Genomic DNA, 124,286 nt, shown 5'->3' with positions numbered 1-124,286 from the left:
ATGGTTAGAGTGCTAATCTAGGCCTTGGGAGCCCTGGTTTCAATTCCTTGCTCCACAACAGACTTTCTGTGTGACCTTGGATGCATCATGTAGTCTTTTTATACCTCAATTCCTTACCTGTAAAATGGAGATAATCTTACTTCCCTACCTCACAAGGGTGTTGTAAGGATAAATACATTAAAGATTGTCAGGTGCTCAGCTACTATCGTAATAGAGCCCATATAAGCACCTTGAGTAGAGAGAGAGAAGCCGTTTAATATTTCTGATTTTTTCAGACCAGAAACACTCCAAGGATTTCACACCCTTCAGTGGAACTGACTTGTCCATGCAGACAGTATCTGCTGGAACTTCCTATGGCCCAAGAGGCAGCTTTTACAATCCTCACCCAACTGCCAGTGTCTCCAAGAAGGATGTCAGTGCAAGACAACTTTACGTGGATAACAACAGTTTCTCCATGCAAGAGGCAATATCCATGTTTCCCTCCTTGCAAAAGCTATCGGTAACAGGAGAGAAGTTCTCTTTTTCTAAACTTCATCTGCATGAAACAGCCTCTGGATCCCCAGCATTTGAAAGAAGGCTGAAGGGCATGCTTGAAAGAGCTTGGGAAGAGGAAAAATTCAAACAAACAGTGACTCTGCCACAGATCAGACCTGAAGAATTTTTGAGCTGCAGGTTAGAAAATGTTTTGTGAAAATAGCAAAGAGAACTCCCCCATAGTTTACAGATAAATGAAAATAGGTATAATGGGTATCATTAAGTCATCACTCTCTCCCAACAACAGCTAGCATATAGTGCTGCACAAAATATTTATTTTCTGGAGCTTGCATAGGAAATAACTGCATGTAGCATTTTGTGCTAGCTTTTGGCAAATGACCTTTTAATGGTGACTAGTAATGTGGGTTGGTTCAAAATGATGATGAATGATAATGAGAAATGCTTACTTCTTTTTAGAACCATTTGAAATATCAAATATCCTTACTGCTAGAGAGTGCAATCCAGGGAAAGCTTTAAAACAGAGGCAAAAAATACCTTGTAGACATACAGAGTAACCATCTTAACCCTGAAAATCTGCAGTTTGCAAATTATTTCATTTGACTCTAGGTATATAAAAATAAAAATACAGCTCAATGTTTTGAAACACAAATACCTAAAATCAGAAACTTAATAGAGGACCTGATTTCCAAAGGTGCTGAGCACCCATAAGCTCCCATTCTTGACTTCAAACCATTTTTACCTAGTTTTCAAAAGTTAGATTTATGTGCCTATTGCTATACACCACATATGGAAATTCTGACCAAAGTTTTTGAGATACTTGCAAGATACTTTTGCTCTCTCTTTTTTCTTTTATCCAGATACCTACGTTTGTCACAGAGCAATATTAACACCTTGCTACAGTTGTGTAAGGAATCAGGAGTTCACATAGACATTCATCCCCATATGAAGGAATCTGAAATCGACATCAATACTGTTCTCTCTTCAAACCTCAGTAGGATAGTGTAGAGCTTAAATTCCCTACCCTAAATTTTACTGTCATTAGATCAGTTTGTAATTTTCCGAAGTTCTGACAACAGCACATTAAATTAATTCCCATCTGTTGCTATCCTTTAAAGCTTTTCATGTTTTGATTTTTTTTTAAAAAAAAAAAAAAAGAGAAATCAACTTACACAGTTTTTCAAAATGTTATGGTTAGTAAAAAAAAGGCTAATTGGATTCAAAAGATGTTATTTGAATAACCAAAATTAGATCCACTTATTAGAATATTGTATTTCACTTACTCCCACTGGCTCAGACTGGATTCCAATTGGTTGTCGTTAGATCTAACCCCCTTTTACTACAATCGAATCTCTGATCAACACATTAATAACAAACAAAACCGTATTAGCAACACCAAGCCGTAAGAGGGAACCCTAAAGATAACTGTACCAACCCAGCCATCGGAGTTACACTACATCACACATTCACGGTGGCAGAACAACATGCCCGTGGCCTGATCAGAAGCAGCTGAATAGCTTCAGCTCCCCTTTCTTGAACCCTCCGGATTTGGCCCTAATTATACAAAGAAACTAGTTTTTTTACAAAATGGTTTTGTTTTTTTTAATTTTAACTTCCCTCTTCCTCATAAATGTGAGTTATAGTTCCTGTTATACAATATGTTCAGTTTGCTGCGTGCACACACACAAACCACCAAAGAGTTTAAATTGTTGTATGTGAAATGTTTGTTAACATGGTAGGAAAAAAGGAAATAAAATCACCTTCAACAAACCACACTGCGTGTGCCATAAGGACCATATTCTGGAAGGCCCCATCCTGGAATGTGTCAACCTCCCGCTCTGTTTCCTACAGACTTTAACAGGAATCATGGGTGTTCTGCATCTCCCAGGAGTAGGCCCCAATAGTCATGTCAACCAATCACATATCAGTGTTCCTAAATCCTAGTAACCGGTTTCCTGGTTTTGCCAGAGTGGTTGTTCTGCCCCTTTGGGTTCAGATAAAAACCCAACACTACAGCAGCAGAACCTCTCCTGAACCTCTCCAGAACCTTTCCTGCCCTGCCTCTTCCCCCCAAAGCCCCGCCTCTTCCCCTGAGGCCCCATTCCATCTACTCCTCGTCCCCCCCATCCTGTCGCTCACTGCTGTTCCCCTCCCACCTCCCCACCCAGGTCATGAGGGACTCACCTGTGGAGCCGGGGCTGGGAGCGGCCCTGGCTGAGTAGGTGCTGGCACAGGTGATGACCCGGCACATCGCCCCCCGCAGTAACCAGACTTTGAGTGTCCAATCAGTAGATCTGACCAGACACTGTCAGGTCCCCTGTTCGACCAGATTTTCCAGTAAAAAACCGAGCACCTGGCCACCCTACTTTCTATATGGGATTGTTAGTCAATTAACATTTTAACTGCATGTACTTAGACTGAGCCTGTCAATTTGTTTATAGTGGGTAAAATTTTCCAAGGTGCCAAAGTGACGTAAGTGCCTAAGTCTCACTGATTATAAATGGGACCTTAATTGCTTTTGACAATTGTAGCAAGTATTCAGAACAAGTTCACAATTTATATGGGATCATTTTACTGGGAAAAAAATCTTGCAGGACAACAGGAATAAGCAACAGACATTTTTGTTTCGTCTGAGACGTGGCTGCGGTCATGATCATGGATGGCTGGTGCCTAAAGCGAACAGCTGAATTATTACCACAAACCTGTATTGCTGAGGATTAGCCTTTAAGGAGAGGCAAAGTTCTTCACTGTTCAGCACTGTTAACCTAGCACCATACCATTTTGCAGATGAACACTATTCAGGGCTCTGCACATGAAAAAATCCCCTACTCTCTCCTCCTAATGATTTAACACATGCAAGAGTGCCCCTTTCCAATCAGTAGACCTCTGAAAATCTGCGGATAGCCGCTTTATATCGGTAGTATCTGCAGACAATAGTTGTGGATCGGACATCAGATGCAAAGGGGCCCAACAATCAGCTTAGCTAGATTGACACACTAACATTTTGGCTTTTTCTGAATATAAATTCTGCCCCATTCCCAAGATATTTTTAAAAAAAAACATTTTGGGGGGGTTGGGACAGCAGGTGAAAGATAGATTCCAAGTTTAAGAACCAGAGACTGATTTTTATCTCATTTATCTCATCAGGGTTCAGTCAGATACAATTCCATAGAAATCAATGGCATTACACCGACATATAAAAGTGTGAAACTAGAATCAGGTCAAAGACTCATAGTAAATCTGCTTCCTAGCATTAAAAAAACATCAACCCTACAATATGCTCCACTCGAGCAATTTGGTAAGGGGGGTTTCATTTGATAAGTATATTACAGATGGCTCTAAGATGCACGTATTTCTCTCATTGAAATATGCCTTTCAAAAATCAAGACATTAATTTTAGTTAAATTAAGATTTCATTCATTCTAAAGAATTTAAAATCACAGTTACGGACCCCATTATTTGTATGTTGTTTGTCTACTCAAATCATAAGATCATTGAGGTAGGCACTATGTCCTTGTGCTGAGCCTACAAAATGGAAACCACTAATTTGGAGTGGAGCCTCTGAAATATAAACATTTAACAACAACAAACAACAGTGGTTAAGACTTCCTAGTATTAAACAGTGTAAAAGGCATAATTTTCAAACCTGAGCTTCATTTCTTTTGGTGCAATTTTGTACCTACAGTAGATTGCCTCCACATTTTATACCTGCAGGAAAATAAATGAATGAACGGATTAAAGGGAAAAATTGAGTGAACAAATCATTGTGGGTTGCAAAACTGTGGCAAATGGAATCTCAGTTTAAAAATCATGACCAAAACACAGAAGTTTAAAATTTGGCTGTTTAAAAATAAAGATCTAGTCAAATTACTTTTTAGCCCTATACTGAAGCATTGCATCATGCAAATTAAACAATACAAACTCTTCAGCATAAAATGGCACAAAGCCAATTTATGTATCTTACTTGCACTGAAGCCAAAAGGTACTTCATGTTAATTAACATATCTTTTTTTTCTGGGTGCATTTATGAAGTCAGATGCATTGTGAGTATCCACCCAAGTACAGTAATAGGATACAGAAGTCCTAATAAATACAACATCAGGCATAATAGTCTCTTAAAACCAATCAAGATTAGCAATTACATTCAATTATTGTATGTTCCAAATACCATTGTATTTCAACTCCTTAGGATATCCAAGCTGGCAAATCATCAAATTTTTCTGTGACATTGCAAGCAATGCTCTGCAGAGTTTCAAAGTTTTCATAAACTCATTGTGCCAGAGGTTAAAATCCATGGTGCTAAAGAGATGCTTGTTTTCTGTAGATGACATAGTAGTTCTTTTTTTTTTTTCCTTTAAGAGTGCTTTATTGCATGTAAATCATCAGTTTGAGGTTTCTGACCTGTTAATGCTTCTATGATATTTTTCATTTTCCTCCAAAATCCTATTCTGTCCAATGGGTAATTTAGCCAGCCTGGAAAGGAAAAAGTGTTGGGAGTTAAAAATATTTTTTCAATCATGTCTCTTTTTTGTCTTTCCCCTTGCTAAAATATTATAACTTGCTAGTTACTGCTCTTCTTAAGCATAACCTAAGGCCATTGCCAACCCATACATTAATGATAATGTTTAAAGTACATGTCAAAGGACTGTTGCAAAGTACCGTTAACGCCCTCTGCCCCCATTCTCTTTCTTCCGCCGCTGCCATGCATTCTTACATTTCTAGAGTATCACATCCTTGAGAAGACAAGCTGTTACTAGCCTGGGAATCGTTCTCTTGAGCTTCATTCACTATCTTTTATGCACCACTAGATCACTGTACTTTCAGATCCGTGCATTCTGTTCAGTGCCCCAATCTCAATACTCCTTCTGTGGGCATTATAAACGCTTTCCACTTAAATTACCCTATGAGCTGTAGCTCACGAAAGCTTATGCTCAAATAAATTGGTTGGTCTCTAAGGTGCCACAAGTACTCCTTTTCTTTTTGCGAATACAGACTAACATGGCTGTTACTCTGAAACCTATTTGAGATCTATTTTTAAAGCATGGACGATCAAAACAAATTTTTAAAGGCATCCTCAATAATGGAGTAAATAAAAAAAAACAACTTAGTAGATGATTATGGATTCATTTGAAACAGTACCAAAGAATCATCAACACAGAGTTGGTACAAACTAGCTTCACTAAATCATAAGTAGCTTCTATCCTTGAAGCCATGAGCAATCTAAAAACATATTTCCTTTTATAGAATTTCTAGTCAATTTAAAATTACAGCTAACAATTTACAGAGAAGGAGTTTTAATATAAGCACAGGTATGTTAAATAAAAAATTTTTGACGTTACTGCAATATTTGTTTGCCAATTATGTGTGTTACATTCAGTTATACAAATATGTTACTATCTGTGATACACACATCATACAATATATGAAGGGTTGAATGCTACTACATAAAACTGTTCCTGTAATACGACAGTACTGTATAACATTGAAAAATCTCTCTCCTCTATGAGTAGAGTTTCTAACAGTCTAACTTAGCATGAAAGATAAAGAATTCTCAGCATTGCACTCTAGAAAGCACCAGATTTATGTATTTAAAACTCCAGTTTTAAAGTGAACACATCTTATTAGGAAGCAGCACCAAATGAAAAATATCCAGTGTGCAATAATCCATTCCGATAGCAATACATTTTTTCGACTTTCTAAATTCTTCCTCCCTCCCCCCATGTCACAACATGAGACATGTCATGGTTCTCAGAGTTTTTATTTTACCTGCAGTGATGCAAAAATAGGTTTCGTGGGGTGCTACGTGATGGATTCTGTGGTGGTTCCTCGGTAAAATGATGTGCAGATCTTGCAAAACTGTGACCCATAGAGGCAGCCCAAAGTAGGAATGGGACCACTTATGAATCTGATTAGTCACTGTGACAAAAATAGCTAGTGCAAACATAAAGCACTCCCAAGCATATGTCTCATGTATATATTCTGTACAGGGAAACAACCATTTGATTAGTAAGCAGTTTGTAAGACTTTATGCAAACACATTCAATTTTAAAAGCAAATTGTGCAAGAGAAAGCTAAGATTATGTCATTCAGTAATACAGAGATATAGTTATAGGCAAGAGAACAGTTCAGACTTTAATAGCTACCCTTATACAATAGCGTCAATGACTAAACAATGCTTATGACATAAACCATGAGCTGCTTTTTCCTGAATAGGTCTAAGCCAGAGTTGGAGAACTCTTACAGAGACAGCCAACCTATGCTATTTTCATTTTGGGGGTCCTAAGACATTAATGAAAAGCAGACATAACCCACAGACATAATAGCAGCCACAGCAACTACAGATGAGTCCATGCTAAACACCGCGTATTAACTTACACTCCGCAAAGTAAAAAGTGCGTTTTTGGGGTTTTTTTAGAAAAAAAAGCTCAACAGTCAAAACAGCTGGGAGTAAAAAAAGTTGAACTCTGGCATGGAAATAGGTCTCACTGAGAAGTGCCGAGTGCTGCAGTGGAAAACTATTTCAATCTGATTTACTTACAATTCACCAAAACTCTCACTGCACATGTAGTCGATTTTACATGGAGTTTGTGCTAAGCTCCTAAAAATCCAGCAGCTAGTGCTGCATTAGGTCCCACTGCACTGAAACCAGTGCACCTCCCCCCCTCCCTTTTTGGCAAAGTGATGGGGGTGCTAAGCATGTAAGAACTGTGCATTGCAGGACTATGCTGCTGTGTGGATCCTCCTTTTCCTACCACTTCCACAGGGGATGGCATAAGTTCCCCTATAAACGACTTCAGCCATTCCTCTTCATAAAGCAGCCTCTGTGAAATGGCTCAGCAGCTGCTGAATAGCAAATGCGTATTTTGCCTCCCTTATGCACTGGATAATAAGGTGATACCACCTAGCTCTTATCTAATACTTCGGGCTGGATATTAGCCAAAGTGCACAGGTAAGGAAAATGTACTGTGTGTGTATAGCAAATTTAGTCAGATACTCAATTTCTTAGTCCCTTGAACTAACAGGAGCCATTTCCCAATGATTTCGGTAAAAGGAATCCACATCCTGCCCCATCCCCCCCTCCAAAGCCTACTTCATCAAAGGGAACATGCACAAGGGCAGGAGATAGGAAAGCCGAACTTCCGTTCCCACGTCTGCCATTCTTTGCCCTTCACAAACTTTATTCATTCATTTGCTACCCTTTTATTATGCCTATTTCATATGGCACAGCTCAGCACAACAAGGCAACATTTACCATTCTGTGATACCCTACCCGTAACAATTTTTCTGTATATTTAGGACAGAAAGGAACTGTGGAATCCCTGACCCCACTGTGGAAACTGTTGACTCTAATCGGTGACTACTGGATGTGTGCCCGCAAATAGATAATGTGCGTGCATGCACATGCCCATACACCCACAGCGCTCTGGCCATGTTGTGTAACAATAACTGAAGCACTGTTGCACCCGGAGGTCTTTAATAGAGGACTGCTACCTGCTATCTTCTAGCAGCCAACTCGGGAGACCGTGAGATCCCCATTCTTTCTTTGTGTGTTTGTTTTTGGACACTGATGGGGGGAAAAGTCCCATGAAAGTGAAAGATTAGCAAGGAGCAAAAAGTGGGATAGCCAAGCTTTGTCAATTATATTAATGAGTCCACACAAATAATTTAATCTGTTTTCTGGAATATGTAACAACTTGTCGAGCATTTTTTTTGGATCAGAGAGAGCGAAAAGGCTTCCTAGTCAGTGCAGCACAGGCAAGCAATGCTCCAGATGACACTTAAATCTGTATTTCTCACCAAAGCGATCGCATTCACAAACCCTCAAGACACACACACACACACACAATTATAAAGACAATTATTTTAAGATATGACTATCAGAAAGGAATATTATGATTAAAAGTGATACTATTTCATTAGCCTCACATTTATTAGTTAAGACTTAAGTCTTTTGAAAAAAGGTTTGAACTCTTGTGTGAACAATCTCTCTCTGCCATTGCAATAATTTATCCGTTGTTCCCTCATACCACCACCAGATGGGGCTCAATTATAGCTGAATTAGTTTATCATTCTATAATTTTATATTCTATACTCACACAATTTATATTAGACACATTATTACTTTTAAAATACATTATAGTTGCATACTCTCTCCTCTAACAAAAATACATATTTTAATTTCCAACATAACCAGTATTATACCCACAGGACTTTCAAAACTATTTGCGACATTGCATGCCCTGTTTAGATTAAGTTTGCGTAAATAAGAAGAGCAAGTGTGTTCAAGAATTACAGTGCTAGTTTTGTAGCAGGCTTCTGCCTTACTGGGATCTATAACATATGGAGTGTCTCACTGCCTGTTGTGAAATCACTACAAGTACTTTAAAGCTTGCTCTCAAGCCAGTGCCTTGTCTAGTTCCGGGTTAAACGGTAGCAGCAGGATGAGATGCAATTTTATTAATTGTAGGTAGAAATCAATTACAATCAATCCAGAATTGTTTTTGCTTTATAAAAAGTAATTTTTACCTTAAAAAAAAAAAGAAAAAGAAAAAACCTCGTCATACAGCTTCAAAATTCAGTAATGGAAATGTCCTATTTTTATCACCTACTCTCTGGCTTTCTGGAGGCTTTCCTTATAATGTGGTGGGTTTTTTTAAACTTTCTCCTTCGCAGTTGACACAAGCAATAATTCCCATAGAAAATAACTGAGCTTCCATTTTAGATACTCAAATGTTTCAGGGCTGACTTGGAGAAGGAGAGAGCAAGAGCGAGGGCATTCGCCCACTTTCTCAGCCTAGGCAAGCCATGCTGGGCACTCTGGTCCACGTCAATCAGCAGCACTCTGTGCGTAGGATCAGCAGCAGCAGGGACCTCAAATGTCTGTTTGATTAAGAGGTGGCACCATGGCAGCCAAAAACAGGTGATAAAAATCACAAAATGGTAGAAAACACTGTAAGTTCTACAGATGCTTTGCTAGAGTGGTGGGAGGGACACGTTAAACATTAAGATGCACGCCCGTCAATCCATTCCCTTATTAATAGTTTAGAGCCATATTCAATATTTTAAAAGTGAATTTCTATGACTTCAGCTTTGCAGACTCCAGGGGGCTTATCAGGCCTAGCTCCTGCAGAGGCTAATCGTGATTCAGCAGCAAAGAGCAACACACCTCCCCTCATAGAGCCCCTCTGACTCAGGGGTTTGGCAGCACCCACTTGATTCACATGGGGCTTTCCACATCAGTATTTCCCGACAGATGTGGTCACAAGGGCATTTTCTCAAAAAAGGATTGACCTAGCAATTGATCAGCCCTCAAGATACGCTCGCTTTTAAATAAAATCTGAACACAGAAAGAGGTCTCTCTTTATATAACAATAGCAACACATCATGGTGTGAGTCAGCCAAACACTGATAATGTGTATTTTATGCCAAGATTTTTATCAAAAAGGGGAGGGAGGGTGCCTAAAGATGGGCTTCTAAATCCTTCTTTACCGCTGTAAACAAAACAGCCTGAACTTTTGTGAGCCCAGGTCATTTATGTAGGAGCCTAACCTTAGCCACCCATTTTTGAAAATCTTTGTCTGCATCTTCAAAACTTCCAAGTAGGGAATATAGGACTGTTTCCATGGCATTTTGATCATGGTGTCATTCCAACGTATTAGTATAAAAAAAGAACCTAAGCACCCTGCAACCACAAAGTTAAAATGAGACAGTCTCTTGGAGACCCTGAGCTTTCAGGGCCCTTTTCTGACTGTGTGTCCTGATTTCTGTCTTTTGCCTAGCATTGCTACAGCTCTTTGGTATTTTAGATCTTCACTTCCACTCTGTGCTGTGGGTGCTTTTCTGGGCCAGAAAGGAGGTCAGCTACCTTCTCTAGCCAGCTCCTTGTACACATGCTGCCTCCATCCTTGTTCGGCATACTTGACTGCAGGGTCTCAGCAGGGAGAAACATGGGCAGCGAGAGCAGAGTGGCCAGAGGCCACCAGGGAGAGGAGTCAGACAGTGAAGCCAGATATCTAGTGGGATTAGTACCATCAGTTCCCACCCGTTCTTAAGGCACATGATGTCTTTGGGTGATGGTCAGGAAAGGAACAGAAAGGCTAGCAGATGTGAAGGGAAAACAAGGAAAAGAGGTAGAGAGGATGGAAGTCACGATTTCGGACAGAAAGGTGGTAGGGGAGGGAGACAGAAAAGAAGATATCTCCTGCTGTCTGACTCCAAACATATTCCCAAGTAGCCAACCTGGCTACTAGTTCCACACAAGGGGAGAACAAAGGACAGAGAGGCCCATTCCAGGACTGTGAGAGTAAGTAGTGCGTCACCACAGGACACGGGGTAGGTTTGTCATAGGTTCAAAACACTTGGGTGAGCTTGGTGTAAAAGCTTTAAGAGCGTATCCTACCAAGCCCAGTCTCCAAACCTGTTGAGCTTCTCAGCTTTTTCAATAAATCATTTTGCAAATTCTTGTGTGTGTTTTTGTCAAATTGAGCAGCTCATGTTTTTATTTCTCCTGCTAGTCCTAGAAGCAGGCCAAGAACTATTTTAAAAGGGAAAATTGGAGGGTTTTGGTTATTTGTTTTTAAACTAAACCACAGCAATACTAGTTTTAACTGTAGAATTGAAGAATGCTGTATAAATTCCTACCCAGGCCAATCCATCTAGGGCATTTCAGTTTCTCACTGTCAGTGGAAATGAGCAGACAATACTTACAATGACCTTCCTCACTAATGTTTTACTACTTTATGTATTGGTATCACAATGGAATTTGGAGGGAGTAGGACAGGTTACCCTGTGGTAAGCACAGTAGCTTGGCAATGGCAGAACAATAGCAATACAATAGTACATTTAGAAGTTTGTATGTGGGCATGTCCTAAAACAAACCAATGGAAATACTAGGTGTTTATGGTTTAGAAACAAAGCAATTTTTGAAATTGTATAAATTCACCCTGTTGGCCAGTTGCAGTTCATGCCCTGATTAATGTAGCTCTGACTTCAAATCACTCTATACAGCTGTGAAAATACATTTTATACCAGAAGGAAAATACGTATTTAACTCAATTTAAGTTTCCTTTTCCTTTCTTTCTATGTCCCAGACCCACATTATACCTACAGGAAAATAACACCTCTGCAGCATGCCTAAATTTATTCTGGATTACTCAGACTATGCCTAATTTGAGACCAGATCCAGTTTCCCCAGGTCCCTACTCCAAAAAATGTGAGCTCAACGTGCTCCTGGCTCTCCCAGCTGACAACGTTACCTCCCCCACACAAGGTGAATCCCAACACTCCCTCTACATGGATCCTAGGAGCCAAATGTTGTGGCTCCACAAGTCCCCCTCATCCCAGATCCACGGACACTATCTTAATCTATTCTTGCATGGATTAAGCGTGGAAGCCAGATCCAGGACTTTCTGTATGCTCTGAAGGCACAAAGGGACTTGAGTTCTGGTGGATCTGGCCAGCTACGCATTTCTAGTTCCCAGCCTGCTGTATGGGGGTCATGGCTAGGGAGAAGAGGAGTAGCTGAAGTACCTCTACATGCCAGTTATTCCATGAGGCTGGAATGCGGCTGTGCACAGCTAGGCACAAGTTAAACCAGTCACGTGGCAGTTTTAATTACCTCCTAAATCCAGGGAGTTCGAAAAGTGGCATAAAGACACCTTTGCATCTATATCCTGCCTCCCCTGGGTTCTGTGCAGAGTAGAGTTTGGTCACAAAGAGTGAGAGAACATTTTGAGCCCATCAGACTCCCTTTACTAGACTGACCCTGGGTGTTCCCCTGTACTTACAGTGCCCAAAAACCTGCCAGATGCTGTACAGAAATGTATTAAAACACCTGTTCCCTGCCCCAAAGAGCTAACATGTTAAATACTGACAAGACAGGGACGGACAACAAGGGGGGGGGGAGGAGGAGAGAAGGGGAGGGTTCAGGTGGAAGAGAAGAGGCAGGGAAGAATCATAGTTATAGGATCACAAGGCAACTTCATTCTGGCACATGCACATCTTGTCATATTCCGTGCGATATGTTTGGTTTTTTTTTTTAATTACCACACCTATGGGTGATAAGGCAGAAGTGAGTTCACGTAAATGGGGGCAGGGGAAATTAAATGGTGGATTCAGAAAGCATGTTTCATGCATAGGAAAGAGGTGCAGCTGGGAGAAGGAAACAGAAGAGGCAGGGGGCAAGAAAATGCGATGGGTCAGGGAGGCAGGGCAGAGTGGCGGACAACTTTGGAAAAGTGAGAGCGAACAACAGAGTAACTTCGGAAAAAGGGGATAAAAAGGTAAATTTAGGAAGTCACAATAAATAAGGTATTTAAGAGCCAAGTACTGAAATATGACATTTGTGCTGAACCCAAACGTCATAAAAATTTAACATTTTAGTTTGAACAGATGCTTAATTGTAGGCACTTAATGAACCACCATAAACCAAAAAAGATTCCTGATATGGTTGTAAGCCAGGTACTATACTGCATAATGGCAGGGATAAATCAAGGAATCTCAGCCTGATGGTTTGGTAGTCACAATGAACAGTGTGTAGCAGATATAAAAACAATGTGCTAAATTCCAAACCAATTAACTCTAAGTGCTTGATTTAAAAAAAATAGATTCTATTTAAAAATTAAATAGACAAAAATTATCCCTGTAAATGATGGGTAAGGACAAAAAGTTGAGTAGCCTTCATTGAGGATCATGGAGTTAAAAACTGGGCTTCATGTTAAGCCCTACAGAATTCAATGATAATACTGAAGTAACACAGAGGGTCATAAAACCATAGATCCTTAGTGGGGATTTTTAATATTCTAATGGTGAGGAAGTTCTAGTCTCATCTACTTCCTCAATCACAAGGCAAAACATAAAAAGGAGGTAAGATCTGGGGTTGTTAAAGGTCCAGTAGGCTCAGCATCCATAACATACTGCACACACGGCTCTTTTCATTTGCACTAAAAACGGAAAGGAGAGTGATTTATTTTGGTTACCAAAAAATGCCCCAAAACTTGACAGGTTCTTCCCAAAGTTTCTACGGCTTTTCTAACATTTCCTTAAGCTAAAGAGCTGAGCCTGAACTGCCAAGTTTTGATCTAGAGCTGCACTTCCCCAGAGTTTGAGGGGATTTGGATCTGATGTTTTAGTTCAAGTTCATCTCTATTAAATATCCCTTGTGGAATGTGAGGTTAAATGTCTCTTCTTTATTTGCACTCATTTCACACTGTCCCTTTTTCAGCCTTTGGACTGGTTTATCAACAAATTAACATGAGATGTTAGGAAGATTTTTAATGACTGGTATATGTTCCTAACATTGTTGCCTGCAGCCCCATGACAGAGAAACTGCATAAATGTGAATCCAAGATTTTCAGCAGTTAACTCTTCCACTTGGAGCTGCAGCTGCTCAGATACCATCAGCTAGCTAAAACATAGCAAAAGACGGACATTGTCAAAAATCTTCTGAAGTGGCCAACAAGAATACCCATGACTGCTATGTACCGGACACTTGGGGAGAAAATGAAGATTGCATGCTATGACCAGATTCTCTTATTAAGGCCAGGGTTAGTTACGGGTACTCCGCACCTTGCAAGAGTGCTCAACACTTTGCAGGAGCAAGCCATAGACCAAATTACCTACATCTGGTTTGCATATGTACATTCTAAAATACAGTGCTGATGAACAGAGAGGTGAATTGATTATTCAGTTAGTGTCTGTCTCCCTGACCGCAGATTACGGAAGTTAATGTTGCTGTGGCAGGAATATAAGCACACTATGGAGAGCTCTGCAAATTATTTGAAGGAAAATTAATAGGAAATCTACACACTACGTTTATTATTTGTTAAATGCAATATGCTTGGCGTTGTACTAGATAGACAAAATCCAGAAAGCCCCTGCCACAAAAAGCTTTGAATTTAAGCATTATATAGGACATAATTCTCAAGGTACTATCATTTCTCTCACTTGAAAAGTTATCCACCTGTGTATTTTATGAAATCTTTTATTCCATTTTTTTTAAAGGATTCAGCTACGGCACCACATTTTGTCAAAGTGCTCTTGATCTGCATGTTTCTTCCCCCTCTTAAATGAGTTGTTAGTGGGAACTGAAGGGTCTGTTAAACCTAGAATACATTAACAAAATATATATAAAGCTAACTTGTGATATGCACTTTAAGAAACGGTTACACTGCATGTTTCCCAGCTTCTAGCTTCTTGATGCTCTCTGCCATGCTGTAGGTGGCATCCAATCAGAGAGACCGCCACTGAGGGCCAGGGAGAAGGGCTGCAGTTTTTTAATTTTATATTCCAGCTAAGTACAGGGAATATAAGACAGTAAGGTGTGTATAGCACGAATAATGAGTTGTGCTAATTCACAGAAATTCATTTTTTGCCATCACACACTGCTCCTTTTTCTATAGACCAACACTTTGAAAGTTCATTTTTATATGTCATTTACTTCCCTAGGGTGTAATGCTTCCTAAAAATACGGCCATTTCTTAGGCTTTGATAGAAAATTATTTATGTTAAAGTGGATTCATTATTCTGGACACACTGGAAGTGGAAGGTTTTATTTTATTTTTTAAATTAAGGTGATTTCAAAGAGACACATACAGCAAAGACCAATATTGTCAGCAGAGCCTGAACCTTACACATGGGTCTTCTAAGCACAGAAGGGATATCAGGAGGTTTATTAAATGAGGGAATGCTAGTCGCAGTTGGACAGGTCACTTGATTAAAAAGCACAAAGGAAAAACTGATTAAGACAACGAGGTTGCTGTAAGCAGTTACCCCACTGAACCCCAAAGAAAACAAAAACAGATCTTTGTGGTGTAAAAAAAGAATAGCAATTAAAGCTGCATAGAAAATATGAATGTGGGGGGAAGCCTGACAACTGGCATCAAGAGGTTAATTCTTCCATTCTTTTTAATCAGTAACTAGTTCTGTCATCTTTTGGTTCAGTGCAAAACCTCCCCAGAGAAGCACCTCCATTCTTTGAATGTCCATAAGGCAATTAGGTTTTACATTTTAAAACTGAAGGGTTTTACAGGATGAGCCAATTTATATGTTTCCATAATAAGAAAAGACTCAGGGCTACTGAAGGATCTATTACAAAATGGCTTAGGTAGTGCATTATTGAATCATACAAAGCCAAGAAGCTTCCAGGTCCCAAAGTCTTTAACAATCATTTTGTGGGAACCACTTGGGCAGAATACAGAACAGCTTCATTTTTGGAAACCTATAAAGAAGCCATTTGCTATTTGGAGTTCCTTCAACATGTGCAGTACAAAGCACTATAAACCTGAGGGTCAGGCTTGAACCCAGGCAGCGTTTGGTAGAAGGGTGCTGCAATAGCAGTGGGTGGTTAGGTTTCTTAGTTCCTGAGCCTTTTTATTGTCTTAATAATGCCAGTCAAGTCCCAATAATAAAAACAGTTGGGTGAATATAGCTGTGAGCAAAAATGGGTGATAGCTTTCAAACTGGAAAATTGTAACAGCTGTATCTACCAATTAAAGCTGTTCCATGAACAAATCTGATGATTAACTGGATATGTAATTAAGCCTTTATTATTAGTCTAATTGGATGGTTAGGGGAATTATTAAGGCTGTTAAGATTCTGTGCAGCAAGCTGGCTGTGCAGTACAGGCAATATGAAATTCAGCTCATTATTAGCAGGGCCAGGTGAACATGTGAGTGGAAATTCAGGCTAGCCACACCCCAGCCTTTCAGACCTAAACCAAATAACCCTGAACACAGAGTTCAGTTCAGCAGAGAATGCTGTGATATTCCACTGCAACTTGCATCAACTGGCCAAGCAAAGACTCACCACCGGGTTGCAGACTAAAGGGAGTTGATTCTCAGACACTGGCCCAGGACAGCCACAGTCTTGGACACCAGGTCCTTGAAGCCTAGGTGGTAAGGAGCTCTTGCGACATAGAGATGTGGTTAGTTAAGAAGCAGTCTGCACTGCTGTAGTCCTTCTCCCTGAAGTGTGGAGAGGAGGAGAGAGCAGACTGATTCCCAGAAGAGTCTGGCACTCCAAGACTCAGTCCCTGGAGCACAAAGCAAAGGAATAAGATTGGTTTCAGATTCTTCAAATTTACCAATCTGTGTGGCTGCCTGCAAAACCTGAACTTTCCCAGGCTCACTTAGCTCATGACCCTTTTTGGATCAAGATTCTCCTTGCTCCATGCCTATACCTGCGACAGCAGTCAGTACACTTCAGCACAGACTCTGTGGAAAAGGAACAGCAAGAGACAAGCTGAGCATTAACGACAAAACGTACCTCCAGCCCACACTTTCAGCTGCCGCAGCTTGTGACCAAGGGACTGCACTTTGGAAAAAGACAATCCTCACCTTTAGACTCTCTCAGTGGTAAAAACCACAGGCCTGATTTCCCATTGCCCCATACCTTTTTTCATCATTTACACCTGTGCAGAGTGAGTGGAGAATTCCAACCTGCAAACATTAAAACTTTGCAGTGGCATCAATGACAATACAACTTGCAAGGCAGTAGAGAACCAGACCTCAGAAGTCCCTTGACAATGACCAGAGGTGCTCACCCCCTTTGTCCACCAAGAAAAAAACAAAACAAAACACAAGCTTACCTGGTGTTTGAGAAAGGAATTTATAGAACATGAAGGCCAGTGGAATTATGCTTATCAAACAGTTATCTCCATTGGTCTCAATGAAGTCATGTCTGGTTATTGCTGTTGGATCAATATGATGCTCTCTAAATGGCCTGATAAATGCCTGTTGGTAGAAAAAACAAGATTTATTTTAATTATTTTTGCAGAGGTCCTACAGACTTTCTCCCAAGTTTGTGTGTTCAGTGTGAACATACAATCCATTTTCCTACCAATATGAAAAATCTTGAATTTAACAAAGGTTACTAAAAGTATGATTTTATCAATTAAACGTAACTTGAGAGCATTAAAAAAAAAGTATAATTTATCACCAGAACGCAAAGTGTTCACACTGAAGAGGCTTGATGGAGCCCAAGAACTGTGGTTGGCTGATCGTGCAGGAATGCGGACATTTTCCTAGTTTGCATACCCATCCAGAACCAGCCACAACCTACCCAATACAGCAAAGGAACCTTCAGTGTTACCGCCAACACAGATATGTGACACAGATGCCATGCCAAACACAGCAAATAGCTTTATGTACTAATAGGCCGGGGTATAACAAATCTAGAGGACAAAATGGGCCACATTTTAAAAGACCAGTTCTAATTTTTGTGTCCACAATTAATATCAGTGGAGAAAAATATTAATTACAGTTAAGTGGCTAAAAATACTGCCTAGGGATAACCAGCCACAAGTAATCAATGGTGTTACATTGGAATGGCATGTGTGTGTGGAACATGTATGAATTCCCTAAGGGGTTGATTGTGGGTCTGGTATTCTTCAGCATACATCAATATCTTGGATGACAACACAAATCAGAACACACAAATTTGCATATGACACAAAAACTACAAGTTACAGATATCACAGAAGTTTGTGTTTTTGTTTGGATGTAAGTGCTAGCATTCCTGTATGAGAGCTAGGTATTGTTGTTATTATTATTGAACATCATCATCTTGGTGAGAATCTGCTACTGGAGCAATGCCGTAACTTGTGACCATTTAACATCCCAATTTTCTGTGTGGGTATATTCTATTCAGACAAGACCCTGGCACATCAAATGCCTGTGGAATGAAAACAAATATGGGATATCATTACCTCGGGAGACTGCGAGAACTTTATCTACACTGCTACTGTTACAGGTTTCGTATGTTCCTCTCCTATAACCACAGAACTGAAGCAACATTTAGAAAAATGTTTCCTTTGACAACTAGCTTTTTACCAACTCGCATGGTTGTGGAGGTTTTGTAATTATATCAATTCACATGCTAGATTAGCTGCTAGCAGGTTCATTTGTTGTACTGCAGCAAGCTAAGAAAGTAAAATTGTGGGATTAAAGCAATCATTTAAAAAAAAACATGGTAAAAATTCTTTTGGATCCCCACTTCTATAAAGGAAATACTTACACAACAGCCTAAATGACAACAGGAATTTTACAACACAGAACAGATAGTTCCCACTAGAGAGACTTTCAAATACTTACTTTTCTGTATAAATATCATGTCACAGGATTACTACTCAAATTCTCACAATGAATGGAATAATTTACTTTAAAGAATAAGCAAACTCTAAGTAAGCCAAACTCCACAAACAAAACTAAGGTTTACTTAACACAACTGCAAAGAACCTTAGAGACATTTCAATTACAACTTCTGCATTTGAATTTCCAGACCAAATGATTTAATATCAGATTTTTACAGCTACAAGATTTTACATTCTATGGGTACATGGATATTGACTGATACTACAGAACAAGGAAGGAAGGAATTCATTAGAGAAAAGACAATATAAGAAAGAGAGAGAAGCTCTGGTACAGAAACTAGATTATTAAAAAAATAAGTTAACCAACCTATAATTCGTACAATTCAAAGTTCAAGCGAAGTATATTTCCAACAAAAAGTTGACCAGCAACTACATTACCTAGGCCTTGTCTACACTGGCAGCATTATGTAACGTACATATAGCTACACTTTATATAGGAAAGCAGGCTGTAGCCACACTGTGGTATGTAGCTACATGCAGCAGTGAAAAGCTCCAGCTGGGGAGAGGTAGCGGGAAAAAGCTCTGGCAGTTCCCCACTGCTGAAGCCTTTCTCTGGGACGGGAAAAGGCTCCAGAAGCAGGACGCTACATGCAAAATATAAGAGCGTAGACAGGAGTGGCACTGCTCGGGCATGTAAAGAGCCATATAGGGTACATACCCTAAGGTTCTGGCATGTCTTTGCTCTACTCACCTAGCAGTGTGGATGGTGAAGCACTGCTTATTTATACCCATGCTTGGGGGGGTCATGCAGAGTCTGTACTCTTCATGCCACCACAAGTGTAGGCATAGCCTCAGACAGGTATAGAACATCAAAATATCTCATTGTATTGATGTTCATAAAAAAAGCCATACTAATCTCTTCATACTAATTCTCCTTCTTGTCTATCAAGCACCTAGAACATGTTTGGGGCTGACTAGTGAACGAGTAACCACTCAGTACAAATAACCATAAAAAGAAGTCTATCCCAAGTAAGGGAGAGTTAATTTGTGCTTGAAGTATAAACATATCTTGGATCAGTAAGTTGTAAGTTTCCTCTGATTGTTGCTAAATCATTCAATTTATTTTAATTGCTATATTTTTATAAAAACAACGAGGAGTCTGGTGACACCTTAAAGGCTAACAGATTTTATTAATTTTTATAAAACTCTTACAATCTTGTACACAAAATAAGTAATAGATTTGTGAATGACAGTCACTGTCGCTAGGTTAATTATAACCGTATACTGAGTTCTCCCAAAGTAAATTGTTTCCAGTTACTAGTAGACTCTAAAAGAAAAACTGCAGGTGGGCAAATGCAATGTATTACTTTTTAAGGCCCTGATCTAGCAACTGACAGCACACATGCACAGATAGGCGCCCAGACAGAACCCCATCCGTTGCAATGGGGCTCAGAGAAACCACAGTGGTGCATCTGCATGCGGTCAATTGCAAGATCAGGGTCTTAGCTGGTAGAAAAAAATTCTGGTTGGATGAAAGATAATTTTTTACATTTTGATGACAAGTTTATTATCTCGTAGAAAAATATATTTCTTAGATCAACTTTCAAAACACAAAAGTGAATCTGAAGACTGCTATGTATCTTTACAAGTTGGCACATGACTTCAGAAAAAAGAAAATGATCCCAAGAACCTTGAAAGAAGGAAACACCCCTGGTTCGAAGATGACTTATGGAATATTTTGTAAAATTTCTCAGGAGAAAGGGAAGCAAAGCTGCTTTTTCCCCCATATGAAAAAGAATGAAAACCTGTCATTCATCAAAGTGGGCTGCTGAAAGAAACAAAGAAAGAAACCCTGCAACATTTAAAAGACTGCAAAAATTTCTGAATGTCATTAGAAACATCACCAAATTTATAGTACAGCACAAATAATACACCTATGTATGCATAATGATAGAAGCAAATGGAAGGGAATAGCACCATGTTAAGGTTCTTGCATGGAAATGGGATTACAACACATGTCCCATTCTAAGAGACAAATCCCATGCTTTCAGACCAAATGGGAGTTCTGCACATATAAGGAGCTATTTGCTTTCAGGAGGATCTAAGAGAAGAATTTTACATGGTATTTCAACCATCTGTATCCACAAGTGCTTCAAAAGGGATTCTATGAATAGTGGAACAGCACTGGAACAAACGCCATGATGAACTGAAAATACTGCCAAGCAGCAAATAGTGACTTTTTAAGTGGTACTGTAGTTGCCAGCTCATTAACAAAAAAGATAATGAATATCAATTGCACAAAAAATATATTATTTTTATATTATTTAAGAATATTATTTGAAAGTTAATGTATATAAGTCCATAACAAACATTCTGATACTAAGCACTGCTCCAGGTAAAATAAAAACCTGATATATATCTGACCCATTACCAAATTCTAATCCTAATTTTTACGTATCCAGATAATGCAAAGGGTCACTTTAGTATGGACGGTCGAGATGAACATTGGGCTGAGGCTAACAGGGTACTATGTTTGCTCAGAGACTGGTGTGTGAGCATGGGAAGGAGGAGGGGAAATCTCCTGCCCTGGGTCTGAGGTGAGGCAGAGGAAGCACTCCATCATAAAACCTCCTCATCTTACTCTCTCTTTTCTTCCTGGCCCTGCTTTTCAGGGCTAAACAGAAATTGTACTTCTGTGGAACATATGTTTCTCCTAGAGAACGAACGTACCAGGAATGCCAGTCACTGACCAGGATCACTTCCCAGCAAGTGAGACAATATCAGAACCCTGGTGATCTTGGCATATCTCCAAGCCGAGGGAGAACCTCCAAGAAAGGGGAGGGGAATAAAGACAAGGCACAATCCTCTTACAAAAACCAACAAATTCAACAATACTAAACACTAAACTAATAAAACTAACAACTAACTAAAGACTAGTTGAGGCAAGCTTGACTGACTGAAGTGGGCATGCTGGATGTGCTGTCTCAGGTCAAGGTGGTTGAGAAGGCACTGAGAGGGATTCATCCATGCAGCCCTATGTAGCCTTGTTGCATGGCATGAGGATGAGTAGGGTGCACGAGTGCACCAAACGGACATTACTACCAAAAATCTCCAATCGAAAGCACATACACGCTTGACATGGAGCATCCATAGGGACACTACTCAAAGATCTGTGTCTTTTGGAAAGAATGTCCCTTTCTTGTAACTCATGCTTTGAAAACATAAGACAGTCAAGCCTCAGACCTAGAAAGATCCTACATTACGAAGAGATTATGGCATTAAAAGATTTTGTTATCTGGTGTGTAAGAAGCAAGGAATTTCTCAAAGAACTTTAAAAAAACCCAGCATGTTTAATTGGAGAAATGTGTCAATTTATTTTCCTGGTATGGCTAATAGGGTAGTAGCACTTTTTGTTCTTGCAAATCTCTGTATTCATTATGCTAAGGAAGTACAGAAATCAATCTGAGAAAAGAGAGCTAATGGGAAGTATTCAATTAAGCACCAAACAATCACCATGAAAGAGCATATATTGAAATAATTGCTTAATACAAGAGCAATGATGCTGATGTGAAGTTCTGCAAGTTACAAGCAAGCTGATCTACTGATAGTTTCAATAGAACTTTCTCTATGAGTGGATTTCAGAGTTCTTACACTTCCAAAAGGAAGCATGAGAAAAGTGAACAATAGGAACAAGAAAGGAAACATAACAAAATAGCATTCATTTGTTTGAATAAATAATCTGAAGTAAACTGAAGACTAAACTGATTTACACCAAGTAATTATTTGGAATTCTACAATAAGAAATTTAAAATACTCATATCCTCCACAGCTCCTCCAATGGACTTATAACAATGCTATTTATGTAAAGAAGATGTATAGTAGCCACTTAGCAGAAGATTAAAATAACTGCTGCAAAAGCAAAATTATGTACTGAAGCACTATTAGAACTATACCACCTCCTCCTAAAATAACAGCATTAATGCACTGGCTCTGGAAGCATGGATGGATCTGTGGTCAACACTAACCACCGAGCTAAAAATATCTGTCACACAGCAAATGATAAAAATGACTGCTAAGACTATACTCTGAATAAATACATAAATTTGAGAATTGTAAACTTGTAATCTGAATAGCTATGCAGGAGTCAAACTTCAGAAATAAGATCACTGATAGCTATTAAGTGGGAGACATAGCTTCAATGTGGTAAAATAACTAATAAAATCTCTTGGCATTTCTTTTGGCTAAAATACATGGCATACAAAATGACAATTGTTATGAAAAGTATGATGGCACAATGCTTTCTAGCCTTTACAAAGAAGGATTTTTGCCTTTAAAATCTTTTAGAAAGGCCATTCAGAAGAAAGATTTTCAAAAGCACCTAAGAGATTTGGGAGCACAATCCTCACTAACTTTCACTAGGTCTTGTGATCTTAAATCTCTGAGGTAGCTTTGAAAATTTCCCTATTAGCTACCCTTGGGAAGTCATAGGCTAGTTTCAATTCATTTTTTTTTAAGTGAAAGAGAAACAGTAGCTTGCATTGTTGGGTCCCAAGGCCCTTTCCCCTGTTTACTAGAGTCGTGTTGGGTCCCTGTAAAATAGGATCTGGCTGGTGCCCTGAGAGGATGCAGGTGACACAGTGAACAAAAAATGACCAAGGAGCTGCAGGAGAAGTAACCACTAAGGTAAGATGTGGTAGGGGGACAATCTTGCTAGGGCAAGCAAAATATACAAGTGATATTGTGCTGGCAGGAGACTGAAATTCCTCTTGTAAGACATAGCTATGTGACAAAGAGCTGTATTTGTTAAAACACTGAGATTTCCATTCTGGAATCTGCAGGATGGGTAGTTCCAGAATGCTTCTGGCTATATTGCTAGAAAATGGGTTAGGGGTTGGACACCAAGAAACTATACTGCACCAGAGAACACTGGAGAAAGATTGTGCATCTGCACCTCTGAAAACCAGACCCCTAATTTAAAAGGACAAGTTAGAACATTTTGGTCTCCAAGTCCATCTTCGGGACCAGATTCCTTCCATAATTGCTCATCTCATTGTTGGCAACTGTGTCAGTACATAAGCCAATTAGAGGGCTAATTTCCCGTCTGCAATCTGAAATTATTGTTATTGCATGTGCACTTGTGTGTACAGAATTATGAAATTCTGGCACTAAATCATAGACCTTCACCCTGGCCTGCGTGTCCAGTATTACTTCAGACTAATTCTTTGATGCTTCAGGCAGGAGCCTGGGAAGATCTTTTGTCCCTTTGTTCAATGTGTCTTTCAGGAAAGTCGGAGACCTCTCTCTCCCTGCCTCTGTTCTATGTCAGTTTTTCAATCCTATTGCTAAATGATGCCCGCCTCTGCACAATGACTTCAATGCAAGCAGTAGAAATGGAGTACTTCTGGGAATCAGGCCCCCTTCCTTTAGGTTCCAAAACACGGATTTAGGATTTAGGCACCCAAGTCTGGAATGTTCTATAGTTATCTGCCCCTTCTTCTAGTTTAAGCCTGTTATTAGCTAGATCCTAAATATGTTGTTATGAGTGGGAAAATGGTTCAAAAATAATATCTCATCTCTTTCTGATAATATTGGTATAATACTTCCTGTAATCTGATGTGCCTCCCCAGAGATATTAGTAAAATTAATGGTTGCAATTCTGGCATTATGTAAGAGAGAAAGATCCACCCTCAGAAATGGGTAGACTGACATTTAAGCTTCATGTGTTTGTACAGTCTTAGTATTACAGTTTCACTGTAAATTTCTTTGCCATGGAGATTGTTACTAATATGCGAACAACAAGTCTGAGGGTAAGCACTCTACCTTGAAAATGAATAAAATATAAACATTACAGGAAAGAAAGACCTTGCAAGGTCAACTGTAGAGCAAGGGCAAACCCAGAAGCTACACACAGAGGCATCAAGCTGCAGTATGTGTGGTTCACCGACAGGACTCTAAGGAAACTCTGAAAACAATGGGTCAAAGGAGAAAAGGGAAGAAGTATTACAGCATCAGATAGGTCATGGTCTTAGCAGCTCAGCAGCAAAAATATGTGAGGATTGCAGCGAGTATGAGAAAAATCCAACCACTCTGCCAGCCTCTCAAATACAGTCTCAAACCGGTCACTGTCTTGTGACTGATTTTTAAAGAAGGAGGTAAAAAGTGCTTAGCAACCACAAGCTCCAAACACAGCCATGAAAGGTCAAGAAATATGATATAAAAACAATCACCTAAATGTAAAGGGAAAATTCCCACCCCTCCATCAAGAGCAGTTAAAATAAATGCACAGTTCAGTCTCAACTATCCAGCCTCGGGCTATCTGAAATTCCAGGTTAAAAACAATGGTACAGCTCTTTCATATAGTTATGCACAATGCATTTCTATCCCTTTTATACAAAAGCCTATCTTCCAAAGATTAAAGAAAATTTGGAATATAATAGGGCAGGGGGGAAAAATCAGGGCTGTACTGCAGAATTTAGGAATAACAAGTTATTTTTACATAATCTTTTCATACTTATCTCAAAGCACTTTAAAAAGAAAAGCAAATATAATCTCAATCTTACAGATATGGACGATGAGGCACAGAAAGATAAAGGGACATGCCCAAGATCACATAATAAGTCAATGGAAGAAACAGAAATAAAACCCAGTTCACCTGATTCTCAATCCAGTGCCCTGATTACACTGCCTCTCAGTTTAACAGGTATATTGTACACACACAGAAAACACTTACTTTCAAAATATAAAAAGCTTGATTTTGCAAAAAAAGTGGTAACCCAACCACTCCCCACTGATTTCAATATTCGATTTTACCCTGGCCTAACAACTTTAGGGACTTGAATTCAAGGGGAGCTGTGAATGCTCTGCACTTTTGAAAATCTTGGCCATTGTTGAAGACACACACATTGCTCCTTCAATACATACAAAATGCAGCTGTTAAAGTCATCTCCCTTGATCCAACTGATGCGCATGTCACTCCCCAGTATGAATTCCTTCCACTATTGCATCAGATACAAGTTCATCATCTATTTCAAGGCTCTGTCCATTCCTAATTATCCACCTATATCAAGTTTAGCACTACCCCCCAGACCATCCACTCCATCAATATTACTTCTCATCTCCATCTGCTTCTCACAAAGTCACCTGACCTCCATAACATCTGCCATGCAACTATCTATGCAGGTAATTTAAGCTAGTCTGCAAGGGCCCTTTCCATGTCCAGAATTAAGACCCATTTCTTCCATCCTTCCTATCTTGAATCTAGTTGACTAATATAAACATTCTTATCTCCCTCAACTTCTTGAATGTCTGGAAAATACATTAGAGAGACAAGGTGGATGTGGTAATATATATTTTATTGGACCAACATCTGCTGATAAAAAAAGAAAAGCTTTCAAACTACACTGAGCTCTTCTTCAGGTCTGGGAAAGGAACCCAGTGTCAGAGCTAAACACAAGGTGGAACAGATTGTTTAGCATAAGTAGTTAACACAAATTCTGAGGGACTTGCCTCTTCCACCAACAGAAGTTGGTCTAATAAAAGGAATTACCTCACCCACCCCCTGTCTCTCTAATATCCGGTTACCAACCTGGCTACAGCACTGCAAATGGAAAATATACTGTGAGTGCTACCAAGTAGCTAAATATAAATAAGTAAATAAATAATATGCATTTAAAAAAATTCACCAGATAATGTTAGAGAGGACTGACTTTAGATGGAGACCCATAATTAATTTAATTGTACCATTTCTGCTAAATAAAAAGGTAAAATTATTTTAATTACAAAACACTTCTAAAGTAGTTACATTATTACATATTGTTCCTGGCTGTTGCTAAATTGCAATTAATAATTTTGAGACTAGTCCTTTAAAATAATCCACTCTTTCTTAATGAAAACTATAAGCATTTATATATTGGAAATTCAGATCAGAAGTCAGAGTGGAAAAATGAAAACATAAATATGCACACAAAGCCTAATATCTCTCTCATATATATGACCAAAATTGTTGATATCTAAGAAGTGTGTGTACCTGTGTGTAACACACACACACACACACACACACATACTTGCACTTTATTTATTTGTACACACCTCAGATGTCACCATTTTAAGCCCATGCCTCATTTATGTCTATTAATAATTTGTTTTGTGAAAGGCAGGCATATATGTTATACCACATACAAAATTAAGTGAGGATAAAATGGAGCTTTTGCTATGTATATCCTACGAATGGTCTCATCAACCATATTATTTTCATATTACACAGCAGCTTCTCATATAGTATTTCAATGACCTGATTAAGTGCCAGATTTGGCAAGTGTGCACACATACACACACACAAAAATGAAGATAAAATGGATTCTTTTGTCAAAGATGTATTTGAGATTAACGGCAAGCTGGCAGATTGAATGTGTTACACTGCACTAAGGCAATTACTGTAGTAGGTAAAGGAAGTGATAAAGATTTATTTAGTACAAGGCTGATATTCATTAATCTCTTTAAACCCCATGTTAAGGTTGTTTAAAGCACTGTAGATCTTCTCTGGGAAGGTCTGTTGAATCTATGACAGAAAAGGCAGACCTGCATAAATGCAGTCCAAGTCTCCATGGACTATGACATTTCTATACCTCCACAGGGAGGCCAGTATTTTAGATTAGTTTGGTTAGCACTGCAGATGTAGCATGCTGATTTACTAAACTCTGATGCAAGTACCGAAAATAATTAGCGTATCAAAGATCACTTTCTTTCCCCTCTTTTATTAGTGTGCTAAATATGGCATTGTCACAAGGAAATAACTTATTTCACTGGTGTTCAGACTTTAACTGCAGACTTACAAAAATGTACGTTTCTTATAAGAGCTGTTTTTTTCCAGTGCTGATTTTTTAAAAATGACCATATTACACAATTGCACAGAGATCACTCAATTACACCCCTCCTTCCACATATCTCAGTATAAGGTACTAATAAGCATTTCTAAAAATTAAACAGTTACGTTGGTGCTCGGATACTGTAGTAATAGGCATAGTAGAAATACCTAGATTTAGTGCATAAGCTTTTCTGTACTGCATTTTGTGTGTCACAGATAAACTTGTTCAATGGATAACCTGAGCACTAAAATTTCACGCTTTTACAGCATTTACTTTATAAAAAAATAATTCTTATTGGGTGGATACAGTATTCCCAGTGTTTAAGTGAGATCCATTTCTCAATACATAAGAAAGAATGAACACTGTCTCAAGAGTTTTGGGCAAGGTTCCCAGATATTGCTGGTGGATGGGTGCGTAAAACCAGAAAGACACCCACAACCCTTCCTGATTTTTTATCTTCAGAAAGCATATTAAAATGATTTATTTCTAGTCTACTGCTCATACTGAATACAAGTCAACTTCTCCTTACCTCGCCAATGACAGGGATATCAACGGAACCCCAGGTATCAGCTCCCCAGTGAACCATGCCTGAGGCAAAATCAGCTGTAATAATTCCAGCAACTGGAAATAAAAAAGAATGTTAACAGTAGAAGCTAATCTACACACTGAAGTTACATCAACCACTTACCCTATGCAGCAGATAAAATTAAAAAAAAAAAGTCCTGATTTCCAATGCAAAAATACTTTTTATGAGACCACACAAAACTAGCAAAATTCAGTTTAATCAATTTCAGTTAAAAGAAAGGTAAAGTCTACATTTAAAAACATATTAAAAAGCTGCTTCTGGAATCATGCAGAATCAGAAAATCACTTTTACATATAAAAATCCAGCAAGTCAGCAGGTGCCAACTTCATTTTAATAGTAATCCATTAATCAGTTTTTAAAGGTTTCTCTGTTGTAGGTTTACTTAACCCAACCTAGCACAAAATAATGGGGCTAGCCCAGTGTTTCTCCAACATTTTTTCAACCATATTTTTCCTTATCTCTCTCTCTCTCTCCCCATTTTTCTCTATGTGGCCTATACAGTTTTGTATCTTCATTGAAATACCTTCCCGAAATGCCCTTCATTCCAGCAACATAAAATGGTTCCATTGTGCAGAGAGCCTTTTCCAAAAGAGCAAAATTCTCCAGAGACTGCAGTTTCCAGATCTGAATGCTTAATTTCATATACTAGCTCAACAAGGGCAAGGATTCAAAAATACTGGATCAGGGGTTTATTGTGATCAGACTACAAGAGCTACTTACACTGAACTATTCCCTCATTTTCAAATGCTGGTTCAATATTAACATCTAGCAAAAATGCTGAAGTTTTATATTAATATTTCATAAGCTTTATATACAGCATATCAGTAACTCAATCCACTATCCATGAAACTCTATTCTAGTTATTAAAATACAACTAAAAGGAAAGGATTTTTTAAATGGGCTAATTATCTAACTCCAAGATTCATGATTTGCCTGTCAAACTAAAGTGAAGAAGTTAATTCAAAACAATTGCCATACCAGTTACATTTCCCCCATCAATTATTAGCATTGTCCTCCTTAGCTACCATGTAAACAAACTCCCCTTCACAGTAAATAAATTCTTCATGCAAACCATCTTTGTCCTGAATTTAAAAAAAATATTTGAAGTCAGTATGACATGTTGTCACAGCAACAACTAGATTTAATAACCACCCTGAACTTCTATTCATAGATTCCAAGGCTAGAAGGGACCAGTGTGATCATCTAGTCTGACCACCCATATAACACAAGCCATTTAACTTCCCCAAAATAATTCCTAGAGCAGATCTTTTAGTAAAAATATCCAGTCTCAAGTTAAAAATTGTCAGTGTTAGAAAATCCACAAAGACTCTTGGTACATTGTTCCAACAGTTATTACTTTCATTGTTAAAAATGCATGCTTTATTTCCAATCTGGATTTGTCTAGCTTCAACTTCCAGCACTGCATCACACTATATCTTTCTCTGATAGACTGAAGAGACCATTATTAAATATTTGTTCCCCATGAAGATATTTATAGACTGTAATCAAGTCACCCCTAAACCATATCGTTGTTAAGCTAAATAAATTGAGCTTCTTGAGTCTAACACTATGAAGCATGTTAGTATTCAGACTAAAGGATTTTCCTAAAGTCAACCGCACTTATCCTAATATTTCAAATGGGCCATTAATTTCATAGTCTATTTTAACGGCCAAACCCCAAAGTCCGATGGATTTTCGTAGGAGTTTACTTGAGCATGGGCTGGCATAAAAACAGAGCGAGGACTTCAGGATTTCTAATAGTGTCATCTACGTCACAGAAAATATCTCTCCCTCCTTCTGGGGATCTTATTTGTCAAAATCCAGAAATGTAGATAATTTCAGTGGGAGCAGGATTATACCCTTAATTCAGTCTTCCTCTAACATGCAAACTGGGCATAATTCACAAAAATAGCATTATAGTAACAAATGTGACAGTTAATTATGTTTCATGGAGTGACTACCACCGGTACAGACAAATGGGTACATCCTTGTCTTCTGTCAGGTAAGCGGTGCTGCCCACATGAGGTACAGAAATTTTTATGCACAGCTCTGCCTCCTCTTCCATGCAGGCAAACTCCCCAGCTGATGACTGCAAAGTCTGTATAATATAGGTTAGTCTGCCTTGACTTCCTAATTTCAGTTATTCAGCCCAAGCTATACATCTGATTAGACAGTTTTGTGGGCATCTGTACCTCTGTGGTCATGCCCTGGAAAATGTGATGTACAGAAAATGTATTAAAATGTAAAGCTAGCATTTTAATCCTCAGGGGTTTCCTGGTCCTGCTTGCAGGCTAGGGAAGCATGAAGGCAGCAAACAAAAAGCCTAGAGTAAGGTGGGACAAGTTATGCCTCTGTTTTAGGGAGCAACCTGCTTTGTGTTTCATCATTCTGAATTCTAAGAAAAAAATAGTGTTAAAATACTCTTTATGGAAGGTTGCAGTGTATCTAACTTCTCTGTTGGTATGCTGTTACACATACCAGAAAACCATCAGGATAGTCAAAAAACTAAACTGGTTTTTGCAACACAAATTAAACATTTGAAAGTTTCCAAATATTTTTTTTCCATTTCTGTCCACTCCCATGATGTGACTGTCACTGCCTTACACAAATAGGTTTGACTAGCAATAACCTCAGCTCAAAAAATAGACCATTATTTTTCTGAGTTAGCCCATTGCAAGAATATTTGAAGGCCTCACTCCTGCTCAGGAATCTTTCATTTGACAGCGGAGATTTTGGAAGTCAGTGCCATACGAGAAACCAGATAGGCCCACTGGTCTGGCAAGACCTTCCAGGGATTTAGTGATAAAGGAATAGGGTTGGGACAGGGAGAAAGCAAATCTAGATCTGGGAATCAAAGTCTACTTCCCCTCCTTAACCAGTTTATCCCATTTAAAGAGGCAAAGGAGACAGCGAAGTGACACCCATGACAGAGAAGTCGGGGACAAGATCGGAAGCAGACAGGTGAGACAGAGAGCTGAAAATGGGCCTTCAGTTAGGAAGATTTTAGGTGAAAAAGAGAAAAGGCCACCTATGAGGGAAGCTCCATATGCCTAGCTGATACAGGTAATGGCCTCTGGAACCACATGTTTTCCAAGTGGGGGCACAGAAAGGGGTAAAAGGATACCCTTACCTTGGGCTGGACAGCCTCCTCCTTGACACTGCTTTCCTCCTCTTTCTTCTACCTCAGGGGCGGGGCAGCTAAGAGATTTGTCCAGCCCTGTGCCAAGTGTCTGAAGCGTCGTGAAAGTGCCCTTATCAGCCTTGCCTCAGGTGAACCAGTGACCATCTGCGAAGAGGACTCCGTGCCTCATGTTCATACAATGCCCACAACAAAGTGCTGGAGAGTAGAGTTGCAGTCAGTTCCTGGCCAACTTCTTTTTCTTTCCCAGCTGAAGAATGAAGCAGGTTGAAAAGGTTCAAGATGCCACCTCAGCATGAGGCACCTGCTGCTTCTTCAGCACAGGCAAGAATCAACTGGGGAGTCTGGCTGCAGGGAGGTGAGAAGCAGCTGGAGTGGACATGAAAATTTCTGTATCCTGACTGAGTACCCCCAGTCTGATGCACAGATGATAGAAACACACAGTGCCTAATTTGTAATGAAAGAGGTGCCGGGGTTCAAGCAATTTTTTTTATATTCATAAGTGATGCAGTAAGCCCAGAGGTGCCTGGCTATGGACTGCCATGCCTAGAGGTGCTGGAAACATGCCTATTTGCCTGTATCAGTGGCAGCCACACCATGGGAAACAGAGAAGGCATGATGGTGGAACATGAAGGTTGTATCAACATCAACTTGGAATGGCCACATTACTTACAAGTGGTAAAGGCACATGAAAATTATTCAAATACATTAACAGTGCTGGTACAATCTTTATACCATACAGTCACATATTCTATGCATTCCACATCCTTTACAGAAAAAACATTTTAGAAACTGTTTGAAGGAGTTTTTCAAAATTTTTATATCCCTCAACTTGTAAAGTCAGATTCTCTTTGTGCCTTAATCCAATGATACAGGCCTCAGAATGATAGAAAGATGTTCTCAAATACATTTTAGAAACCTCTAAAATGTGATTACAATAGATTGTCTATGCAGAATAATGTGATTTTTTTAAGGTTTGCTCTTAAAGGACTCAAAGCAAGTTTTAATATTTGGCATCTCAGAGCTAAAAGCCAGTGGCTTATGCACTGGAAAGCTGGCAACATCCCCATTACACTGGCTGATATAAAGTTTCATTTTCTAGTCTGATGGGTTTCAAGATAGATATCTGACTTTAAACTTGTCACTGTTCCTAAATTGTTCCTATGCTTCAGGCAAATGTAATTCTGTGGGAAATTCCACATTTATGAGACAGGAGGAAACAGGCAAGTTGTTTAAAAATAAAAATAAATGGCAGCTGTCTGGAGGGGTCTGAATGTTTGAAGTAGTCCCAGATGAGACTGATTAGTGATGGTGAGTTGGCCAAAGGTGTCTGATAACCATTATCACACAGCCTTTCCACTTACCACCACCACGTGTGTTATAGAAGGTATTATCATAATTGTTTTTGATACTGTTTAATTCTTGCACTATGCATCTATATTGTAAAACACACTATTTGGAGATTCATAAGTGACTGGAAAAATATTGGTTTTTTTAAATAAATTGTACACGTATATATTTTAGTATATTGGAAGTTTTTAAGTCCTCCATTTAAAAAAAGATAATGTTTAACAACAGTGCAAGAAACTAAAACCCCCCACAGGCTTTTGGGTTTAACTCTCAAGGTCAACTGATATCATTAGACTTACATGAACTCACTTAAAGTTACAGCAGGGAAATCATGTTAGGAAATATGGGTCAAGTCATCAAGCAGTAATAAAGCTGTTACCTCCAGACTTAGTATTTGAAACATTCTTTGAAACCTGTCATAGTTTAGTATTTCCATTATTAGAATGACATTTAACAATGAAGTATATCATTTAAATGACTTTAAAAAACCAAAGGCCACTTAAAATGAATATCAAGTCAAATGTATCAGGAAAAAAGTTACAGACCAAATAACATCACATTTTATTTAGTCGATAGCCATTTTGTCCCTATACATAAGACATGAATGAAAAAAAGTGGAGAAAACTTCTTAAGCTTCAGGGTAATGAAATAACGATGCTATTTAGAGAGCTTCAGAAAGGTTTTTGTATGGCAACTGATATGGGCCTACATTTTGTATGGCAACTCATACGCAGCATATGAGTACCAAAGAATAAATTATATGTAAATATGAATTACAGTGCCAAATCCACATCAAATGGATGAAGTGACATCATCAAGCATCATCAAGCAGATGAACTCACAAATGTAAGTCACTCAAATAGCACAATCATAAGCACGGTATAAAAATTTATGTTGTGATATCCTCAAATGTATATTCTCATTTACAGTTTAGGGAGAAAGAAAAGGAGGACTTGTGGCACCTTAGAGATGAACAAATTTATTTGAGCATAAGCTTTTGTGAGCTACAGCTCACTTCATCGGATGCATTCAGTGGAAAATACAGTGGGGAGATTTATATACATAGAGAACATGAAACAGTGGGTGTTACCATACACACTAGGGAGAGATTTTCAAAAGTGCTCAGCTTTTGACTGACTAACTTTGCTCCCGATTAAATCAACAGGAGCTTTATAACTGATTTGAAAGGGAGCTGGGTTAGACCAGTGCCAAATGCTTTTGAAAATCCCACCCTAAATTGTTTTCATGAAGAGAATTTAAGCTTGTGTGACAACTTTGGTATTCCAAGTACCTCCACGTGCTTCAAAAAAGGAAAGATTAGATACAAACTGAATACTCATTATACTTGCACAAACCCTTGGCATTAGAACCTGTTTAACTAAGCACAAGGATTGGTGCAACAGTGCTGGCCCTTATTCTTTTCAGAAGCTGCCAGTCGTCCAGATGAACTGATAAAGACAATCACCAGACACTGCCAGAAGGGATTAAAAGGCCAAAAACCCATCCCTATCAACTGCTGATTCAGTGTCTCCCCTCTGTCTATCTTCCGCTCCTGATTTCACAATCCAAACACTCCTCACAGTGCTTCTCGATGGATCATTCTTATATGGATCATTATTAAATTCTAGCAACCCTGTTACCCTCTAGCCCCTGCACAGAATTAGATGGAGCTACTACAGAGGCAGCTGCGCAGACAAGCAGGGGACAGCCAAAACAGATCTTTGGGGCTGCTAGCAGGAATAGGCACACACATGCTAGAACATCCACATTGCCTGTATGCTGTCTGGGTTACTGGGGACCCAAACAATTTTTCAGGAGTTAAAAGGAAAGTTTCTGAACACCTTCAAACACTGTTTTATTATATAATGTATATATTGTTTCAAACAATCATAAGAATCAACCGAAGTGGTGTCGCTTTTTGTACATTTGTTTTATTTCTGGATTTTTAAATTACATTGAATTCAGTAAAGGTGTTATATTTCATTTATACAGGTATTCCACACATACTAAATAAAATTTACATTTCCATAAGTTAAATTTAGGGCTAAAAAATAAATGGCTGAGTGTCCTTTTAAAGAGCTAAGTAGAATAGAGTACAGTTTAAATGAATAATGCATTTTTTTAAAAATGGAACAAAGTAATATAAGTGGGGCACATTAATTCCCAAGCACATTAAATGTATTGTCATGTAGGTGCCCACTGGGAATAATTTATGCAACTTCTATTAAGAAAATATTTTAAATTTAAATTTGCATATTTTGCTCATTGGGACTAACCTTGCCAGGATCCTTTTTGGAGGTGCCAAGCCCTCTGCTGTGGACTTTATAAAATGTCCACTTAGCAGGAAAAATAATGAAACACATACATGGGTAAAAAGAAAAGGAGTACTTGTGGCACCTTAGAGACTAACCAATTTATTTGAGCATAAGCTTTTGTGAGCTACAGCTGACTTCATCGGACACATACTGCGGAAGTGATCGGATGCATACTGCTTCACTTCCGCAGCATGCATCTGATGAAGTGAGCTGAAGAAGATTCATGTGGACACTCTGCCACGCAGGACAAAAACAGGACATGGCTAGGATTGGAGAGGTAGGGGGTTGGGGAAAAGAGAGAGACACACAGGAGAGGTATATTCCTCTCCAGAAACTACAGAAGGATATACCACTCTGTGACACTCCCACACCCCTCCAAGAGTTCACAGTGTGTTATCAACAGATGGGGTACAGTAAAAAGGGGAATTACAACCAGAATGAGCCAGAAAGGTGATATGGGGATTGTGACCCTAGATATCCATGGATCCCTAGCTTTTTCAGGCTGTGGCCTCCCTATACCCTGATGGACCCCCCCACGCTGGGTGAATGAGCTGACCCAGAAATATTGCATTAGTGAGTTCCACTTCTTGGGTTTGAGAGGAGGGCTCAAAATACTTCACAAAACAGTAAACTTGGAGGTAAGACGTACAAGAAAGCATTTATATAAGGGTTTCCCACTTATTTTAGATGGCTTTAGAAATGTAGATAGTTGGGATGAGCCTCCAAGCTATTCACCTATTAGCAATAATTACAATTGATTTAAAATATCTTAAGACATTCCCATGCTTCACCTACAACACCACTGCCTTCCTATAACTATAAATGTAGATAATTGGAAAGAGATTTAACTAAAAAAAGAAAAACAAATATGAGACCAACAGTGGTCATACTAAAAATACCTTTGGGGAAAAAAATTAAGCCATATATAAACGGGGAAGGACTAGCTGAGATAGATGTCAGGGGAAAGGAAATTCCACATCCAAAGTCTCCGCACACAGCAAAGGCCAACCCAAAAAGCAACAGAGTGGAATTCTAGAGCACAACTAATCAATAAAAAGGAAACTTCAACAAGGCTGTTTTCAATATAGCCAGGGCCTACACCATTAAGGGAATTAGAAACCCAGGGGCCAATTTAAAATTAATCCACCACTTTATAGGCAGCCAATGTAAAGAACAAAAAGATGGAGGGGCATAATATGATTGTTCAAAACAATGAGCAAGGATACTGCTTCAAGCAACAGAGGGGCAAAACTGGAAGGAGTCATGCTATTAGGGAATTAGAGACACAAGCCTCATGGGCAGGGGACTGCAAAGTATTAGAAAGCTAAGACAACCTGCACATATTATGTACAAAGGTTCCCAAATAAGCAAACTCACACACTCACTCATCCCACACATGGCTTTCCACAGTCAGATCAGTGCTTGCTTTAACAATAACTGAGATGAGTTATGTCTCTAATTGGCCTTAGTATTAACACTCCTGTATGACCACATAAAATCACTGTACAGGCAATGAAATTCCAGGCAACCTCAGAGGCTTTTGTAGTTTATATTTTTTTAAATCATGGTTATCCTTTTAAGAGCTTCCTAAAGCAAGAGGCCATATTAAACTCCTAGTAGCACTAAACCAATTGTTCTATAAAGTCAAGTAGAATTACGATGGCACATCAGTTCCACTACAGCTAAAGACTAGGTGGACTTTCCAGTACAAATCCTTTATTAGTGCTTCAATCATTTCAAAACAAGTCAGTTGTTTTACAGCTTATTTCCTAGGGAGTATTGCCAATTTCTAAGGGAAGTGGGTGGGAAGGACACTTTTAAACAACTTGGAAAAGCTGGTGATGAGCAGTATAAGTAAGGGCAGGTCTACACTACCGCTTAAGTCGATCTAACTTATGTTGCTCACGGGTATGAAAAAGCCCCTCCCTGCCTGAGAAACGCAAGTTTCACACTGTCCACACCGCTTTCCCACTGACATAGCTTCTGTTTCTCACCGAGGTGGAGTAATTATGCTAATGGCAGAGCGTTCTCCCATTGGCATAGTGCGTCTTCACCAGACATGCTACAGCAACGCAGCTGCATCGATGCAGCTGTGCCGATGTAGCGCTGTAGTGTAGACTTGCCCTCAGTGACATGTAATGCGACTCCAAATACCACTGCACTCAACTGCATTACATGAGACCGAGTGAGTAATCAGTGTCAATTACAGATTGAATAGGAAAAATTCATTTTTAATTTATATTTATACGGTTAGGCCCCCTGCACTTGAATCCATGGAGCTGGGCCCCTATGACTGCAGGGAGACCCACCAAAGTCACTGGGGCTCTGCTGCATGGATCAGATTGCAGGATCAGGGCTTTAGTCTCTGAAAGCTAACAAGTGCCTTCAGAATATTTCAGGAAATGAAAACTGGAAATAAAATCAAGAATGCCTTTATAGTTGTTTGAGAATTAGGTGAAGAGAACGCATCTGAGCTGTTAAAATATTTGTATTATGGTTGTGATAATATGTCCATAAGGTATTCATGAGAAAGTACTCTCATATCCGTACTTCTCAAGACTATGCTCTCCCGTGTATAACACTCATGGAGCGTGGCTGGAACAAACTTTTGTACAAGTTCCCCTTGTGAATTAAATTCATACTTGCAGTACAGGAGCACTACATTATCCATAAAGTGCTCCTCTCCCTGCCTCATATACCCAGCACTTGAGAGGCCTTTTGTTGGGTAGAAAGTGAATAGGGATTTCAACTGAATCTGGTCCTAAACTGTTTTTCCACAGCTCAATTGGCTGAACAACCTACCATTGCAATTGCAAAGCCAGTCGGCTTCACTAGAGAGGAATAGCTACTGCTCTAAATGGACACCTGAAATGAAATCTGTATAGCACCCTGAGAATGCCTATGTTTGTACGTCAGGTTCTCATTTACAGTTGAGGCATTAAAATAGACTTTGAGGTTGATTGGTTCTTCTAGACCAGTGGAATTAGGCACTCTAAGTACCTTAGTATTTGGAGTATGACAGTGCAGACAGTACAGATGGCAAAACAATTAATATAGATACAAATAAATTATAATAAACCAATTCTTTTTATTTTTCAGTGGAAGTTTTGAGTTTGTGTTACTACAGACAGACTTGCCATAAATTTGTTGCTACATTTATATTTAATATGTTTAAAAGAGGGATGAAATAGACTTTAGAAATGCTGGTGAAATATTTATAAAACCACAAAGAAACTATGTAACTGGAAGAGAGGAAAATAACATAGCTCACACATGTTATTAAATATACAAGTCTACCTTTTAACCTGACAGTTTCCCAATTGAGTACACTGCCAGCATGCAATTGAGTACACTGCCAGCATGTCACAGATCTGCAACACCTGAGATGGCAGGGGGGGAAAAGTGATTAAAAGAGGGTGCAATAATGTAATTCTGTCTTTAACATGTTCATCCCAAAATACTCTTGCACATCTGTTCCACACAAAGGCATCCTCTACTACACAAGTTTCTAACAAGTTTCTCCCCTTCATGAAAATATCAGCAAAACACTCTTTCAAGGATTGCACTAAAGTTCAGGATTTCTTCCCTCCTTTTCTCATTATTTCAATATATTCAAGTGCCACAGATGAAAATTTCACAAACCATATGCCACAAAGAGCAACTTAGATGTGGCATTAAAACAATGTCCAGAAAGTCTATAAGCCTGTGGTAATGTCATCTAGTGAATGCTAATTATGGTGGAAAAGACACTGTATAGACACCAATTCATCTGAATAGTAAATGTGATAATAGAATCCACTGATCCTTTCTCAGTGTTTTTATATATACACATACATAAGTTATGCACATAACTGCTTTGCTGATTGGGGCCTATAATTCTATATCCTGCTATTTCAAAAATACAAAACATAGTAGTTTATTCAAATCCTCTGGCCTAGAACAATACTGCTATATTACTGTGTATCGGGGTAGTTGCAGTACCAACCTTAGTTCTGAATTTCTCTACATTTCTGATTTTGCCATTCTTACAGTTAATTAAAAACACATTTACAACAATATCTGCCACATTGCTGCAAAATGTGAAGATTTGAACTGTGCGTATTGATAATTTTAAAATATGCTGAGGGTTAAAAACTGAAATACTTACCTATACCTGCTATTATTTTATAAAGATGATTTGCTGAAAAATGGATTAACAGGAGCAGAAAGTCAACTGTGACCAAGATGATGCAAAGGATAACAGAAATCCATTCTTGCAACCGTTTACCTAAAAAAGAGAAAAAATAAGAAAAAATAAATTTAGTGCAAACTGAATGGAGAGGAGGAAGGAGAAGAACACCGCGGAAGAAAGCGGTGGGAAAGAAGTAAAGGAGGAAAAGAAGAAAAAACTACAAGTATATTACAAACACTATTTGTCCTACTAAAAAACTATTTGTCCTACTACTGTGATTCCTTAATAAATCTTGCCCAGAACATAGATGTTAAAGGTATGCAAGTGACTGGATCAGAAGAAAAAGAAATAACCAATTGCAGTCAGCAAAGTCATCTGCTCAAGGTCTAATGTTTATAATGAGGAAAATAACGCTTGGGTATGGAACCTGACTATCCCAAGGAACTCTCCCATCTTGAAAGCAGTCAACTGCTAGTCTGCATAAAGAAAGGATTAAGCGGAGCTGAAGTTAACCTGTTATTCACTGAGGAGCAAGGTAGTGCTCAAGCAATCCGTCAGAAAACATAAAATAAGGCCTCAGTCTTGCCAAGGGATCCACTGTACTTTTTCTATCTTAGAATCATAGAATATCAGAGTTGGAAGGGACCTCTGGAGGTCATCTAGTCCAACCCCCTGCCCAGAGCAGGACCAATCCCCAACTAAATCATCCCAGCCAGGGCTTTGTCAAGCCTGACCTTAAAAACTTCTAAGGAAGGGGATTCCACCACCTCCCTAGGTAACGCATTCCAGTGTTTCACCACCCTCCTAGTGAAAAAGTTTTTCCTAATATCCAACCTAAATCTCCCCCACTGCAACTTGAGACCATTACTCCTTGTCCTATCATTTGCTATCACTGAGAATAGTCTAGATCCATCCTCTTTGGATCCACCTTTCAGGTAGTTGAAAGCAGCTATCAAATCCCCCCTCACTCTTCTCTTCTGTAGACTAAACAATCCCAGTTCCCTCAGCCTCTCCTCATAAATCATGTGTTCCAGACCCCTAATCATTTTTGTTGCCTTTCGCTGGACTCTCTCTCCAATTTTTCCACATCCTCCTTGTAGTGTGGGGCCCAAAACTGGACACAGTACTCCAGATGAGGCCTCACCAATGTCGAATAGAGGGGAACGATCACGTCCCTCAATCTGCTGGCAATGCCCGTACTTATACATCCGAAAATGCCATTGGCCTTCTTGACAACAAGGGCACACTGTTGACTCATATCCAGCTTCTCGTCCACTGTCACCCCTAGGTCCTTCTCTGCAGAACTGCTGCCTCACCATTCGGTCCCTAGTCTATAGCGGAGCATTGGATTCTTCCATCCTAAGTGCAGGACTCTGCACTTGTCCTCCTTGAACCTTATCAGAATTCTTTTGGCCCAATCCTCCAATTTGTCTAGGTCCCTCTGTATCCTATCCCTACCCTCCAGCGTATCTACCTCTCCTCCCAGTTTAGTGTCATTTGCAAACTTGCTGAGGCTGCAATCCACACCATCCTCCAGATCATTTATGAAGATATTGAACAAAACCGGCCCCAGGACCGACCCTTGGGGCACTCCGCTAGATACCGGCTGCCAACTAGACATGGAGCCATTGATCACTACCCGTTGAGCCCGACAATCTAGCCAACTTTCTACCCACCTTGTAGTGCATCCATCCAGCCCATAGTTCTTTAACTTGCTGACAAGAATACTGTGGGAGACCATGTCAAAAGCTTTGCTAAAGTCAAGGAATAACACGTCCACTGCTTTCCCTTCATCCACAGAACCAGTTATCTCATCATAGAAGGCAATTAGATTAGTCAGGCATGACTTGCCCTTGGTGAATCCATGCTGACTGTTCCTGATCACTTTCCTCTCATCTAAGTGCTTCAGAATTGATTCCTTGAGGACCTGCTCCATGATTTTTCCGGGGACTGAGGTGAGGCTGACTGGCCTGTAGTTCCCAGGATCCTCCTTCTTCCCTTTTTTAAAGATTGGCATTACATTAGCCTTTTTCCAGTCTTCCGGGATTTCCCCTGATCGCCATGAGTTTTCAAAGATAATGGCCAATGGCTCTGCAATCACATCACCAATTCCTTTAGCACTCTCGGATGCAACGCATCCAGCCCCATGGACTTGTGCACATCCAGCTTTTCTAAATAGTCCCAAACCACTTCTTTCTTCACAGAGGGCTGGCCACCTCCTCCCCATGCTGTGCTGCCCAGTGCAGTAGTCTGGGAGCTGACCTTGTTCATGAAGAGAGAGGCAAAAAAGGCATTGAGTACATTAGCTTTTTCCACATCCTCTGTCACTAGGTTGTCACCCTCATTCAGTAAGGGGCCCACACTTTCCTCGGCTTTCTTCTTATTGCTAACATACCTGAAGAAACCCTTCTTGTTACTCTTAACATCTCTCGCTAGCTGCAAATCCAGGTGTGATTTAGCCTTCCTGATTTCACTCCTACATGCCCGAGCAATATTTTTATACTCACCCCTGGTCATTTGTCCAATCTTCCACTTCTTGTAAGCCTCTTTTTTGTGTTTAAGATCAGCAAGGATTTCACTGTTAAGCCAAGCTGGTCGCCTGCCATATTTACTATTCTTTCTACACATCGGGATGGTTTGTCCCTGTAACCACAATAAGGATTCTTTAAAATACAGCCAGCTCTCCTGGACTCCTTTCTCCCTCATGTTATTCTCCCAGGGGATCCTGCCCATCAGTTCCCGGAGGGAGTCAAAGTCTGCTTTTCTGAAGTCCAGGGTCCATATTCTGCTGCTTTCCTTTCTTCCTTGTGTCAGGATCCTGAACTCGACCATCTCGTGGTCACTGCCTCCCAGGTTCCCATCCACTTTTGCTTCCCCTACTAATTCTTCCCAGTTTGTGAGCAGCAGGTCAAGAAGAGCTCCACCCCAGTTGGTTCCTCCAGCACTTGCACCAGGAAATTGTCCCCTACATTTTCCAAAAACTTCCTGGATTGTCTGTGCACCGCTGTATTGCTCTCCCAGCAGATATCAGGATGATTGAAGTCGCCCATGAGAACCAGGGCGTGCGATCTAGTAGCTTCTGCGAGTTGCCGGAAGAAAGCCTCGTCCACCTCATCCCCCTGGTCCGGTGGTCTACAGCAGACTCCCACCACGACATCACCCTTGTTGCTCACGCTTCTAAACTTAATCCAGAGACTCTCAGGTTTTTCTGCAGTTTCATACTTGAGCTCTGAGCAGTCATACTGCTCCCTTACATACAATGCAACTCCCCCACCTTTTCTGGCCTCCCTGTCCTTCCTGAACAGTTTATACCCATCCACGACAGTACTCCAGTCATGCGAGTTATCCCACCCTGTCTCTGTTATTCCAATCACATCATAATTCCTTGACTTTGCCAGGACCTCCAGTTCTCCCTGCTTGTTTCCCAGGCTTTGTGCATTTGTATATAGGCACTTGAGATAACCCGCTGATCGCCCCTCATTCTCAGTATGAGGCAGGAGCCCTCCCCTCTCACACGCTCCTGCTCGTGCTCCCTCCCGGTATCCCGCTTCCCCACCTACCTCAGGGCTTTGGTCTCCTTCCCCCGGTGAACCTAGTTTAAAGCCCTCCTCACTAGCCCTCTTCTCAATATGTGAGGTATTTTCCAAGAAGCTGAGAGAAGAGAGACATCTTGTTACTTTGGTCCATTAGACCTTAAGAACCCCTCATAAAAAAAGTGGACTAGCCTCTGCCTTCCGTTTATCATCTCTCTAAGGAGGTCATGGGAGGAAAGTGCTAGGACTTATTCATTAAAATTGTGTTTTCTAAGTTTTCTACTCCTTTTAAATAATATAAATCCTAAATAAATAAAATGTAGCATGGAAGACGGTGCATCAGGTGCAAACCTAAGTGTCAATGTCACCCACACATGGGGTCTTCTGCAGTGTCATGGTACCAAATCTTGTCCTGCCACAGTTTAGTAACGCCTCAGATTACCTACAGCAGAGGCAAGTGCCACAAGCTTCAGCTGTAAAGGCTCTAACACAGTGGTGGGCAACTTGTGGTCCATCAGGATAATCCGCTGGTGGGCCACCAAACAGTTTGTTTACGTTTGCATGGCCGCCCGTAGTGCCCAGTGGCTGCGGTTTGCCATTCCTGGCCAATGAGAGCTGTGGGAAGCAGCGGCCAGCATGTCCCTGCGACCTGCGCTGTTTCCCGCAGCTCCCATTGGCTAGGAACGGTGAAGTGCGGCCACTGGGAGCTGCGGGCAGCTGTGCAAATGTAAACAAACTGTCTGGCAGCCCACCAGTGGATTACCATGATGGGCCGCAGGCTGCCTACCACTGCTCTAGCACCCGGCTGACCCCAATATACACTCTTCCACTGCCTTCAACTCAACGTTCTGCCCTGGGCCACAGACATCCTACTTCTGAGATTCACTTCTCCCACCTGGCCTCCTAACGGCCAAAGAATCTCCTCCTGGGTTTATGGCCCATCTTCCTCCTCAGCTGGAGGTTTAGAGCAGCAGAACAACCACCATTAGCAGGCTCCCCATACTGCTGTCTGCTGACCAGACACTGCTCTTCAGCTCACCAATCCACAAGGAGCCCAACCCTAAACTTCCAAATTCCACCTCTGATACTTCTCCCAAGCCATTCAAGACGACGGAGCTAGCCATATTAAGGCCTGCAGTCAATTTACCTGATTCAAATTACTTAAAGGGGGCACAGACTTTAGAAACTATCCACAGCTGGTGTAAAATCATGTCATCTTTGAACTCAATGAAGCTATCCTGATTTACACCAGCCAACGATCTGGCCCCAGAATTAAATCATCAAAAATCTTAATTCTCAGGCAGACTCAGAGAGAGATGACAAACTGAGGGCAGACGCTAGTCTAATCCTTATAATTCAGGTTATGTAAGGACTAACTGCCTCGACTAACAAAAACATCTCTTCTTGCACCTTCTGAAAAAATCACCACACAGGCTGAGAGTACAGGAAAAGTGAAAGTATTATTAATTAATGACAGTATTGACTTTGAAGAAGCGCACAGAAATTAGTTAACTCTTTTCAGAAGATCTTGCACTGACTTGCTGGAAATGTAATTAGATGGAAATGGTCCAATTAGCCACCTCTCCTTATTACAGTGCCACCAACTGACTCTTTGTAAAACCCTAGTTACTGAATTCAGGCTATATAGTTTTGCTGAATTTAAAGAAGCCTTCATAGAAATTGAGAACTTGATTCTGCTCCCATTGACTTCACTGGTGCATGACTGAGTGTTTTAAGATTGTTCTACGCCAAGTTAAAACGTCAATGTTACAGATATCTATTAAGAAATTTAGAAGCTTTTAATTGCATAAGAACCTACAAGTATAGAAAGCTGGCACCATAAACATCATGCTAAACACAGTGTAGTAGAATCAACCTTCAAATGCATATTACACTAGTTTTTGCATTTGGAATTAAGTTCCAACATCACATATAGCATAATATTAAATCTCACACAGTGTACTATACGCAATTCTCTACTGGCCCAATCTACTAAAATGATTTATGCACAGAAAGTTTAACTGTATAATAGGGAGACTGCTGCACATTTGCTCCTTCACAAAGAACTCTTGTCATGCAAGTCACTGGTATAAATGCTGTTTGGGCAGATTTTAGACTGGTAAGAGATTTAGAATTTTAAAATAAACCCACCTTCTTTCAGTGCAAAAGGACAACAAACACACTAAATGGAATGTATACCATTTCTTGTGCACAAACAAATATATTTTATGGCAATCACATCACAAAAAAACCTCACCAGCATTAAATAAGAGACCTGCCATAACACAGCCTGTTACTCCTCAGAGTATCAGGTAATTAAAATATGATTTTGCCATACTGAAGCACTTTCACCCCCTCGCAGTCAGCAACGCCCTCCCTCCTCACTGTATTCATGGTGTTTGTTTTAACAGATTACCTGCACGCCTGTCAATACGTTGATGAACAAATATAGGAGCATTTATGATTAAGATGCCTCTATTCTTCTACATAAAAATAAATACTTACAAGGAAATGTGTTCAGGTTTGTTTTGGTTTCTGCTCTCTGTTTCGTTCGGGAAAAGCGTAAATAAAATTACTGAAAACATTTTTGTGTTTCCTACTTGCAAATATAGAAAAACTTTTGTTTGAAAGGCCTGATTCTGCAAACGGTCTGCCCTCAAAACTTCCCACTGATATCTTGATTGGATACAAGCTACTCATATGACCATTTATGGCTGTAACAGAAATTCAAGAAACATTGCTAGAATGAGCAGATACCAAAAATATGGAGTTGTTTGTTAGCAAGTAGAATTTATATCAATGAAGAAACTATCTTCCACCATTCTGTACATTTAAGTAAGCTTGAAACATTCAGTAACTATAAAATTAGAACCTGATATTTTCCATTTTATTTTGTCTAAGCACGTGTTTCTCTCTCATTTTAGAGTCTCCACCGATTTTCATAAAGTTTCCAATAAAAATGATTTTGTTGAAGCTACAATAAAACAGGGTCTCAAACCCACAATTTAAAGCACATGAAACAACAAAATTACATGGGATTCCAGTATAGCTGTGAAAAGGGGACTGCACAATTTGCTACCAAGCGCCTTTCTCTCACCCCTCCAATCCTGTACCCTTTTACCCTCAGCATCCACCCTCTCCCCTGTTGAAATCAAGAATGCAGAGTAGATATTAAAATTAACTAATACAGTAAGTGAACTGAAGAATTAGTGCCAGTCTAGCAAATTAAACAAGGGAATAACATAATTTTCCCCCCCATTTTTTCCTTTTTTATTACCAACAAATTAGAGGGCTCCAGTAGATTTTATCAAATACTGAGCTCTCCACTCTCTTTCTCAAGCTGTATAAATGCCTTGAACTCCCAAAAGAACATCGCCATTCCTTAGCCCCATGTAGTTCTCTTTCATTTACCCACTTCCACAGCACCATTTTCAAAGATTTGTTACAGCCAAAGGGAACAAAGTGGAAATCCTGAAAGGATCTCTGCAGATTTTTCCAGAATTTTTACTCTGCCCCCTCCACCAACTGTCCATAAGACCTCAACTCCCCTGCTGCCTATATCCTTTATGGATGACTCCTAAGATACTTAAAGATTAAAACAAAGGACAAGCCTCACAAGTCTTCCACAGAAATGCCAGCCATAATAGTTTAGTCACACTATCTGAACACAAAAGGGAAGCCTTACCTTACCTTTGAAGTTGCAAGCCTTAGTCAAGTCCAGAAAACAGAAGATAGGCACGACAAAAACATTATATAATTTGTTTCATTACCTACACCCATGCAGACTCATGCTATACAATCTGAGCAGACACACTAAATAAAAAAACAGGTCTCATCTATTAAGTTCAATATATTTCATTTAAAAAAAATAGTATTAAGCTATGCTAAAATAAAATTTATAAACATCTTCATGGAGCAACATTGCAAACATGTAGGAAATAAGAAAAATGTCTCTTTAATGCACAAGCCTTTCAAAACTGGGCCCCAAGTGTTGCGAGAGGCTAACTACAATAGATAGCCTGCAGGCTCCTTTAGAACTGTACAGGCACGGAACGTAAAAAAGAACTACAGTGCTTCTATAGCAGCATCAATTCCAATTGAAGCAAAATAATAGGAAAGAGCACAATATTCTACACTTGTATCACAAAAGGCTAAATTTCAAATATTTGTGTACGGTCACTCAGCCAGATGCTAAAAAAAACAGTCATATGTATTTTTTAAATATGATCACATTTTGCAAACTGCAGACTTCTAATTCACATATGTCTAATTGATGGCAATTTTTCCCCCCCGTTTAAGATACCATTTGCTTTGCTTTCAAATGAGCCACAATTTCTAACTATTTCTGTGGTGCATTTTAACCTAAATAAATCTATGCAGGTATACTTTTGTAATCACTTATTTTGCAGTTTACTAACCTCTACTATCAATTGTATATAGATATGAGATTCCTCGGTGCTCTGGCACAGGACTGCTTTCTTTGAGTAGAACTGTGCCTACAGGGCCATCTCTGTAAGGGTTCACCACTGGTAGATGCTGTGGTCATTATGGTCACACAACTACATTGACTGTGCCATACTTAAAGCTTTCTGTATGTGAACGAAGAGCAGATATGTATAGCGATCACAGACTGAGGTGCTCCTAAACAATGGGCCAGTGTCACAACTGGACTGAGATCAGAAGGTAGCATGCAAAGTCATATGGATGGAAGCCTCACTAAAATGACTGGTCAAAACCACCAAGTCCCAGTGTCCTTTATGGAGCCAAACTAAATGCTAGAGATTGCAAGAAACTTCCTAAACTATGAAAGTGCAAAAGTTGCTTAAGATCCAGTCTCCTCCTCTACTGTGTGAGGGAAGAGGGTACGAATTACTTTACAGGAGGAAGCAAAAAGATCACTGAAAGCAGACAGCCTGGGTGAAGGTCCAAGGCACCAAAGGCTGTCTCTGAACCTCAATCTACAGGACAGAGAAGCATTCTCTCTCTCTAAGGCTATGTCTACACTGCAAATTACTTCAGTATAATTTACGTTGCTAAGGGGTGTGAATAATTCACATCCAGAGTGACATAAATTATACCAACCTAAGTGTCTATGTAAACAGTGCTATATCGGCGGGACAGCTTCTTCTGCCGATATAGCTACAACCTCTCACAGAGGCAGGAGTTATTAAGCAGACAGCAGAACTCCCTCTAGTTGGCTTAAAGCATCTTCACCAGAATATCACCTAGTCTGACCTCCTGTATAACACAGGGCACAGAATTTTACTTAGCAATTCCTGCGTTGAGTTCAGCAACTTTTGGATGAACTAGGATATCTTTTAAAAAGGCATCCAGTCTTGAAGTCATGATTTAAAGTGACAAAGAATCAACCACTTCCCTAGGTAAGTTATACCAATGGTTAATTATCCTGCGTTCATGACTGTATGCAGTTCAAAACTATTCTGCTCAGGAGACATACTGAAGTTAATACAGAACAGTCTAATCTGCCAGTTCCAGCTGACTTTGAGAAATAAATTTATACTAAGGAGATAGGGCACAACATACTCCCTTGCATAAGAGCAGGAAGTGATATACTGTCTCATATTGGTGAATGTTACTACCTATTTCTCTCTCAAGATCAATGGTGGGCAACCTGAGGCACGTGGCCCATCAGGATAATCCACTGACGGGTTGCGTGACAGTGTTTACATTGACCATCTGCAGGCACAGCTGCCCGCAGCTCCCAGTGGCCGCGGTTTGCCATTCCCGGCCAATGGGAGTTGCGGGAAGCGGCATGGGCTGCAGGGATGTGCTGGCCGCCGCTTCCCACAAGTCCCATTGGCCGTGAACGGTGAACTGCAGCCACTGGGAGGTGTGGGCGGCCGTGCCTGCCGACAATCAACGTAAACACTGTCTCGCAGCCCGCCAGCGGATTACCCTGACAGGCTGCAGGTTGCCCACCGCTGCTCTAGATTCTTATATCTAACACCACAGGATAGACTTTGATTCCTTAAAATATGTGCCCATTACTGTGTCCGATAGGCATCAGCCACGTAACCCAATACAGAGTGTCAGGTTTGGAAAGAGTACCTTTTCATGTTCATGTACTGGGTGTCACAGTGAGCTGAGACACAAGTAACAAATAACACGCACACACTAACAAATGAAGACCAAGTGACATGATGTACAATACACAATCAAATTCTGTAAATTAATGATAGTGTGTCTAGAATATACTGTACTTGAAAATAAACTAAAATAGGTTTAAAAGCATGAATTTTCAGCCACGTCTTTTAAGATGCCAATTGTATGAGACTACCACTACACAAGATATAACAAATATCTAACAAACCTCTTGTTAATTGATTTACCCACCTTTAATCTTTTAAGGCTAGACAATGCAATGAATAATACATTCAAAAAATATAAACACTTTTCATCCCAAAGTACTTTAGAAACTTTGGTTGTTGTAAAACAGGGGTTCTCAAACTTCATTGCACCATGACCCTTTTGGACAATAAAAATTACTATGCAACCCGAGGAGTGGGGATTGAAGCCTGAGCCAGCCCAAGCCCCCTAGTGGGGAGGGGGCCAAAGCCGAAGCCCAAGGGCTTCATCCCCAGGCAGGGGGCTAGGGTTGCCAGGAGTCTGGTTTTCGACTGCAATGCCTGGTCAAAAAGGGACCCTGGCAGTTCCAGTCAGCACCGCCAGCCAGGCTGTTAAAAGTCCGGTCAACAGTGGAGCAGAGTCCCAGGGCTAAGGCAGGCTCTGCATTGCTCCTGGAAGCAGCCCCCAGGTCCCTGTGGCCCCCTAGGTGCTGGGGCAGCCATGGACTGGGAGGTTCCACACACTGCCCCCGTCCTGACTACCAGCTCCACAGCTCCCATTGGCCAGAAACTGCGACCAATATGCACTGTGGGGGGCGGCACCATGCAGATCCACCTGCCTGCCCATGCACCTAGAGGCTGCAGGGATCTGGTGGCCACTTCCTCAGAGCTGCAGTAAGCTCTGCTGGGACCCCACACCCGAACCCCCTGGTCCAACCCAGAGTCCCCTCCCACACCCCAAACCCTTCATCCCCAGCCCCACCCCAGAGCCTGCAGTCCCAGCCCAAAGCCCATACCCCCTCCTGCACCCGAACTCCCTTTCCCAGCTCAGTGAAAGTAAGTGAAAGTGGGGAAGAGTGAGCGACAGAGTCAAGTGAGGATAGAGTGAGCGGGGATGGGGCCTCGGAGAAAGGGTGGGGCACGGGTGTTCGGTTTTGTGTGATTAGAAAGTTGGCAACCCTACAGGGGGCCTGTAACAGGAGTCCTGATGCCCAGGGCTAAAGCCCTTGGGCTTTGGTCTCAGGCCTCAGCAATTCTAAACCAGCCCTGGCAACCACATTAGAATGGGGCCGTGACCCACTTTGGGGTCCCGACCCATAGATTGAGAACCGCTGTTGCAAAAAAATGACTGAGTAGCACGAATAATTTAACCCAACTGTGAAACGCCGTTAATTTGAGTTCAAATTCATTTGAGTTCAAACTTAGAAATACTGGACTTTTGAAACAAAACCCCCTTTTAGGAATATAGTCCTACGTTAGACATGGGTGAACTATGATTTTAAATTGAGATCAGATGTTGGCATGGATAATTGGTTCAAAACATGTGACCAAAAAAGAATGAACTCATGAGAAAGGGGATTGTTTGTGTTAAAATTGTAGAGACCCTGGGAATATCAGTGTAATCTTATTTAAGGTTTGGGTGTAGGAAATAGAAATTTAAAAAACTATGGTTAATTGGGTACCCCCAAGTGCAGTAAAAAATTGGTTTGTTTAATTAGGCAGAAATATGGCAAAGTTAGACCAGAAGAAAATCACAAAGAGAGCAGATTTCACTGTTTCATCTGGTCTTAGTTAATAACTAGCAATGATTGTACTTGTTTGTTATAATGTAAAAAAAGCAAGGTTTTGTAGGGGTTTCTTTGTCAGAGCTTTTCCTTACCCCTCCTGAATCACACCATGATGGGAAGGTATCTCCCAGACCGGATTCTGTTGCAACTATTTTGGCCAATACTAATAACAGTATTGTGGCTAGGATATAGAATAAAAGACTGTAAGTATATATTTATATTGGTATTTTGGATGTAATCAACACTTGGTTTTGGACTAATAAAGGAATACTTGTGTGGAAATTGAGTCATGGAAAATCTTAATAAAATTATTAGGAAAATTATTTCCAGCACTTAGGTCAGGTAGACTGGAAGGCACAATTGCTTATAAAAACCTAGTCACAGTAATGTTTAAGATGGACTTTCAAATGACTAATTCACCTTCTTCCCCAAAAGCAAAAGCAACCAGATTTTAAACAACATCATAATATATTTTTCTGACAAGACTCAATTGAACATCTGCATGTCAGTTAAATAAAAAGTTTAAATACATTTGAAACGATATTTGGTTAATTTATAGATAACTATACACACCCAAAATACATGTCTATATCCCCAGAATGGTTAACTAAAGTTTTAATCAGTTAAAATACTATAATATTCTAAATTTCCACATTAAATCTGAAGCGGTCTACATTAGAGAAATTTTCACTGAAGCAATGATTGATGTAGTTACACTGATGCACATCCCTAAATTAAACTAGACACGTAATTCACACTGAAGTAAACCCAACTTTATACTAGTGAAACATGTCTATGTTGGGGAATTACATTAGCCTAACTGTACCAAATTAGCTACAGAAGAGCAAACTTCCCTAATGTAGACTGGGCCTTATTTACTCCTCAAAAAAAAACAAACAAACCAGGGAAAAATAAAATCCACCACATAACAGAATACATTAGAAGATCCAAACACCAGACATGCATCCTTACCTGGTATAAGTTTTTATTCAACATGTAGTGTTCAATATTGATCTTAGATACATGGGGGCGCATCTCCAAACATCTTGTAACTATTGTCATAGTAGCTGATTTTGCAAACTACGGTTACACACCAGTATCTGATGTCAACATTACACATAATGCACTTTTAAAAGTATTCGCCTCTCTCTTTGTATACTATCTTTTTCTCCATTAAACAGATGTGATCCAGAATTTAGGAGCTTTGCATTCATCATGATTCAAAGCCCTCATTTGTTTAAGAAAAATCTCTCTATGTCCATGTGTTTCTTTAAAATGCATGTTCTAATAACCCTGTTTCCCACGTAGCAGACAGCTGAATTGGCAGACGAGATTTTTGTGAAATAGACAACTCCAGAAGAACTCAGACCTGAGGGAATACCACAATTTATTAACTCAGATTGTGAAACATTACATTTATTACTCTTCTATCAACACGGAGCTGTTCCATAAAGGTAAATTTGGAATTAGAAAGCTGTGTTAAAAAGGCCGCTGAAGGAAGTTTAATGCAGTAGATCATAAAATTGTAACATGTTTACTCAATTCCAAAGACTTTCAAATTTACTTTAATTAAAAAAAAACCCTCCTCCCATGCTTCAGCATCCAACTTTGACGTTATCAATTCAAAAACTAAATAAAAATATATATTTGAAAGATTCTCTTACAACTGACCAGTAAGCAACTCAGTGAACATTGCTGGCTTTCAAATGATATTTAAGTCTTGGAGAGAAAAAACTCTTCCAAAGAATAATAGACTTTTTTTATTTTATCTTCAATGGTCGTATTTCCATAATATGAACTGCTTGATAGTCCCTTTCCCTTTAAATTATTTTTTAACCATACAGGCAGTCACATCTGATTTCTGATTTTCCTTACCTTACTTTTCCTTTCAATTACTTCAGTTCTTAATACGAACAATAAGAGTGCTCATCGCATGTCCTCTGTGGGACTCCTGGAACTTAGATACTCTATAGACAGGTGCATAGACAAGGATTCAAAGTCTTTGTTCCACTGTCCAGACAGAATATGTTTAATCTTTTTTCTACCTTTTCTATGCCATTTAAACTTTAACCTAGTAGTAAGTTTTACTGCCTTGATTCACAATTCAAAGGTTTAAAGATGAAAAGTCCTTGCCTTGGAACATAGCTTGAAAACTTCATTCTTAGTCTTTATTTCTTTTGAACTTCTTCTTGCGGTTTTTGTCTTTATTTTTCCAGGGTTCCAACTTTACAGTATAGCACTTTCCAAACCTAGCAGCAGGGCTACTCAGAGGGAAGAAAAGTGGAGCAAAAGTCACTGGAACCAGCTCACCCTAATGGAAAAATATTTAAATTGCTGACTGAGGCTACATCGTTTCTGATGTAGAGGGTTAGTCGGTGCATTTTTTTTCCGTATAACAAGCTACTGCAAGTCCCTTATATACCAATTACATACATACATCTTGATCTGCTAAGGCATCAAATGTGGGACAAGGACGAAAACAAAGTAGTAGTGGAACCACGCTTTGCAACATGCCCAACTTTTCCCATAAATTCATTATTTCATTATTCACAATTTTGAAATAATAATCACTCGCAAATGTGGAAGAACAGCAAGTTTATATGTATCAAGCTGGTTGGGTGTCTGATATGAAACACCCTGTATGAGGAGGAACCGTTCAAAGAGTTGTTAAAATATCCTTCATTCAGTGCAGCTAAAACATCCAGGTTCTGGAAAATTCAATAACTTTCCTGCGGTGTAAATGGTGTTTATGGAACACATGTGCCTCTAGGATGTTTGCAGGACCTACTTGTGGGCTGAAAGCAGCAGGGGGAAATGTCTGGTCTTATGGGACATGTAAAGTAAAGAGACTGAGCACAGAGTCATTCTGCTCCAAGAGTATTTCTTTTTATTTATTATCAGTGTAATAGTCCTGCCCTGTGCACAGGTAATTCAACAACATCAACAACCCCTCTGTTACATGGGTGGCAACGGAGGGCTCATATATAAACCTCCCAACCCATTAAAACAGCCCCATTCCCAATTTACAGCCCATTCCTCTGGCCCCTTGTGTGGCTGCACAGGGGATCTGTTGTTACTGTGGTCCTAGGCACTATAACTATTACTGCTACTCACCACAGATGAGAGCTCTCTTAAGAAATGGGAGGTTTCACTATTTACCCCCAACCTGTCTCTTCACCTATACATTGGTTTAGGGAAGAGGGAGTGCTGGAGACTGTATATTGCCCGCTTGCTCTCACACAATGAATTCCCCTTCAAAACGATCGGCTAGGAGACCTCAGTTTAAGGCTTCCTCAACAGACTTAGTCAGCTATGAAAACCAGTATTTCCTCCCCCACTGCTGGGAAATCTGTAAGGCCTGGAGAATGCTCCCCAAAGTGCAATTACCATATACAGCAGTCGAAGTAGAGGATGTGCAGTCTGCACTTCAGGGCATGGGTCTTGTACAGGTGACTACATAAAAATAAAACCAGCTTTATACAGTGAGAGACATGGGGCTGCAAGTTGCTTGGAATAAGGAGCAGCCCCCAGAGCCAGTGTTCCAAGGCAGGCCATGGAGTTTTCAAGGGCTCTACAACCTTTGAAGATAGAGCCCAGTGCTGGCCAAAACTATCTGGTCTCTATCACTAATAGCCTTCACATCCCATCACACTAAACCCAGATTTGACACCAAACCATCAGAAAGGTATTTCTAACCATTCTGGTGCCATTAAATTTTCACATCAAAACCATATCATATTTTTAAAAATATTTTCTCAAATGTAAAAATGCAACATTTTAAGAGTGGCCTCTAAATTATACCACGACTTTATTAAAATTACCTTCATCCATGGGTACTTCGAGATCAAGAATTCAGGGGCAGTCATAAGATGCTTCAAGAAAGTAAAGATTGCTTGTAGATGCTGTTACATTTTCTCACATTGTTCAAGTTATTTTAGTGTTACTATGTACTCTTTGATAAAATTATCGCTATCGGTTGAAAGGGAGATCTAATGAATGTCCTCTTCAACAAGGTGAAAGCCATCATGAAGGCAGGATTACAGCACACAGACTGTCAGGTAGCAATGTGATAAAGCTACTATTACAAGCACAAATCCGGAAGCTATAAAAAGCATTTAAAGTAATTATGTAAAGGATATGCCCTCACACTCTGCCATTTAAATACCATTTAATTCATCATTTAAATTTACTAACAGATGTAAACTCGGATCAAACACAAAAACGATGTCAATCAGTGCATTCTCTGTTCTTTTCAAGAAATTTCAATTTTAATTTATTCAGTCAGCACAACTTTCTAAAGTGCTTTATTCACTATTAAATTTAGATTTACAGCTAGACAATTAAAAATTTAAAGGGCATATGTACACTATACTTAGTCACAGTATATTTTTTAATTGGAAAAGTTGGTAAAGGTCTTCCTAACCCTCAGGAAGGAGGCCCTTGAAGAGTGGAGTGGAGGACCAGACAAAAGTACAATAGGATTGTGCTTTGGGAGGGCGAGCCAAAGGTGTTGTCCAAACTAGAACAAAATTAGTTCTCAAAAATGGTTCAAAGTCCTTCTCAATCCCTTTTTGGCCTATTTTTGTGGAGCTTTCCATATGCTGAGCAGTTCACCAACATTATCTCCATGCCTTCTTGCATTTTCACTATTTCCCCATGAATTGGATCGGTCTCATTTAGGGCACAATCCAGAAAATACCTCCCACTAGTCCCATGTTCATCACTGTGTATATATATATATATATATATATATATATATATATATATATATATATATATATATATATATATATATATATTTGGGAGGGGATGGTGCAGCAGGTGAATTAATAGGAAACAAGGTGAGGCAGGAAAAGACAGGGGACATTGAAAAGGAAGGAAAGGGAGGGAAGAAGACAGGAGAGATGGAAGAAGCATGGAGTCTGGCAGTGGAAGGATTGAATCTACCTAGAGTTTTATAGTGCCACCCATCACTGGTATCCAAGCACCTTCCACATAATAGCAATAGCTATGGACTTCATTGAGTCTCTGACACGTCTCCCTTTTCAGGGTCAAAACTCTTCTTGAGGTACAGAGACTGTGAGGGAAGAGATCAAAGCAATCAGCCAATCAGAGGAGGAAAGAACAGCCAGAGTCCACACTGGAGAAAAAAGGTTGTGATCATGTGTAGAGCCCTGCAAATCCATGAATATCCACAGATGTGGATATCCATAGACCATTTTTGCAGATCACAGATCAGATGCGGGTACAAGTTTTGTATCTGCACAGGGCTCTAATCACGTGCATCCAGACCTTTCTGAATACACCCTTGTGCTGCTGCCACCTCCACTACAATCCTTTGCTCACCTCTTTCCCCCCCTCTAGGGCTTTTCTTTTAAGACTAGCACAAATAAAAATAAAACCAAGATTACATGATTCAAAGGAAAGATATCAAGACACTAACAAGAAAGAAAAAATGAGAGAGTGCCAGATGAGTCATTGCCATGCCTTAACCACACTGCCATAACTCTGCTCATGGACCTTAACTACACCTCTGACATAGGTATGCGCATCTCACTTGCGCCTTTACTACATCAGCTGGGTTCTAGACGGCAGTGTATTTTTATACTGTTGTGCACAACGTAATCCACAGAAACAGAGTCTGTGAGTTTCTCCTCCAGGGGCTGTAAGATTAGCCGAGGAATATGTAAACGAAAGGAAGACTACAGAAATATACAAGATGTCGTTTGAAAATCCTGCAGAGAGATTTTTTTTCTTCGCTTATATATAAAAGAAGGCCTGATGGGTTTGAGGTTTTTTCTGCTTGTTTTATACTTGAGAAATATGAGATACCTCAAGTCCGTTCTTCCCAGATCTTGCTGAATGACCTATAGATCATATATTTTGAACTTGAACACTTTAATGGAAGAGTGAGGAAAATATTCCTTTCTCCCAATGTCAGCTGAAGAATAAGTATTAACCCCACACACAAAAATTTTAACACAGCAATTTAAAATTTCTTTCCCCTCTCATTTCCTCTGCATTCCTTCTCTTGGCTCTTGTGTTGTCATCATTTCACTAGTTCTCTCGTAATCATACAGTTTTCCAAACACAACATGACTCAAATCTCCAGTGTAAAAAACAAGCAGAAAACAAACCTTTTAAGCACCTTCTACATTATAAAGCAGCAATAATGGGCACAAACTGATTTTTTTCACCTTGTAGGTCATTTTTTAACAAAAAGGAGACGAGTTGAATCGTGAATGATGGAGGCATGATGTTATGAGTTTTCATGGTATTTGAGAATTTTCTCATCTTGTTGCTCTGGAAGCAAGGAGATAGTATATAGAACTCACTACACAAGACGGAGAAGTCACTCACCTTGCAAAGTAACTGGAGTTCTTTGAGATGCATGTCCCTGTGAGTGCTCCACTTCAGGTGCACATGCACTCCAGGTGTCTCTGATTGGAGAATTTCGACAGCAGTGCCCGTTCGAACTACACGTGTCCAACTCATCCTCGTGCCTCGGACCAAAAATAGAAAGGGCTGCACGGGCAAATTTGCCCCAGTTCCTTCTCCACCATATAGGAAACTCTGATGCAAAGGAGAAGGAGGGAAGGTAGTGGAAAATCCATAAGGACACACATCTGGATCTCCAGTTACTGCACAAGGTGAGTAACCACTGTTCCCTCTAAGCTGTGTGCGTGCACGCTCGCACACAGATTCTAAACCCTGCGCACATGGGGAAACACTGAGCGCACATTTGTCTCACGTCCTGACCACACATTGGTCAGGACACCCACTCACCATCACCGCCAAAGTCCCGGGGCTGGCGTGGCGGCACTTCCTGGGGCAGCTCCCAGTGGCACGCCCGCCCTCTGGCAGGAGCCTGCAGTGCAGGCGGCTCCCTTCTGTCCAATCAGAGCTGCAGGGGCGGGGCTTGCAGGTGCCACCTCCCCCCCCGACCCAACCAGATCCGACCCTAAGAGCCAGAGGGACCTGCTGGCTCTTAGGGTCTCTGCATGCTGCCAGCACCTGCAAGCCCCGCTCTGGGGCTCCGGCAGCTCCCATTGGCACTTTTCCCAGCCAATGGGAGCCACGGAGCTCACACTTGTGGTGGGCACAGCACATGGAAAGTGGAGACCCCACCCCTCACCGCTCTGACCCTAGGAGCCAGAGACCTCCAGCAGGGCTGGTGAGTGCAGCCAGGGAAGGGGGCAGGGTGTGGTGGAGTGAGTGTCTGGGAGGTGTGTGGGAGGTGCTGGGCTGTGAGGGTGTGGAGGGCACTGGGCAGTGGGGGAGGTTTGTGTGTGTCAGGGCACTGGGCATCTGTGTGGGGCATTGTTTAGTTGTGGTGGTGAGGCTGTGTGGAAAGCACTGGGAGGGAGGAGAAATCTGTGTGTATTGGGAAACTAGCGAGTGGGGGGTTCTGTGTGGGGTGCTGGGCAACTGGGGTGTGGCGGTGTGCACAGCACTGTGCATTTGTGTCAAATATGCAGGGTTGTGGGGGCCTCTGGACATAGTGGGTTCAGGGGGTGCAGGGCAGGGCAGGGGAGCTGTGTGGCTCTCTTCTCCCCTCCCCCCCGCTCACCCAATGTGTCCTGAAATTTCACTCTTGCGATCTGGTCACCATATTTACGGGCAACTTTTGACATTGTTCGCCCGCTATCTATCAACACAGCCAGATTCTACTAGCTGGCAAGGGGGGGAAAGGGAAAGGAGGGCAATGAATCGTACCCCTCACGGCCAGCATTTTTAACGTGGAAAGCTGATCACGTCGGGACGGTCGGGCGGGGGGGGACCCACACATCTCCTTGTAGTCTGTTCATTTGGCTGTGTACAAACTCAAGTACGTGCGAATAAGTCAAAATGCCTGGCCATAGTTGCTAAGGAACTGCAAAGATTTCCCAGAAATGAACAAAGGTAAGTGTTGTTTTCATGATTGAAATCTTTCAAAGGCATTGGACTTCATACATTTACTCATGATGTTTTACCATTTTCCCACTTTTTTTGCCACAGATACATGGACGTGATCAGATCTATGCGCAAACTTCCAGTATCCTGATCTGAATGATCTCCCGTTTGCCTTTTTGTCGAGTCATGCTGTTAAGAGCATTGAAATAGTAGCCATATAATAAAAGTATTAATTTTAAATAAACCAATCTGGTAAAAAAAATCAATCCCAAAATGTCACTGTCTAGAGGTCAAAAGCGTAAAAGAACAGCGACTTCATTTAAATCTGGATGGCTGGATGAGACTATAGAGACGGTTACACCAAAGTCACATAGTGTAATGCCTGTTAAACTTTGTGAAATATTCACGTATGATGAGGACAACGAAGTGGTTTGTGTATATTGTCAAGATGCCAGAGCTCTGGAAGAATTTTCAACAGGAAGAATGTGGAACGATGTATGGAAGTTGGATTTCTTAAAGTGTCATCTGTCAAATAAGTCTCATTTAGATGGTGTAACAAGACTTAGAAACAAAAACCCTTCCTTCCGGTGCGGATTGCTTAGCATGATTCTTGAAAGTCCAGCTGAAAAGCAGAGGCGGCAACTGGGGTACGCAAGCACTCAAACCCAGAAGAAATCAAGGTACTTATTGACAATGTATTGTTGGCTATTAAAATGAACAGCTCAATGCTTTCTGTTCAGGATATTAATGACCATATTGAAAAGTATGTGTGCATACCAGCGAGCTGGAGAAGTAAAAATTGTGCTTTTGAATTTCTTGAAATTATCAACTGCATTGTCCAAAACGACCTCATGCATGAAATAGCATTAGCAATGTGTCATACTCTAGCTGTTGATGAAAGCACTGATATATCCACTAACAGATACTTGATACTTTACTTTAAATATAGATCCATAAATTCTGCAGACTATAAAACTTCGTTTGGTGGACTATTACGATTGCAAGAATGTGATGCTGTTTCAATAGTGTCTGCAATCAAAGACTTTTATAAAAAACACCAACTTGATCTAATGAAAATGGTAAGGTTCACATCTGATGGTGCCTCCGTGATGTTGGGCAAACTCAATGGCGCAGCGGCTCAGCTGAAACATGATATTCCACACTTAGTCCAGCAACATTGCATTACACATTGGGAAGACTTGGGGGATTTCCGATGCATGGAAAGAGGTCAAGCTGATAAGAGACATCGAAACCTTAATGAGAACTGTCTACATGGTGTTCTGTCAGTCATCCAGGAGAAAATGCAAATTTCAGGAAATAGTGTATGTTTCTGAATGCGAATCAGTGGCTTTCAGGCCACTCAGTGAAGTGCACTGGTTATCTAGGCACTTTGCACTTCGAGCAATTATTCACAACTATAATCCTCTTCTGGAATATTTTGAGCAAGACAAAGATACTGATCCAGTTTCTAAATACTGCCACAAAAAGCTGAATACCGCCACAAAAAGCTGAATACCATGGAATACCGAATAACATTAGATGTTTTGAATGATGTTTTGTCGGAGCTGGTTTCACTATCCACGCTGCTCCAGAAACGGGGCCTTACACCTCTTGAAGCATTTCACCTCGCCCAAGGTAAACTGAACAAGAGCAGAAGACAGTACCTTGGAGATTCAGTCTTATGGAGTGACAAATTTAAGGCTCTCTTAGATATGAGCTCTCAAGAAAATAATGAAACTGATACCATTTCCATAACAACTTTCATAAACATCTTGTGTGCACATTTGACAGACGGGTTTCCAGAGGATGAAGTCCAGGAGTGGTCCGCTTTTGATTGTGCAGCAATAGTTAAGTGTGATTTCAATTTTGAAATTCATCAGGTCAAATCCCTATGTTCAAAATACAAAGACTTTCTTGCTGAAGAGATTGTTATAGTCAGTCAGTACGACTTCAAGTTTGCAGTAGCCGAAAGAATCAAAAGCCAATTAGTTTTAAGTTTTCTGGATATGGTGACAGTTGCTCACCAGAACGAACAGTTTCAGGATCTTGCAAAGTTGATGGATATTGGAGGAACATTCCTAGCATCAAGTGCAGACTGTGAGCGTGTCTTTAGCTTAATGAACACTCTAAAAACCAAACTATGGAATCGTTTACAAGTAGATCATTTGGACATGCTGATGTGTATTAAGAGTTACCAGCTGGATGGAGGACTGATAGATCTGGACAGAGTTTATACCGAATGGGCAAATGAAAAAGATCGCAGGGAAAAACAGTAAGGTTAGTTTAGCAGTCTTTGACATTTTGACCAATAAGGAAATTAAAATGCATTTGTAATTACATATCTTATTCTTGGCTGATAATCATTTATTGATATTTTTAAAGAAAATTTTAAATTTAAAACACAAACTCTTGTTTCTCTTTTTTTACTTATGATGTCTCTATCTGAAAACCCATATAAATTGACACAAATTGAAAATTAAAACTTTTAAAATGTATAAGCATTTTACTTGCTTGGGCGCATTTGCCTCATGGCGCACAAATTTGCACAGAAGAAATTTTTTGCGTACACGGCCTGTCAAAAATTAGAGGGAACACTGTGAGTAACCTTGTCTTCTTCTTTGAGTAGCATCCCTCTGGGTGCTTCTCCTCAGGTGATTTCCAAGTAGTATCCATGAAGTAGGGAGCTTTGGATCAGAGTCCAGTGCTGAAGCCAACTCTGCACTCCCAAGGACTGCATCCGACCTAGAAGAACGAACCACTACATAATGCTTGGAAAAAAGTATGTTTCGAAGTCCAAGTAGTAGCTTTCACATCTCAGCAATGATAATGTGTTTAAGTAATACCATAAAGGTAGACAGAGACCTCATGGAATGGGCTAACACCCTAGGAGGAGGTTGTATATCGGCAGATGCATAAGAAGAAATCATACGCTCCAAAATCCACCTCAAGTTTCACTGGGAAGAGACCGTGGACCCTTTGGATGTAACAGAAAATGAGATGAACAGCCTGGGAGACCTTTTAAATGATTTGGTTCTGCCCAGACAGAAGAAAAATGCCCTCCTGACATCAAGAGTATGGAAGGCAGCATCTTCCCTAGTCTGATGTGGCTTCAGGAAAACAAAAATGGAGATGGATGACGTAGTTGATGTGAAACAATACCTTCAGGAAACTTGGGATGTGGACATAACTAAACATCATCTTTGAAAAACACTGTTTAATGTTTTCTCCGCAATGCTTTCACCTGAAGAATAAATGTGCTTTCTTATAAAGGGCTGCCTGGCAACTTATAACTGTTGGCAATTATGCTGTTCATAAGATTTCTGAAAGAAACCAAAGCACTGGCCCGTTTAGACAGTCTGGCTTGGTAGGAATAGCACAGTGTAAGCAGGGAACTATGCAGCCTGTCAGGAGGGAGAAAGATGTGGATCTCTGCCCAAAAGAGGTGACAGCTAAGGATCCAGGAGCCTCGTGTGGGTGTCCTCAAGAGACCATGCAGGGGGAATACAGGTGCAGTTGCTCTCTACTGTGACAACCTCAACAAGCTGATTATCTATCTCTTACTATGCCACATAAAATTTCTGCAGATAGTCAAAGTGGGAGGATTTGCAGAAACTGTAACACTCAAGGAAGATCATTCATTTTTACCAAGTTGACTCAAGCAAACAAAGAAAAAACATACCATTTGAGGGTCACAATGTAAGGTATATAAAAGGGGTTCTAGATTTAGTGTTATTAGTTTGGTTAAATTGGGTGAGATTTGTATCCCGAAGTGTCCAAATCCCTCAAAGGGTGGGAAGAGGATTATTGACATGAAAAATTAGAATATGCTGAATTAGTACCTAATGGTTTCCCCTCAGCCTTGATTAAATATACATGGACAGTTATAGTGACATAGGCCTTTAAGATACTGAATAGAGGGTGTGCTTCCAGACACAAAGCAAGAGGTCACATCTGGAAAGGACAATTTATGTTCTTTATAGTGGCTCGGCATGGCCTAAGTCTCAGTATAATCTCTGATAGCTAGTGCAATTGGTTCAGTGGAGACAACAAAGGGAAGATGGTGGTGCTCTTTAAGAAGAAAGCTTCTGCTGTTATGTGCCATTCAAACGAAGGAAAACCGTAGAACAGTTGGACAAAGGTTATAAAGCGATGTCCAAAATTCAATTTCTCTACTACTACTGAATGATAGCCCCAAAGAACCCTGTTGAATGTCTTCTCTGCATCTAATGCTAGGAGGTAGCCACATTAATTCACTTGGTTAACTTGATCAATATGCTTAAATGCTTGTTAAATTGTTATGAATTGTGCCTGCTCATTGAATAAAGCCAGACTGGTCAGCATGAATGAGTAGTGGTAGGGCAAAATAAAGTTGGTTTGCTAAGACTTTCACCAGTATTTTATTCATCAAGATTAATTAATGTATTAATCCTTGGAGCCCACTTATAGAACCTGCACAAAAAATGTGGCATTATGTTTAAAAGGGACGATGAAAGAGGAATCTTTGGTCCTCCTGCATCACACCCATCACCTGTCACTTTCACGCCTCTACAACATTCCACAAGACTAGAACATTTCCCTTAAAGCACCCCCAATATGAGAGCAATAAAATTAGCTTGCAGGGACACAGTATAAGCACAACAAAGAATCTCAAATGGACTGTGCAGATTTGTGCAGAACATCTTCTTTCCTTTGGGGCATAGCCTCAACATTCACGTTTTTCCACTTTTTTTCTTTCATCTAATACATGGATAGTTCTACTTTCTACACCCCTATTCTTGTTGCAGCCACCACTATTGCTCCCGCATCCTATTTCTGCTTCCCCCAACCATCTGACTAGTTTCCTGAACATGTCCCACGGTCTTCTTTGACAGCCAATTACTTCCCTACCACTCTAGCACACTTACTTGAGTGTTGGAGGCAATACCTACCCTTCCATTGAGAGGATATGCCTGTCTTTTTTATTCAGATTTGCAACTAAGGATCCCTCTTGAACTTGCAGATGCTATTGGATGTACAGTGAGTGACTGTGGCCAAGTATGCTTTTTGAATCTGCAGTTGGCAAGGAGACCTATCCTTTCAGATATGAACCTAGTCATCAAAACTCATGCCTTTGTCACCTCCAAAACAAGTCACCGAAATGCATTTTATATGGGGGTACACTTGGAAGCTTCCTGTAGCGCAGAATGCAGTTGCCAGCTTACTTTGAAGGTATTTGCACCCATGCTCCAGAAGATGCATTGGCTGCTGCTTTCTTTCCATGTGCAATTCAAACTATTATCTTTGATCTATAAAGCCGTTTTCATTTGGACTCTCAGTATCTATGACACCCCCTCTTTCTGGGAGGTATCTCAACACTTGAGATCAGCTGGATAATTGTTCATCTGGGAGCTATGGGCAAGTCATTCTCAGCAGAGGGCCCTTCACTCTGGAATTTGCTTCCTGGCTTAGTCTGCCGGAGCTTGAACCTATTGACCATCAGGACACATTAACATTTTTCTTGAGAAGGATGATTGGGAATAAGAAGGCTTTAACTTGATGGAGAATCTTAGTTGGGGCTGAAAGATTGTAATGTTGGTATGAATCTGATCACCGCACATGTTTTTAAAAGTTTGAAAAGTGCCTAAAAGTAGTGTATAAACCAAAAGAATTAATAAATAATGATCACCACCCAACCACTTCTGCTTTAATCACCACCAGAGCAGCAGCAGTTTGAGCAGAGGCCAAATACAGCAAGTTTCCAATTGGCTAAGCCTCATCAATTAAAGGTGGGATCTCAATCTTGTGAAATCTAACACAGGTTACCGTCAGAGAGTTTAACACTGCAGTCCATTATATTAAAAATACATAGCTTTTCAGCAGAAGGAAGGAGCCTGTCACAAAAACTGCATGTAAAGGGGGAAGCCCCTCTATTGTTCATCGAATTGAAAGAAAATTCAAATCAACACTTCTGTATTTCTCCAGCCACTCACCCATCAGTGAATCTCAAGGCCTTTTGCAAATGTTTATTAATTAAACCTCACAATGCCCCTGTAATGGTAGGTAAGGCACCAGATACAGGAATATCACAGCTGAATTTCAGCCATCCCTAGGGTGGAATACAGCAGCTGTTTAATGACACACACAGCAGTACTACACAACTCTTTAGAGCAGAAAGTGAACAATACCCACCATATCCAATCAGAACTTTGCTGGGGATTCAAATAGATGGCATGTAATTATCCAAGCTGTAATTTGGCCAGGACCCATACTCCTCCAAGAAGTCCCATAGGATCTTTTAATGATCGGACAATCTCTTTTGTGTCCCATCCAAAAGAGGACACTTCCAGAAGCACAGAGAAAAGCAACATCGGCAGAATCACCCACACCTTCCCAGAGCACCTGTTTCTTAGAGGTCTCCCCTGCAACTACTGGCCTGATCTATGAGATCTGGTATAGCAAAAATGGCAAAAATTATGCTAGAATGTATTTCCTAAAGAATAGCTAGGAAGCTAATCTCAATTTGTTCCTGAGAAAGAACACTTTTAATTTTTAAAAGTTTGCATGCTTTAATATCAGACACCTGTTCTCTGCCAGTTTCACACAGGCCCAAGCCTTGAGATGTTGTGAATGGAAAAAAGAAACTTTTAATAAAATTTCTCCATGCTAATTAACAGGAAATGGAATAATATGATGCAAGGAAGAGACTACATTGAAGCAGGTAAAGCTTTAAATTAAGAAAAAGAAAAAAAAAAAAAAAAAAACGTATGGACCTAAAAAGTGGGGAGAAGAAAGCTAATCTTAGGATAAAAAAGAAAAAAATCTAACACATTTTAGAAACCTAAAACCATAAAACAATCATATAAGAGAAAATTGAAAGTATGAATAAAAAATTGCAATATAAAAGCTTAGGCAAAGATGATAAAAGATGGTAAAAGATCAAAAACTAAAGTAATATCTCAAACAAAGACACTAAAGATGAAGAAAAGAGAGTTTGTATAAGAGCTAGTAAGTGTTCTTCAAAAGAATTGTATTTTAACTTTAAGGAAGATTTTGCCTTCTTAGAGGAGAGCCTTTTATGTGATGCTCCATTACTAAGGGTCATCAAGAGAATTACAGTAAAAACCTAATCTTTCCATTACATGAAAAATCAATCTAGCATATTTATTCTAAAAAACTATCAAAAGAGACACAATCACATAGTTAGGTTCTAACATTTGGGTTTTGTATATGAAAAAAATAAACAAAACACATGAACACCAGAAACCACAAGATAAAAAACACTTTTTTTGCTTTAAATTTAAATATGTCCCTGCCATGTTTGCGGCCCAAACACTGTATCAGAGAACTGAGTATTTCCTTGTCCTGGAAGAATGAATTGGAAAATAAAAAAAAAAACCAGAAGTCGTAAAGTGGTGAAACATAAATTAGAAATTAGTCTTAGAGGTCCAGATCCCAGGCTCTGGCCAAGGCGCACACACTAAAACTCAGGAGAGAATTGTGCAGACCGTGTGCCAGCATAAGATAGAAAAGCCTGAAGACTACTCTAATTTGCACCACTGCCAATTGCTCCAAGGGGCCAGTAGAGCAGCTAAGGAACAGCAAAGCACAGGGAAGTGCCAGGCAGAAACCCTTGCACCAGCCACGCCTCCTACAGTGTCTGCAGGTGAGGGATAGCATAAGGGCTGCTATGTATCTATCTATACAGACAAGCACACTCAAATTTAAAACATGAGATTCAATACACACATATTGTACCCCTAGGCATCTGTGATAATGTGGGCATGCATCCCCAGGGGAGGCCATATGCTGTTTTCATGGCTGCCCTTCACACTGGTTCTGCATTTTGCACAGGAGCCCAACCAACAAAAGCTGCATGGAGAATATACTGACTCAGCAGCATTCAGCCAACCTGGCCCATATTACCTTCTGAACTGTGCCATTTGCCTCCCTGACTCCTTCTGTACCACCAGAGTGGGCTTGCTACTGTCGGGCACCCCTGCAGGCAGTTTTTTGCTAGCAGAAGTCGGTGGAAAACACTCATGAATGTGTCCCAGGATTGTAACCCTCCAATACCTTTTTAGCAATCTGTGTACTTATGCAGTCCCTGTACATGAGAGCCTCCCAAGCACATTAAAACCCCTATTTTATGAACTAATTGGAGACTAAGTTCATAAAATTGAATATCTCAAAGTTATGGTAGGTATGGCGCACACCTGGCAGTCTGGTGCACTACTTTGCTTTCTTTTTGTCCTTCAAACCATGTGCTGGATGCTCCCCTGCTGCAGACCTCCTGATGTAGGTCTCTCCAAGAAATATTTATAAATCTATTTTATGGGTCAGAGATAAGGCTATTGGAATGCGTAAATCTTACTGCTGGTAACCAAATGTATGAGCTGCGAAGTATTACAATATGCTTTGTAAATGACCTTAACTCATCATTTTGATACTTTAACGTTTAGGTTTGTTTGAATTTTTTTTGCATAAAGGCTTAAAGTACTTACTGAAGCAACTGTAACTTTAAATGAAAGTATTTTATTTGAGAATATGATAGCTGTGCATTACACACACACATACACCCCTGAAAGATGATACAGTTAAAAAAAAAGAAACCACCACAAGTAATAGAACTCTCGGAATTAAAAAGTTTCAGCATTTCTCTCAAGCAGAAGGACACACCTGGCTAGTGACTGTGGATGCGATTGCACAAAAATCAGTATTATGGAAAGAGGGTGGTGGGGAAGCTAATAATTGGACCCTACTGATTCAATGTATAAGCTTTCCAACCTTAAGCAAGAACTCTATGGGAGACACCCACCACAGAGCCAGATCTGTGGACTTCTGTACCACAAAAGTCTGTGGTTCTTTTCTGCTGAACAGAGCCCAGTGAGATTAAGATAAAATGCTTCCTCTCTACATGGCTCTTTTAACAAATCAAGGATTTTGCATGTGACAATGGACTGTGTTAAAGCATTTATTTCCCCCTTTTTATTACATCTTTCAGTAAATTAGGATTTTAATATTGCCAAAAAAATTGCAGAAATATCCCCTTTATGTGAGAATAAGTATACTGAAAGAGACAACAACTTCTTAAAAATCCATACATAATAAGGAATAAGGGAACAGGCTATTCAGCTATTCATTTAAGACACTCTCCCCTTCACAAAATAATGCTAACAGTATTATTTTATTCCCAGACCCGCAACAATGCCTAACCCTACTCTTCATTTCAGGGTTCCCCACAATGAATGTAGCAAGCAGGATAATACAGAGTTCCCTACAGAGGTCCACTACTTAGCAGGGAAGGAAAGTTATTAGTGGGTAACATCATGAAGGCTGAAGTGTTTAATGCCTGTTTTGCTTCAGTCTTCACTAAAAGGGTTAAATTGTGACTGGCTGCTTAACACAGTATTAGCTACAAGGGTGAAGGAATCCAAACCCAAAACAGGAAAAGAACAGATTTAAGAATATTTAGATAAGTTAGATATATTCAAGTCAGCAGGGCCTGATAAAATTCATCCTAGGGTACTTAAGGAACAAGCTGAAGCAATCTTAGAACCATCAGCAATTATGTTTCATAATCCATGCAGGATGGGTGAGGTCCAAGAAAACTGGAGAAGGGCAAACATAGCACCAATCTTTAAAAAGAGGAATAAAGATGTCCCAGGGAATTATAGACAAGTCAGCTGAACTTCGATGACTTGGATAATGAATTGGCATGAATGCTTATAAAATCTGTGGATGACCTCAAGCTGGGAGGGGTTGCAATCACTTTGGATGACAGGATTAGAATTCCAAGTGTCCTTGACTAATTGGAGAATTGGTCTGAAATCAACAAGAGCAAAACACTTCAGTAAGGAAGGGAAAAAATCAAATGCACAACTACAAAATGGGGAATAACTGGATAGCCAACTGAACTGCTGAAAAGGCTTTCAGTGTTATAGTGTTTAATCACAAATTAAATGTGAGCCAACAACATGAAGTTGCGAAAAAGGCAAGCATCATTCAGGTTATATTAACAGGAGCGTCCTATACATGACATGGGAGGTGAGGCCTCAGCTGGAGTACTGCATCCAGTTTTGTGCGCCACACTTTAGGAAAGATGTGGATAAAATGGAGAAAGTCCACAGAAGAGCAATAAAATATTTTTTTTTAGAAGATGTGATAGATGAGGAAAGGATAAAAATGGGCATGGATAATCCTGAAAAAAGAAAACGGAAGGGCAACCTGACACCAGTCTTCAAATATGTTAAGAGCTTTTTTAAAGAAGAGGGTAAGCAATTGTCCTCCATCTCCACTGAAGGTAGAACAAAAAGTAATTGGTGTAATCTATAGCAAGGGAGATTTTAGGTTAGAGATTAGAAAAAGTTTTCTAACTATAAGGATAATTATGCACTGGCTTCCAAGGGAGATTATGGAACCCCCATTTTTGGAGGTGTTTAAGACAGGTTGGAAAACACCTTTCAGGGAAGGTCTAGGTGTATTTAGTCCTGCCTCAGTGCAGGTGGATGCACTAGCTGACCTCTTGAGATCCTTCCCAGCCCTACATTTCTATTTCAAAGGAAAACTGCGAAGTGTTTTTTTTTCTTATACAGTCTGTAAAATCACAAAGCAGAGGCAGCTCAATTCATACTCACCCCTCCTTCCATTCTCCCAAGCAATGACATATACTGACATAACTCATGCATCCTTGCAGCCGTTATCAAAGACGTAGCCCAATTGGTGGGATTCATAGAAGTTTTAAACCTTGCCCTTTGTGGTGGGAAACCACCTCTCCTGTTATCTGTGGGGACGGCACCACCTAAACAGAGTCTGACCACTATATCTACAACTCAAGATTGCAAGGTTAGGGAGTTCTGGTTTAATTTAACCAACAGAACAGGAGCAGTGCTACTAGAAACAGTGAGGACTTGACTCCAGGAGATAAGATCACCTTTTAACCACACTAGCTTGATGGGGACAGGACAACACACAGTATCTGGATACTATAGTGAGGGGCAGAAATGTAACACACTAACACAGTGTATGATAAATATTCTGATTGGCTCCTGGAAAGGAATGGGGACAAATGGCCCTATAAAAGCTGTTCTATATCACTTGATAGAGGGTACGAAACAGAACAGCTGTGAAGCACTGAGGAAAGTGTTACAGCTGACTCTTAATCCATTAAGGGTATATATATTTATTGGGTTATTAGAAGCAGGAAAGAGGAAAGCATGACAGAACAAGGGTTATTGTGCCAGTTAAAAACTACACCATTTTACACTTTAAAATGGATTTCTCCTTTAACAATAGCTTCGCAATAACAACCCAAAGAACAGTTGCAGCTCATAACATCTACATGAAGTTGGAACTGCAACATGCAGTCAGGTAGTAATTGCAGGGCTTACACAGAGTTACAAAGATGGCTTGGTTAGAGCAGTTTGTCTGCAGCCTTGTCATGTGACTTCAGAGGGGGTGGTGACAGTGTCACAAAAGAACTATAAATTAAGCCTCAAAAATTCTATTATCCCATTTTACAGATGGAAAAGAGAAGTTATTTGGCACATAGGAGTTATTTTCCTGAAGTGATGCAGACAGCCTGTAGCACAGTGGGCAACAAAACATACACCTCCAGAATCCCTATGTCCTAATTTAGCTACAGTACCATGTTACAAAGATCATGATATAATATGTCAAAAGCATTATTTCACAATTACTCAAATTTTACAATCCAAGGACATTATTTTGCACAGATACTCGAAGCTACAGTTTCTATTTGTTGCACTATATATATATATATAATTTTATTGACTAAAAGTACAATTTGTAAAGCATTCACAAAAACAGCATGAGTGTGCTATATTGATTCCTTTGCTTGTCTCTTATCATGAACAATAGTCTATTGCCCAATCGCACTATCTAAAATTGTCATCACTGTGGTATTTGAGTGCTCTATTGTCCAGCTTTCTAGCAATGGCAGAGAATAATAACAAGTTGCATAGTGCTGTTTACTCAGAAAAAAAAAAGATGCAAAACATTAACTCAATTGTTATTTTAACAAAAACAACATTCCTGCTTTTATGTCAAATGGTCAACACCTACCAATGTGGATACATCTTATACGCATTACATGGTCTATTGCTGGTGACATTAAGTATTCCTCTCAACCATTTCACAGCTGAAACTATGTTCTGGAGTTGTTCTTTCATTAAGTTTCCCATGAAAAAGTGTTTTAAAGTAAGGGGGAGGGAGGAGTTTACAAAACTAAGAAGTTAGTAGAATCCATTGGTCTCTTGGGTTCCATGTATCTAGTATACTAAAATCAAATTCAGGCACTGCAATAATAATACAACCTATATGGTCAGCTCTCATGGGGATGAAAATAATAGAATTACCTAGAATAGCCAGACGTTATGTACCAACGGTCTTTGGGAGGGGTTTACAATGAACAGTGTGCGTGTGTGGAGGGGTATCACATAGATAGTACTAAAGCGTGATGAGCTAGTTTTGCTAAGAGATGTCAGTGCTCCAGTTTGAGAGAATTGTGTCATGTGGGAAAAATCTCCCAGGAAACCTGGCCTTAGGAAAGAGACTGTCACTAGGTTAAGTTTGTTAAAACTATGCAACTGGAAGCTCAAGGCAATACAGAACATGCTGTCAGCATAAACTCTAAGTGAATCATACTTGGAATGTACCACATTAAAAGCTCAGGATCCTAAAGTTACATGGTAGTAACCCTCAGTTAATTTCAGCATGCTGAAAGCACAAATTGTAAAAGCAAATTGACATGGGACCTTGCCATTCCTCGGTAGTTTCAGAAATACCCCTGTAACTGGTGGGAAGTCACACAAATGTGATGGATTGAAGGTTGTTAAGAAAGACTACAGGAAGTAAAAAAAGAAAGCAAACACATAAAAACCCCACCAGTTCACTTTAGTTGTTAGAGGACATTTTTAAAAGTCTTTGGAAAAAAATTAGAAAACCTGTGGAAAATGTTTTTTTTAAAAAAAACAGCTTGACGGAATCAGTAGGGGATGCTCTGAAACTAATGAGAAAATGCAGGCAAGCAAGAGAGGTAGATCAGGTCAGAAATGCCAGATATGATGGAAGAACTGTATGATGTGACAGTGGAGGCCCTGGAGACAACAGACAAAGACAGAAAAGCAGAGAAAGAAACAGTGCTCAAGGGATGGTACCGACAGAGAAAGAAGCAGGTTTTCTAGCAGAGAGGGAAAAAAAACTTGAGGACCCACAGAAAGCCAATACATAAGAACCAAAACTGTTTGCCAATCCTATTTATTCTGAATTAATCATGCAGAGTGACAGAGCTCGAACTGGGGTGGGGGGGGGGAATACTGAAGATAAGAATAGTAGAGATGGTACATTGGTAGGTTGCTTAAGTTTTTGAAAGAGTGATTGCATAAGCCGTTTTAAAGAAAGGTGGCCACCATATGCAGCAGAGATCTTCTGAAGGATGAAAGAGAGAGAGAGCGAAGCTGCAGATCATGCTGATGCCAAACAGACAATGAACATGGAGAGAGCTGCAGCTTCCAAAAAGCTACAGAAAGCACTAAATCCAAAAGAGGGAGTGGGATAAGAAAGGCCACCCAAGAACATGTGGAATCAAAGTGGAGGTACTAAAAGGACAGCAGATTAGAAGAAGAAGAGGCACAGCAGATCAGTGGTCAGAAGCAGAGAAATCTCATTTTATAATCTGTGCAGCGTGAAGGGCAAAAAAAAAAAAGTAACACAGAGCTGGAAGAAAGCAGTTGTTATACCATACAACAAGGAAATCATAAAGAATAGTTAAGAATGTCCATGAAACAGACCTGTCAAGGGTTCCAAGGAAAATGTAAAACAGGGTACAGGGTCACCTGAAATAAGTAAGAAACTGAATAAAGTTAGCACCAGGAAAGGCAAAAGTAGTACTTAGTTAAATTTCCACCTATAACAAATAACAGAGAAGTACCAGAAATTTGGATCTGACCTGTAGGCGTGTTTTCTGGACTTTAAACATTTATGGATTTTCTTTGGTGAAAGGAAGCTATTGGAGTTAAATGGTGTGCCAAGGAAGATCACACAGTTACTCACAGAGTTAAACAAGGGCACTGAAGCCTATGTTAGGGTTACAGGATAGAAAGTGCTGAATCTCTCTTACTTACTCTTTTCAACATTAATGAATCACATACTGAGGTCAATGGGAAACACAGAATAAAGTTGGAAGGAGCATCTGTTAGTTGATCTTGATGAGGAAGATTATGATACTGTACCTCGTTAGGAGAAAGGTTAATTGAGAGAAGAACTAAAGCAAGGAAAGAATATACTAATTCCCTTAAAGAAAAAATTAATGCTTGTGGGAAAGCAGGCTGAGATGCGAGTAACTCTCTCTTTTAGACCAGAAGGAACTAGAGAAAGTAAGTTATTGGATTCATTTTAAAAACATGTGCCAAGGACAGGACCTAAGTGAGAAGGAAGTAAAGTAAACATTTCTTTTGTGAAGCATGTTAAATGGGTTTTAATCCATTCTCTTATACTTTAAAATATTTGAGGCAGGGAGAGGACTGGGTAGGATTGTTTTTGTTGTGAAGTGCTGTGAGTTGAGCATGAGTAGCATCATATCTGGATTTTAGGACTACCACTGTAAGGAGGCAAAAAGCTAAATGAGCTAAATCCACATGAGAGGCAGAAGAAAGTAATCCAGTAGGTGTTGGTTTGCTGTTGAACAGCAAGTGACAAGTGACCTCCTGATGTCCCTTCCAACTCTGATATTCTATGATTCTAAGAGAGTTTGAGCAATTAATGCCAACAGGTACTTTTAACAGAACTCAGTCCACCCAGTACCAAGGTCCAGAGAATCTGTAATCTTTGCTGTCACACTGAATATCACTTACCACTCATAATTAATGGAAGTATTTTTGTACAGGAGAATTACTCAGTGTGAGCATGTGTCACAGAATCAGGCCCTCACTGAAGATGTGGTGATATTTAAGCTACAATAGTGAAGAATTTGCAGTGAAGATTCAGAGGTAAATACCTGGATCAGATTGAAAGAGTTACTTCCACGAGGTACATAAAAACACATGCACGAGGAAATCAGGACAAGGTGCTGGTGATAGAAATATCTCTGTGCTGTTTCTGACTGACTGACTGAAACACATATGCATAAAACTGTCACAGGGAGTAGCCAGACAGGATTTCCTTTGTATGAAGTTTGTTTTTTTTTAAAAATACGCAAGTTTTTCTGCATTGATTGAGTCATTGTGTAATGTGTATGTTATCATTTCTGAGCAACATCCAACCAGCGTCAAAATACCAGTAGATCATTTATTGAAATTATTTACCTGCTTAAGGATCATCACTTTTCCTGATGTGATGCAACAAAGCTTATTTTAAACCAGCTGTGCAGCAGTTTTTAATAGATGGAAAGAGACTGAAAGGTAACTTTGATGTGTAGGCTCTAGACACTCATTAGAAAATTATACTGACATCCTTTGTAAAGTGCTTTCAAATCTACTGATGAAGGTGAGATATTGTTATAACCATTTGTGTCTACACATGGAGGAAGGTGTGAGGGTGGAGGAGCCAGCTCCACTTCCTTTGTCACACTGATACCAGCAGTAACTTCTCCAGCATGAGGGGAATTCTCTGCCTGATGGCTATGACCAGAATCCTTCCACTTGGTGCCACCTGAGCAGTGCAAAGTAAACGTAGTGGACCGGAAATTCCAAATCAAAGATCAAAGCTTTGGTATATTGGTTCTGAACATAATTGCTTGAATGAGTATCTTCTTATACATAACAGCAATAATATGCATGCTGAAAATGAATCCAGGTCAGTCCTTGGGGTCCACAAAGCTTGCAACCCAGGCTCCCCTGGATTGAGAGAGAGCGCATGTGTGTCTGTGTGCATGCAGAACATGACCTTGATTCCACAAACAGGTTCACTTGCAGTGACCCTTTCACATATATTGAGTCCCGCTGGCATCAACAGCACTTAGCATAGGTGTAAAGATCTGTACCACCTATCCATTTGCAGACTGGGAGCCTGCGTTAGTAAACTGGGTCCTAGCTCTGTGGAGTGCCGCACCTTTTCTTTGAGACCTGCAATTGAAACAAATTCCAGAACTGTGACCCCCCCGCCCCCGATCTAAACTGCATTTTTCCAAGGAGGAGGAGGAGTACCATTTCCAGATTATGAACGCAACAGTGATATTAAACAAAAATACAAGTTACACCAAAAACTTCAATATTCAAAGAGAGACTTCACAAAATAGCATTTTTACCTTATATTTATTTAGCTGCACATGCTCCTATTCTGGACATACATTCAACACAGATTTTTAGCTGCAGAAAGAACTTTTCACCATTTCTTGATTGTTAGGGCTCATTTTTTATGTTTTAGTTACAAACATGTTGAAATTACAATTGTATTATTTTAAACTGTATACACAAATTAGTTGCCACTCTGAAGCCTAAAAATGTCACTGTTCAAGGCTAATTAAGAATGATTTTACTATTATATAATTACATCTAAAGAATTTTTTAGGAAAACGGGCATAGATATAGTTGTGCTATTCACATTAACATTAATGGAAGTCATGCGGCTCAATCTGTGACACACTGTGCCAAAAATACCCCCTAATCCACAGACATGACCTTTTCATTGTAAAATACAAGGTTTCAAAACCAGTTGAAAAATTAACCCTTCAGACCCCATCTCCATTAAAATTACAAACATCTTAGCAATTTGCTTTTCATGAAATAAACATATGGATACTCCACCAGATGGGACCTCTTTTTAATGAGTAACATACACAAACCTCTTCAGAGGTTGGCAACAATGTCAAATTCAAGGCTTTTGCTTTCTCCATATTACTGAAAGTGTCATCATTGTCTCCAGTGACCAATTCCTAGACAAATCCAAAGGTCTCTTCACTCTGTTTGTTCTCCTTGACCTCTTACCTACCTTAACATCATGGATTGCCCTCTTTACAAAGACACTCCCCCCTCCTTGGGCTTCCAGCACAGTGTGCTATCGTTCTACTTTGGGACTACTCTTTCCGCATCTCCTCTAGCTAGGTCTCATCTTCCCATCTCCCCATATCTGTAGGTAGCCCACAGGGTTCTCACTTCAGTCTCCTCCTTCAAATGCTAATTACTGAGGTGACATATCCACAGTTAAAACACAGATACAATACTTATGCCACCAAGTCCCAACTCCACCTCTCCCCATCTGTCACCAGTGACATCTTTCTGGATGTCCCGCCATTATCTTAACTCACTATGACAAAAGCCAAATTTCTTAGCTTCCATCCAAAACCCTCTTCCTTATTGCACTACTTACTTTATCACTGTTATTAAAACCACTACTCTCCCTGCCATACAATCTTGCAATCTTAATGTTCTGTTCTTCTCCCTGCTGTCTTTCAGCCCATTTCCAGAATCATGCTCTTGCCAAGTCCTGTCACTTCTTCCACTATATTTAAATATCTGACCCTTCCTCTCTGTACATTTTATGACAAACCCAGTCCACATTATGATCATCTCTTACCTCATGATCTGCAACTGCCTTCAGTCCTCCTACTTCACTAGTCTATCCAAAACACTGCAAGCTAAAACACCATCTGCCATTCCAACCACTTTGTCCCTGCTCTCAACTAACTTCGCTGGGCCTTCCACCTTTCAATCAAACATATGCTCTTTATTCTCAAATCCCAAGTCCTGCTCTAGCTCTGCTTGAGCCTACTTCTCAGCACTCATTTCCACCTCTACCCCAGACAGAAGCTGGAATACCAATCAATCCTCTCTCCCTAATGTTCCCTTTGTCTCTTCCACTTGACCTTTCTATTATCATGCTGTCCCCTCCACTTTGAGCAGCTTCCCTCTTCCCCGAAGCAAGCACCCTCACTCTCCCTCAAATTCCTCCTCAGTGCTTACTTCTTTCACTTATACTTCAAAGGCTGCTCTCTTCTCCAAAGCCCTCAGTTCCTGATCCTCTGTCATTTGTGTGGTATCTGCCTAAATTAGATTAGGAGCTCCTCAGTGAAAGAGCCTAATCTTCCGATGCAACTGTAAAGTGGTATATACAACTAAAACACCGTATAAACAACAGTAACTTTTCTACATCTTCAACATATTTGGGACTGTCCGGAAAAAAAAAACACCCAAAAATACTGGCCACATAAAACTTGAGCAAGTGTAACACTTAACTTGAAAAAATTTATGAAGTGTTTATTAAATACTGATCTGTTAGAACAAACAGTGATTTGCTAGTAGAGTCCTCCTGAGGCCAAAGGGGGGCGGGGGGAGGCCGTGTCAAGCTCTTTGTTTGTTCAAGGCCAGGGTACATCACCACATCAATCGGCTTCACCCATGACTCCGGGAGCGGACCACCTCTTTGATTGAGACCACAGTTCAAGCTCCATTCAACCCCATTCTCTGTCAAGACTGCTGACAAGGAGACCAATTAGTGCTACGTTTGTCATGCGGACTCTCATTCAAATAGATTGAGATCACTAACTCATTTCACGTAGGACACTGAACAACCTGAAGATGGTAGCCACCTCCAGTCACAACCAACTTGTCTCACATTGAAGGTGGCAAAAAGTGGGTCTGGTGACTTTTGGTAAGAAAAAGGAAATGTTAGACAAAACGCCATTTGAAGAGTATCTACTACACGTATGCAATATCAAGCTAGCATTCAGCTCCGCTGATCTGAATGAAACATTCTATAGAAGACACAATGTTAGCAACACTGACATTCCTAGAACCAAAGTAAATGCACCAGTGCTAGACCAAGAATGGAAAAAAAATGCCTAAAATTTTCAGTGTAGATGCAGTCAAGTGGTTAGCACACTAACATCATTCCACTGCCCGTCTAGTCAAAATTTTCAAGAGTGATTAGTGATATTGGGTGCCCAACCTGAGATGCCTTAAATGTGTGTGATCATCAGATAGTAGGAGCTCAGTCCCCTTCAGACAATCAGTTTGGGCACCCAAAATCACTGGTTACTTTTGAAAACCATAGTCTGTGGCTAGACGCTAAAGATTACTATCACAGAAAGAGATTACAGGGTGAAAAATATGTAAAATCTATTTTCCAAGAGAAAAGGAGGACTTGTGGCACCTTAGAGACTAACCAATTTATCTGAGCATGAGCTTTCGTGAGCTACAGCTCACTTCATCGGATGCACAAAAGCTCATGCTCAAATAAATTGGTTAGTCTCTAAGGTGCCACAAGTCCTCCTTTTCTTTTTGCGAATACAGACTAACAGGGCTGTTACTCTGAAACTTTTCCAAGAGAGTTTACTTTGTGCATTTGACATCACTCTACGCAGCTAGTCAGTTTCCTCTCTAGTTGCCTGGCCCTTTCAGACAGCACAGAAAAATGTTTTAAAAGATTAGAAAATATGATTGTAAAACCACAAAAGTATGGGGGACTCAGAGGTGGCTATAATACCCCCCAAACTACTTTTGACTTTTTATTTTTAAATTAATTAGATTTGGAATCCCTCTATCCCCGGCCTGGACATCCATCTCTAAGGCGGTATTTAAAGTCTTCACCTTAACATTGTCACTTCTTCATATGTTGTTCTATTACACTTTTACAGAGGACATGCAGCAATGTTGCCCTGTCCATCTAGCTGTTATCTTGAGTGTTTCACGCTGTCCATTGAACTAAAAAAGCAGCCACAGTCACCCAAATGGGCTTGGACTGAAAACCAGGATATTAGATTATGAAGCTAAAAGGTGCCAGGGCGAAGAAGAGCCCCAGTTTGGGCTCAGGGAATGGTTAGATCAGTGCAATCTACATTGAACACCGCGAGAAGTACGCAGCACCTGGGGCTTTGGAGCCAGGGGATAAGGCCCCTCCACTTTCCGCAGCTGTGGGAATCAGTGCGATGGGCGCGAGGTCCTGGGCCGCCACATTCGCCCTCCCTTCACGCCCCGTATCCGCGGGGCTCTGGGCCACTTTGCACCGCGCTCGCCTACGAACTGCATGAAGCAGCGGAAGCAGCTGGGGGGGCCGAGGAGGATTAAAGCGCCTCGGCAAGCCGGGGGCAGGATGGCATTAGCCCCTCCCTCCGCGCGAGGTCCCTGCGGGCGGGCCGGGGGCGCGCGCGGCTCACCGGGCGAGTGGAGCCGGGCCAGCCGGCGGGCCCCGGCGCGCTGCGGGCCCCCGCCCGGTGCTGCTTGCCGTTGGGGTCCTCCTCGGCCGTGGAGCGGTGCTCGATCTCCAGCTCGCCGCCATGCTCCCAGCTCCGCCGGAGAGCGGGGCTCCGGGCAGGCGGCGGCGGCGGCGGCGCCGCGGAGCAAAGCGAGAGGCGAGCGCACCTGAGAAGGCGGCAGCCCGGGCGGGGAGCGCCCAGCCCGGCGCAGGGGGAGCCGCCCTCCCCGCGGCGGCCACGCGCCCACACCGGGCGAGGGGCGTCAGCCCGGGGGAGATTCCCGCAGCTCCCCCGGGGTCCGGCCCCGCACACAGGGGAGCCCCGCCGGCTGCACGCGGCGCCAGCCCTGGGCGAACTCGCCGCAGCCCCCGCTCCATGAGCAGCGCCCGCTCCGTGTCCCCCGCCCGGGGCGGCGGCGGCAGCTCCCTCCCCTGGGGGTTGGGCGCGGCGAGCCCGAGGGGAGCAGCGCGGGAGCCCCCACTGAACCAGTAGGCCAGGTCCCCCCGGCGGAGACGCGGGGGGGAGCTGCAGCTGGGCAGGAGACGCGGGGCAGGGGCTGCTCCCGCTCCAGGGCGTCTCCACCCCGGCCCGCGCCCTTTCGGCTCCCGCATCCCCGCCTGGAGCGGGGGCGGCCGCTGGGGGGGGGCCTTCAAGGCACGCGTCGCCCCCCTCCCCGGCTCCCCCGGGGTTACAGCTGGCTGGGGAGGAGACCGGCGCCCACCTGCCCCACGTGGGGGCGCCCACGGCTACCGGGCGGCTGGGGTGTCCCCCTTCCCTAGTTGGGGATGGTCGCCCGCCCGCCCCTCACCTGCAGTCCGGCTGGTGGCCCCGGCGTGCCCCCGCTGACGGGGCCGCCCGCCGACACCGGCTGCGCCCCTTCCCGGCCGAGCGGGGCCGAGCCGTCCTCCCGCTACTGCGAGCCCGGCTGCCGCTTGGGACGCGGCGGGGCTGCCCCTCCCCTGGTCCCGCGGCTCGCCCCACGCCTCCCTGACCAGCTGGCGGCTGCTGCTCCCCTGAGCCTGCCGGCCCCGGGCCCGGTTACCCGAACCGCCCCGCGCTGCCGGGGTAACAACCCGAGTCTCCGCGTGCCCAATCCCGCCTGGCTCAGGACTGGAGCGCAGGGTTGGGTTAGGAAACGCTCTGACGAGAGCTCCCGCGACGCGGTGTGGGGACCAGGTTGTGGGCAATGGCCTGGCTAGGGGAAGAGATGAGATAGACTCATAGACTATCAGAGTTGGAAGGGACCTCAGGAGATCATCTTGTCCAAGCCCCTGCTCAAAGCAGGCACAATCCCCAATATTTTTTTTTATCCCTAAATGGACCCCTCAAGGATTGAACTCACAATCCTGGGTTTAGCAGGCCAATGCTCAAACCACTGGTAGAGGGGGGCCTGCAGGGACCCCTGTATTTGGGTTACCTAGCATGGTCCAGTGTAAGACTCTTGGGACCATATTCTGTGTAGCTCTGTCACCCCTGTGTTTGCAGCAGGCTTTTGAAATATGGCAGTGGCATGGCCTGGGGGTTGCAGGGGGAGTACCTTTTGTTGATCACCTGTATATCTGTTCAGATTTGGGAGTGATTATACACTATTGAAACAATTCTTTCTTGGTCTTGTTGTTAGGAACCACAGGGCTCCTCCTTGTGTCATAGGCATCCTCCAGGTACTGATTTAATTCAGGAGATCACACAGTTGCATTTTTCTATGCCAAACGCTGGATACTCATACTTTTCTCTCATTCACATAATTCTTTGCTATGATTACTGGGGACTTGTATAAATAGACCAAAACCAGTGATCATGGACATAGTGCTTTCAACTCCTAACTACTGTACAAACATGAACTAATGAATTTTAGCACTTCAACAATCTCCAGAGCCACCTGGCCTTCACCATTTCCCATACTTTCAGAAAAGCTGCAGGCTCAAGATGTTTAATGTAACAAACCTTAAAATTCTCCTCTCATGGCCACTCTTCCTTCTGCAACCAACACCTTTCCCTAGTCCACCTGTGCCATGCCATCAGTCGGACAATGGATGGGATATTTACTTAATTTTTGAAGCAATTAGCCAAAGATAAGGTCCACATTAGAATAATGGTAACTCACCTGGACCTCAGTAGTCATCTCAGATCAGCAGCAACTGAACGATAATACAGACAAATTGGTCTGAGTTTGACCTTTTGACTAAAATCAAGTGTAGTACTATCTAGTATCAAGGGATTACATTTTATAATGTATTGTATTCTGTAGGATATTTCCATACGGAAAATCAACGGAGAGTAACCTTTTAAACCAAGTCGTTCCTTGCTCTCTTACTATACCTTTATATATTAGCTACTCCTTTTATTACTTTGCCCTTGCACCGTAGGGTTTCATCCTCCTTTTCTCTGCATAGTATGTCACAGATTGCAGTACTCCTTAGCCAAGATTTAAAACATTTTAACTACATCTCTGTTTCTGTGCTTCTAAATTAAGCTCAGATACATTACGTTCTTTTATTCCTCCTACGAGTGGATAGCAATACATCACAGGTGATCAAATATTTTCAGATTCATTGAGATCTAACCGAGTTCTCTGAAAAAATAGCACTCAATCCTAAAGTCAAGGAATTGTACGAGATTTAGTGATTTGATGCCCACAGGAATCAATGGCCGTTTTGGGGTTTAAATTGTGTGCAATTCAGGGGCCCAATTATCCTGGCAAGTTCGTATGCACTACTTCCATTGCCTTCAGTGGGAATTGCACACATGCAACTAACAGAATAATCAGGCCCCTGAAAATTTAAGCTGGTGTCCCTAAACACATCTACTGTATTTTTAACTCATTCAGTGTTAGATGCATATGTGGCATCAGAGCAACAGCTAGAACCAGGCACTGGCAACTCAGAAGGGATTTTCTCCTAGCGAATGCTCTCTGTTTCAAATGGGATATACACCAATCTATAACCTGCATTGTCTGCATTTAAAACATAAACTTAGACATAATATAAGGTAAGTATTTCTGTTACCATGACATCAAGCAAGAAAATAAACATTACTCTCCATAGAAAATGAAATGCATGGTAACAGAACATTTTAGCAAGTCTAATGACAGAACTCAGCGCCATCATAACAGATTATAGGAGACAAATAAAAAGATTGCTTTTGATAATCTGAAATGAAAAAAAACTTAAATATTTTGCATACAGAAGGGGAGAGAGAGAGAGAAACCATTTTTAGATAATCTGTCTTTGTTCCAAGCAAATGACAGAAATGGACTAATTTAATTTTTTACTGTAATCTCCTTTTTCTCAGAAGCTGCTTTTTGTGCCTGAATTCACAAACTATGGAATGGGGCTGGAAAAGAAACTCTCTCTATATTTCCTACAAATCAAGTTATTTCTTGAAACACAGGAACAAAGAATCCAGATTACAGAAAGAGTTATTGTTTATTATCAGTAAAATATGTATTGTTGTGGTTCTCAGGAAAGAGAATGTTAGTTCAATTATTTCATACCTAATATTCATAGACATTTTAAACCCCAAGCCTTAAAGTTGGATTTACTCAGCCACCCACAGAGGTATGTAACAAAATATGTAACAATAAAATAACTAGAGCCCTGTGCAGATACAAAATTTGTATCCGCATCTGCAAACATGGTCCATGGATATAAAGCGGTTAGCTGCAGCTTTCCAGGGCTCTAGATATAAAATTTGGATCCGCATCCATCTGTGATCTGCAAACATGGTCTGTGGATATCCGCATCCATGGATACAAAGTGGATATCTGCAGATTTGCAGGGCTTTAAAAATAACTTTGCCTAAAAGCTAAAGGTTGCTTGACTACATTTGTGATTAAAATTACATAAATACATATGATTCAATGTAAAAAAAAAAAAAAGCTATAAACCAATATTCAAAGTGAACTCACATAAGGACAGAAATCAGACATTTCAAAGGTATACCCTAAAGCAGGCTAAGCATTCCAGAATCAATCTATCAAAGTCTCTTATGTTAGAGTAGATGAGATAAAGTCATTGATTTGCAGCTAAAGAGATTCTAATTCTAGTCCTAGCTCCTGTACTTGTTTGTAACAGATGTTAAATAACTTCTAGTGATAATTCAGTGGAAGTCCTGCTATTAGATGGATATAGGGGATAAATTAAATATCTTAGGCCCTGATTCAGGAAAGCACTAAAGAATATAAGTACATCTCTATTCAGGATAGCAATTAGGCCCCAGATCAGCAAGGTGTTTAAGCATGTGCCTACCCTTAAACACATGACCTTGCTAAATCTGGGCCTTCACTTTAGGCATGTGCTTAAGTCCCATTGTCTGTAATTAAGCATATACTTAAGTGCTCTCCTGAATAGGGATGCTTTCCTGAATTGAGGACTCCCTTCCAGACCTGAACAGTTCTATGATTTTCCACACCCTACTCATTTGTAACATTACATTAAGCAGGGCTTTCCAAGCTTCTTTGGTCTCATTCTGTAAAAGCCTCCCTTGGGCAGACAAGAGTCAGAGACGTTATTTTTAATGAGTCCCTCCACCTCCACCCAAATTCTGCCCAGTTCAACAAAGTAAAATAGAGTCAACACCACACAAGCTGATTTGAATTATTTATTTTTTAGCGGTATCTGTCTTAGAGCTGAATTAGTGAAACACATCTTTAACTGAGCCAGGAGTCTGGATTGTCATGTTGATGTTCTCATTGGGGAATGATGCTGTAAACACCCATACTTGATTCACATGCATGGTCTCTTGGTTGCCTAGAGTAATGCCCATCTGTTTGGATGGCATCATGCCCACACAAGTTGCCCCAGAGAATACGTGCTGGGCAATGATTGGTTTAGGTAAGTGTTTCTCAAACTGGGTCGGTGTCAACCTCTTTTGGGAAGCCTCAAGAGAAATGAAACAAAAAGAAATTTTATTTTTTTATTTTCAATGGATTGTTTCCATTTAACATTCAGCAAAAACATCACCACGTATTGAATATTAAATATTTAATATTCAGTAGATGGTTGTGTTAATTCTTAGGTAAATATGGCCCAACAGGAAGAAAAAATGAATAAGCACCCCTTTCCCTTTTTATAAACACCTGCACCATCTTCTTTTTCCAGGGGAAGGTTTTCTCTGTTCCTTTTGCAAAAGCCTTTACATCAGGGAAGGCTGAATATTTTGCCATATTAGGGATAGCATGCTGTGCAATGTTTGAGAAATCCCACTTTACATTATCATTCTGCATAGCACTGCAAGCACCATCCCATCTATAGAAAAGAAACCAGTCTCAGAAATGAAGCCATGTCACCAGCTAACAATTAAACCAATCGCTTTTGTTGATACCTAGTAGTATGTGCCCAAAAAATGATACAGAGTATAGTGGCAGGTGACTTTTGTGTCTCCAAATTATGATTCAGACCCAAACAAGTACCACTTCACAAACATAGCCCCACAAAAAAGAAATCACACACACACACACTCATACCCTTTATGTGTGTGGTGTCATGAAAGACTTAAAGCCCTTTTAATTTTATAATAATTGCCAGTTCCCAGAAGCAAAAGAACTTTCATATAATGACATGGACTGTACAGTGACATTGTTGTCTGTCATAGTGCTCTATAATTCAACGGGGCAAGAGGGAGGAAAGTGTGTCAGCCCCCTTTTTAAATACATTGCATTAAGAGAAGCTATTACTTAAAAAGAAAATGATCATGATCTTTTTCATTTGAGAAACAATATCCTTTTCATTGCTGCATCCATGATCTTTGATTCTACTGTGTTGACACAGTGTCAAGATGCTCCCTCTCTGCTCTAGGTCTCAGATCACAGTTGGAGTGTCTTGATACAGTGTTGAATCAGGAGTGGCAGCAAGTATCAGAGCAGAGTCAAAGAGCCTCAATGCAGCACTGGAGCAGGTAACATCAGTGAGCCCTTTCCCCTCAACTAAAGCAGGGAGTGGGGGAAAAGGAGAGGTGGTGGTGGTTCTTTTTTTTTTTTTTTAACTGTTTATTTTGTTGCTCTTTGACCCAGTAGTGCAGGTTTCATACATGTAACCACATGCCCTTTGCAATAAGATGCCAGAAATATTATTCTCCCAGCACCAAATCACTGTTAAAAAGAGTGGAATAATAATTATTCTCTTAAAAGGATTAAATGTAGAATAGGAACAGGAATCAAGGCACCAAGCTTCTAAATACCAGCCAGCATTGCCGGAATGCTGCATTAGCAGGACCAGATTGTGCCTTGGGGCACTGGCCCTCACTTGGGGATTGGGAATAGCTGCACCACCTCAGGGGGAGCTGCAGGGGAGATTGTGCCTCAGGAAGTCCCTCCTGGGGCTCCCCAGTGCAAAGGGGGACTGACCCATCCCTTCCTGTTAGAAGCCCAAATTTCAATCCCCCACAAACCTGACTGAGAATGTGAGTGCACAAGGGCAGTTTCATACTAATGACTGTGAGATTCTACACCCTTGTCTGGATGAAGGACAAGAAATCTGTGATTGTTCTAAAATGGTGACGCTGCTGAACGGCAGCTCACCCTCTGCCAACAGCATCACAAAACTTGGCATGTGGAATATTAAGCACCAACAACGACATGGGGTTTGATTCACCCTCAGAGGAGGCGCAGCAGCTACTGCCCCTCTTCAGCCCCTACACCGGACCAGTTAGTCTCATGTCCTTTTTTCAGAGTAGCAGCCGTGTTAGTCTGTTTTCGCAAAAAAAAAAAGGAGTACTTGTGGCACCTTAGAGACTAACCAATTTATCTGAGCATAAGCTTTCCTGAGCTACAGCTCACTTCATCGGATGCAAATCTCAATCAAATGCAAATCAAATGCAAATGCAAATCAATCAAAGAGATTGAAATGTTCTCTAATCACATCAGCCACACTATCAGAGGCTCGTTCACCTGCACATCTACCAATATGATATATGCCAGCAATGCCCCTCTGCCATGTACATTGGCCAAACTGGACAGTCTCTGCGTAAAAGAATAAATAGACACAAATCAGACGTCAAGAATTATAACATTCAAAAACCAGTCGGAGAACTCTTCAATCTCTTTGGTCACTCGATTACAGACCTAAAAGTTGCAATTCTTCAACAAAAAACTTCAAAAACAGACTCCAACGAGAGACTGCTGAATTGGAATTAATTTGCAAACTGGATACAATTAACTTAGGCTTGAATAGAGACTGGGAGTGGATGAGTCATTACACAAAGTAAAACTATTTCCCCTTGTTTATTCCCCCCCACCACCACCATTCCTCAGACATTCTTGTCAACTGCTGGAAATGGCCCACCTTGATTATCACTACAAAAGGTCCCCCCCTCCCCCCGCTCTCCTGCTGGCAATCGCTCAGCTTAAGTGATCACTCTCATTACAGTGTGTATGGTAACACCCATTGTTTCATGTTCTCTATGTATATAAATATCCCACTGTATTTTCCACTGAATGCAGCTGATGAAGTGAGCTCTCATGCTCAAATAAATTTGCTCGTCTCTAAGGTGCCACAAGTACTCCTTTTCTCATGTTCTTGTAAGCGTGAATCCAGTTTCACCTTCCCCATCCCACCCCAACAGCCTGTTCAGAGGCTCTGTAACATCCCAGGGAGCTGGAGGCTTTTCTGTGCAGCTGCTGCACACCCAAACATCTCCCATAGGGGGCATAAGTGGTGCCAAGGAGTCTACAAGGGCCCTCCACACCAGGGTGAGATTCACCCCAGAGAATAACGTAAGTGCCATAATCAGCATAAGGAACGAAGCATAGTGGATGAACATGATTATGTTTTATGTGATGAGTTACAGTATTAGAGCAGGAGGGGATGTAATTGATGTGATATCTTTAGACAGTAGTGACACAATTGATAAGTGACTCAAAATCTTGGCAGAATTATTTCACGTTGACTTGGATCTGGATGCTGCCATATATGGGCATGAAAAATGGCTGAGGATTGCAGACAAAGGGTAATGAGGCAATGCAGCATATTGGGTTGGCAAGGTGGCAAATAGCGTGCTGCTGGGATCAGTTGTAGACAAGGTGGGTTTTTTGTTGTTGTTGTTTTTGGTTAAAATCCTTGTTAATTATCTTGATGAGATAAACACCATGGTACACAAATGCTTAGATGACAATAAAGAGGTGCCTGTGAGGGCAGAGAACTAATGGAAAGGGACCTAAAGACAGATAGAAAATGGGATTTTGTCAAAGACGTGCTAGGCTACTGTACAAGCAAGGCACACACAACCTGTGTGTATTCCTGTAGCTGCCTGACCTTCCTCCGCATAGCAGCCATCTGCAAGGGAGGAACTTCCTTTTCTAAGAAGCCTTTTTAATCTGAGTAAGCTAAAACCTAAGCTAAAACCTTGGTCCATGCCTTAACTGCAGCTCATCTTAACAACTGAAAACTCCCCTCTGGTCTCCATGCATCTTAGCCCTCTCCTTCCAATCAGCCCAAAGGGCTGTCACTTAGACCATCTTCCTTTTATGCCCTCTACCCAGAAATCCCTTCACTGGATCAACTGCCTTCTGATCTTCCAAATTCTGTAGAATTCCACCCCACGTTACGTGATACCTCTGCTGTCACTTAATACTTCATCTTTGTACCCCTTCAGCAGCCTCTGCTAAATGCACACTTTGGCCTTGACTCTCATCTCATTCTTGATGTATACCAGTGTGCATAACTCCAGTGAAATCAATGGAGTCACACTGGTGTGAAACCAGTGCAAGGGAGATCAGAATCAGGCTCCTGCCTACTTGGACAGTGTTGTACTTTTTGTCCAGCTGCCTCTACACTTGGAACAGGCTGACACTCCATACAAGCCAAGCTCTCTCCCTCACCTCCTTCAAACCCCTCTGACCTCACTGCGTCTGTATACCTAATTGCCCTTTAACTGTTATCCTAGGTATTGTGTTTGCCTAAGTAAAACTGCAGGCCCTTTAGGGTGAGGATGCTGCCTTCTCTTTGTTTGGCACAGAGCAGTGTATGTTCATGGTGCTGTTTAAAAATATTTACTCTACTGAATGTACTTTAAACGTACCACCATTAGAAAAGTTTGCCAACATGCAGCTTTCAGGATGAAGAATACACACTCTTGGCTGACTCTTGGCCAGGACTTCACATATGGGGAGAGAGAGAGAGAGAGAGTGTGTCAGTCAATGGGAGCGAGCTACCCAGAAACCTGTAATGCTGACAAAAACCAAAGGGCAGCAAACTGTGTGTCAGCGTGTAGTACAACGTTGTAGCAAAAGAGCCAATGTGATTTTGTGGGCTGCATAAACAGATGGGTCATGGGCCTGCTCTTAGAAAAGGGGCTGAAAAATGCTGAGCTCCGATATTTTCAATGGGTGTTGAGGACATGCCACTCCTTGAAGGATTGAGCCTTGTGCCATGAATAAAGGAGGTGATCGTATCTTATGTACTACGGAGACTACACTGTGAATACCAACTACAATGCTAGTTACTGGCTTTTTGGTACCAGAATGATATTAGTATCTGGGGAGGAATATCTGGATGCAATAATAATCCCTAGTTTTTATATAGCATTTTCATCAGTAGATCTCATGATGATAAGATTGATTTATGAGGAAAGATTAGGAAATCCGAATTGTCAAATTCAACATTGGTGCAACATTATTGACTTCAGTGGAGTTATGTGGAATTTATTGTGTCCAGTTTTGGTCACCAATGTATAGAAAGGATGTGGAGAAACTGGAAAGAATCCAAACGTGAGCGACAAAGAGGTGGAAGGAACTGGGTATGTTTAGTTTGGAAAAGAGGAGATTGAGGGTGGACGTAACAGTGGTCTTCAAATATTTGAAAAAGATGGAGAAAAGTTTTTCTCTCTTGCCACAGAGGGCAGGACAAGAGGCAATGGGTTCAAACGACAGCAGAGCAGATTTAGATTAAATCTCAGGAAAAACTTCCTCACTGTAAGAACAGCAGGACAATGGAACAGACTGCCTAGGGAGGTCACGGAAGCGTCTTCACTGGAGATTTTCAAAAGGAGGCTGGATAGCTACCACTCTTGGGTGGTTTAGACACAACAAATCCTGCATCTTGGCAGGGGGTTAGACTAGATGACCCTTTCGGTCTCTTCTAACCCTGTGATTCTATGCCTGCCTGCACCAGGGAGATATGTAGCCACAGTGTATGAACTGAACCCATTCTTTTCATAATTGGGTCAAATTCACTGAAATCACTGTTACAGAAGGGATGAATTTGCCTTCTGTGTTTTATTGTACTTCTCAATAGCACACACGTATGTTAACTATTAAAGCAAAAATAGAAAAAAAAATACATATAGGTACAGTAAATGCTCATGTATTGGATTTGAATCAAGTAAAATACAATTGAGTTTTAAAAACATGTATTTTAAATTATATTATTTAAATCTATTTAACAAAACAGTAGTAGAGAATATAGTCTAGTGGTTGGTGCAAGTAAATGGGAAATGGGACTCCTAACCATTTTGTGCCTTAGTTTACCCAAATGGGGATAATTACCTTCCTGTGGAATTATGGTGCTTAATTAGTATGTGTAAATTCTTTGAGATAAAGGTGCTATTGAAGTGCAAAATATTATTATTAAAAACCCCAGCTTGATGGTTGTAAAGGATGACTTATTGGAGGTGTCTTTATAGTGTTGGTAGAATCCCATGGTTTACCCTTCTCTTCCATTATGGTCTGCCCAGAATTGTCTATTCAGAATTAGTCACACTTGTCTTTGGTGGCAAATTATCTTTGGGAGCACTTGCCCTCCTGCACCTTAACAAGCAGTTAAGCTAGAGCAGGAAATGGAGGAGAGAGAAATTAAAGAATGCATCTTCCAGCACACGAATTAAAATCTTTACAAGTAAAGACCGGATAGAAAGTCTCAGAATAGAATGAATTATGTATTTGAACACTTAAGATTTTCTTGCTTTTATTACAGCATGGGGTCTGAACTCTGTTTTCTTCTCTGCACTTTATTACATGGTTAGAAGTCCCACAGTATGAAACTTGTCGTTTGAATTTTGAAGCACCTATATTGTCGTGCTTTTTATTTTCATATTTGTCACCGACAGTGCCGACAGCTAAAAAGTGCTGGCTCCCCATGGTGTGATGTGCGGGATTTTCAATAGAGCTACACAATTGCATTTACTAAGTGCTTGCGGGGCTCACAGTGCCAAAGCCCGCAAATTGCCCCATTCATTCCACTGTGCAGCAGCCAGCCCTGCACTGAGGTGAACTGCATTGAAAAAGGGATTTACCTGCAGGAGGGACATTTGCCTAAATGGCTGATTTCTTTTTAAAGTCCTAAGCCATTGTCTTTAGCCATTTCTACCACACAATTCTATACTCGCAACTTTTAAGAGCTGGTGGGAACTTTGGTGTTGTTTACAGTTTATTTTATTTATTATGTGTGATTTAAAAAAAAAATCTGTGTTTTTCCATCCCCAAAATTTACTGGCCAAAGAATTCATGGAAATAAATGGCTCTAATGACAGTACGGAATCTACATATGTTACTCTTTTCTCTTCTTCCCTCTATATTCTTTTATTTTTCCAATTCTCATACTTCTGTCTTAATGTATGGCAAACCTTTCTTGTTGTTTGTGATCTACCTTCAGATCAATACTATTGTGTAAATCATTTGATGTGCACAGCAATGTTACACACTGTGACAGTTACGCTTTGGGTGTCAGGGGAGTCATTTGTATCCCCTGCCTACCTCCTTTGTCTTATTCACATGTCAATTAAAAAAAAGATGATTCCGACAAAAAGGTCCATGATGATAATTGTCAGAAAAAGATTTGGCTGAGGATTGGTTTATTGACAGCTGAACGAATCATTGGGAAATGCTACTTTTGTGGAGTCTAAGTTGTACTTAATGAGCCAAATTCATCCCATGGGGAGCTCCATAGGCTTTAGTGGAGTTACTCCAGGAATGAATTTGGCCCACCCTGCACATCATTGCAGAAAAGACAAATGATTCTTTTCAGAGTAACAGCCGTTTTAGTCTGTATTCGCAAAAAGAAAAGGAGTACTTGTGGCACCTTAGAGAATAACCAATGTATTTGAGCATAAGCTTTCGTGAGCTACAGCCCACTTCATGGCTGCATTGCGGAGCTTTGGTGTCCTTTATCAGTGTATGTAAGAGGCATCAACTCTTCCTGCATAGACTTGGTCTGCCTTTACTTTTGCACTCTGCAGTTACACGAGAGGGGAATTCTCCAACCATTTTATATATTTTGTTTCTGTCATTGAAGGAAATGAATTCTATGAAACAGATGGAAGTATAGGCCCAGATCATCTTCTACAAAGGAAAATGCCAGTCCAGGGGACTGAACAGGCAGGGATGCTCCATTCACAGAGTTTCCTTTGTATTTTTCCATCTGGGATTAGAGCAAGGGGTTCTTCTCCAAAACCTGCACATTTTGGAGATCTGTCAGGTGGCCTGTGTCTCTCCACTTCCTCCAAAGTGGCCTTTGATTAAGAGGAACTCAGCACCTGCAGCTCTTATGGACTTCAAATAGACTTGTGGGTGCTTAGCACTTCTAACAAAATCAGACACTAAGGCACCCAAAATCATCTTGGGCACCCAGAATTATTGGACATTTGAAAATTTACGCCTAAGTGACTTTCCCATGTCAATATCAGAGGCTGAGCCAGGATCAGAAATCAGGAATTCCTGCTTCCTGATGCTTAATCCACTAACTCTCACTTCCTGGACTTGGAAAGGTTGGTTGAAACCTTTCAACAAAATACAATTCCTACTCAATGTCATCTGCATTGCCGAAAGACAACTGCGAAAGACATCTCTGGAGAAGACTTCCATTACCAGGGCTATGCAGAAGAAGAATGAGAAACTTGCATCTGGTTTGAAAGACATTAATGAGACTCTCTTGCATTCAAAATATTTGTTCAAACACCCTTATGGGCAAAGTAACACAAACTTGAGTAAAGCACTGTCAATGGGGAGCTCAGAGTGAATGAGATGCACCAGTAGGGCTCAAATAAGGAGCAAAATGTCATTTCTGAGCATGAAACTGGGCAGGAAGCAGAGTCAGTTTTTCAGACCCAATTTGCAGCTATTACGAGGTAGGTACAGGTATGTGTGTCAGCATTACTTTTAATATTTATTTTCCATATTCTTGCTTCTTTCCCTGTTGTTCCTTTGGGGCATTGTACAATGCAGGGATGTTCTTGGTTCATCACATAGTTTGACATCTCCTCTTGTTTTCATTTTCAATAGAAGAAATATTTTACACCCTTTTAAATGTACTAAGAAAACCTGTAGACATTTTCACCTAATTTTGCCCCCCCAAAACCTCCCCCAGCACAAACCACACCAAAAATTCCCAACATATTGCAGACTTAGTTTTGAGCAGACTAGATGTACAGTATCATTCTCCAGCCTAAGGCCCTGATCCTGCAAGCTGTTACTCATAGGCTTTGCTTTATGCATGTGAGTAATTCCACTGAAGTCAACAGAACCAGTCGTATTCTTAGAATTGGAAGCATGCACGTGTTTGCAGCATCAGGATGAGAGATGCAATTTGCTGCCATTCCAGGGAGAGTGTGGGGAGGGGGGCGAAGAAAAGGAGAGAGTGCCCAGAAAGCAGATGAATTCAGTATCTTAAAAATAGGAGCTACCTGCAGAATGAAAGCATCAGACATTCTTTCTGCGAGGCTAATACACAGAAGAGTTTAGTTTGGGCTTATAGTTTGTGCCCTATCTTAGTTCTACACACCTTAGAAAAAGGTTGTCCAGTACTTTATGATACATTGGACTTGAATTTGCTGAAGAGAGTAGGTGCCCTCTTCTATCATCAAGGCTCGCTTCCCCTGCGGAGATGGATGTGTTAAAACCGAGTCTCCGCTTTCCCTCTTCCTACCCACCCGCCCTAGCTGTAAAGATCACAACAAATGTGGCCAGTGTGAACTCGCAAGTCCTTCTCCTCCTTTCCCAGACAATCAGCCCAGATACTCTGAACAAAAGGAGATCACTAATTCTTAACCGAGGGCCTGTGCTCTTGGCAGACTCTCAACAGAAACATTGGCAAACCACAAACCCCGTCACACATGAAGATACCGTCGTTGGGGGGAAGTTGGAAAGGAGTAAACACGGCACTGGAAATGAAACACATCCAGCAAGCAGAGCCACAGGCATCCTGCCCCAAATGTCTCTCAGCTGCCACCACTAAACAGGGCCCCTTTCTTTTGGGAGTGGTCCATGCACTCCGACAGCAACCCAGGAAATCAGGCAGCTGGTCTTGGAGAGCTACAGAGCTGTTTCACCTCATTGTGTCTCAGCCAGTGAGTAGCACCATATGTGCGGGTGCTGCAGTGCCTAAACCTGCAGGAGGTAAGTGAAGAACCGAGTGGCAGCCTTTAAATGCTGAACTGGCCTCATTTTTGTTTGCTTTAGTCAGAATTCTACCATGGAACTTGATTGAAACAAAAGATGTGCTGGGTATTTTAAGCCATCATTTCCATGACAGTCACCACCAGGGGAAAAACTCACCATGGACTCCCCAAGCATTCCTTATTCAGGTGAAATGTGACAATGCAGATGTTGCCTCTCTCGCTCTCGGTTTCACTCATCATCCTTTTTCCATCCATCATCTGTTAGACTCCATTTCCTGGCTCTGCCAGCAGAAAGACAGGAGGCAATACGTGTGGTTTCATTAGGCCGCAACTTTATTCACTTCAAATATCTGGGAGTACCCAGCAATACATTGCACAGGGCAGGTCTTCATCATTTGCTTCATAATTTCCACATAATCCCCAACCTGGTCCCAGCCATCCCCACATATGACGTAAAAGAGGGCTACAAAAGGATTGGCTCCCCACTGTACCAGACATAGGAGCCCCAACCCCCCCTTAGCTCCCTTAAGAACTCTCTTTCCTTTATATCCTTTTCCAGTTCATTTTATCTGGTAACCGTAGCTCTTCCATACCAAGTACTCGCACTGGACATCTGCCACAAGTTCTGCATACTAAGCTGCAATTTTATAACTTAACCCCTCCTCCCCTAAACCCTGCCCTGCCCCACCAAGTCCCAAACCCACTGTGGGGAAGGTGAAAAACTCTACCCTGCCTCAGCTGATCTTGTGGTGTAGGAAAAATTCATTTCCAGCCTCCAGGGAAAAAGAGGGACTAGTGTAATGCCCACACTGGTCCTGAGGTAACCCAGTCCTTTTGCAACCTTCATGGGTGGGTGGGTGAGTGCTGCCAGCCTGAGTCAGGTGACAGAGAGCTTCTCTAGGGCTGCATGGGGTATAATTGCCCCCCCCCCACACACACATACCCATTCTCCAGGCCAGCAGGAAGTGCAGTGCCCTCCCCTTGACATTGAGCTGTGGTGAGCACAGTACGTTCTGCAGTAAATGTAGCCCACCTCTTCAACTTCTGAATGTTTTTAGCACTCGGCATGAAATGCAGGAGAGAACATCTGATTAACCCTTAGACCACAAGACACCTCGTATGGAATGCGGTTCACTGTATCCTTCATTTGAGTGACTGTTTCTGCAGCATTAGTAAGGCAAAGTGTTCCTGCTACCTGGTACAAATGGAAGCTATTTACCATTTCCCTTAGTCTCATTACAATAGCAGTAGCTTTACAGTATGGTCACTTGCACACTTCCCTTAGCCCTCTTATGTGGCAAGGTTATATTAAGATCTTTTGTGAATAAGTCAGAAAACGTATAGTGGAAGCTATATCTTTTGCAAACAACATACATATTTAATAGCTTTCATGCCCAGAAGCCAGTTTCTTGAGGATACTGTCCATAAATTGCAAATGAAAGAAGAAGATGCACTTCTTTATTACATTACTTCCAACCAGGAAAAAAAATGCTGTCTCTAATTTAAAGGCCCAATGAAAAAAATCAAACACCTAGAGTATGTTGCTCAGACACGCCAAGTTTTGAAGGCTTTCCTGCTTGAGTATTTATTTGTGATGTAAGAATGATGCTGGGGACTCAGGTACCTCTTCAGCTCACATAAGGTTTAAGAGATAGGGCAGCATAATTGGTGAATTTCAAGGTGAGCTTAAGTACAGTGGTTGTACTTAAAGTTTCTTCCAGTTTGAGTTACATTACCGTAGCAGTATTTCCCTCAGAGAGCATAAGAGATGTCCCTGGAAGTGTTAGAGCCCTAGTCCATATTTTTTCATATATTATTTGTTAAGTGTGAAGGGTGTGCTCCGTGCTGCACAAGACTCTAAATACCAATACGCATTCTGGGGCACCAGGAGCAACAACATTAAGCAAGTGAATTCTTGCATTTTCCCAGCTACTCAGCAAATGTATTTGCATCTTTTCCCCCCTTTTGAAGTCACTTTTAATGCAGAATCTCATTATTGAACATCCAGTGTGTGTAAATTAGAGCTGGGCATCACTAGTGAAAATCTTTGCACAAAATTTCATCACTAGCTGGCTTCATGCAGTCTGTAGGTGTTGCCAATGGCTGGACAGTATCGGCATATATGTATGTTTTCATTTTCTGAATATCTGTATCCAAAGGAGATTTTCCACAATGCCTATGTAAGGTGATATTACTGGGTTTCAATGCTGGAAGGCCCCCCCGAAAGGGAGGGTGATTGAAAGGTTCAAGTCTGGCCTTGCCTTAGGAATGTGGGATTGGAGACAATACACTATTGGACTGATGGATTAGGGTGCTGGAGGAAAGAACAAGCAGATGAACTGCTCTGTATCAGAGAATAGCTGCCTGGAAAGGGGGACAGATGGTTTGGAGAACAGAAGGAGGGAGAGCAAGCAGCAGGGCAGCCTGCCATAAACTTGGAGAGACAGAGAGAGAAACAAAGCTAACGGGGCTGATGAGGTCATTGACATGTAACATTACCATGAATGTCCCTGAGCTTTTGTATTTTACACACTCATGGCCTACATTACTGTTGTTATTTATTGGTTGTGTTATAGTAGTGCCTTGGGGCCTGTAGCGAGGTGATGACTGGTGGTCGTCTGGGAATTATCTCTTTTCCAGCTTACGGAGCGCCCTCTGCAGGCCAACGTCTCGCTTGCCGCTGGCCCCATGTTCCTCCCAGACCCCGGTTCCCTTTGCCCTGGGGTTCTGCACACCGCAGTACCCCTACACTCTGGGTCTCCCCTCCCAGGGGACCCCCCCAACCCTCTAAACCCACCTTGCCTCAGTGGCTACTGCCAGTCATCATCTGGCCCCCGCGCACTGGGAGACTGCAGTCTTTAAACCACTCATCACTGGCAATGGGGGTTTGGACCTGCTGCCTTTCCCTGCCGTGCAGTGCCTCTCTTTAGGCCTTGCCAGGCTGGAGCTCTCCAGCTCCTCTTGCCTTTCCCCAGCACTTCTCAACCTCTGGTATCCTGCTCCCAGGCAGCTAGATCCTCCTTTCTCCACCACTAGAGAAAGACTCCTCTAGCTTCTGGCCCACAGCCTCTTATAAGGGTCAGCTGGGCCCTGATTGAGCTGGTCACAGATGTGGCTGCTTCCCCACTCAGCTTTTCCCAGCCACAGCCCTCTCCAGGGCTGCTTTTAACCCGTTCTGCGGGAGTGGGGCCACGCCACTACAGGACCTAATCAGGGACCTGCACCCCATTGTGCTAGGCACTGTACAAACATAAAACAAACAGCTGGTCCCTGCACTACAGAGCTTAGCACAATTTCTGGCAGTGGCATCTACACAAGGTATTGTAAACACTTTGCCGCCTTTTCTCTCTTTTTTTAAACAGCATCTTGCTGAAACACAGCTCTGATTGGCTAATACTGAGGTGCTGACTATACATCTTGGGAAACTAGAAAGGCTCTCGCCCTGAGAAGGAAGAACAAATGAATGACGCTTAACTGCTCAGCAGTGCCAGGGGCTCTCAAAGAGGTGCATGGGGTTGTGTGTGAAGTGCTCAGTGTATGTGTCTGGGGGGAATGCCCCGTTACAGTAGTTAACGCACACAAGACAGTTTCTTGAGGGTATTATTTAAAACAGTATTTCCAAACAGGGAAAAATATGCTTTTCCTAACTTGGAGACTGAACCAAAGGCCACTGAGGTCAATGGAAAATGCCCAGGCCTTGATTCAGCAAAGCACTTATGCACATGCTCACATCCCATTGAAGCCAATGGAATTTAAGCATGTGTTTAAATTTAAGCATGTGCTTGAGTGCTTTGCTGAATCAGAGCCAATCTGACTACAGTGGAACCAGGCCCATAAAACCAAAAGGAAAAATAAATTTCTCTCCAGAAAATTAAGAAAAAATAATGGTTTAATAAACATAAAGGAGTTCATTAATAAATTGACTTTCCTAATCTAATCTAATCTAATCTAATCTGTGTTTACTAAGTAATACCATAGTAACAAAACATAGATGAAATTCACATGCAATGCTTTCCCAAACATATCCAGCTATACTTTCTTCACGCGTATCAAATAAAAACTGTCCATGTAGTGAATGTCATAATAAAAAAATCATTTTGATTCCGTACTGAGATGCTCTCAAGCGATTAAATTACAGTTCATTAATAGGGCAATGAAGATTCATACTTTGTTAAGAATCCTGTAGGTGATGTGGTAATTATCTTATCTTACTCTTGGAGTGCTTGATTATTTTTTCCTTTGGATGCTTTCTACAGATAGGCATATGCTAGCTCTCTCTCTCATTTTATCTATTAAACTTTAGAAAAGTAACAATAATTCCTTTATAAATAGACCATAGGTCAGGCTGTGGCTGATACTATAAGAAGAGGATCTTGCAGTTAGGAGGACAACAACAATTAAATGAAAGATAAGCGAAACTAAAGAGCACACAGAATTGCAAGAAAGGAGAGTTTGGGGAGAAAAGAAAAGGTGCAGAGGGAAAAAAAAATCAGGAGGAGGAGATATTCATGTTCTGTTCAATTTAACTCCGAGGACCTTGTCTAAATTAAGGATTTTGGCACCCGGGTAGGCACCCCAATGTAAATTTGCAGCATGAAATCGTGCCTCATTGAAGTCAATGATAAAACTCCCATTTGCTCCAACAGAGTGATAAACTTAGAAGTGGAGGATAAGAGAAGGGCTGGAAGACCCAAAACTAACTGGATGGATGTAACACAAAAGGATTTGATTAGCCATGGAGTTTCCAAGGAACTGTTTCAAGACAGACTGGAATGTAGGAGGACTCAAAGAGCCAACCTGGGATGCGATTGGGCTAAGGCTAGAAGAAGAAGATAAGCTATCAGTGAAACGTATGAAATATTTAATGTTAAGAATTAGTCTACAGACAAAGATCTGAAGTTGTGGTCAGTCAAAACACAAATACTGTATGTAAAAGGTGATTGTACAGACACTGTAAAAATTATGTCCTGCAACATAGTTTAATAACTTATGCTTAGTTCAGAGTATTTGACTCTTCTTTTGACATGGAGGTATGCAGACACGGAAAATGTAAAATCATTCAATATATAAATGGTAATCTGTTAAATTGTTACAAATGTATTGGCTTCATTGAACTAAATTTACCAGTAATCTGTGTGTCAATGTTTACCTCGACTTTTATATACAAAAGAGCAATAAAGTTTTTCTTTATACTCTCATAGCTTGTATCTCAGTGTCCCTGATACCACTCAGGTACTTTGAAGGGTGGTTAGTCTAACGTGTTTTGTGAATTCTCTGATACGACCTCATCTTTATAGACCATCTTGCCAATGACGCTCCCACTTACCGGTACATCTTCCACATTAACTGGAATCTGAACAGAATCCTCCTGATCCATATCAGCAGCCACCAGTTTGAAGAATAAATTAATGTTACATGGGCAAGTAGATAAAACTTTACATGGGGCTTTCAGAGAGCATCTCCATTCAGTTTGACATGTTATAGATTCAGACAACCTTCCAGGCCAATATATCTCCTTTTGGCCACAGGCAAAAATGGGAACAAGACTCAGAAATTAAATTTTCCAGCAACTGAAACCCCTCTGTCTGCACCTGCATAGCCAGTGATGAGAGCCAGATGCAGTAACAGAGGAAACAGCATCTACCAACAAAGGGTCTGATAGGTGCTAAGAACTATTGTCAACGGGAATGGCAGGGGTTTGGAACCTCACAGGATCAAGCCCATAGAGAGAAATCATCACAGTAACTGTGAAAGCTGAACACTCTCCTTCCATTTCCTAGCACCAGATTTCATTTTCATATTCAGAGAAGGCTGAAATTCATAATTACTTATTAAAACAGCCCCAGCCATTTTGCCTACATCATCTTTGGCTCATAAGCAAAGCAGTAATTGAGGCGGCAGCATCGCTGGTCATTGTGTGTGCTTTCATTAAGTTCTTTTTTTTTTATAGACGCTGGTTATGGCAAATATTCCACAAAACAAGTTGCTAGACTATAACTTACATTAAATGTCACTGGACATTTGTAGGTATGATCACACTGCGGTGGAGTGAAAGATTCTTAAAGAAAAACAAAAGTCAGCATTTGCAATCAGATCACTTGAGTTCTGACATTACTAAAGTATTGCAAGGCACAGCGGAGACTGAAGAAGAGAGCTATAACTCAATTTTTTCCAGCCTCAAGCGCTAAGTGCAGCCTAGTCTGGCCTTCCTTTCTTTTCTAACTTGTGCTGCCCATCCACAAGACTCAGATGGCAGAAGAGGCAAAAGGAAATTGCCCACTCTTCACATCTCTAACTCTTGATGACCTAAGCCAGAGAGATGGTTTACATCTTGACCCACTGCGATTGGGGGCAGGAGGAGAGCAACAAGAATGTGCTGAGCGAGCTCTCAGACACATTCAGGTGACCTATCCAACTGTGGCATGTTTTGCAACTCATCCAAAATGATTCATTCAGTATAGGAAGTCATGTGGGTTGGTGGATAACACTGAACAACAAGTTGGCACAGCTTCTATTTCAAGGAGAAGTAGCAGGTGTTACACCTACCTCCTTGTCAATCTGCATGGAACAAAGTCAATTCCTGACCCCTAGGGTTGGGGTTACCTACCCTTTTAACCTAGTGGAAAAGTAAACTAGCATGCGGACACAAACACATTCTTCATCTTCTGGGAGAGAGTTAGTCTCTCATAGTTCCCTTTTCCTCAGGGTAACGTGGCTGGGCATGCGGTGGTCAGGTAAGCAATTTTCCCATCCCACTGCCATGAGCGTCTTTGAACCACACTCTCTGATATGACATTGAATACAGTTTGACCTTGGCTAAACTTTTAGCTAAACCCTGTTCAGCACCAGATCAACCGCACCAGTAATTTTTGTAGCATAGCTAAGGCGTTAGAGAGCAGTTGGAAGCAGGAGCCAGATTCTTTGCACCATCGGAAGGGTGACTAAGTTACTAGCTGAAAAAGGCTTCTTTTAGATTAGCTCAAATGTTGGCTGTACAAAGCCACCCCTTATTTAGTTAATTTAGTAACGAGGCTGAAGGCAGCCTTTTTTTGATCTCCTAGGTTAAACCCCTAACTATAAGAAGTTTTCGTTTAAAGTGGTAGTAGGTATGGTACATTTAATGGATGGTATTTTCTAAAAGCATGTAATGGAGTTAGGCATACAACTGCGTTGAAATTCTATGTCCCGAAGGCACTTTAGAAAATCCCATATTAAAATTTTGCCTGCAAGTTGGCTGTGGGTACAGTATGTGGTTAGAAATGCATTATTACATTATTTGTGGTATTATTAATTGCTGCAGTTCTTATTTAATTCTTCAGTGCTAAAACCAATTTAGTGGCTTACATAGAAAAAATGTCTAAAAGGTTAAAAATTGAAGCTGTGTTTTTGGAACTGGATGTATTTAGAACAGTGCTTAGGTTTCAAAGGTAGCAAGAGAAAATTTATTTAAATAAGAACAGACGCATTTTCACTGAAATGAAGAAAAATTATAACTAGTTTTCTTTTTAAAATTGAGTTTTAAATTTAATAATAAAAACAAAATTTTGAGCCTAAACTACCTGTCAGTGTCCAAGTCAGCTTTCACTAAGAAGAAAATTAACCAATTTCATGTCAGCAGAGTAACTGGAAACAAAAATGCTCTTATTTCCCCGAACAGGGAAATGAATCTAATTCTCTTGAGAAATGTGAAACATTTCTCAAAATAGCTGTGTATAATTTACATTTGCCCTAGTCCTTTCTAGTTTAGGAATGAACCCAAATCCCTCTTTGTAACCAGGAGTCCCAGTCTGTCCTCAGTTACAAGTGGGTATCTCCCACTGCCTTAAAGGTGTGGTGCGCCAACGTAACAGAGAACAATCAAAACCAGCAGGAAATTAAACATCAAAATATAATCTGCAGTATAGAAGGTGTACTAAAAAGAAGCTTCAGCCTTTCCATTTGTTACACAGTGTATTCCAATCCCAACTGTAATGCACTGCATAAACCAACTGAGGTACTTAGTGTTTTTACACTAAAGGGTATATGACCCTGTAAAGTACTTTCTACAAGGTGTTAGTGACATCCTCCAAGCTCAGACACAGGGCAAAGACAACAAATTGTGCTCAATTTTGGTATGCTAAAGAAATCTACTAATTAGCAGTATTAATATTAGATCATAATTAGGGCCCTAACAAATTCACAGTCCATTTTGGTCTATTTCATGGTCATATGATTTAAAAAATAATACATTTCATGATTTCAGCTATTTAAATGTGAAATGTCCCAGTGTTGTAATTGTAGGGGTCCTGACCCAAAAAGGAGTTGTGTGTGTGTGTGTGTGGGGAGGGGGGTTTGCAAAGTTATTGTAGGGGGGTTTGCGGTACTGCTACCTTTACTTCTGCGCTGCTGCTGGCCGTGGCGCTGCCTTCAGAGCTGGGTGGTGGAAGAGCAGCGGCTGCTGGCCGGGAGCCCAGCTCTGAAGGCAGAGCCGCCGCCAGCAGCAGCGCAGAAGGAAGGCTGGCCTGGTGGGTGTTGCCACCCTTCCTGCTGCGCTGCTGCCTGCAGAGCTGGGCCCTTAGTCAGCAACCGCCGCTCTCGGGCCACCCAGCTCTGAAGGCAGCAGTGGTATAACTGCCCTTACTTCTGCACTGCGTCTGGCGGGGCGCCGCTTTCTGCTTTCAGGGCTGGGCATCCGGCCAACAGCTACTGCTCCCCAGCTGCCCAGCTCTGAAGGCAGCGCAGAAGTAAGGGTGGCAATACCACAACCTCCTCAAAATAACCTTGCAACCCCCCTGCAACTCCCTTTTGGGTCAGGCCCCCCAATTGAGAAACATTGGTCTCCCCTGTGAAATCTGTATAGTATAGGGTAAAAGACCAGATTTCATGGTCCACGACATGTTTTTTATGGCTGTGAATTTGGTAGGGCCCTAATTATAAAAAGGCAGTTTAATAGGTCAGGTGTGCGGTGGCTGAGTAGAGAACCCATACCAGGAGGTCTAGAAGTTCACATGGCTGATATACACACAGTCTCCTAACTGGCCCAGCATTTACTGCATTTGTATATAAGCATGAATGTTAATTACCTTGTGTTGAAACAAACAAAAAAGCAGAAGGAAGGGATCCAATCCTTCAAGATGCTACGTACCTTCAATTTTCATTGGCATCAGTAGGAGCTGAGGGTGCTCCAGCCCCCGATAGGGCCAGGGCTTGGAAACAAACAAACAAAATAAACCCAAAACCAATTCTATGCACAAGTTTTATACAGTTAATTTCTAAAGTGCCAACTGTTCCATCATAATGCATGTGCTTAATTCCCATTAACCTTAAAGGGAGTTCTGTGCATGCATCAAAGAAAGGATACACTACTCAGTACAAGAGTATATGTTTTGCACTCCTCAAGGCTTCACTTTTCATGGGTTACTTCCAGTGCTGAATTTGTAATGAAAGAGGTGTTGGGGCTCAAGCAATTGTTTTACTTTCATAACTGATGTTGCAAGCCCAGAGGTATCAGGGCTGCGAATTGCCAAGCCTAGAGTGCTGGGGCTCAGTCCTGGCAAGCTCTGGCACAAATTAAGCTCTGGTTACTTCATGGGTTTACACGTGTATGGTAACAAATTATTTTATACTCTAGTCCTCTGACACACATGTACAGGTGGTAGTGACATAACGTGTACTGACAGATGCATTGAAGCTCTGACACTAATCTCATGTATTCCCTTTATTGAACTGTACTAGTTATTGCAATCAGATTAAGTCACATTTATAAAGCAGACCATCCAGTTGCACTGAAACCGATTATATTCATTACATAGTTTTAATCACTGTCCGGTGAACTGGCAAATCCAATCAAAGCATTAGTCTTTAATTAAAAAATTCAAAAGAAATATTCCGACAATAGCCAAGCAATCACATCACAATGCACAATTACCTAAAATTGCAATTAAAAAGCAGTTAAAAAAATCACACCTAATCTTTAACTATCCATATAATACAAGAAGCAACAAAGGGCAACAGCATCAAAGCAGATTTATCTAACACTATAAATTCAGTCAGAAGCAGAAGCTCTAAAGTACACTAGCTGAAGCAGGACAATAAAAAATACTGAGCATGGAATACTTTTAATCTCTTCCATTAATATTCATTTCCAGCTGCTTATAATAGCAGCGCCTCATGGCCAAATCATTAGAGTTTTACATCTGGGTTGCAAATGACACTTTGATTGGATGTAATGTTCAAATGGTCCTCCCCACTGTGCCTCCGTCAAGTCTTCTGCAGAGAGGTGTCCTGTAGTGCCAGTGGCTCACTGTGTGTGCTGACTCAATGTGTGGTTCTGGAAAGATGAAAAAAGGATACATGCATGAGGGGCAGACTAATAGAAAGCATGCCCAGACCCTCCTACTCACTACCCTTTATGCAGAGTTCTACATAAAAGCTTCTCAATTATTACAAAACAAAATGCAATAAAGAAAAAGTACTCATAAGTAACAGCTGCCAATATGACACATTCACTTTGTACTGATAGATCTGTTAATGTTGGCATGAACTTAGGAAAAAACATTTTTTTTCTACCAACCAAGTACAGCCTTTAAGATTTTCAATACATATAGAGAAAATGGTAACATGTCATGAGAAAAATCTGCCTTCAGCTATTCACTTAATTGTAACAATTAAAACAAAACTGTATCACTGAGGGATCCCTTCCCATATTTTACTCTTGATTCTCACTAGTCATTGGTAGAAGTACTGGCAGAAAGAGACACCAGATTGTGACACACACTTTGCAATCCAAGGAATACTTCAGCAATAACAGCTGAACCACTAGTTCTGGCAACAGGGTAATTTACACTGCAGAAAACAAGCTGGATATGTCCCCCAGAAGTTCAATCTCTTTACAGAATAGACTATGCTGCACATCTTTGTGAGCAGTCCTCCTTTTTTTAGTAGAGCTGTAACCACCACCTGCAATCACAAACAGCTCTTTTAGCATAGGATGGAGACATTACAGTCCAGTCATGCCACTTTGTGTAGAAGCCAAATAAATCCAGAAGCAATTTCAAAGCGGTATTTTCAGTGCAGTACATACCCATACATTTTGCTTGCATACTACAGCCCTAATCCTGCAAACATGCATGGACGTAACTTTATCGCATGAGTAGTCAATAGGATAATTTGTGCAAATAAAGGTATACTTGTGCATAAGCCTTTGCAGGATTGGGGCCTAAATGTTTTCAAATTTTGCCAAAATGCCTACCAGTCAAAATTCACACATTTCACTTCATGCTAGTTTTAATTTACTAATTTCTATCTCTCTAGTAATAGAACCATGCAGGTCTCCCAAAGAAAAAGGAAAAGTTTCTAAAACCCTAGCTTAATTTTGAATTAAATTATTTATGTACAATGTATTTCAAATACATGAAGATATTTTAACTTTTCATAAATCATCTGTTCCTTCTAAATTATCTACTGTTACATCTCAATCAGAAACAAATGGGTCCTCTACTTCATTATGGCAATGGCATCTGTCTAATGAAAATTGTCTTGTGGAAATAGTTAACTAATGAACCTTCCATTCGCAGCCGTAGTCTCTCTAGGTAGCAGTGACCCCATTTAAAGCTGGTATTATTTTCTGAACTGTGCACTCCCAATAACTGACCACAAGGTGTCAGAAGTGCTGTTGAGTTTCTAAATCATGTCAAAAGTTATCAGCAATAGATATTGTGGCAGGCAGATTCTTACGAAACTCTACACAATGATCAGTCTTTCAACATGACAAAAGATTAAGGAAACGGAGGAAGTGTTATAGTTTAAACATGCATAGGATGATACTTTGTGAATTAAACAATCTGATAAAATAGCAAAATAATGGCATCTTGCTTAGCATAACTATAGCCCATAGCACAGCTATTGCATGTCCTGAATATTGCAACAAATTAAGCTAAAATATTTGAGATCCATAACCAAAACTACTGTGTAGAGAAATGGAAAGCTTACTAATGTACTATGAATCACATCTGTAGAATGTAAAAAGAAACTATATTTTTTGCTTTTAAGTGATTTAACATAATCAAGCATAAAATCTGACAGTTTGTGACTTTTTTAAATATGGAGATATTACCAATCATACAGAAGAACAACCTTTGCAGTGCTGCATGTTATTCACAAAGGGAACAGCAAGTAACAAAGTTATGTAATAGGACTAATGTAGCTGTATAGGGTAACAGCAACACCGATAAATGAGCTTGCACACCAAGACAATTGAAAAGATTTTTTTTTTAAAGTTGAAGAATACACACATATCCCCATGTTCAAACATGTTCCTGAGCATTTTAACCATGGCTATTTCTAGTGCACTTCATTGTAATTCTATTTTTAGATCACCCTCAATACCAATAAAAAAATGCAAAAGGTTTACCATCCACAAATTGAAGCAAGGACTATTCATGGTAGACAAATCCATACTTATTTAGGCAGTGTCATTTAAAAGATAATGCACAATCAGCACTAGATGCAGGGCGCACAGTCTACAGTCAGGGTACATGATTTCAAATCTGTGTGGCTGCTGCACTGATTACACCAGGCAGGTCAATAAAGGAATGGTATGTGACTCTAAATCTGATAATGAAGCATTCATTGTGAACCCTCCCTCTTCAAACATGGGTTAATGATATGTTCTGCCACAGATCTAATATAAAAAATAGAGTGTTTTGGTGAGCAGAGTCTATACAAAGATGCAAACAGATTATGCCCCAAACTAGCAGCTGTATGGAGCCGAGGTCATCTGTTTTCAAATAAAGACTCCTATACTGAACATAATACACAAGCCATCAGTCAAATGGATCAGATATACATTTTCCATATGCAAAACTTGATGTCCTGGGGAAAATGCTGTTCCCCCTTTCCCCTCACATGTATTGCAGGCAATTGACATGCTGACTAATCCCAGCACCAAACAGTTAACATATAAGGCCAAATTTTTAAAGAGCCTCAAAAATGCCCTTACAATATGATGGGTCTGTCTGTGTATACTAAATCCTTCCTCCGTCTATGAGAAAACTGAATCTACACAAGCGAAATGGATAAAACTTGCATGCACAAGTGCCTGAGAGTACTTGACTGTGGGGTTTCTGTACATGCAAAGAGCTAACCCTACAAATACCACAGATGCATATTTGGAAGGCCTATGGGAATGTGCTCATCTTCTGTATTTCCAATATACATTTTTACCTCCTAAATATGTTTCAGACCACAAAAGTGAGCCACTCAGTTAAAGCATTACGACCTCCAACCCACACTACCACTCACCAGTAACATTACATTTCTTTTTTTCCTGCCTAGTCCTGAGGTGTGTGTTTGTGGCTTATTGCCTCTGCATTTTGGTGAGGCTGAAAACTGGCTATGTTCAGTCCTTGCATTTTATAACTTTGTTCCCCAGCGTGAACATTTTTAATCCAATCATCACATGTTTTTGAGCTCAAATCTTTTTGATGGTAGCCATTTTGCAACATTTTGCACGGCTGGCAACAGACAGTGTACCAAGATGACCAGATTTTCAGACCAAAGCAATTTAAACCTTATCAGTACCAACTTCAAAATCTATTTCAGACCTTTGGGGAAAATGTGTTAACCATATTATAAATGAAAAAAATGACAAGAGGTAGAGAAATAAAGCACAGGCAGTAAGAAAAGCCATTAGCACATCTTAAATTAGCTAGTAGAGATCCCTTTTCATTGCACCCCTTTGTACTAAAACTGAACTATTACACCAGGTAGGCAGAAGTGTAAATTTGAAACCAGTGAACACTGTATATTTCCCAATATATCAATATTACTGCTATACTTCTGCTAAGTAACTGTTTGTTGACCAGCTGTGAAAATTCTCATTTCCTACCAATGGAGGGGTGGATTAGAACTGCAGTGGGAATCAGAATTGCTTCAAAGGGTTTTTCCAACACAGCAAGTTACACTTTACCAAGAACAACATAAAACAAACTATAACCGCCCCCCCCCAAACTTTAAAGGTGACCTGCAAAAGAATATTGAAGCAGTCACAGACAATTGTGCTAAACCTTCCTCATCTTCCAAGCATGCCCTTTGCGCATGGTTTGTGTGTTTGGTGGTTCGGGGAGTAGGGCATAATGTATAAACTAACCATTAAAAGAAAAGGAGTACTTGTGGCACCTTAGAGACTAACAAATTTATTTGAGCGTAAGCTTTCATGAGCTACAGCTCACTTGCTCACAAAAGCTTATGCTCAGATAAATTGGTTAGTCTCTAAGGTGCCACAAGTACTCCTTTTCTTTTTGTGGATACAGACTAACACGGCTGCTACTCTGAAACCTAACCATTAAAAGCTATTCTTTACATCTCCCATTAAGTCCTTTTACCAGGACATGGTGCACTACCGAGACCTCAGCATACATCATTCTGAGACATCATGGCAAGTGGAAAACTGCAGCAGCACTAAGCTAGCCTATCAAGATAAGGTAAGTCACTGCCTCAGCATATGAGAAGGTTGGGAGATTTAACTGATGCCAATTCTGAAAGCCATGTCAGATAAAACTGGGCATCATCCCTGGGCCCCAAGAGTGCCTGAATGCTTATGTGGTGTTTTCTACTCGCTGTGGCATCCCCAATCATTCTGGAACTGGGTGACCGCTTTTGTGGACAATAAAAAGATTTACTGTAAGGATTAACTGGCATACATGCATTTAGTGATTGCTCCCCACAGGATAGTTAGTTGGGGACATCAGTGCTTGCTTTGGTGGTTGATTCAAGCTAACTTTGCAGCACACCTTGAATGAGCATGTCTTTGTTATCATATGTGTACATGGTGCATTATAATCAAAGCACTTGCACAGCAACCTCTATTTTCAGAGCACTTCATCAATAAGAAGGGAAACAGCATCTACAGCATTAGAGCAGTAGAAAGAAACTCTTACAAGCTGTATAAGGATTGGGAGAACCACCTCAAAAAAAAAAAGCAGCTCACGGTGGAGCAGAGCTACAAGGCTGGCACACAGGCTGGGAGTCTCCCACACTGCAACCAAATTCCCTGCCAATAAGTCACAGGTGTACTTCACAGGAGCAGGTGAAAAAAATAAAATGCAACTGCAAGGGGTGTGATGATGGTTTGAGGCCACAATACATCCAGTCTATGGTGGCATTGTGCATCTGTTATGTATTTAGTACAAGCTGTTATAGATATCTATACATTTGAGCATATACACCTAAAAGACTTCTGACAAACAGAAGCATATACACTTCTGACAAACAGTTGTACAGGCGTGAAAAGATGGCACAACAAGACTGGCAATATGTGCCCTTCTTGAGTGAAATTCATAAGCCTCATAGCCGTTTCATACACAGCCTGGGACTCTGATTAAAGGTTATAAAGTCTCTCACTCTAACTCCCATTAAGATGAACAGCAACCTCTCCTCAAATCATTCCAACAGAAATTATGCAGATAACAGATCTGTCTAACAAACAGCAACATGAAACTCGACAGGTGTTTAGCCCATTGGATACCCATGAATATGAGCATGCCTAGGTATTTCTGAATAGAAGTGGATAGCAAGTATTTTACTGCCCACATATCTCTTTAATTCAGCCTGATGAACACATTATCATCTGGCCAGACAGCACACCAGGTTGCACAGAGTCAGGGTAAATGGAAGTCACTGTAGTTACAGGCAACAACACAAACTGTAAGTGTTTACTGATGCTGCAAGAACACAACTGCATGATCTTGTGACATCTAGGTAGATAATGCCTATAAATTATTGTATTTCTCCCAACCACAGAATCCTCCAGTTCCCTGTAAGAGCCTCATGGATTCTTCCCCTGCCATTTTCTTCTCCCTCCTCCAATGCTTGAGGCCTCATGCTACCATCCTGGTAGCCAAGGAGGACTGCATAGGACACCTTTCAGAGTCAACCACCACCCATCACAGAGCAGGATACTAGCGGAGCAATATGAAGACCTCCTTACTCTCCACGTTCCCTCACCTACCCTTAATGGCATTACAGTGGTCGGAGAATACCCAAAAAAGAATCCGTTATTGAACAGCATTCAGTTCTGCTGGTGAGAGTCACATGCACAAAAACCCTCACCTTCCAGATCAGCCAAGAGTAAATCCTGCTCCTCAATGCAAACGCACACAAGGACCCACCTGGAAACTCTACAAAAAAAGTCTTGACAAAAGCAAGCCAGGGTGTCTAAATATCTAGGAAGCACCATCTGTAATGTCTTTTTTTTTTTTTCAATCGCAACCTTTGTTAGACTGTCTGAACCCCAAATGATCCAAAACTCTCTCAGAAAATGTCCTTTTTATTTATGTATTTGTATTTTATACATTGTGGGTTTTTTTCAATTAACAACAATCCATCAATAAAGATCAAAATCTTTGTGCCTTGACTTTATAAAGAGATTAGTTTAGACAGAGGATACAAGAAAACCCTTGCCTCAACCATTGGAGATTATCGCTCCCTGTGGAAAAACAATGAGCCTTAAATTGGTGCTGAACTAACCCTAAACTTGAGAGGCATTCACGGATGTCATGACCAACAAGAGAGAGCACAGAGGAAAATCAGAAAACCTCTCAGAAGAGAAAAATCTGATCACAGAATGAATAGCTTTATTTTATTTTTTTGGTTGCTGCTCTCCCTGTGCCATAATACTCAAAAGAAAAATCACCTTTGCAGTTTGTATGTGCTTATTTTTAGAACTGTTTGACAATTATCCAAGGGTCTAAGACTAACAGATGGCCTGTCTTAAAGCCTCATATGTTCACTAGTTTGCACTTCTGACAAACAGTAAATGTACTCAAGAGTGTGCCATAAACAGAGCTGAATGAATACTCAGAACACAATTTAGTTAATACACTTCATTCAAACTGATAGTGGTAACCAATGTTTCCTGTAGAACCAGGTGTTAATTCCCCTTCCAGTTTTTTCAGGTAACTCTTATCCAGTGACACATATGTGTTTAGATCTTTGTTTTTCAGAAAATACAGTGTTATTTCTTTCCTTTCCCCTGATATTTCCCCACGATATAAAATGCTTCTAACAAGCGAACTCCAAGTCATCATGGCACTCAATAAAAAAATTGTCAGGCAAGACAGGTTCACATGTTCCCATTCATTTGAAGAATCCCTTGAAATTGTGGTAGAGGCAAACGAAAGGTGGAATATCCTTTGTGAAAGGAAAAGTCTGCCTGTGTTACTGCTCCCTTCATATCTCAGAAATCTGATAACTTGCCATACGTCAGTCAGTCGCAGTATTAACACACTTTTGGATTGCACTTGAATTAATGCAGTTAGAAGCCCCTGCTTTACAAATTATTGAACTCAAGAAAATAGGTTTGGAGGATCTTCACCAGTTAAAAAGCAAAGTTGAATATTTCAAATGAGAAATAAGAATTAAAGGGGTTTTTTTGCTTGGTTTATGCACCCTTAGGGCCAAATTCATCTCTCAGTTGTACCAGCAGAAAATGGAACTACTTCCAGTTTACATCCAGGTGAATCTGGCCCTCAATCTGAGTTGTCATCTACATCTCTGTGCACACTAGGTAACCAGAACAGAGCAGCTTGATTCTGCTCTTACTTACACTAGTGTAAACCTACAACAGGTCCGCTGAGTGTATGGGTGGCATAAATGAGATCAGAATCAGGCTCATGGACTGTAGTCAATGGAAGGATTCAGAACTCATAAAATATGAACAGAAGACAAAAGCCTTATTCTATACACGTCAGTCTGCCATGTACATTTGATAACATTACCCCCTATGATGGTTTTAATCTTTATTGAAATGTATCAGCACATAACAGTGGTTTTTAAAAAATCGTAAAAGAAAACAGGAAAAAGTAACTTTTCATAATCTTTATTTTGTACCTGAATGGCTGGTGGGAATTTGTCTCAGTATCTGCTGGTGTTTCACCTCTCTACCTATCCTGCTCTACCTCTATATTCACACTGTTTTCATTTTGCTGTAACAATGTTCTTGCATTTTGATGACGACATTTTCCATTTTATTCTCAGTACCATATTATTACTTTCTCTGTGGTGTTTGCTGTAACTGGTGGAAAATATCATTTTATTCACAATTACATTAAGTGATTTATGAATTTCAAATACTTCCAATCCAGATTGTTTGTAAATAATCAGACTTTGACACCTCACCCATCACATTTTCAACGTTCCATTTAGGTCTGCCAACATAGTGGCATCCCTTCTTTCTAAAGTTTTCATCCATCAGTTTTCTTCTCTGGAAGCTCAGAAAAAAGCAGGGCAAAATAATCAAAAATTAATTCCTCCAAATAATTGTTTCAACCTGGCTCAGTCTCACATACTCCATTAAATATTTCACCAAAAAGTCTATGTGCTCCGTAGAAAAACCCTGGATAAAATTCTGTTGTGAAAAAGTGAACTGAAGCCCATGGGAAAATTTCTTTACCAGAGCACTTTGGAAATAAAGACCACTTGAGAATACATTATGAAGAGATAACCAGAGCCTTCTCTCAGAGAGACTAGCCGTAAACACTATGATTTACTCAGGCACCCAATGAAACAAGGGAGCTAATAATACTCGTCTCAGGGGACTGCGTGCCCCTGAGAATTTTACTCACAAATGCAAATTTGCCAATAACTCTGATTTGCGGTCTATAGTTTGCCATGCAGAAGATCAAAAAGAATCATAGAATCATAGAATATCAGGGTTGGAAGGGACCCCATGTCACGGTTCCTCCCCCACTCTGAACTCTAGGGTACAGATGTGGGGACCTGCATGAAAAACCTCCTAAGCTTATCTTTACCAGCTTAGGTCAAAACTTCCCCAAGGTACAAAATATTCCCCCCGTTGTCCTTGGACTGGCCGCTACCACCACCAAACTAATACTGGTTACTGGGGAAGAGCTGTTTGGACGCGTCCTTCCCCCCAAAATACTTCCCAAAACCTTGCACCCCACTTCCTGGACAAGGTTTGGTAAAAAGCCTCACCAATTTGCCTAGGTGACTACAGACCCAGACCCTTGGATCTGAGAACAATGAAAAAGCATTCAGTGTTTTACAAGAAGACTTTTAATAAAAAATAGAAGTAAATAGAAATAAAGAAATCCCCCCTGTAAAATCAGGATGGTAGATATCTTACAGGGAAATTAGATTCAAAAACATAGAGAACCCCTCTAGGCAAAACCTTAAGTTACAAAAAAGATACACAGACAGAAATAGTTATTCTATTCAGCACAATTCTTTTCTCAGCCATTTAAAGAAATCATAATCTAACACATACCTAGCTAGATTACTTACTAAAAGTTCTAAGACTCCATTCCTGTTCTGTCCCTGGCCAAGACGACTACAGACAGACCCAGACCCTTTGTTTCTCTCCCTCCTCCCAGCTTTTGAAAGTATCTTGTCTCCTCATTGGTCATTTTGGTCAGGTGCCAGCAAGGTTACCTTTAGCTTCTTAACCCTTTACAGGTGAGAGGAGCTTTCCCCTGGCCAGGAGGGATTTCAAAGGGGTTTACCCTTCCCTTTATATTTATGACACGCCCCCCAAATCTCAGCTAGGGTGAAACACTGGCTGGGATTTCTTCCTGGAGCTCTAGGAAAACAGAGTTAATAAGACACATGCATCTCTAAATATACTACCAAGTACATAAAGACTAACAATATTTTCCACATCTCAAGGACGATTTTAACCAGTTGATTCTGGGAAACTTTCACGGGAGAGTGCATCAGCCACTTTGTTAGAAGCTCCTGAGATGTGTTGGATGTCGAAATCAAAATCTTGGAGAGCTAAACTCCACCGAAGAAGTTTTTTGTTAGTTTCTTTGACGGTGTGAAGCCACTTTAGTGCAGCATGGTCGGTTTGCAGGTGGAAACGCCGTCCCCAAACATATGGGCGTAGCTTTTCCAGAGCGTAGACAATGGCATAACATTCTTTTTCAGTGACTGACCAGTTGCTTTCCCTCTCAGACAGTTTTTTGCTGAGAAACACTACAGGGTGGAATTCTTGATCAGGTCCTTTCTGCATTAAAACTGCTCCCACACCACGCTCGGATGCATCTGTGGTTACTAGGAACGGTTTGTCAAAGTCTGGGGCCCTTAGTACAGGGTCAGACATGAGTGTCGTTTTAAGCTTGTTAAAGGCCTTCTGACACTTTCCGGTCCACTGAACAGCATTTGGCTGTTTCTTTTTGGTTAGGTCTGTCAGTGGGGCAGCGATTTGGCTGTAGTGCGGTACCAATCGTCTGTAATAACCGGCCAAGCCTAAGAAGGATTGAACCTGTTTCTTTGACTTTGGGACAGGCCACTTTTGGATAGCATCCACTTTGGCCTGTAGGGGGCTGATAGTTCCTTGACCCACCTGGTGTCCAAGGTAAGTCACTCTGTTTAGGCCTATTTGACACTTCTTAGCCTTAACAGTTAGTCCTGCCTCCCTTATGCGCTCAAGGACTTTTTGTAGATGTTCCAGGTGGTCTGCCCAGGAATCCGAAAATATGGCCACATCGTCAAGGTAGGCGACTGCATATTCTCCTAATCCCGCTAGGAGACCATCTACAAGTCTTTGGAAAGTGGCAGGTGCATTTCGCAGCCCGAAAGGGAGTACATTAAATTCATACAGCCCGAGATGTGTGATGAAGGCTGACCTTTCCTTGGCAGATTCATCTAGCGGTACCTGCCAGTACCCCTTGGTTAAGTCCAAGGTAGAGATGAACTGGGCCCGTCCCAGTTTCTCTAATAGTTCATCTGTGCGTGGCATTGGATAGTTGTCTGGGCGAGTTACAGCATTTAGCTTACGGTAGTCCACGCAAAAACGTATTTCCCCATCTGGTTTGGGAACTAGAACCACTGGAGACGCCCATGCACTTTCAGAGGGGCGGATTACACCCATCTGTAACATATCCTGGATCTCCCGTTCTATAGCAGTTTTAGCTTGAGGAGACACCCGGTAAGGTTGGACCCTAATTGGGTGAGCATTACCTGTGTCAATGGAGTGGTATGCCCGTTCAGTCAGTCCTGGGGTGGCTGAGAACGTTGGCGCGTAGCTAGTGCACAGCTCCTGGATCTGCTGTTGCTGCATACGCCCAAGGGTCATGGAGAGGTTCACCTCTTCCACACCACCAGCACATTTCCCTTCGTAGTAAACACCTTCAGGCCACTCAGCGTCGTCTCCTCCCTGGGCTGTAAACTGACAAACCTTTAATTCTCTGGAATAAAAGGGCTTTAGAGAATTAATATGGTACACCTTAGGCTTTCGGTTGGAGGTGGGGAATGCTATGAGATAATTAACAGCTCCCAGGCGCTCCTGGACCGTGAATGGCCCTCCCCACGATGCTTCCATTTTATGGGCCTGGAGCGCCTTTAAGACCATGACCTGGTCTCCTACTTCGAAGGAACGCTCTCTGGCATGTTTATCATACCAGGCTTTTTGCTCTTTTTGAGCATCCTGTAAGTTTTCTCTAGCAAGGGCTAAAGAGGTTCGGAGGGTGTTTTGTAGGTTGGTTACAAAGTCCAGAATGTTAGTTCCTGGAGAAGGTGTAAATCCCTCCCATTGCTGCTTCACCAACTGCAATGGCCCCTTAACCTCACGGCCATATACAAGTTCAAATGGGGAAAACCCTAAACTGGGATGTGGTACAGCTCTGTAGGCAAAGAGCAACTGCTGCAACACTAGGTCCCAATCATTGGAGTGCTCATTTACGAATTTACGTATCATGGCCCCCAAAGTTCCATTAAACTTCTCCACCATGCCATTTGTTTGATGATGGTAAGGAGTGGCAACCAAGTGATTTACCCCATGAGCTTCCCAAAGGTTTTTCATAGTTCCTGCCAGGAAATTAGTCCCTGCATCTGTGAGGATGTCGGAGGGCCAACCTACCCTGGCAAAAATGTCTGCTAGTGCCTGGCACACACTTTTAGCCCTGGTGTTGCTTAGAGCTACTGCTTCCGGCCATCGGGTGGCAAAATCCATGAAAGTCAGTATGTACTGCTTTCCTCTGGGTGTCTTTTTCGGAAAAGGACCCAGAATATCCACAGCTACTCGCTGAAATGGAACTTCAATGATGGGGAGTGGTTGTAGAGGGGCTTTGACCTGGTCTTGGGGTTTTCCCACTCTTTGGCACACCTCACAAGACTGGACATAGGTAGAAACATCCTTGCCCATTCCCTCCCAGTGGAATGACCCCCCCAAACGGTCTTTGGTCCTGTTCACCCCAGCATGGCCACTAGGGTGATCATGGGCTAAGCTCAAGAGCTTGGCCCGGTATTTAGTTGGAACTACCAACTGTCTCTGAGGATGCCAGTCTTCCTGGTGTCCACCAGAAAGAGTTTCCTTGTATAAAAGTCCTCTTTCTACAACAAACCTGGATCGATTAGAAGAGCTGAGAGGTGGTGGGTTGCTCCGTGCCGCCGTCCAAGCTCTCTGGAGGCTTTCATCTGCTTCCTGTTCGGTCTGGAACTGTTCCCTTGATGCTGGAGACATCAGTTCCTCATGGGATTGTGGACCTAGGCTTGGTCCCTCTGGAAGCGATATAGGGGATGGAGCTGTTTCTGTTGACTGTGAACCGCTCTCCGCTGGTGCACTATGTTGGGATTCAGGCTCCGGCTGAGCCTCTTGTGTAGGGTTATCGGCTGCTGCCAGTTCAGGTTCGGTGGGGCCCTCTGGTGTTGAGGTTGCAAGTACTGGATTCAGTGCTGACACGGGGTCTGGTGTTGGTTGTTCGGCTGGTTCCGGTTCTGGGACTGGTTCCGTCTGGGTCTCTGGGACTGGATCCACTACTGCTGTTGCAGACATTGGCCTGGGGTCCAGGTCCATCACCTCTGACCGGGCCCTGATAGAAGTTTCCGGAACAGAGCTAGGCCCCACGGCTTGTTTAGCCTGGCTGCGGGTGACCGTTCCCACCCTCTTGGCCTGCTTCACGTGATTGGCCAAGTCTTCCCCCAACAGCATGGGGATGGGATAATCATCATAGACTGCAAAAGTCCACATTCCTGACCAGCCCTTGTACTGGACAGGCAACTTGGCTGTAGGCAAATTGAAAGAGTTGGACTTGAAGGGTTGAATCGTCACTTGGATCTCTGGGTTGATTAAATTGGGGTCCACTAAGGAAGCATGGATAGCTGACACTTGTGCTCCGGTGTCCCTCCACGCGGTGACCTTCTTCCCGCCCACACTCACAGTTTCCCTCCGCTCCAAGGGTATCTGGGAGGTATCTGGGCCTGTGGACCTCTGGTGTGATTCTGGTGCAATGAACTGTAATCTGTTCGGGTTCTTGGGGCAGTTGGCCTTTACATGCCCCAGCTCGTTACACTTAAAACATCGTCCAGCTGACGGGTCACTGGGGCAAGGAGGGTTGCTGGAGAACGGGGTGGTGGGACGATAAGGGGTCTGGAGGGTTCTTTGGGAGGTAGGTGGGGCTTTGGGCGGCCCCCGGTAATAGGGTGTGGTCTGGGGTGGTCCCTTCTGGTCTCCGCTCCAACTGTGACCAGTTTTCTTCTTCTCTGCCACCTCCACCCATCTGGCTCCAATCTCTCCTGCCTCAATTACAGTTTTGGGTTTCCCATCTCGGATGTATCTTTCTATTTCCTCAGGAACACCCTCTAAGAATTGTTCCATTTGCATTAGGAAGGGCAAATTTACTGGAGATTCAACACTTGCTCCTGATATCCAGGCATCCCAATGTTTCACAATGTGGTAGGCATGTCGGGTAAATGACATGTCTGGTTTCCACCTTAGGGCTCGGAACCTCCGACGAGACTGCTCGGGTGTTATCCCCATTCTGACTCTCGCCTTGGATTTAAACAGTTCATACTTGTTCATATGTTCTTTAGGCATTTCAGCTGCCACCTCAGCTAAGGGTCCACTGAGCTGCGGCCTCAGCTCTACCATGTATTGGTCAGTAGAGATGTTGTACCCAAGGCAGGCCCTTTCGAAGTTTTCTAAGAAGGCCTCAGTATCATCACCTGCCTTGTAGGTGGGGAACTTTCTGGGATGGGAAGTGGTACCTGGAGAAGGATTGCTAGGGTTTGTTGGTATATTCTGCTGGGCCTTTATCCTCTCCATCTCCTCCACATGCTTCCTTGCCTCCATTTCCCTCTTGGGGCAGCCTCCTGTACCTCCTTCTCCAGCCGCATGAGTTCTATCTGTCTTTCATGTTCCCTTTGTTTTTCCTCAGCCTGAAATTTGGCTAATTCCAGCTGTAGTCGAGCCGAGGATTTGGCCATTCTAACCTCTCTGTTTTTAACTAACTTTACACCCGAGGTTTAGAAATAAACAAACAAAACTTGGCTGTAAAATTTTGCTGTGCTGGAATAGAATACCTATTCTCTGATAGTGATTGTCAGCCTACAGAAAAAGACAATTCCCTTGTCTCTGCTCTGGGCCCAAATTAAAGCAAAAAACCTCCAACTACTTGGAAACCTGCTTACCCAGCCCAAAGAAAAAAAAAATTTCTTTTCAAACCTGTGCTCCTTGTAAAACAAAAAAAAAATCAAAATCCTAAAAAAAAACCCCTGCCACTTTTGTCTCCAGGCAAATGGGTAGAGCACACACCCCCTATTTACTTTTAGGAAGAAAAGAAAAAAAAAACCTCTGGGTTGGAAGACTGTGAATTTCCCTGCAGGAGTTAAGTACCCTGCCTCCAGGCAAAGAAAACCTGCAATTCACAAGATAATCCCCTTTTGTCTCTGCTTGGCCACAAAGCAGAGAGAAACCAAGCTGCTTTCAGTTTCAAAGCTGCTTTCTGGACTTCCTAAAAATTCCTTTTTAAAATCTGTATTTCTAGTTCAAAAAATCTCAACTGGATCTCAAAATGATTTCAGGTTAATCCCACCACTGTGCCACCATGTCACGGTTCCTCCCCCACTCTGAACTCTAGGGTACAGATGTGGGGACCTGCATGAAAAACCTCCTAAGCTTATCTTTACCAGCTTAGGTCAAAACTTCCCCAAGGTACAAAATATTCCCCCCGTTGTCCTTGGACTGGCCGCTACCACCACCAAACTAATACTGGTTACTGGGGAAGAGCTGTTTGGACGCGTCCTTCCCCCCAAAATACTTCCCAAAACCTTGCACCCCACTTCCTGGACAAGGTTTGGTAAAAAGCCTCACCAATTTGCCTAGGTGACTACAGACCCAGACCCTTGGATCTGAGAACAATGAAAAAGCATTCAGTGTTTTACAAGAAGACTTTTAATAAAAAATAGAAGTAAATAGAAATAAAGAAATCCCCCCTGTAAAATCAGGATGGTAGATATCTTACAGGGAAATTAGATTCAAAAACATAGAGAACCCCTCTAGGCAAAACCTTAAGTTACAAAAAAGATACACAGACAGAAATAGTTATTCTATTCAGCACAATTCTTTTCTCAGCCATTTAAAGAAATCATAATCTAACACATACCTAGCTAGATTACTTACTAAAAGTTCTAAGACTCCATTCCTGTTCTGTCCCTGGCCAAGACGACTACAGACAGACCCAGACCCTTTGTTTCTCTCCCTCCTCCCAGCTTTTGAAAGTATCTTGTCTCCTCATTGGTCATTTTGGTCAGGTGCCAGCAAGGTTACCTTTAGCTTCTTAACCCTTTACAGGTGAGAGGAGCTTTCCCCTGGCCAGGAGGGATTTCAAAGGGGTTTACCCTTCCCTTTATATTTATGACACCCCAGAAGGTCATCTAGTCCAACCCCCTGCTCAAAGCAGGACCAATTCCCAGTTAAATCATCCCAGCCAGGGCTTTGTCAAGCCTGACCTTAAAAACCTCTAAGGAAGGAGATTCTACCACCTCCCTAGGTAACTCATTCCAGTGTTTCACCACCCTCTTAGTGAAAAAGTTTTTCCTAATATCCAATCTAAACCTCCCCCACTGCAACTTGAGACCATTACTCCTCGTTCTGTCATCTGCTACCATTGAGAACAGTCTAGAGCCATCCTCTTTGGAACCCCCTTTCAGGTAGTTGAAAGCAGCTATCAAATCCCCCCTCATTCTTCTCTTCTGCAGGCTAAACAATCCCAGCTCCCTCAGCCTCTCCTCATAAGTCATGTGTTCCAGTCCCCTAATCATTTTTGTTGCCCTTCGCTGGACTCTCTCCAATTTATCCACATCCTTCTTGAAGTGTGGGGCCCAAAACTGGACACAGTACTCCAGATGAGGCCTCACCAATGTCGAATAGAGGGGAACGATCACGTCCCTCGATCTGCTCGCTATGCCCCTACTTATACATCCCAAAATGCCATTGGCCTTCTTGGCAACAAGGGAACACTGCTGACTCATATCCAGCTTCTCGTCCACTGTCACCCCTAGGTCCTTTTCCGCAGAACTGCTGCCTAGCCATTCGGTCCCTAGTCTGTAGCTGTGCATTGGGTTCTTCCGTCCTAAGTGCAGGACCCTGCACTTATCCTTATTGAACCTCATCAGATTCCTTTTGGCCCAATCTTCCAATTGGTCTAGGTCCTTCTGTATCCTATCCCTCCCCTCCAGCGTATCTACCACTCCTCCCAGTTTAGTAAGTAAAAGAGCTGTAGGAAGAACCTTACATTTCTTACATGTAAAGGGAGGTGTACACATTTAATTACTATTGTCAGAAGCACATGAAAATGGACTATTTTTAGAACTCCTACACTTACTCTCCCCTCCCCATCGTTTCCATCTGACTGAGTACTGGAGTTTTTGTTTATCCGAAGTGTAGAAAAGGGACTACAGAATCCCAGCCCACTGTTCTGTGGACAAGAGTTGGCTCTTTAACCTCAGCTTGGACAGTCCAGAATTTTCTTGGGGCGTTGATGTTTCCTATTCACCAACGTTTGAAGTCCTCAGGAATACTTACGCATACAAAGAGCTGGCTTCTGAGTTTAGCTACGTGGGCAAGCACCACGGCACACATTGTAATCATAAGCTCCTGCACCTGCACAGACAGTAGTTCCTCGACTAAACATGCAGCCATACGTGCCTGGTTTGCTTGTTTGTTGCTCAGACAGGAAACCAGCCTCCAAAATTGTATTCATGAACCCAACATCTCAATTCAAAACTTTTCTAATCTATGGAGGCCATGCACTCACCTTAAAAGTGTCACAGACACAGACAGACACTCACAAGACCTCTCACTGCACTATGCCAAAGACTTTAGCGGCAGTTCTGATGCTGATCTCTTTTTATCCATTTACAGGTCCAACTCGGCATTGCAGTATTTCAAAATCATTTGTGAGGAGGGAACTATTTTCCTGTAATCCTTGTTAGCTATTGTTTGCCAAAATATGTCACTGTGGATCATAGCTTTGTTGATTTATTTGAAACCTATCTGAAGCACATCTTGTTAATGTCTCTGTGATCTAAGGCAAATTACATTGCTGAAGCCAGTTAATTGTTCATTTCTTTGAGGGCTGGCATCATCATTACAGTACTCTTTGTGGTGGATCTTCTTCACACATGCAGTAATTCTGTAATTTGGTCTATAATCTTGGATTTAGTTGAGACCAGTGCTCGTATATTCCTTTTATTCTAAAAAGACTTACAGCTATAGGCATAGTTTGACTTCTGTATTGGAGGGGGAGGGGGGACAGCTCCAGTCAGGCCAATGGGCTGCATGTCGGGGGCAGCAAATTCTGCGCCTCTCCGAGGCTTGCAGTTTGTGGGGTAATGCCGCTTGACCCTCCCCACACTATGCCCACACTTATAGCGGGGGAAAGAATTCTACATAGAACCTTTTAAACTCATCAGTTGAAATGCACAGACAAATAGACAAATGCACAGCTGTGCTGAAGGTACATTTCTATGGGAATAGAAACCAACAAACGCCAGGAAATGCAGCACTGAACCTAAAATGGTATTCTTAACCTGCTCAGTTGTTCCTCGGTGTCATAGGAGTGGCTGAACAGCAGTTGATTTTGCTGTAGCTCATTTGCTGAAAATCTTAGGTACAGTTCAGCTGAACATGAGGATAAGGAACAGAGTTTCAGCCTCAACTATGAGTTTTAACACATTTATTATATTTGGTCACACACAATGTTAAAGAGACAAATTCTACAGTTTTCACTCAGGCAATGTCCTTACTGATGTCAATGGGAATTTAGTCTGAATGAGAACTGCAGAATTTGGCCCACTGGGACAAATTCAGCACTTGAACAAACAGGTGCAAGAGCACTGACTTCAAAAGAGTTATGTCCACTTACATCAAGGCTATAAAACATGACAGTTCCTTCATCTGCAACTTTTTTAAAAGCAGCAATTAAATTAAATCTCCATCTAATGGAATATTGATATAACAGACTTGGATCATGGATTCATTTTTCTTGAAGGCAGATAAACATGAATCTATATAATTTGGTATGCATGTATTGTTATATTTGATGTGATGCATCATCTTGGATATATTGGCTCTTTTATTACAATTAAGCACAATTGCAGGTTTCTAACTTCAAAGGTCTCACGTACTAAGGGATATAAACTTCCCCTAATAGAACAGTCTGTATGCTACCAAATAACCAGGCCTCAGTCCATAAAGTACTTTACATGCCTCCTCTCCGCTAGTGTATGTGCAGGATGAATATAGAAACATACAACCATAATTGTGATCAGCATTCTGTTTGCCTGATTCAGCCAAATGAACTCAAAGGGGCTACTTGTGTGAATAAGGCAAGCAGGACTTGGTCACGTGTGTTTAATAATGGGGCCAAAATATTTCTGAGACAAGATGTCCCCACCAAGACACCACAAGACAAAACAGTGATGAGATATCGTCTTGATGGAATGTATGACAAGATGGCACAAAAGCCATGTACAACTGTATCCTTGAAAAGGTCCATTTTTCCAACTAACGCTGTCAAGTTACCATGTGTTGTTACTCTTAGGAAAAGCTGATTTCTTCATGATAGCCGCTTTATTTTAAAAAGTAATCACTACTGACACAATAAGCTCTAAACAGGTGTGAGGAACAAGAGAGTATATATATATAATTTGCATTTATATCCAAATTCCAGTTGTGTATTATCTATCTAAAACGATCCATGTTCTTTGGAGATGTTACAACAATTCTGTGTTGGTTAAGTATATATCATACAGAATATTGCTAAGCATTCCATTAATTTTAAAACTTGCAAAGACAGAGCAAGTTGTTACCTATCAGTCCATTAGAGTTTATCGTATAAATGCGGGTCACTGCACATATGCACCAAGCCTGTATATTAAACATTCCCGGGCCATTTTTGTTTAAGGAAACCAGACAATGCAGAGTAAGCATAATCTTCAAACAAATTATGTTTCCTGCACTATTTCTGCTTTTCTATTCCCTCACTCCGCCCACCAGATCCAAGCATCACACAGAACTATTTCCTCCCCAAATGTATTTTGTGACAACAAAGTATTTATTAAGAAACAGTATTTTATCAGCATATTTTGCAAACACTTTCAAACTATTTAAAGTTACTTTCAAAAAAGTGTATCGCTCTGGGGTGGCTCCAGTTTTAACCTGAAGATACAGTATGTCTATGGGTATATTAAAATTCTCTGAAAATAGATGGTTAAAATGGAAAGACTGACAGAGCTTTGGTGGCAAAAACATCAATGTTGAAACAACTCCACTGGCTAAATACAAACCCAGAGGTAAAAGAGCAAGTTACCGAGCAACTTTTTAACTGCTCCACCTCCTTTTGCTCTCTGTGACCCTAACTATCAGAGTACCCTTCTTCCTGACCTCCCACCATGCCGGCCTATACTATAGCCACCATCCTTCCAAACAATGAGAACTGGCTAAGAACTTCTTTGAAGGCAGTCTGTACTCTTTAAATCAGATGGCGAGGCTGCTGCTGAGCAATGTGACACAAGGCAAGGTGCTCCTTTCTTGTCTTCTCGGCCCAGCATCCAGGGATGAATATGTTATTTCCATAGCAGTCTCATGTCATGAAAGCTTGGGGAGCCAGAGCCTGGCGTTCAAACCCAAGTCTTTTGCTAGCCAGTGCAGAGATACCCCCAAAGCCTTTTAGTTTTTAAATGCACCTATTTTTACAATACTTTCTAATTGTAAAGGTATCTGAAATCCCCATGACCATCACAGCATTAGGAAATAACAGTATGACTGAGATCAATCCAGGATTTTCTGTGTCAAGTTTAGGCCTCAAAGCTAAAACACACACATTATTTTCAAAATATGTTGGGATAAAGAAGATGGTTACCATAAACTTATTATCTGACTGGGAAAAATAATATAGAGGACAAAACAAACAGTATTTTCCCTCCCTCCAGCTGTTTTTTAAATCAAATCATTTATTTCTCCCGGATATAAATTTCAGATTTAAATAAAATCCCAAACCTTAACGATACCACATAGTAGAGTCTACAGCAGCATAGTAGCACTTTTAATTTTGGGAGGTGGAGGTTTAATGTGTTGTAGTGTTAACTATTAACCTTAAATTCTATTGCAAGAAATAAAACCAATAAGAGGGTTGTTGATAATAGATGCAAATATCTAGCTATGTGTGTATCAATCTCATACACAGAGTTAAAAATACCTGGCCACTGAAAAGGATTTTCTCAGTCCACCGGGGTTTAGCTATGTTGAGATTGAGATGTTTATTTTTTCCTGCAGCAGTGTTGGGAATTTCTTCTAGAATATTTTGCCATCTTGCTTTTAAGTCAGCAACATATCTGTATATTTGAACACCAAGAACCTTATTATACATAGGAAAGCCCTGCAATTATGAACACAACCAATATTTCCCTCATCTCTCCCAAAAAGAACAAAACAAAACAAAAACAAACCCAAACCAGAAGTTCAAATACTGCTGGTCTGAATGTTACTGTAAAAAATCCAGAGGATACATTCATATTAACTATTTCAAACATATCTATTTGCATACAGACTGACGATTAACTGATACTGATGAATCCACTAAAATGTAATTCCAAGTCCACCAGCATCTGTCCTCTTCTAGAAATAAAGTTAATGCTTTTCAGTACCTGTGAGGCTTTTGAATGTCTATTTCCAGTGATGTAAGGTTTGGTTTTAGTTCACTTGGCAAAAATAAATAAATAAATAAATAAAATAAAAACAGCAAGTGCCTTTTCTTTTAAAAAGGTCAAATTGAGCTTTTTAAAGAACAAGCAACATTTTAGCAAGCCAGACAGGACAAAAGCCAATCAGATAAATGGCCTGTGTAATGATTTTAGAATGAAGGATGCCTCGGGTTTCTTGAAAGGGCTATAGTATAGGTCTTGGCACAAACAATCTGATATGTTCAAGCTTACATCTCTTTTACTGCAGACAAGAACTTCACTAAAATAGATAAATAATGAATGTGGCCAGGGATCTCTGCTGGTACTACGGCTGGTTCTGCAAGATGCTGGAACAGAAACACAGAATGCTCCATGTTTTTGTTATTAATGAATCCTTGTTCTCCTACAATAAACACAGCATATTTGATCTGAAATGGCTTCTGCAGCACATACAATATAAGTTTCAGCTCTCCAAAAGTGCCAGCAAATTGCAGAAAGATAAGTTACAAAGACGTACCTAATTTGCTGTGATGAATTGTGTGCATGCTTCAGTGATCAAAACTGCAGCTGAG

At 41.2% G+C, this 124,286-nt stretch overlaps 2 protein-coding genes across 13 annotated transcripts in view; both read right to left on the bottom strand.

Annotated features, from left to right (window-relative positions):
* Positions 1 to 3,048: 3,048 nt before the first annotated feature.
* Positions 3,049 to 80,551, bottom strand: LOC140896499 (plasmanylethanolamine desaturase 1-like). The gene is made up of 9 exons (XM_073308424.1): positions 80,534 to 80,551; positions 78,391 to 78,595; positions 38,982 to 39,101; positions 27,974 to 28,065; positions 17,078 to 17,222; positions 6,259 to 6,471; positions 4,894 to 4,965; positions 4,661 to 4,810; positions 3,049 to 4,200 (listed from the first exon to the last, which is right to left on the bottom strand). The coding sequence occupies exons 1-9, from the start codon at positions 80,549 to 80,551 to the stop codon at positions 4,172 to 4,174; spliced, it is 1,044 nt and encodes a 347-aa protein (XP_073164525.1). The 3' UTR covers positions 3,049 to 4,171.
* A 21,885-nt stretch (positions 80,552 to 102,436) lies between these two features.
* Positions 102,437 to 124,286, bottom strand: part of ZNF423 (zinc finger protein 423) — a 334,537-nt gene continuing 312,687 nt past the window's right edge. For all 12 annotated transcript variants that reach the window (XM_073307696.1, XM_073307686.1, XM_073307690.1 and 9 more), the window contains one exon: positions 102,437 to 103,063. In XM_073307696.1, the coding sequence (XP_073163797.1) occupies positions 102,966 to 103,063 (98 nt within the window). In that variant the 3' untranslated portion in view covers positions 102,437 to 102,965. The remainder of the gene's footprint in view (positions 103,064 to 124,286) is intronic.

This window comes from Lepidochelys kempii, chromosome 12 (assembly GCF_965140265.1).
Source record: "Lepidochelys kempii isolate rLepKem1 chromosome 12, rLepKem1.hap2, whole genome shotgun sequence".
NCBI lineage: Eukaryota > Metazoa > Chordata > Testudines > Cheloniidae > Lepidochelys > Lepidochelys kempii.
This window is presented reverse-complemented; position numbering and strand designations above follow the sequence as displayed.

Excerpts from the sequence above, each read along its gene's own strand:
- LOC140896499 (XM_073308424.1), bottom strand. Across the intron at positions 39,102-78,390 it reads GGCCCGGCTCCACTCGCCCG|GTAAACGGTTGCAAGAATGG; the intron begins GTGAGCCGCGCG and ends TCTCTTTTTTAG. Across the intron at positions 17,223-27,973 it reads ATATCCCTGTCATTGGCGAG|GCATTTATCAGGCCATTTAG; the intron begins GTAAGGAGAAGT and ends TTCTACCAACAG.